At 36.9% G+C, this 119947-nt stretch overlaps 1 protein-coding gene across 1 annotated transcript; it reads left to right on the forward strand.

Annotated features, from left to right (window-relative positions):
- Positions 1-6682: 6682 nt before the first annotated feature.
- LOC145670548 (uncharacterized) lies at positions 6683-92530 on the forward strand. Its single transcript, XM_081739354.1, has 4 exons — positions 6683-6849; positions 73766-73930; positions 77890-78066; positions 92269-92530. The coding sequence occupies exons 1-4, from the start codon at positions 6766-6768 to the stop codon at positions 92422-92424; spliced, it is 582 nt and encodes a 193-aa protein (XP_081595480.1). The 5' UTR covers positions 6683-6765; the 3' UTR covers positions 92425-92530.
- The last annotated feature ends 27417 nt before the right edge of the window (positions 92531-119947 follow it).

Raw genomic sequence — 119947 nt, forward strand, 5'->3', positions numbered from 1 at the left:
CTGAAAGCGGTAGAAATTTACTATTACCTTCAGGGCCGGATTTCCCAATAGGCCCGGTAGGCCCGAGCCTATGGGCGCAAGCTCGCAGGAGGCGCACGGCCGAGAGAAAAAAATATCTAGAATGAAAAAATAAATAGCCATAACTTAACATATTTTTTGAATTGATTAAAAAAATCAGGCTAATTAAGCATTCTTATTTTGAAGTTCATTGGAACAAATAATTGTTGGTAAAGTTCACCAATCGTTTGTTAATACATTAACGGTATTTTGTTAAGCCCAGAACCAAGTAAATTCCTCGAAAAACTTGCAATGATAAAATTGCATCGTGGAGTGGTGTTTAACCAATTAACATATAGACCTGATATAATTTTTTAATAAAGGTTTTTAGGAAAGTAACTTTAACCAGACTAGGGTGCGGAAAAAATTATTGGGCCTAGGGGCGCCAAATTGCTAAATCCTTATTATACTCCACAGAACAAAAAATTATAACATTTAGTGACAAATTTTTAATTTTTGATTTTTCATATTGATTGTGCCACCGAGAATAACATGTAACTTGACCTTTCCCTTTCTGCGCCAAACGGAAGTGCTAGGAATCTCTGGTTTCAAGTTTCAACACTATTCTCCATAGTGAAAATCATATCAGATGTTTAAAACCGTTTCTTCGAATGAATTCAGTATCTCAAGAAGAGCTTTCATTTCCGACTTTTTTTCAATTATAACGAAAAACCTATATGACTCGCTGATTTGAGAAACGTCATAAATCAATAATGTCAATAATGGCGTAAGCTAATGATTTGTGACGTTTTTCAACTCAGAGACATTGGTTGCAGTTTGGTATTGCAGGAATTATTAGCGTGATATCTGACATATCACAAACCAAGGGCGTCAATTTCTCAGTAAATTTGAGGGGCCCACTCAGACGCAGAAGGCATATATATATGCGGATTTTAAGACAAATTTCATTCAAATTATGCCAAATATTGTATATTCATAAATAAAGTACGGCGGTCCATATGAGCTTTGCGGGGGAGTGGCTCGTCCCCCCAGGATCCCTGCCCTTGTCACAACCCAACGGTGTAGCTATCCTTTAAGATTCAAAGCTGCATGTAAACTCGTTTTCGGCATATCGCTGACTTATGACGTTTCTCAAATCAGCGATTCATATAAATCTTTTACACTTCTGTATCTAATATTAGTAGTAGGAAGCGACTGGTTTCTGGAATGGTCCGCGTTTTTCTACTAATGCCAGAATTAATAAGCTGTAGTAGTTCCACTTGCAGTTTCAGTAGTGATTTACATAGAAATAGTTGTAAGAAATAGCGATGTGGAATAAGCTTCTGTAAACATATTCTACATTTGACCTTATCCTTATATTGCAATTAGAAGTTACAGACCTACTCTTCCTGTTTCACTTTCGAATTCGCATACTTTGGAAGTCTACTGTAGTTTGAACATTTAGATCAAAACTAACTTGTTCTTTATTGATTTCAAATCTTTCAAGTTAATATCACGCACTACCAACCTAGGTAGAGCTGTAAAATTTTATTTAAACCCTAAAACATAAGAATGTTTTCAAGAAACTTTTGTCGTAGTTTGTCCTTTTACTGAAAGTACAAAATTGTATAACAGTGAAAAAAATCTTGTGTGTTAACGCATCACAGGGAAACAATTGAACAGTTTCAAGTAAATCCGTGGATATAGTTATGGTGTACCTCGTGACTGGATTTTTATCCTCATACTCTGATCAGAATCTAAGTTATAAGGTGAAAGGGGCAGTCAAAATGTATGCAGAAAATTGAGTATCATAGAATTTTTTTAAGTTACGAAGATAAAACTTGGTATATTAGCTGCTCATCATAAAGAAGCGGTCACATGTCCCAGGGTTTTAGAGAATTTCCTTTTTAAAGGGGTATCGGGCATTTTCTATAATTTATTTCATTACATTGAAAGCAATGTTGCCTGACGTTTGTGATCGAATCACGGGAAAACGATCGAACAATTTGAAATGAGTTATAGAACATAGTGTTTAACTCGAGCTGTTCCTATCGTGTTACATTGAATAAATGATATATACAATATTGACTTCTAATTCTGGTTTCAATGCCGATATCATAGAGAATAACGGTAACAGATAGAAGCAATCTTTTGGAACCGATTCAACATCCCAACAATAAGTTTCATCGATTGTATAACTTGTATTCGATCCGGAAGTGGTAAACATTAACTATTTTCGATTTCAACATTTCTCGCCATTGAACACGAATGGCAATAAATAGGTACAATATTTTTTTCTAGAATTGGTTCATCTTTTATTATTCTTCGATCTGTCCATTCCAATCTAACCTACTTTAGAACTTCCAACTCAATCTGGCAGTGTATTATCCTTTGTTATGAGAATGACGGTCGACAGACTTGATCCCTTGGACACTTAATGTTTCCTATCTCACTAAAACTTCTCGAAAGTATTGTTGTTCATGTCATTCAGTTGTTTCCTTGTAGTTATTTACGTATGTTTAGTGGTTTATGTTACTTATATTCAGGGGTAACAGCACTCTGGTGGCGTATTATCCTTTGTCATGAGAATGACGGTCGAGAGACTGATCCCTTGGACACTTAATGTTTCCTATCTCAATAAAACTTCTCGAAAGCATTGTTGTTCATGTCATTCAGTTCTTTTCGTGTACTTATTTACGTACGATTAGTGGTTTATTTTACTTATTTTCAGGTGTAAGGAACTTTGTGGGCACCCTATATACAAATCAGTATTAAAGCTGAAGGTGGTAAAACATTCCTACGCCTTAATTTCAGTAAAGGGAAAAGAGCGGCGATGGACCATATCTTTGTAACGCTGAATCCATACCCTAAAAAAAGATTTACATTGTCTCTTACTGTTGTTGCTTTACGGTACAACCAGAAGTTACCGGGGGCATGAGGGGTAACTTGTGGAGGAGTATTTGGTTCTATTTAAAACCAGGTAAGTTTGTGGTGCACAACATCGTGTCTGTAAGTTCTCTCCCGGGTTACAATTTCCTCTCTTATTCTAACTTCATTTATTCTTCCAGAATCATCCAATTATAAATTATCTCCATCTACTTTAGCCTCAGAGACATAAAGTAGGACATTATTTTTTTTCTACTTCTACTTCGCATGGGCGGCTAAAGATAGACAAGGAACCTTAAGGCTCTTCACTACAGCGAAATGAAACTACCGCTAATTTTAGAGTTTTCTTTCTGTAATATCTTCAAAACAAATAAAAATATTGGAAAAGCAGAAACATATTTAACTAGACAATACCATTTTGCATGTGATACCTTTACCACAATTCACCTATCTGCTTTTGGTATGCTGCTATTTACAGAACCCATAAAAATGCTAAATCTATCTACAGTTGCAAATTGAAAGCAGATAGATGAGTTGTGATAACGGTATCACATGCAAAATCGTATTGTTCAGTTCATTACGTTTCTGCTTTTCCAATATTTTTATTTGTTTTGATGATATTACAGAAAAACTATGAAATTAACGGTAATTTAATTTTTCTGTAGTGAAGACACTGAATCCAATAAATAATGCCGCCATCTGATAACACTATTACGCCTATACCAGTCGACATCCTGACTGCAGAATGAATGAATTTAGGACGTTCAGAATGCAAGGGAATTGAATCCTATTATCACAGTTGTGGAAAGAAGAGATATACAATTTGTACGGTGCGTTTAATGATTGAAAGTCCAGACTTTTGTCCTGTCAGTATGGTAATGTTGTAAGGGTCAAAACATGGACAATACACAAAAATGATGAAAAATGACGGGCACCTTTCGAAATGTGAGTGTGAATAAGAATGGAGAGAATTACGTGAGTCGAACGGAAAACAAATGAGAGGGTGTTAGAAATTACGGGGGGGGGGGGAGAAAAGAACTATTTAAGATGTTATTGAGAATTATAAGAGCAAACATTATATGTTTTCTTCAACCAAAAATAAATGTCATTTATTTAAACATTCCCTTACGGTACTAATTAATTATCAAACTAACAAATTAAGTTACTGTGTCATTACTTTTAGAGGATATGGTGGCAAGGAAAGAGAGGGAGGGGAGAAGGAGACTACAATTAATGGACGATATCCAAACAAAGAAATTGTACGTGAAATGAAGGGGTTAGTGGAAGACCGTGGAGCATGGAAACTTCTTAGTTGCAGCAAGTGACTTGCAAATAATGCCAGATTACCTATAATCATGATGTATGATGATGCTGTTGCCTTGCTAGAATTAGAGAAAGACCTGGGAGCAGTGTTTCTTCCAGGCATGCTTTTGGGGGGCACTGCCCCATCGGAGCTCTGAGAGTGCTACCCCGGAGGAGAGCGAAATAATACGTCTATAATATAAAAAATAAATAGAATAGTACCAGCAGTGTCCCCCCCGGAATACTAAGAGTGCCCTCCCGGAACACTTTTTTTTTCTGACAACGACTGTCTGGTGTATTTTCGATTATAATATTTTCTTCTGACTACATTTTGTTATCTTACTTTTATCTTTTCGAATCTATTTATTAGTTACAATATAGTAATAGAAACAGCAGAGTTAGATAGGAATACTAAACATTAAATTTCATATTCCAATTAGCAAAAGTAAACTATACTATCGTTTCATATTTCACTTATGCTTACTTATACTATAATTAGTTATGAAATCAATACAATATAATAAATACATTCGCTCACGTATTCAAAGCTAATAAAGAAAGATAAATTTTGTGACATTAAAGTTTACCAATCAGATCTTTACTGAAGTCTAGGTGTGCCTACTATATGAAAACTCAGTTACATCTTGGTGGAAATACGAGAATCATATTCTGTAGTTTTACTACCGATAGAACACTTGGACATTCTTTCTTTAAGTACATGAAAACGTTAACATTGTTTTAACATAGTAAGAGCTTTTATTAACAAAATATTTAGTTATTAATATTTTAAGCACTGAGAGAACCTTTGGATAGAGATCTTGAAGGTGAAATATGCACAAAATGACAAAAAGTGGATTTGATTACCTTGCGTACTCAACGAAGCATTCTACAAGAGTTCGACATTAATGCTTAACATATTTTAGAATTCTGATAGTGAGTGATAGTTTGAGATAGTGGCGCTGAGGGAAGAAATTCTCTACTGGACATCGACAATACACGATTCCCTTCTTGTCATATCTTCAATCGTATTCGACATGGGCTAAAGGCATTTCAATAGTCCTACCTTCACTCTTGATGTATTTGAAAACTCTCCTGTGGAAGAATAATCACTGCTAATTATATATAAAATTCATTCCAGAAAAACACATTTTTACTTCCTCACTAGTGTAATTGCTACTGTGTGTGTCGTTCGCCTACGGAACAATTTATTCAATTCTCGATTGAATATGCTATAGTAGTTCGGTTTCTACATTAAACTATAATTCCACGTATCATATAACTATATTGCAATAAATGGAAGGTAAACTCGTCCAACCAACAAAACAGGATTACCACTCTTATGCATAGCCTATTTTATTTTGGAAATTTAGTAATCAACGATGATTTTAGGTGGCAGTGAGGGACGGAAATAGTTCTGTCGAGGTACGAATTTGTTCCTGAGACATCAATCATCCCCATCGTACGTTACCAATATTCTGGAAGAACTATTTTCATCTCTACGCAGGGGGCAAATTTTTGTCTCTAAGGGCCATTAAAAATTGCATAAATATTGATGTACAAAATTTCAGACACTTAAGTGAATAATTAATATGTGTATGTAAGTGGATATATATATATATATATATATATATATATATATATATATATATATATCGCATAAAAGATATAAATAATAGAACATTTGCCATTCAATAAAACATGCTGGCCCGGACTATGGCCTACATTTCCCCATGCGTAATTACAGCACTACTCCATTTATTGAAATCTTCTGAAATCATCTCTTCTAATAATAAATGCAGTTTGCTAGAAAGAGAACATTCTATTCGGAGCACTTTGAAGAAAGGGGAGTATTGAGTCATCCAGTAATTTAAAACGAACATTCCTATTGTTCAGGAAATGAGGATGTCATAGGAAATTGTAGGAACCATGTGCAATGTAGAAATGAATATTTTTATCATATCGAAATTGCACATCAAATTTAGATAGGTTGCATACAAAGAGTTAACCTAGGAACAGTTGTGACTTTCAACATCTGACCTTCAAACTTTCTTAATGTAACTTAAACTTGGAGCTGAGAACTTTTTAACCTTGGCTATCCGGTAATAATACCTGACAATAAACTAGGAATTCTGGTCAATGCTCATGTATTATATTTTCTAGTGTTTAATCGTCACACACATCTACCAAAGTAAGCTCTCATGCAGATTCATATCACGAAACAATAACTCAAGGTCTTATTAGAAACGTGATTGTTAGGGAAGTTTCGCAAACCAACTGAACGGATGAACGCAATATCTCATTGTTTAGGAAAATAAATATCATTGAAAAAGGAACTAGGAGTTTGCATGTCATGTAAACCTTCAAAATTGAACAGAGAAATATGTAACATGTGATATTATGTAATGTATTTCAACACTATGCATCTCATACCAATGTGTACACAAAACGTTTTAACGTCAGCAAGAAAACAAAAGAATAAATGCCGTTGAAATCGCTGTAGCATCCTTTATTTCCCAGTTGTTACTGCTACCGACTGAGATTAAGATAGATCACACTGGGACGTCAAGATCTGAAGTTAAAATGACTGTTACATGTGGCTTTCTAATCAATATATTGGGACTTGTAATTCTCCAATCAAGTTTTTCTTTGGCGGGGGAATCTACGGTAATGTATAAAGTGCTATACTACTAATGTATTACGATCTGCTAAGTACACCATATCTATATGGAAAAATCGAAATTCAAATAATATTTTTCCATTACCAAATATGTTTTACACATCAATTAGCAATACTTGAAACCCTAAGTGAATATATGGTTAGCATATATACCTCCAATTGGCGAGAACCGATTTCGGTTCTCTATTAAATGTGATTTGGCTAAGTTAGAGGTATTTTTTTCTTATACCCTCTCTGCTGAAAATAATCAAACGTACTGGTTTACTTTTGGCGCACCACTAGAAATAATTATTGCAAAATTATAACTCTTTTACTTATTTCCTTCTTATTTTCCCCTAAATGATTCGCACTGACCGATATGAAAATAGCTCACTTAGCATAGATAAAATTCAGGGGGGCCATCAGAAGAAATTGTTGAAAATTACAATTATTTTACGATTTGCTTATAAATAGGGCGTCCGTATGTACATAAATAGGGCGTAAACACTAGAGTGCCAAAAACACAAACCAACCTGTGCTAGGTGGCCACGAAAAGGCACGAATGGTACATAACCGAGTCAAGGTAGGGCGAAGCAGGTGGGCCGCGAGATAGCACGCTGGTGCTTACGAAGGAAGCAGGCGCACCAGCGACGGTGTGTATGCGCATAAGCGAGAGTAGTGGAGACAAGCGGGTTTTGACAATGATATGAGTTTCAGTAGCACTTGTCATGGTTTCATACTAGTAGCGCTTCACTTGTAAACATAAAATACAGCTTCTGTACACTGTGCAGATATACATCACCGGTGAAAAATAACATCTAATGCAGTTATCTTTAATATGCACTCACTTATTTTATCCGTCAAAAAGCACTTGTATTTTACACTAGTAACCCTATTTACTTTAAACCTAAAATGCAGCTGTATTACTTTGTATTGAAATTTATCGGCTGTAGATACTTGTTCTTTATAAATATGTCTTTTCATCCAAAGTATCGAATTTTACCTGTAAATGTTCCAAAATGTGGTGAGCCTAAAGTAAACCAACAACTAACCTAAAACTACTAAGGGATAGAATAATAAGACAAAGTAAGTAATTTGTAGATCATATATAATATGTACTTGAAGTTTATGGTAAGTATTTTATTGTTGTGAAGACTGTAAAAAATGAGGTGTTGAAACAACACAAAATAACTACCACTTTAGCGTGTTACTTGTGTGTTAATTCAGCACCAATATTGTTTTTTGTCCATCGTCCCGGTTAAAGGGTTTTGCCCTTTCCTCGGGTCAGTGCTTCAGATATATAAAAGTTGGATTGAACTTTAATGTGATTGGTCTAAGAGGTTATATATATTTAATTATTATTTTTTTCATTCATTAATTACATATTCATACACATACAGAGGGGTGAGAAATAACATATGATGACGTACAAGCAAAATATGTGGGAGACCAAATGTGCAACAGTAATATTGTAGAAAAAAAATACATTTATTAGCATGCCGTGCTGAGTTATGACGAATGTAAAACTGGAATGAATATAGTTCAGGGTACAGTAGGCAGAGAAGTAGATGAAGATGATATGCAGTGCTCTGAACGCCACATCACATCACATGGATTTGTTAGTACTGACGAATGCAAGTTATCTTCTGAGTACCAAGACATCGTCTTCCGAGCATATCAGAAATAACTAGATACTACTTGAGAGAATTTGCATTGGTGTTTATCATTTAATACGAGTAAAAAATCTTTGGCACTTATGCTAAGTAACAAATAATGTTTTCTGTTTTGTGTAATCGGTCACAACAATATTGTTGTAAACCTGTGAATCGTCTGACAACAGTTCTGCCATCTTATGTTCATATATGCTAAGACACAAGAATAACAAATAAAGAAAACAGATGGAAGCACAGCTATCTGTGTAACTGTTGTCAGACGACTCACAGGTTTAGAACAATATTATTGTGACCGATTACAGAAAACATAGAACGTTATTGGTTACTTGCCATAAATGCGAAAAATGTTTCGCAAAACTTTGCTCATACCAAACAATAAAAAAACAGTGCAAATTCTTAACGAGGTATTTCTCATATGCTCTGAAGGCGATGGGGCTGGTGTTGACTGACTCAATAGTATAGCCTATCTGTTTCTGAGACCATGTCATACGACGAAGTAATCAGAAAATTATAAGTATCACATTTCACAGATTCATTTATATATCTAAATATTTCGGTATCACATCAAATCTCAATGAACATTTCCTTACGGATTTCGAGAATCCTTTCTCGTTTTGCGGTTTATATGTAGAAGGTTATTTTTTGTTTTTAAGCATTTTGTATAATTAAATTCAAACTGTGTAACATGGGAGTTAAGATTTTTAAGTTCTGTGCTAGATTAGTAGAAGTCGATTGTCATCTAACATATCAGGTATCTTTGTTTCAACAAATGTGTGACGTCATTAACTTACCTCCAAAAAGTTTCTACGGTATATTATTTGAAAACTATAAGGATATATATGGGCATTTAGATTCTTTTCTATCATGTCCATAAATCTATTTCAAGGTATATCCTTTATTAATGGTCTAATTCAATACTTTTTTCTGATTACTGAGCTAACAACATTCTTCCACAATAGGCCTTATGCAGAGTTGTTCCGACGCGTGATCAGAGATATACTAATGAGTTCGACTAACATATGTATGTTTCCTGTAGTGGTCAGACCTTTAGTATGACGCTAATCATACGTCAAAACGACTCTGTATAAGGCCCAGTATCTCTGATTTCTACTCTTTCTTTTTGGAAATGTATATATATTAACAAGTACCGGTGTCACCTGTACACCACCCGAAAGAGTTAGGCCCTATGGTATGATATTTTTATAGTATTAAAACCGGAAGTAATAGTGAATATGTATCACTTCCGGTTGAAGTAAAGACATTGAAATTAAGATGAATTACATTATTGGGAGGTATTACGATTACTGCTTCTCACTATATATATATATATATATATATATATATATATATATATATATATATATATATAGGGTGTTTTAGTTAAAACGTCCAGTGCTTATAAATCCGAACTTATAAAAAATGAAACAAAAACTGGCATAGGAAAATGTCATAGGCCACATCACATGGTGTGGTTATAGTGACCCTAGGGCCCTCCTTCAAGGAGGCCCAGGGGCCAACTTCAAATTTTCACATGGAAACATGTATTGAATCATACTACATTCAATAGCCCTTGAAAAACGAAACAACTTTGGTAGGAAACAATTTTCGATTTGGGTCACCGTTTACAAAATGGCCGCAAAAACTGGGTTCTGTATCAGATAAAGCGTCCAGTGCTGATAGGCCTAAATCAGAAACGGCTGAGAATAGAGCGATGAAACAAAAACTGAGATAGGGAACGATGATAAAGCATACCAAATAGTGTTGTTTTGATCCTCAGGGAACTCCGTGAAGGGGACCCAGGTGCCAACTTCAAACTGATACAGGACTTTTTGCGGCCATTTTGAAAACGGTGGCCCAAATCGAAAATTGTTTCCTACAAAAGTTGTTTCGTTTTTTAAGGAGTATTAAATAAGGTATGATTCAATACATGTTCTCATTTGAAAATTTGAAGTTGGCCCCTGGGCCCCTATGAAGGAGAGCCTTGGGGGTCACCACAACAACACCATGTGATGTGCCGTATGACATTTTCCTATCTCAGTTTTTGTTTCATCTTTTTATTCTCAGCCGTTTCGGATTTATAAGCACTGGACATTTTATCTGAAACACCCTGTATGTATCTTTGTACTGTACAGTGATCAAAATTCAAACCGAAAGTATTTGGTTTGTTCCGCTTCCGGTTTGAATAGATGGTTAAGAGAAGGTAGTAACTATTCTTAAGACATTAAGTAGATTTTAAAATACGTTCCAGATTATAGCTTGTTGCTTTTGCTCTACGCAAACCGGAAATAATGAAACGGGGAAAATGAAAAAGAATCTTCTCAGGTTTAGAACCATATGCCGGCTAGGCTAAAGGAGAGGGTGATAATGAGAAGTGAATGGAAGGTGGTATGAAATGAGAGAACCCACAAACACGGTGTTTGTCCACCACAAAATACACTTGGCGCTAGCTATAATCGAAGCAAGAACCCCAAGCTTCATCGGTGAAATCTCTACCACTGAGTCACCTCTTCCCCAATAATGAAACCGGAAATTGTGGTGGATATTATTTACTTTCGATTTTAATAGTGAGTAAAAATGGAGAGAAAACGTATTCTTGAGAAGTTTAATGGAGTGCCAAAAAAGCTGTTTCTCCCTATAGTTTACCGTTTTTGTTCTACAGTGGTCAACCTCAAAACCGGAAATGGTTGATTTCTATCACTTCGTGTTTTAATATCAGCTTCATTACGGAGCTTCGTCCATAACTTTTAATTGTTTGTATTCTGAGTAAGAGAGATGGCGATCATCAAATACGAGGTGTGATCAAAATACTGGAATAATATTATTAGAAACAACAGTTTTGTCCTTGGCTAGGAATTGACTTATCTCAACGTTGAATGGAAGTATCCCTGGAAGGATTCTTTTGGAACGGCGTTCAGCTGTTTTGTCGTGGTTTTCTTAATGCCAGGAATGGTGTCAAAATGTTTTCCTTTAAGCACAGTTTTGATTTTTGGGAAGAACCAGAAGACGTATGGCACTATATTTGGAGAGCACAGCGAATGTGGACAGACAGGAATATTTTTTCGGTCAAAAAGTCGCGGATCAAAATCAAGGTGAGGCACGGTGTGTTTATGTGGTGAATACAAGCGATTTTCTCATTTAATGAACAGTTAAAATGTTTTTCACGGTCCCATATGAGATGTTTAGTTCTTCAAAAAGCTCTCGAAAGGTCATTCGTCTGTTTCAAAAGTCATTTGTGCCACTTTTTCCACGTTTTTTAAATCTATTTTTGATGTCTAATGATGTCTCGATCGTAGCTCGTTTTCAACCAACTCCTTGCCATTTTTGAATCCTTCATACCACTTGTAAACAATCTTCAGTACCACTGCTTCATCGCTGTACACTGATTTTGACATTTCGTGAGCTTCTTTGGTATCTTTTTGCAGTTTAGAAAAAAGCTAATGTTTGCGCGCGACAGACACTCTTAACACGTTCTCACTCTTCTGCCTCTGGAAGCCAACTAACATGTCACAACTCGTTCAAATTCTACACTGACTGTACCAAAGCTTTACGCTACCGGGCTTACTAGTTGAAATCAATACAACATTGACAGATGGCACTGTGCAATTACATTCACCGTACTTTTGGATCACACCTTCTATCCAATTCTTGAGACCTTTTGTCTACTGGACGGGCAGCCAGAACAAATACATAAATTTGTTTTGGTTAATAAAAACGCTTCTTCAAAATTAAAGGTACCTTGTTCGTTATTTCATGATTTCAGAGCAGTTAAGCCAATTGATATGAATTTTTAAACATAGTTAGCACCTGGCTCCTACCATATCACTTCATAAACAAATTAGCGGTAGTTCAAAATTCCATGCCGCCACAACAATGGGTCTGTTAAGTATTATATTTAAATACCGTAGAACGTTGATAATCCGAACGCGGTTCCTAGAAGCTTTTCACATTTTGTCTTAGCGCTATACCGATAAACAAACTGTACACTGTAAAAAATGAGGTGTTAAAAGAACACAAAATGACTACCAGTTTAGCGTGTTACTTGTGTGTTAATTCAGCATCAGCTTAGCTTAGCTTGAAAGTGGGGTTTTGTGTCGAGTATCGGACAAAAGTCCCTGACTCGATGACAGCTATAGAAAAGAAAATGATTAGAACTGTGGGGGGTGAGTTAGAATATGAGATACGACGACGTCATGTGACCTTCAGCTGCAACTGTCGCAGTGAGTGGGAGAGTGTGGGTAAAGAGTTATGCTACAACCGTGGCGTCCTGTAAGTTCGTCGGTGTGTATGCGGTGTGCCAATGGCTGCTATAGCGGGGTTGACGTGGCGGGGGAGGTTGGCCCAAAAACGAGTATGGTGTTGATGTAACACGTCCCAGATAGGATATATGTTTAAGTCCCCTAAAAGTTGACGATTACGCGTATATCGGTCATGGCCTGTTATGATACGAGCTGCCCTGGTTTGCACACTCTCGACCGTGCGCAAGTGACTGAGTGCCACATGTTGCCATGCTGGACATGCGTAGGTGATTGTGGACAAAATTACCATTTTAAAGACGTGGAGTCTTGTTTCATGACTTAAGGCACTGCAACGCAGAATAGTATAGAGGGCAGACAATTTTCGAAGGGCTCGGTGTTTAATGTCCCTGATATGAAGACCAAAAGTAAGGCCTCGATCTAATATAACTCCCAAGTATTTAGCATGCAGACGGTGCGGAACTTCAATGTTGTCATAGTATAAACGATGGATGGCTCTGCTGCGTCTTTTGCTATAGCAGACTGCAACGCTCTTATCCGCATTGATTTTTGGCGCCAGAAAGTAGCCCAACGTTGAAAGACATTGAGTTGGCGCTGCATGTAGTGGTAGGAAAGACGAAGATTGCTGCTGTTCGTAAAGAAAGCAGTGCCATCGGCGCATGTTGCAGGAAAACAGTGTGGCACAATGGGTAAGTCTGCGTTGTATAAGGTGTAAAGTAGAGGCGAAAGAACCGCGCCTTGAGGCACACCAGCTTGAATTGGTTTGGGAGCAGACTTGATCTGTCCCACAGAGACATGGAAAAAGCGATGAAAGAGGTATGAAGTGAGGAGTTTGAGATAAGGTAAAGAGAAGCCTTGTAAGCGAAGTTTATAAATAAGGCCTGGTAACCACACTTTATCAAACACCTTCGAGATATCGAGGTATACACCCACAATATATTGTCGTCGATTAAAAGAGGTAGTCAGGTGGTCGACTACCCTCACCAATTGGCTTGTTGTACTGTGGTTAGCACGAAAACCAAATTGATGGTGGGGAAGTATATCTAGAGTGGTGACGTGCTCGTGAAGTCGGGCGAGAAGCACTCGTTCGAAGAGTTTGCTCACATGAGATAATAGGCTAATTGGTCTATAGTTTTCTGGGAGAGTCGGATTTTTACCTGGTTTAGGGAGAAGAATGACTTTCGCTTCTTTCCAAGCACGGGGAAAGTAGCAAACCTGAAGGATGCCTGTAAATAAAGCAACAAGATAGAGGAGTAGCTTCCGTGTCCTATGTTTCAGTAGTTCAGGGCAGATCTGATCAACTCCAGGCGCTTTTTTGTTGGGCAAGTGACATATTTGACGCTCAACTTCCCTTGGTGTTACGACCTCAGGCAGGGGAAGTATTGGTTGAAATTGGAGCATGCGCATAGTAGCCCGAACGTCCTGCCGAATGTGAGGAACGACAGGAGTCGTATTAGGTGTAAACTGGCGCTCCAGAGATGCAGCAAATAAGTCTGCTTGCCCTTGGTCGTCATGTATGACCCCATGCGGACCTTGCAGTATTTGAGTTTGACGAGAAGTCTCTAGGCGCTGGAAAAGACGGGAATACTGCCACATTTTAGTGTCATTAAGTGCGACCCCACGAAAAAGTGTCTCCCAGTACTGCTCGGTTTGTCGTTTAGTGATGGTTTTGATTTTGCGGCTTAAGGTGTTCCATAGTGTTTTGTAGAGTGGATGTCTGGTGCGCTGCCAAGTACTTCGAGCCCAGCGTTTGAGATAGATATAAAGACGAAGTAATGGAGAGTCACAGTGTGGATCGGACTGCGAGTCAGGAATTATTGATGTGCTGAAGGAGTCAGCCGTACGTAGAGCAAGTGTGAGATGGGCGACCGCCTGATCAATTTCCGCAGGAGAATTTGGACGAGCGGCTATGTCGAGCAAAGAGTTTAATTCCTGCTTATAGACATCCCAGTTCGTAGTTCGAGAGATATGAGCGGGTGCAGGACGGGGGATATGACGATGCGAAATTTTGAAAAGGACCGGATCATGATCTGAGTCCAGTGCTAAGATCATGTAAGGACGTGTAGCTAAGATGGTATCTTTGCTTAGAACTATGTCCAACACATCCGGTTCTCCGCCAGCTTTAGGATGGTGAGTTGGATCAGGTGGCCCATAGGCAATGAATGGAGATGTGTGCAGATACCGGTGTAATATTAGTCCGTTTTCGTTGGAACGTCTGGAGTGCCATTCCCCATGTTTTGCATTGCAGTCCCCTGCCAATATGATTTTGGGGCCCAAAGTCGAGATGACGTCGAAATCATTGGGATCTAAGTCATGTGCTGGAGAACGGTAGCCCGTGACCAATATGAGAGGAATCTCGGGGAGGAAGACTTCTATAGCAAGAGCTTCTAGTGTGTGTAACGGGGGTAAAAGGAGTTTTCTAGCCTTGAAACTTCGTTTCAGGGCAATCAGTAATCCTCCTTTCCGTCGTTGAACTCGATCGAGGTGAAATAATTGGTAGTTGGACAGTCTCCAGTGTGTAACCTGGGCAGTGAAGTGAGTTTCCTGCATAAGTATGATATCTACCTGATGTCCTGCTAGAAAACGAATTAGGAGACGCTTCTGGTCGGTAAGACCATCTGCATTCCAGGTTACAACAGTTATAGTGCGATGAATGAGTGGTTGGTTAGAAGCAGCCATCAGCAATCATGTCAGCAAATGTCTCTATGACGACAGCAGCCTTGGACGCAAGATCCGTGGCTTCCCGAAGTCTAGTAAATCCTTTCTTGAGATGAGAGATAATGCGGCCAAAATTGAAGGTTTTGATGTAAGTGAGGAGTGAATGGAGATTAAAGTCATTAACGGATGGTGTAGAGGGAGCATCCTGATTTGGTGGTTGAGGTCGGTCGCTGCGAGGTGCCTTATTGTCCAGTGAAGTTGATGCAGTAGGACCGGAGCTGCGGCCAGGAGTTGATTTTTTGAGAGCATCTGAGTAGGAGCGAAAGACGGGACAACCGCGATAATTGGCTGGATGGTCCCCTCCGCAGTTTGCACAGGTTGCTGGCGTAGATGCATCTGGTTTGGCACAGGCTTTCGTAAAATGACTTTGCCCACACTTGACACACTTAGGTTGAGCTTTGCAAGTGTCTTGTGAATGACCAAGACGTTGGCAGCGGTAACACTGCAGAACACTCGGCGGCCGATAGGGCTCAAATGAAACTTTATAATGAAGCAATCCTGATATGTTGTAGATCTCTTGTATATTTGGAGTTTTCTCGAGGGAGATGAGAAAAAGTGGCATGAGGATTCTATCTCCACCAGTGGGGCCCCGACGAGACATTTGATGAATCGACAGCGGCTTAAAGCCTAAAGTGAATAGTGCAGACTGAAGATCAGCGACGTCAGTATCGATGGGTAATTTGCGAACGACAACTTTTACGGGTCGGTCACTTTTGGCGATGCCAGTAGCGTATTCAGTTTTCGTCTGTTCGCAGTAGTTTTTTATAGTTGTGAAATCGTCCCTAGAAAATACCTGTATCACGATACGTTCTTTGTTATGCCGAACCTGAGGCGATTCTCTGAGGGTCTTGCAAAGACTTTTGATAAAGTTGTAAGTATTTTGGATGCCGTAAATGTAAATAGGTGGCGGTTTAACCTCTTTGGTGGGTTTGGGTCTTGGCTCTATCACAGGAGACCCGTCAGCTGTGAGAGTAGAGAGAGGCTCAAATCTGTTGCTCATTGGTAAAGCAGGGAAGTCTGATGATTGTTGTTGGCTCAGTGTGGACTCAAAGGACGAGCGACGTCGCTTGGGTGTAGTAACCAGGGTAAAGTCCATGGCATTGTCGTCCTGCGGTGGAGCAAGGGATGGAACGTCAGTCGTCGACCGGTTAGTCGAGGATGATCGTGACTTGGCAGTAGCGCCGGAGGTGGAGGGCCGCCCCAGCGGAACAAGGAAGTCCTCAGGCCGGTATTGAGATCGGCTGACTATCTTCGTTGGGAGTTTGGTCTTCTTTTTCGAGATGACTGGCTTGGACGTAGCCATCATAGGAGCTCAGATGATGAGTGAAGCTGAGATGTCAAAAGTATAAGTTACTCTCCGAAGAGGAGAGTAACTTAATAAATCGTTTAGCCAAGAGAAATAGCAAGGTCGTCAACAGATAATATCAATTTGGTGCGTTAACCTCCGTGGAGGTATTAAATATAATTCAACGGTTGTATCCTCAGCCTCAAAGGGGCAAGTAATCCAACCGTATATACGAAGATCGCGACTAAAATAAACCAATGGGGATCGAATGCCTAAGTGACTTGGTTATTTTTCTCCGCTAGCTACGGATACCCTATTTTTTTTACCTGGTTAGAGATTCCAGGTGGCCAGTTTCAGCATCAAGACATCACCTTCCGAGCATATCAGAAATAACTAGTTACTTCCTGAGAGAATTTGCATTGGTATTTATCGTTTAGTATGAGCAAAGCTTTGCGCAATATCTTTGGCACTTATGTCAAGTAACAAATAATGTTCTATGTGTTTTATGCAATCGGTCACAATAATATTATTGTAAAGCTGTGAATCGTCTGACAACAGTTACATAGGCAACAGTTCTGTCATCTTGTGTTATATATGCTAAGACACAAGAATAACAAATAAAGAAAACAGATGGAAGTACAGCTATCTGTGTAACTGTTGTCAGATGATTCACAGGTTTACAACAATACTATTGTGACCGATTACAGAAAACATAGACCGTGATTAGTTACTTGCCATAAATGCGAAATATGTTTCGCAAGATTTTGCTCATACCAAAGAATAAAAAAGCAATGCAAATACGTACAGCCACTAACAAGGTATGTCTGATGTGCTCTGAAGGCGATGTGGCTGGTGTTAACTGCAAAAAGATAACCTGGGCCTGATGGGATTCGAAGTGAGATACTGAAACATCCAACCTGAAAATTATTTGTCTTTTTGACATATTTATTTAATGCCATCTTTCAACTATAGTACTTTCCAAATACCAGGAAGGAAGCACGTATCATCACCATCCTAAAACCTGGAAAGAATCCTCTGTTTCCAGAAAACCATAGGCTGATAAGTCTACTGTCCCATTTTAGTAAATTATTTGAGCGTGTGTTCCTCTGGAGACTGAAACAGCATGTCGACAATAGTGGTCTTCTACGCTTCCATTAATTTGGGTTTCGTGCTCAACATAGCACTACTACCCAACTTGTACGAGTAGTAGATCACTTAACAGTGGCTTTCAACAGAAAACAAAACACTCTTGGAGTGTACCTGGATGTCTCAAAAGCTTTTGATAAAGTCTGGTTAGCTGGATTATTATATAAGCTACACGCCCAAGGTCTTAGGGATAGAATTCTACATTTACTTCGTTCTTATCTCGGTAGCAGATAATTTCATGTGTCTGTTGATGGTGTCAAATCCTCATCTTTACCCCGGGAAAGGTAGCGTACGTAAAATTTACGTGTAGGTAGAGAATAATAGCATCTCCTTTCCCTTCCCCTCGCTTCCAGACCTCCGCACGCCGGCAGTGCTTACCTGTGTTAGTTGCGGACTAGTTGGCGTCTGGTGTAAGTGGTCTCCGTGTTGTTTGTTCTGGGCGACTTTCTTTTTCTAAAACCTACACGTCAGTTTGACGTGTCGCTACCTTTAACCGCCTTTTTCGTACAAATAGATCTGACGCGTGGCTACCTTTAACGAGTGTTTTGTAGAATGCTTTGGTTCACTTTCGATCGTTTTCTGGGTAATGGCAGACACTTCAAGGACGAGAATAATGACAAACGTTTTGGACAATAAAGATGCAATATTGTGCTCTCGAAAAGGAAGAAGAAATTTCCGAAGATTTTTAAGAAGATAATTTAGAAGTTGAAGTCCATTCGGATTCTGATGAAAGCTGTTACGATAGTGATGCTGACCCGAATACACACCGGAAGAAGACGACTTAGATTGTGTAGAAGCAGAGAAGAACATTGGAATTTCTACTGCTCCAACTCAGCCTCGGAGAAAGAAAAAATACAATGTTCTGAACGAAAGTAAAGGAAACAAAGACGAATGTTCCAAGAATGTTGAGAGAAGATCTGCTGGAAGTGTTATCAAAGTACAAGAAGAAACATTGAAAAGCAAGAATGCGTTTGTTTGAAACACGTCATGTATAAAGAACAAGGTGAAGACACCGTCCAAGAATGTTATTCATATACGGCCAGGATCCACAGCATCCAATAATTCCCGTCAAGCCAAATCTTCTCTTGAATGTTTTGAACTCTTTTTTTGTGACAAAATTCTTGCGACTATTCTCCAATACACCAATGAAGAAATTGAGCAAAAACGGAAGAAGTACAAAAGACCTGAAGGAAGCGTGAGGCACGTTTGTATAGAAGAGCTTCGAGCACTCTTGGGGATATTAATTTTATCTCCTGCCCTGAAAGACAATCATCTGCCCACTGAAAAGATGTTTGATACGACCCTATGTGGAGTTCCCTACAAGGCAACCATGTCGGAAAGGAGATTTAAGTTCTTGATAAACTGTCTCAGATTTGATAATAAAGAAACGAGAGAACTAAGAAAAAAAGAAGATAGACTGGCCGCCATATCTGATATTTGGAATATGTTTTTGCAAAGATGTCGAGATAATTACAAGGCTGGATCATACTTGGCCATTGATGAGCAACTTGTTGGATTTCGGGGTAAATGCCCTTTTCGAAGGTACATTCCTTCAAAGCCCAACAAGTATGGTATTAAAATCGTTGTTATGTGTGACAATGCAACCAAATGTATTATTGATGCAAAAGTTTATTTGGGGAAAGGGACAGTACCGCCAAAAACTCTTGCTGCAAACTATTTTGTGAATGCCTTGCTGAAAACCATTCAAAATTCAAACCGAAACATTACCATGGACAACTGGTTCTCTAGCATCCCACTAGCATCAAAGACTTCTACAAAAGAAATTGACTGCAGTTGCAATTGTGAAGAGAAAAAAACAGAATTACCAGAAGAATTCACAGACAAGAAATTTCAGAATAGGCAAGAAGGATCTTCAATGTTTTTATTTGATGAAGATGTAACAGCAGTCTCCTATAAATCAAACTCGAAGATGATGGTGTGCTTATTGAGCACAATGCATGATAACGCCAGTCTGAACAATCGCACAGGAAAGCCAGAGATTGTAATGACATATAATGCAACAAAAGGTGCGGTTGACACCATGGACCAAATGCGTCAAAACATAAACTGTGGTCGTAAGACACAAAGGTGGCCTCTCTGTTTCTTCTATAATAAGATAAACATCTCTCTGATAAATGGATATGTAATTTATCTTCACAACCATTTCAGAAGGAGTGGAGCGAATTCCAAACCAATGTCAAGGCAGGACTTCTGTGTAGACCTGCACAAACAGTTAACAAGACAATGGCAAAAGGAACGACTGAGGGAAAGGACACTCAGTCGAGACTTGAGGATGACAATTGAGAATGTTGTTGGGGACTATAGGAAATTACAGAAATCGCAACCAACAGCTGATCAAAGAGGAGCAAGAAAGTACTGTGCCTTTTGTGATGTAAGGAAAAGAAGAATGACAAATACTTACTGCGAATACGGAAAAGCGATATTTAAGGAGCACTAGAAAAACGTTTGCCCTGACTGCACCTAAATGCCAATGTGTTACATTGCTGTCCTTGTTTTCATTATACTTATTCAACATTGTATCCAAGGAGTAGATTTTTATAATTGTAAAATGTTTACATAGTACGGTAAGTTTTTTAAAGCACATTTGTAATTTCTTTTATATACGGTGAAATAAATAGGCCTACTTCTTAGATAGTCATTTGTGGAAACAAAACTATTCTTTTAATAGCAGAAAGTGTCTTGTTTAAGATAAATAAAAAATAAAATATTTTAATAAAAAGAAAATGATAAATAAAAGAAATGTATACATTAAACATCACTCTTTTGTCCAGCGTTATGACCTACACGTCAATTTGACGTGTCGCTATCTTTAACGTACATATTGAGAACGCTACCTTTAACGTACATATTAAGATCGCTACCTTTTAGGGCTAGAACAATTAAAGCAGGAGTTCCACAGGGCGTTGTACTTTCACCACTTTTATATAATTTGTATACAGTCGATCTCCCAACCCTACCACATTGCTTCTTAGCAACGCATGCCGACGATACCGCCTTTTTAACAACAAGTAGTTCACTTGCACAGTGTTACATCTATATGCAACGTCAACTGAACAGTTTTCAGAATGGGCCAGACGTTGAAGGATTAAAGTAAATGCCGACAAACGTTGTACTGTTATACACAGTAGAAGACGTATCCGCGCCCGTCGAAATCTAATATATGAGAACGCATACATTCCTCACGGCACACATGCTAAATATTTGCGAGTGATTTTAGACCGTGGGCTAACGTTCGCTGCGCACATCAAGGACATAAAGCAAAAAGCATTACGCAAAATCTCAGCACTCTATCTCATCTTTCGCTGCAGTTCAATTTTTCGTGAGGCCCGAGTGCACATATTCGAGATGATAGTCCTGTCCACAGTTTCTTATGCATGCCCTGCCTGGCAACATGTTTCATACAGACACTTTCAGACACTCGAGCCGGTCGTATCATCACTGGTCACGACAGAATGCGCGCAGCTGCCAAATTCTGGAAGATTTAGAGCTACCCCCTGTTCGAGAAGTTTTATGCGATCTCCACCGTAAGTTCTGGCGTACTTTACTCAGGTATATTAATCCAGCTATTGCTAATATCGGCACCAAATGCGCTCTCTGGGACATCCATCGCATGCCACTCATATAATAACACTCTAAAGCTCGCCTAAAATCACCATCAGCAACTCTGCGACAGTTACAGATGTAGCCTACCATACCTACCAACTCAATAGTAATACCCAGCTCTTCACCTGTACATCTGTATTTCTGCTCCATTTCATTCTCCTCATGGAGTCAGGGGCTTTGGCCTGGTACTCTACATAAAACTTCAACATTACCGTGATTGTGGTGTTAAATTCGCACACAAGTAACACGCTAAAGTGGTAGTCATTTTGTGTTATTTCAACACCTCATTTTTTGCTGTATAGGGATGTTTGTCGGCGTTGTGCGAAGTCAGTGTTTTTATTCATATGTAATTGTTTGTCATACATACTTTTATTTTTATTTTTCTCTTAGGCCTATAAAAGTTAATTTTTAAGTGTGAGTTACAAAAACAGTGTAATTTAGTGTACGAGCAGCTTCTTCAGAAACATTGAATGTAAGTAGCCTTACGTACGGTATTGTAATTGATGTACGTACTGTATAACCACTGTATCGATAAAAGAATATACCATACATTAGGGCCTATATTTAAACCTAAATGGCATTTTCTTGGTCATTTTCGAAAATCCGAATAATTTGAAAATCCGAATTCCCTGTGATCCTAATTAGTTCGGATTTTCGACTTCCTACTGTATTATTCGTTTTCGATTGTTACAAATCATCAAATATTTTCCATTGATTCTAATGTAAAGCTTTCAATGAACCACTCAGTATGAGTGAGGAAAGGAACAAATCTACGAAAGGATAATAAGCATAATGTGACGAACGACAGACTTAGAACAACAGGAGAAGAGAAATCACACCGTGTCCATTGGACAACGAAGGAAACGAGTAATCAGACTTAGCATTTAGGCCGATCTTTGTTCTCTGCATTCCTTTTGATTAAAGTACATATCCTAAGGGGACCAAGGAAAGGGGATTCCTACATACCTTTAAAATATTTCACATATACCCATTTTCCCATGCAAAAAGAAAGCTTACAGCTAGTTTTATTGTAAAATTTCTCACTGCTACGACGTAGTGTGCTTCATGTAACAGTTTAAAAAAAAAAAACATTTTAATGTATTTCATATTTTCAGTCACTAAACTTTCGTGATCATACACAAAAATGAATTGTATTTATGTGCACAAAGTAAGTAAATGAATTCTACTTATGTACACTCTTTCCATTTAATGAGCATATACAGGGTGCATCATTTGTCACCTAACGCCATTATTAATTTTAAGATAATAGGCAATAAAACTGACATTTTGTACAGTACAAATGACAATAAGGTTATATTGCCTAACAAAATTACTTTAAGCTGTTACATATTTCTAATCTGCACAGTTAAATTATATTTCTAATACTACATGTATTATTCGTTGCATTAAACCAAAGACGATACCAGTATCGCAAATGTAGAAACATAGGAAGAATCTACGACAGTAATAACTCAATTAAGACGGACAATGCAATGCATATCCGATACACTTCACGGCTCATCACTTGCTCCCCTGCATTATTTTGATTTCTGTTAAATAAATCAGCAACAGCAAAGAACATTAAAATTTCAGAAAATAGGCCAGATAGAGTTTACAAAAAGGTTGGATGTGTAAACTAAAAAGTGAGTTTCATTTCACACCGTAAAACTACGATAGTCTTCCAAACTTTGTAATTTAATACTCAAACTTGAAGTAATACAGGTGCACGGTGGTTCAGTGGTAGAGCGTTCACTTCCGGTGCATGAGGTCCTTGGTTCAATACCAGTTCAAACCAAGAAAACTTTGTAGTGGACAAACATAGTGTTCTCTTTCTCGGGATTCTCTCGTTTCCTCCCACTTTCATCATTACACCACTTCATTAATTTCTCACCATCAGCGTCTCTTTTAGACTAGCCGGCATAACCGTGAGAGTAAAACTTAAAGATTTCATTTCATTTTTTGAAGGAATACGTCCATAAACTAGTTTCTGAAATGGATTAATAACAGCAAAGATGTAACCTCTTTATCTGTCGCTAAATCCATAACAGAAAGCAATTATTCGATATATCTTAATGTTTTTCTTCTTTGGCGATAAAGGTTAAAAACGGATATCGTTAATGTAAATCACTTTGAGTTTGAATAGATGGCTAAAGGGAGAGTTGATTTTAGTTTAGCGTCCCTTTTCAGCAGCAAGGCTATATGAGACGTGGACCTACTTATTAGCGTGGAATCCGAACCACATGAGCTCCCGCCGGGAATCGAACCCGGGTCTCCCACGCCAAAGGCGCGTATGGCTAAAGGGAGAATAGAATATACTCTTGGAAGCTGAATCGATTGTAAGGAAAACCTACCTCACTATCTAATAGTTTTTGCTCCACTAAAATTAGTATTGAAACGGGAAGTAATAATATTTTTTTTTATCACTTCCGATTTTGGTAGAATGTTACGGGTTGTGTTGGTATTCTCTTGACACCGTGAATCAATTGCAGAAAACAGCTTGTCTTTATCTAATAATGTTGAAAACGGAAATGGTTAATTTGAACCACTTCCGGTTTGAATAAATGATTAATTGAGAAGGCGGTACCTATTTTTTGGAAGCTGAATCAATAGCTAAAACTGCATCTCGATATCTTACCGCTTTTGCTCTATGGAAATAACTGTTAAGACTGGAAGTAATAGTAAATTGCAACCATTTCCAGTTTTGGTAATGTTACTATTTGTGATGACATTTTCAATTGATTCTCTGTATCGTTTACAGAAAACTGCTTTTAGCTATATAATACCACTTTGTTTTATAAAGATACATGTTTAAACCTAAAATGATTTATTATTTTAACCACTTCGAGTTGGAATAGAGGGTTAATGGACGTGATGAAACCTATCCTTGTGACGCTGAATCCATTGCTAAAAATCACATCTCCATATTTCTAACCATTTTGGCTGTGATATCCGTCGGAAGACGGACTTTGAAAGCCGTTCTATAAGACTTTCTACACTTATGCATAGCGCAGTTTGGAAGTATAATTAGTCTTATCAAGACTTTTCGTGTCCTGTAGAAATTTGGGTGTTTAATAATTGATAACGTCACAAAGCATGCATGCAAATTCCCGATTTATAAGAAAAGGCTTGAAAACAGTTTACTTGGTAGCATTTTGAAGATATATAGCTGCCAAAGGCCATTTCAGGCGGAGACGGATCGAGAAGGTAAAAGCTAGGGGAGAGCCAGAACCCAGACTATGATAAGTATATCATAAGTTCACTATAAACTTTAAAAATATATAAATAATAGCTTAAGATATTTTTATCACTCAAAAAACTGAGTTGCCTTAGTCCCCCAGGACCTGAGCTAGATTTGCTCCTGATTTCAGGTGGAGATCCAGTAAATAGAAACTGTGGAAAGAATATATTTGTGAGCAGATGAAAGAGGCCGTAAATGAGACCGTGAATATATAAGATCATTGAAGCTTTGCAAATAAATAAACATTACAAGAGTAAGGAAAACGTACTTAATGTAAGAATTGCATAACAAGGGAAATAAGTGCCAACTGCTGCTAACAGCGATCGAAGTACTATCTGATTAAAAAGGAGCATGCACAGTTGTAACCTATAATGGTTGTATGAGCTGTGACCAGTAGTATTCCTACATGAGTGGTACGTACCATCGTGTGAGTAGATTAAGTAGACCGGTCGTGAAGATACTGGATAGTTGCAAGTGCAACAATCTAGTACTCACAAGTATCTGCACACTAAACGATATCAATGAAGATCCTTATCAACGCAAACATTGCATTATACCTCAAGGAATAGCTGTTACAGTTGATGTTAGCGTTTTCGGGCCAGATATACATAAGATAGGGAGAAACAAGTGGGGCATTATATTTTATCATCTTGTAGAACCACACTCAGCTGGATATTTGTTTAGTGTATGCGACTTTGGCGCGGAAGACCCAAGTTCGACTACCGGCGCTAGCTCGTATGTTTTCCCACTCACCTTAATTTGCAATTTCACGTCACAAATAGCATCGGAGCTAAAAGAGACTCTAAGTTACAATCCATGAAATCTTCCAGGATAAGTTAATACAACGTATAAATACTTTTAAACTGGATTGTAAAGACAACTTAGTCAAGGATGTCTATGATATCGAGGAGATGTGTACATGAATATATGGCAGAGCATTACGATGCTGAGTCACCTAGCAAATTGTCCACCTCTTGACAATATAGTGTACATCCTTTATCATCAAAAACTTCACAAGGAGTAATTTACAATTCGGGTGAGGTTTCTTCGATGCAAAGCACCTCTTATATTGCGTTCATATTTCGTAAATAAGTTTTTCCGTAATAGCTTTAGCATGATGTAATTCAATTAATTCAAAGTAAGAAATAAAAGTAAGAAAGTTAAGCGCAGTGGATAATATACTTTATTTTACTATTCATTGCAAAGATATTATACATGATGTAACGTTTATCCTGTTTCTATATATATATAAATATTAATTATTTTGAAAGGATATTAACACGTTACACGCATACTTGCCTCCGCAAAAACAACTTAAAGGTGTACGCTGGAAGGAAGGAGAATTTACTTCCCCCACTAAAAAAAATATTATAGTTATATTGGTATAGTTCAATTAACCGAACGAAAGTGGGAACTTAATAAATCCAATATCTACCAGTAAAAATTGTCTCTATATCACGCCAGTTAATCTATGGTCTACATTAGTCAAATAATAGAGTTAAATCGGATATTATCAACTTTATATATCTGAACTTGAACAATATAAATAATTTCAAAATTATGATGATACAAACAATAACACAAAATGAATTTAATCTAGACCAAAAATAACACTCAGAACTCAACTTAAAAGTCATTTTATTCAATATCGCCCAGCGATAACAGAACAGAAACAACCACAACGTTAAATGGCATACTAGCTTGCAATGAGAAATTCTAGAAAATAAATTACTTACAGTAAGTATTCCACTTATAAACCATAGTATTCACAGTAATAAACTCGTATATTCACATTCATCACATACACTACAAACACTTAATTAATTTAGTAAACCGATTAGGTTGGAAAAAGATTCAATTTTGGCACCAAATATAATTGTTTTCCTTCCTATTTGATAGCAGCCTGTGATCTGACGATCCCAGGTAGCGCTGTACTTGAACAAAATTTTCATTCCAAAAATTACCACCAGAGGTCATAGAGAGCCATAAATTTTCTTGAAATGATTTAAATCTCAATTAGAATATTACTATTACAATTTGGTGGAAAACTTATTTTCATTTAATAACAGAAAAATCGAGTCTAATTATGATTTATAATTATTTTCGAAACTTCAAAACCTTATCTATTTAATGACATATTACAAGGATTTTATGGAATGCTATGTCATAAACTTGAGACATCAATGTGTACATAAATATAAAATGAAGTGTATATAAATATGTTGGAAACATTGTGTTTTCTGAAGAAGATGCTGTCGAAATCGAGAGAAAAGCAACTTTGGAGCGATGATTGGTCAATCAACATTCATTATACGCATATCAATCCTGTTGTATCGTAAGTCACATGAAATGGGGGATTCTTTGAATGTTCCTAATTCATTTATTCGTTTAGTAATTACTTAGGTTGTGATTCTCATTCACTCCATTTTTGTCCAGATAATTGTTAGCCTAGTTATGTCATACCTCTACTTTATGAAGAGCATATGCCACAAATATACAAAAATCCGTACATCCTAATTTTTATTGATGTTGCACCCTTGTCTCCATACTTATCTCAAACTATCTTTACTTCGGAGTTCTTTTAGGGACATTTTACATCAGTTCTGAATCACTTGCGCAGTCATTGTGCTTGCATACGATGTTAGGTTTTAGAGTACGTTTTCAGCGACGAGCTCTAGCTCCGCAAGACATACATTGATCGCTTATCAAAGAAATCTCCAAAATGTTTTTCTCGATCGAGCGTTTTCAGATATATATATATATATATATATATATATATGAACCTTTTCCTGTATTTTGGTATGTAAATTACCTCAGAATCTTTTGACATAGTATTCATTAACACCTTGACCTATTATACAAGTTTATGAAACATTTTGGTGTGTTGAAATTTCGTTCATAATTCATGGAGAATCTAATTTGTTTATACATTCACCAGGCACGAAACATTATAGCCAAGACAGATTGATCATCATATGGCAAATGATTTGTATACCAATCACGTAATTTGTTCGAACAGAGTATTTGCTACAACCACTATCCGTTAAGGAATCGAATGCAACCATTCGAGAATGCAATTTGGTTTCAAGATACTTCTAAAACTCGGTGAAGGTCTGTCTCAATGATGGACAGTTTTGTTGTACAGAAGATAATTTCTTGCACCTGTATGATTTAAATTTAGGAAGTGGTCGAAGTGAGACGGTATGCAGTGGTATGCCATACCGCCTCTGATTTTTCAGTAATGAGGACATACCGTCTCTGGTGTTTCAGTGACCAAAACAATATTTAAATAACCGGTATGTTGAGTCATAATCATAATCAAACATACCGCCTCTGCTTTTTTTTTTTCCACTTCGAACACTGTTTAGGACTCGCACAGCTCCATGATTCCTGTCGTTAGCTAGGTGTGGCACGCATTTGATTTTATTTAAATAATATAAAGTCATTATTCGTAAAGATTATGGAATTTAAGTAGAAAGCGTATTTATTTATACTTACCTATAGTGTCAATAGGCAACCTCTGTCACTATCAAGGGTGTGTTATAATCACATCACTTCTTGTAATATAATATACGTGTAGCCATTAGTTGTATAATGGAACTTATGCATAAATATAAGAAGTCTGTTCACGTATGTTAGTTTGTCCATCTGACGACATATATCGAAGCTAAAATGGAAATAGATGACTTGAAAAGTTTTTTTGTAATTTATTCAGTATTCTAAAATGGGTTGCACTTTAACTTCCCTGTTTTCAAATCAGAACAATTAGCGTTCTACCACTCCTCTACCAAAAGGAGAAGAGGCTTTTCGATATGACATTAGCGTCTCAGGAAAAAGGTTCTTCTGTGACTGACTGTGGTATTATAAATGAAAATTATAAATCAATTACAAGTTGTGGTTGTACGTTCGAGTTAGCATAGTTTCACAATCTGGTCTGAAGCTAATTTTTTAAAGCAACTAGTTAAATAATCAGCTTTTTGCATTACTCGTCATTCACGTCTGTCTTTGATACAAATTCTGATTGGCTGAGTTGATATAGGCTCACCGGTGAATATTCTATTAGTATGTGCATGGTTCCCATAATATCATGTTTATTTGTTGACAAATATTTTTACTCATCGGACTGTTATTGGCAGGAATGTCGAATATTACAAGCAGGGTTGAGATTGCAGCAGAAATTTCAACAAAGCAATTGATAATAAAGAAGAGTATATTTTGAAGGTGTACTGTTAAAAATAGTATATGGATCCGTGTTTGGAATCGGGTCTATGCGCTTCACTGTTAGGAGTAATGTGTAATTACGAATGTATATTTTTCATATAAAATAAATGAATAATCTATTCCAGCAGATTAGAAGCTTCAATTGTATTATTGACAACAAATGACATACGTTTTAGCGCCATAAAAGCACGTTTTCCTTGTTTTTTTCAAAATGATTTATCTTCAAGCATTTCCTTTGTTTGTATATGCATTGAAATGTATCGGTTTATATATTCTATCTTAATGCGCTATCATACTTTAAAAAAATAAAGTTGAAGGGTTAATAACATGATTGAGTGCGTATTATAATCTTTAGGGAAAAAGCGCTTCTAAATGTTGCATTAATCAAGAGAGTAAAAGACTAAAAGAAAGTTATTTTAAAATGTGCTAATTAATACTGATTTTTTGTTGATTATTTCAAGTTTTTTTGTTGTTGTTCCTGACTTATGTAATTTCCTTTGTTTATGGCAACGTGTCTATATTGATTTCAGTTACCAGAAAATGGTACGGTGTCTATGCACTTGTTTATCATCATAATGAAGATATATCAGAACGTCGAATTAGAAGGACGTATGTAAGTTAGGTGTTATGTATACGTTAGATAGTTATAATATATTGGATATTAAAACTACCACATTTAAGGAGTACTTATTTCTGTTGGGAATAATATACACAACGAGTTTCAGTTTCAGGTTACTTTTCTGACTTTATTCCCGTAACTTCTGGAGTTCCTCAAGGCAGTGTTCTGGGTCCACTTCTATTCCTATTATAGATGGACAATTCGCATTCTTTGTTCACAAACATCTCTACCAATATTCTTCTATTCGCTGTTGATTGCAAACTCTACAGACAAGTTAAATCCGAGTACAATGCTCTTAGTTTTCAACATGCTGCTTCAATTCTTCTCAACTGATGTAACTCTTGGAAACTTAGTTTAAACATCGATAAATATGCTTAACTTACGATATCTCTAAAAAAGAAACCTATAAATCACATCTACAAAATAGGTAATCAGAACATAAATCCTGTCACCTCTTTTAGAGATCTTGGCGTTATCATTGACAGTAAGCTTACTTTTGCGGATCATATAAGCACAGTATCTTGTATTGCTTTGAAAAAACTAGGACTCCTTTATCGTTTCACTGACATAAGAAATCCTAATTCCTTAAGCTTGTTCTATAAGTCATATGTTGAGTATTGAGTACTATTGAGTACTGTTCTCCTACCTGGTCTGTGGCCTGCCCTACTTACCTGAAAAAAATAAATTCTGTAATTAATTTATTTTCAGCCATTGTATCCTACCGAGTACCTCACCTCCGAACACTTCCAAAAAATGACGTTTTAATATTTCTCAATATCAAACCTCCCCTAGTGAGAAAGAAAATTTCTGACCTAATATTTTTGCATAAAATTGTTAGTGGCCATATATATCGTGTGAACAGTTATTAAGTCAGATCAATTTTCGCGTACCCGCTAGAACAACACGGTCTAGTGATCTCTTTTACACTCGAGCTGCAAGAGTTAATATTGTCCAAAGGTCCCTTCTAAACCGAAATGCTAGCACGTATAATCAGTTACCAGAAACTGCAGACGTTTTTTTCAAATGAGCATACCTTCAGATCATCTATAAATAAACTATCTTTGTAATGTTGCCATAGTACTGTACCATCTTGATTCCAAATTGTTATTGTATTGTTATGTTCCAAATTGTTAAAATGTTTCAGCGTAAAATGGCCTAGTGCTGTATCTGAAACCTATTATAAATAAATCAATCAATAAATAATAGTACGATTAATAAGCATTGCAGGATAAAATTACACGAACTGTACCAGTATATGTAGCTTTGCTGTTATAATCTTATTAGCTTTGCTGTATGCTATGCTATTAGTGATACTATATGGAAATTCTCAATTATGCATATCCCATTATCAGTTTAGCCTTGAAAGGTTAACTGCCGCGTGAGACCACGTTGGTCTCATGTAAAATATTTAATTACGGCTACGTGGTGCCAGGTTGGTCCATAGGTGTCCAAACTCGCGATCACGACGCTCGTGAGCTCGGCACTCACGCTCAAAAGGGCTCGGGCTCAATAATTGAGCGCGAGCCCAAGTGAGCCCGAGCCCCAATGAATTAAGTGAGCGCGAGCCCGAGTGAGCCCGAGCCCACTTGAGATTAGTGAGCGCGAGCCCCAGTGAGCGCGAACCCAACCGAGAGAAGTGAGTGCGAGCCCGAGTGAGCGCGAGCTCAGTTAACAGAAGTGATCGCGAACCCGAGTGATCGCGAGCCCAGTTAAGAGAAATGAGCGCGAGTGCGAATGAGCGCGATCCCAGTTCAGAGAAGCGATCGCGAGCGCGAGTGAGCGCGAGCCCAGTTGGGAGAAGTGATCGCGAGCCCGAGTGAGTGCGAGCTCAGTCGAGAGAGAAGAGCGCGAGCCCAGTTGGGAGAAGTGATCGCGTGCGCTAGTGATCGCGAGTCCAGTCGAGACTGGTGAGCGCGAGCGCGAGTGAGTGCCAGCCCAGTCCAGAGAGATGAGCGCGAGCCCGCGCTCACTTCACACTCACGTGGACTAATTTGCTTTAGAGTCAAAAAAATAGGAAATTCATTCCATGTGCAGAATTGTAAAGGAATAATTAAACAACTTTACAAAATGAAAAATCACATTCTTGAGGTCTGAGCTGTCATTTTATTGTCCAGAGGACTTCAAACACCTTTCGATAGAGAACCGACTTTTTCATGGCTATTATGAGAGGATGGTATTTGAGGCAAGTATTTGTTTTTGTTGTTTTAGTAACAACTTACATGACCCAAGCTTTGTGTGTGTGTGTGTGTGTGTATGTGTGTGTGTGTGTGTGTGTGCGAGATCATAGAATAAGGAAACTACTTGACCTTCCGAAGTAGGAAATTTATTTACTAACAACTAATGAAGCTGTGAGTTCATAGAAAAGTCGAGCGAAATAATTATGTATTATTTAATTATAGCTTCTTTAAATCCCGATAAACAAGAGTAGCTCTTAAGAATGTTGATAACTTGCATCATAATGGTTATTCAGCCCATTAATTTATATGAGGAAACAAAGAATTTTAGCCAGTTAATTTTACTGGCTACTTCTTCTTGAGATCTTTAAATGTATTCTATGCGAAATTTAACCACTGTATTATGTAATTTTAATATATATAAATAAAAACTAAAACAATATTACATTGAATGTTTTTAAAGCAAGGAACCCTTAAATAGGCCAGAAGAAGAAATTAGTAAAATTAAATGAGTAAAATCTCGTCTATTTAAAATAAAAATACTTCCTCATATAAGTCAATGGGCTATTTAAAAAAGAAAGATAACAATTGAACATAAAAAAACCTCCTTTCATTAAAGTCTTTTTTCGAAAGCTACCGTTCCCTGAAACGATGGCGTGTCGTTTGTTGCAACCAGAGTTAAAAGTGAAGGAAAACACGGGGGACGTCATCTCCCACTTCCAAAAATATCTATGGCGTCCCTCCACTTCCTAAAAAATATAGTGGGCAAAGATAGGCACAAGGGATGACATGACGTCATGTGTTCCCCAACCTTTTCAGATTAATTTTTACCCCTGGTTACAACTCGATTTTGATGTTGTTTGACTTTTATTAAAAACAGACTCCAAATTGAACTGAACCCGCTTGATATAGACCGAGCTCACAGAATGGGTAAGGGCAAAAATAGACCGATCATTGTTAAATTTGCATACTAGAAAAGGAAAGAGGCCATACTGAAAAATGCATATCGTGCCAAGGGGACACCTGTGCGTATAAGTCAGGATTTTTCCTACAGTATTAGAGCCATTAGAAGAGAAATCAATGAATACCGGGTTCAAGCCAAGGCACGCGGACAAAGGGTGCGAATGCAATTCGATAAGTTGTATATTGATGGGAAATCTTATACTATCGAGGACCTACGAAACACAGATGACAAAAATCTAAGTGATACAGTTGGTGTGTGTTCAGTGAGTGTGAACAATGGAGACGCTTCAAAAAATTCAGCAGTTGCAGGTGCTTCTTGTAGTGTGTGGTCACCTGCAGAGCCTGTGGGGGTGAGTGATGAAGAGTTGCCAGCTTTGAGACAAACAATGAATGCAGCTCGAAGGGGCAGAGGTCAACCACGCCCTGGAGGAAGAAGCATCCCTTGACAAACAAGGGAGAATGACCTTCAACAAGGTAACTTCTCAAAGCGAGTGCAGTGATGTGTTACGTAATAATGACAGCAAGTGTGTTGTAGATAACGCAAAAAATGATAATTTTCTAATGTATTATATGAATGCGAGATTACTTAGGAACAAAGCATGTGAGTTTTCCAGCAACATTTTATTGAACAATTATGATATCGTAGCAATAACAGAGACCTGGTTGTCTTGTGATTATTTTGATTCAGAGTATTTCCATAACAGATACCTAGTGTATCGTAAAGATAGGGACTATAATACAAGTGGTAAAGCAAGGGGGGTGGGGTGTTGCTGGCAGTACAGAACCTGGAAGTGAGTCAAGTGACTGTTACTGACCAGAACCCAGAAGGAATTCTAGTGAAAACTATGGTTAATTACAAACCGCTTTATATCTGTGTTGTGTATTTTGAACCAAACTCACATCTATCGTTATACGAATATTTTTTTTCATTTTATCGAAAGTAATTGTACGATAGGTAGCACTATTCTCCTTATAGGTCGGGGCCGCGGTGGCTCAGTGGTAAAGCGTTCACCTCTGGTGCTTGAGGTCCTGGGTTCGATCCCAGCTCCCGCCAAGTGAACTTTGTGGTGGACAAACACCGTGTGCGTGGGTTTTCTCGGGGTTCTCCCGTTTCCTCCCACTTTCTTCCTTCCACCATTTCATTCATTACTCACCATCTCCTTTAGCCTAACCGGCATAACCGTGGGACGTAAAACAAAGATTTCATTTCATTTCATTTTCCTTGTAGGTGATATGAATTTGCCTGAAATAACTGGAACAAACTTTGATTTTCTACAGTCAACGAGTAAATCCCAAAGTCTCTATCACTTTATGTTATATCATGACATGGAATCACTCAATAATGTTACAAATAGCTTAGGGAGAACATTAGATTTAGTAATAAGTAAGCTTTCCAATGTAACAGTAATAAGAGAACCACACCCATTAATTAAAGATAATTACCACCCATCTATTTGTATAAGCTTTCCGCATGTTAAATCATCTAGAATAAAAAACAAAAGAAACATATTTGGTTTCAATTTTAAGAAAGGAAATTATGATAATCTCTATAATGAGTTAGCGAGAATAGATTGGCAATATCTAAACGAATATACGGATCCAAATAAAGCAGTAGAAGAATTCTATAAAGTAATTTATGGCATATTTGAGAAGTGCATTCCCATGAGAAGGCCGACGCAAAAAAGGTACTCTTGCTGGTTTAGTAACAGTATAATACAAAAAATTAAACTTAAATGGCAACATCGCATAAAATGGCTTAAGGGGAGGGGAACGACTAATCACCAATATCGCTATAACGAGTACTGCAGACTACGTAGAGAAGTGAAGCGTGAAATAGCAATAGCACATAATAATTGTATCTTTAATGCTGAAAATAATATAACCGAAGACCCACAACACTTCTGGACCTACATTAAAAGTAAATCCTGACATCTTTCTTCTGAGTCTATGACCTATGACGGACGGAGTCTGACTAAAAATGATGAAATTGAGGAAGCTTTTGCTCAACACTTCCAGTTCATTTACAATAAATCATCCTCCTCAACTAAAAATAGTATTGACTCACATGAGAAAAAATACCTACATGGGGAATATCAGAACTTATTTCATATCATGGAGATTTGTTCAAGAGATATTGGGAATGCAATAAAGAAACTGAAACCGAATAAGGCAATTGGGTCTGATAATATACCACCTTATATTGTGAAGGGTTGTAGTAATATTTTGAAATATCCGCTATATACCTTATTTAACCTCTCACTAAGAACAAATGTTTTTCCGGACAAATGGAAAGAGTCAATAATATGCCCAGTCCCAAAACCCGGTAATAAAAATAACATAGAAAACTATCGTCCAGTAGCTATATTACCAACAATTGCAAAGGTATTTGAAAGTGTAATTTATGATCAGGTCATGCATCATGTTAAATCTTCAATCTCAATATATCAGCATGGCTTCCTACAGAAGAGATCCACGATAACTAATCTCACCATCATTTCAGATTTCATAACTTCATCCTTAGATAATAATGGACAGGTAGATGTAATATATACGGATTTTTATAAAACATTTGATACTGTGGATCATGACATACTAATTCAGAAACTTGCCACTTTCAATTTTAGTTCCCCTATGATAACTTTTTTCAATTCGTACTTGAGTGAACGTAGACAATCCGTTCTATATAAAGAATATAAAACTGAAAGCTTTCGTGTAAATTCCGGAGTCCCCCAAGGATCTAATCTTGGACCTCTTTTGTTTTTATTATTTATTAATGATCTGCCATTTTATATCCATAACTCTCACAAATTACTCTTTGCAGATGATTTAAAAATATTTGCAAATGTGAAATCTATAGATGACTGTCTACTTCTGCAACAGGACCTGACTAATATACTAAACTGGTGTACTACCAATAGACTTGAAGTAAATATTAATAAGTGCAAAACCATGACATACAGTAGACGTGAAAAAACGTATGACTTTACTTATTCGATAAATGGAATAAATTTAGAAAAATTAGATACAATTAAAGATTTAGGTGTGATATTTGATAAAAAAATTAACCTTTGAGCATCATGTGGCAAATATTACCAAAGATGCATATAGAAATCTTGGATTTCTTATCAGAACGACCAAAGAATTTATAAATGGCAACATTTTAAAATTGTTTTATTTTTCTTACGTAAGATCAAAAATTGAATATGCCTCACTTATTTGGAACACTTCTGTGAAAACATGTAGCCAAAAAGTAGAGCAGATACAAAGCAAATTCATACGTTTTCTCACGTACAAGAAAATAGGACTTTACCCAAAATACGAACCGTATGATAATTTACTTGATAACTTTACACTTCAGACACTTGAACAAAGACGGACGTTGAACGATCTCCTTTTCTTACACAGACTTTTGCATAACAAAATAGACTGTATAGACAATAGACATAAGTACAAAAATAATTATACAAGTTCCATCCATCAAAACACGCAAGGGAAATAGTGCCCTATTCTACTGCAGAAAGGCACGTACAAATGCACTGAATATGTCACCTACATGGAGAATTTGTGCTACATACAATAAAATCATTAAAGATTACGAAGATGTAGACATATTTCATTGTTCAGAAAAATCATTCAAAAAACTAGTATTCAGTGTTTTGTAAAAGAAAAAAATAAGGGTAACGTATTATTTTAATTTAGTATTCTGTGTTCAAGCATCAGGTTCATTACATAAAATTATTTGTATATATATATATTTATTTATAGGTATTTAAGTTTTATGTTATACTGTAACATTATGTATTTAAGTTCATATGTAGACACTGTAATTGGGCAGTAATGCCTGTTGTGTTGATAAATAAATAAATAAATAAGTATTTTCATTGCGGATTTATCAGATCTTATTACCGTGAAGATTAGCACATACCTGACGAAATATCTAAGGGTTGCCAGGCACTTATTCATATTGATTCACTGTGAATAAGTGGTAAGTATTCTCACCTTCCAGACGAGCGAGATCTCATATAACCTCACTGATGAAAAAGAATATTAAGCTCCAAACAAACAAAGACAAAACATTCTAAATTTCACGATAGCTTCGTAAATTGACATAATTACATTTCCTCTTTTAACGCAGTCCTTAACAGAGATGGTCATTTTTCCTAACCCTCCCTCACCCTCACCCTCAATTGACGCCCCTCACCCTCACCCTCCATCACACTCACCCTCCATTGACGCCCTCCACTCACCCTCCCCCACACTCACCCTCCATTGACGCCCTCCACTCACCCTCCCTCACACTCACCCTCCATTGACGCCCTCACACTCACCCTCCCTCCCACTCACCCTCCATTGACGCCCTCCACTCACCCTCCCTCACACTCACCCTCCATTGACGCCCTACACTCACCCTCCCTCACACTCACCCTCCATTGACGCCCTCACACACACCCTCCCTCACACTCACCCTCCATTGACGCCCTCACACTCACCCTCCCTCACACTCACCCTCAATTACTTTATCGCCCTCACCCTCCAACGCCCTCACCCTCAACTACTAAAATGAGGGTGAGGTGAGGGTGAGGGCGGCCCTCATGAGGGCAAAACCCTAAAGATGAACAGATCATGTGGTGCTTTGTATTTACCAAGAATTCGCGGTATTTACGGTTGAAGACACAGCACAGAGGGATAAAATAATTCTTGGAAATGCTGTCTGTTGTCACAAAGCAATAGCATTTTTGCACCTGTTACTGCTGTCCACATCGAAGGAGGGTATGAATGTGCATTACAGTTAGAAAAAAAAAGCTGAAGCAATGAATATAACATTTTCGCACTTTTCTTTCTTCTTCCTGGCCGGGGTCTATATGAATAGTTAACAGAGTTCAAGTAACTTTTTAAACAAAATATAACACTTGTTATTATCCTGGTGCACCTTTGGTCCACGTGGTACCGGGTTCGAATCCTGATGGGCGAAGTTTTAAACGCATTACGATAATTAAGATTCCACCTTAAACTGTAGGTGTAGGTCTGGTATAACACTGGTGGTGAAAAGGGACGATAAAATCAAAACCTTTGTAAATCAGTAATCGAGTAAAGTTTGGCCTTTAGAAGTTTAGATTCTACAATGCTTCTATAGAATATTGTATTAATATGACCGTAGTAAGAAATGGAAAAAGAAATAGTGGCAAGCAGGAGAAAAGGCAGGCAGGTATTGAAGAAAGAAAAAGAATACTGTCTCCTAAAAGTATTTTTTAAGCAATGTTTTGTTTGGCCTACTGCATTATAATTTTCATAATGTATGTTGGCTATTTCATTTTATTTTATTATGTTCGTAAATAAAATAAATAAATAAATTTGTAAACATACATTATGAAAACCATAATGGACTAAGCCAAATAGAGCATTGCTTTAAAAATACTTTTAGGAGACAGTCTCCCTATACTGACAGAAACCCATCGGTTCGGAGAAGAAATCTTACTGTTTCAACAGAGCTAGTGATGTAGTGCATGGTAAAGCGAGAGATATTATTATTATTATTATTATTATTATTATTATTATTATTATTATTATTATTATTATTATTATTATTATTATTATTATTATTAATAATAATATTATAAAATATTTTTATCGCCTTATTCCTTATCAATTTCGATTGCAACTAGCATGAGAAATTCTCAATTTTGAAAATCAGATTTTTAAAACTAAAGTTAACCCGGATTTTTTTCTTTTAAATCTGGAATGGAATAGATGAATTCACGTCTGAGTGTGAACCCAAGAAATATGGCTATAAGGAAACCTCACAAAATATGCACCATACTTCATCAAAATAAAAATTAAAAAAAAAAAAAAAGCTTTTCCGATGGCAATCGTAGAACACATTTACAAACTAATAGTAGAGCCACTTGTACACCACGTGAAGTATGCGGAATCTTGCTGAGATTTTCCGCTTCAAACTTGCTCTGTTTCAGAGATTTTAACCATACCAAAACTGTTCTTTTTCGGCTTGAGAAAGGAATGCCATTCTATCTGTGTAGCTGTGTAGATTTGAATTCGACATGGACAATATACCGATTGTAGATTTGGTCTTAAGTGTGATAGTAATGCATACAATTGTATTAGGCGTATATTACTACACGCTAATGGGAGAAAGAAACGGACGTGGATGAGTTACTGGATCCGGCGTCATCATGGACACGGGATTTATTCCACTCTTTTTTCCAGAACTAAGACTACAAGGCTCATTATCGTACCAAATTTTGTTTTCGTTCCTTATCCATTAGTTCTTTTTCGTTTCTCACCAGTATTAACGTTCATTGCATCCATTTCTTATATGCAAGAGTGCATAAAATTATGTTTACTAGTATAATATGTCACAAAATAATAGGAGAGGTATCAAAACGGATATCACAGGAAAAAATAGATGTAGAAATGAGAAGTTCCCATCCTATCTTAGATTGTGGAGAATATAAATACTAACGTGTCCATACAAATATTTGCTGAAACTACAAAATGTTGGTACTCACGACTAAAGCAAAACCACAAGTTATCTTCCGTGAAATAAAAGATCTTGGGCCAATGTTAGAAAAAATCTTATCTATAGCATATGTATGTACATATGGGAAATAGAGAACCATATAGAGCCAAAAAAGAAACAAAATGTGAAACTATCAACTCAGTTAATTTTTTTTTCACCTGTCAGTTATCCAGGACCGCAGTTAGGGGTTAGTAGACGGGGTACGTGCCCCGGGCGCCGGATTGAGAGGGTGAAAAACGAAGATTTTTTTTTTTACTGTAGCTATATATTTACGTTTTACGTTGGGGAAGGGGGCGCCAAAACAAGATCTCGTCCCGGGCGCAAAATAGCTTAGTTACGTCTCTGAAGTTATCAACTCTCAGAGTGTAATGTGCCTTGCATTCTTCATTTACAGTTCTAGATCTGTAGTTCTATAGTAATTCATCATGCTAAATTGAAGTCTAAAATCAAAATTTCGTTATCATTATTGCTTTTTCAGTAATACAGGGTGTTACATAAGTACAGACACATGTTCAAAAAAGTTCTCTGAGAATGAAATAGTGATTAAGAAGTTACTGGTTTATATTATGTTTTGTAGTGGGTGTCTTTGTTGTCTCTACTAATACATAAGCAGTCGTCTAATAACATACTGGTTCATGTTTTTCTTGATTTCTCATTCATGAAGACCTGAGTTTTAAGTAGGGGGCCGCGGCGGCTCAGTGGTAGAGCGTTCACCTCTGGTGTTTGGGGTCGCGGGTTCCATGTGTGTGGGTTTTCTCGGGGTTCTCCCGTTTCCTCCCACTTTCTTCATTCCACCATTTCATTCATTACTCATCATCACCGTCTCCTTTAGCCTAACCGGCATAAGCGTGGGACGTAAACCTCAAAGATTTTTTTTTTGAGTTTTAAGTAAGTAGAAGTAACAGCTCAACCTCACAAGAATCAAAGTTAGTATTAGACTGGATTCATTGGAAGAATAAACACTGGTGGAAAATCTTGTTAATCTCTGAAAATCGAAACTGATAGTGTTGCCAGATATTACATTGGAAATTACCTTTTCTAAATATACGCCGTGTTGTGTACATATATATACATGAACTTAGGTAATTTCGTCACCGGAAATTTCGCCACCGGAATTTTCGTCACAGTAATTTCGTCACCGGTAATTTCGTCACCAAAATATTAGCATGTAGGTTATTTCGTCACCAAAACATTCATTGCTCTTGTACCGTTCTGTGAATCCAATCTCTTGGACCTTGCTCCACGTTTAGTGAGTCAGGTAAAAAAAAAGCAATGCTGTACACGAGTTGAGTTTCCGAAAGTTGTCTTTAAAGTGTGCATTTCCGCTATCTCGAAATCCATAACCACAGTTACAGGGTCCGGGTATTCACTAAATTCACTGCACTGATGCACCACCGCACAAAACAGTTCTTCATATGAATGTTGTGTCTTGCTCTGCATTAAGACATACACCTAGTAAAGGATTTTTTTTTTCTTTTAAGGAGCCATTGGAAAGTAGTCCATCCACCATCCATGTTTCACTTCTCAATAGCTCCATAAGGCTATATTTAAAGAAAATTGTTAGAAATATTTACAGTATATGTTTATATAAATTTGCTTTCTTGACATATATATCCAATAACAATTTGGCCAATGTTTAATCAGAGTTGAAATATTGAAATATAACATTCTTCTTTCAATAGCTCCTAAAAAAAGATCACTCTTTTCACATGACTCAGTTGACGTGGATGAAGGTTCAAGAGTTTGGGCTCAGAGAACGGTACAAGAACGATGCAAATTTCCGTCTAGTTTGCGGGAAAATGAACGGATTGGCATATCTTCCCATATTTATTTGCAATTTTCTGTTCTGAAATTTTGATATTGGCGAAGCTTAATATTTGTAAATAGTGATACACCCAATAGTTCCCCACGTTGCCTTTGCTTTTAACATTTGCTGAAGCTGGCACTATTTTCTTGCACTGGTGCTTGCTCCTGCGTCGAGTACCCGAAACTTAAATTTTGCAGAGTTCAACGTCAACCGAATTGTTTTCCAAGTTTGATTAAAATAACGTAAGTTGTCTAGGTCATTTACTTTGCCTCTACTTAGTTCAAGAAAGATGAAAAAATAACCATGACAAAATTTCCTATTTGATAATATTCTGACAGAATCACTAAAAACTTTTATCTCATATCTCAAATACGATATACAAAATATGTAACTATTTATTTATTTAATAATAATAATAATAATAATAATAATAATAATAATAATAATAATAATAATAATAATAATAATAATAATAATAATTATTATTATTATTATTATTATTATTATTATATTTCAATTTGCTTCAGTTGAAGATTAAAGAAAGCAATTTCAGAAAGGTTTCTATTCATTCATTGTACTTGTATTATGTTCTAAAAGACACTGGTGATGAAATTATCATGACAAAATTTTCGGTGACGAAATTACCTATATGATAATATTTTGGTGACAAAATTACCGGTGACGAAATTACCCTGACGAACTTCCCGGTGACAAAATTACCGCCGCCCATGTATACATACCGTATATGCCGTCAATATTCTTAATACTTAGCAGTGTCATGTACTTATGGGACACCCTGTATTACTGAAAAACTATGCCTGGTAGCGAAATTCTAATTTCAAATTTGAATTCAGAGTAGTGAATTATTACAAAAATATGACCCTTGTGAAACTGTGTTATTAATTAAGATTCATTAAGATTCATTCCACCAAATTTAAACCAAAAATGGTGCTTTTTTTCACCTTTCCACCTACCAATTTCATTACTTTTTTCCACCAAAAAATTCTTTCGTTTTTTTCGCTCCGTGGCTTTTTGGTGGTGTCCTAAATTCAGTATGAGGACAGATTGTATTAAAATTTGCAGAACTACTCCTAAAATTAGGCCAAACTTACAGAAAAGTCGAGATTTCGTGGAGGGGAAACCGAGTGTCCAACACAGCATACGCCCCTGACCTCAGGCAATTTTCAAGAAATGTGTTATTTTCTTCCTCAACTCCCCTCAGCTCTAACACTCTAATTTTTCATGTACATCTGTAATTTTGTCAAATTAATTTCGACTTGAGAGCATCAAAGATGGATTTACGAGATGCTTACATATTTCACATTAATTACTATATCATCTATGAGGTTTCCATATATATATATATCTGTGAATTCATGTGCCAGTGTTATTTTAAATTTGTATACAAGCCTAGTATTAATACAGGGTGTCAAAAATCAACTTAAACTTCGGGAGATGATTGTTTATATCAAATCAAAGTAAAACGTTTTAATACATATAGGTCTTAAAACGAGTTCTTTCAGTATTATAAGCCGAAAAAGAATTAAAACGCCCTAGCTTAAAAATAATGGGACTTTTTCGCAAGCGGTTGAAAAAATTAGGCAATACCTAGTATTCCCTCTTATCTAAATACCCACGTTTCACAATCCCCTGATATCAACGTAACGATTTGTAAAAGGTAACTTAGTGTACGAGGATACACTTTTAAATACTAATTGGGTACTCTTTTCGTGGATACCAGAAGACTGTTCCACACAAATAATTATTACTAGCGCATATGAGTTCCTGCGAAATCCGTCGAATCACGTGCGATAGACTCCATAACTTTTGTGCTAGAGTGTTTTTAAAACGTGATTTTCCTCATTTTTGGCGGATTATAAATTTGAAAAGAGACATTTTTTGACCCACAGTATGTTCATCAAAACTTTATTTTTTTTTTTCATTTGATATAAGAAATAACGTTCCAAACTTAGTAGGTTGATTTTTTGACACACTGTATATTAAGCTGGGTAGTATGTGGAAATAACAAATCGAATATTTTTTAGGTATATTTCAAAGAACCAAACCTATTTCAAAAATACAAGGGTGGGGTGAACTGTCCCCTCTTGCTCTCTGCTGCAGGCAATCATAGTCGAGAGTCTCATATTCCATATAAACATTATTATTATTATTATTATTATTATTATTATTATTATTATTATTATTATTATTATTATTATTATTATTATTTTCTAGTGAAGGACAAGTTTTATTTTCGTAGACAGTCACAGTAGACACTGGATTAAGATTCAAGGCGGGCATTGTTTTGCTCACAGTCTTTGTCATAAAGAGCCTTCAAAGTTCTGAAAAGAAAACTATTTTTATCTTCATACCAGAAATGAGCACGCAGTATAACGTATTGTTCCATCTGCTGGAGTATGAACCTTTAAGATCTAGAAAGAAGAACTTGAAAGTAACGTTATCGTAGTATTAATCTAACATAAGTACGATGAACATTCTTTCTTTGCCGACAGGAAGACTTGGTGATTCATTCCGGTGGCATTGAAAGAAAGAACTAAACTAAAAATACACTGATGACGAATTCCATTAGACATACAGAGGTAAAGGTTCTTTACATTGTACCTTCCCTTCCCATCCGAGGTGTTTGGGCTAACAAAGATAATGAATGAGAGTAGTACAGAAAATGGGAAAAATTGAACGTGACTCTACTGTTAAGCCAAGTTCGTTGTTTAAAACTAGCTTTAGTCTGTGTCAGTATAGCAGTAAATCTATTTTGTAGCATGTATATAATAATAATAATAATAATAATAATAATAATAATAATAATAATAATAATAATAATAATAATAATAATAATAATAATAATAATAATAACAACAACAACAACAATAATAATAATAATAATAATTAGTTGTTGAATCAAACAACTCAGACACAATTGCTTTTAATAGACCCAGTGAATAGGCCTATAGGTATTGTGACAACTTAAGTAACCTGGATTGCAATCAGGAGCGGATTAAAGGCGGAGCTAATGGAGCCCAGGCTCAGAGGGTCCCCTAAAATTCCCCTCTTTAATACTAAAATACATCAATCAACTTATTATAGTATAGGCTTCAGATCCATGCTAATTTCTTTTCCCGCTCGGTAGGCTTGCGGTATCGCTAGAGTTAAGTCTTCTTCCACCAGCTTGGGCTCGTGCCTGCAAACATCAGACTTTCGTGGCACCGCCGGGCGTGGATAATCATGAATAAACAAATAAATTCAAACATCATTCCCACAGAAGACCTTCAAATTCGGAACTTTGATCACAGTGTAACCTTGTACAGGTTTACTATTTGTATATGATTTTTCTCCTTTTACTCTATTAGTGTTTTTACAGGGACTGTTGACCATTTGGCTCGTATTCGGCATTTATGTGTTACACTGAAGTATATAGGCATTTAAATGTTAATAATGAAGGTAATTAAACTAATTATTGTAAACTTGGAGCACATTAAAATGTTACAGCATACTCCTCGGTGTTTCGATAAACCTATGAGGCTGTGGAAGACAGCAAAGAAAAGTTATGCGCTGAAATTATTCGTAACATAGGGCCCTTTGAAATAGTCGGCTGCAGGGTCCCAAAAACCTTAATCCGCTCTCAGTGCTATGCGCAGAGACGTACGCAAGAATTTATTTCGGGAGGGGTCCAAAGCATTTCGGGGGGGGGGGGGGGATGTCCAAACACAATTTCAGGATAAATTATACTAAACTTTGTATCTAAAATTAGACTAAATTGGCAAAAAAGTCCGGATTTCGAGGGGGGTTCCGGACCTCAATGACCCACCCCGTGCGTACGTCCTTGGCTATGCGCACAAAATATCCACTTTTTTTTTTTTTAGAAATAAAGGGGACCGCGGTGGCTCAGTGGTAGAGCGTTCACCTCTGATGCGTGGGGTCCCTGGTTCGATCCCAGCTCGCGCCAAGTAAGCTTTGTGATGAACAGACACCGTCTGCGTGGGTTTTCTCGGGGTTCTCCTGTTCCCTCCCGCTTTCTTCATTGCACAGTTTCATTCATTTCTCATCATCACCGTCTTCCTTAGCTTTGGCGCATAATCCTGGGACGTTAAACTAAATATATCATTTTATTTCATTTCATTTCTTTAGAAATAAAGCTTGACTTTTCGTGCCTTTCTTTCAATATGTCTGATTTACAATTGGTAGAGAACATAGATTTAAAAAAATCTAAAATAATGGTTGCCAAATGTTTGTTGATATTCAACTTTTGCTGAAAAAAACTTAAGAGATGCAGAAAGAAGATATTGAAGTTATGACTTTATATAACACCATATTTATAAATGAAGGACGGAACATACTTCGGATACAAGCAACTTTAAGGACGAATGAATGAAATTACTCTTCATTACGAAATTCATTCTCAAGCAAACTCATAATTTCAGGGAAGCTCAGGCCCCATGGGTATGGGTGTGATCTGTTGAAAGAAAACGTAAAAAAAAAAAAGTAGTAGTAAACGAAGAAAAGAGCAATGTAGAGGAGTCGCTAAAATTAATTCTCTTTAACGAGGACGATTACGCAACATCACCTACTGATTGAAATCCAGATTATTCTCCAATAAAGTAAATTTCAATAAACTTTCTTATTATTGTTCGTCCCATAATGCATACTCATCTCATTGTTAATTATCCCATATCGGACTCCCGAAGAAAACTCATCGAAACAACTTATTGACTGTGCCAATAGCGACTACTCTCAGTCATGACTCCGTTTTCTTTCATTCAGAAATAGAAAAGAAAGAGAAGAAAGTAGAAGGGTAAAAGAAGGAGGTAGGAAAAAGAAGAAAGAAAAGAAATAGGGTATTGTAATAAGAAACAGATTACTGGATAATTCCGGAAATATAGTAAGAATTCGAGAAAGTCCTTGAAAGATGAATCATTCTAAATGTTATTAACGACTAATCAATTTTGGAATGCTTCGGAATAGACACATGTTCCCTCATACCACCCAGACCTAGCTCCAGGCACCACGATCGTGGGGTTGCCCAGACCTAGACCTGGAAATGAGAAAAGTGAAATCATTCTTTGTACTGTTATTCCAACCGGTGATTGATAACCATCCAGCATCTGAACTCTGTTCTCTAGGATCGACCACACATATGAATTAGCCAAGAAAGAAAAAAAATCAAACTTATGAACTCAATATAAATTTATATATCGTATCAATAAGAGTCTTAACTTCCTGGAAGAAAAATGTATTTAGGCTCATCCTGCTATTTTTGTTTCACTCCTAGAGCTGATTTAAACCATTAGTAGCGGTCCTTCATGACCTAGGTTATTTACCTTAACACATATATTAAAACATGACACATATATTACAGGTGTTAATATGACAAATGATATCACTAAAATTACTTATATTAAATCTATCATGCATTCACACGCTCACTCACTCAGGACAGAGTATATATGATTAAAGGAAACCAACTAACTACAAAGATACAAATAATTTATTACATCCATAGTGAAAAGAAAAGACAAAACAAATAATTATGAAGAAAATATTAAAAGCACAAGTTCTTGGTTATATATCAATAGAATACAAAGAGTTATATTTTAGTAAATTTTTATATATTCAATCATATTGACAAATGGAAAGAGAAAAAAATAATTACATGTATTATATCTTAGGCATGCTAAAGCAAAATTATGATTTGCGACATACGCAAAGGAGACACTTATTTCACTTTAAAAAAAATTGGACAAAGAGGAAAGAAAAAAAACTTTTAGGTGTATTAAAACTTATATGAGTCTCTACCTCACATTGAGCAATAAAATATTAATAATTCTGAGCGTTCAAATCACAAATCACGCACTACTCGTAGTGTCCAAAAACATTTCGCTCCATTTAACTTAGTTTGTGTTTATATATATATCTCTATATATATAACTATTGGTTTATAAAAACCATTCATCAGCTATATTTAGTTTGTAACTCTTAGCAGTTTATATCTGCACTCGCACACTGCGACGTTTATACCCATCTAGGGATTTCGAAAAATCACTTTCGCCAGAGGATGTTTCTCCTCTTAGACAGTCCATTCACAAATTTATTAATTGAATAATTTCAAGTTATTTATTCAACACTGGGACACGTCATGAGACCTTTCCTTTAGATCACTTTTGTATATATGTATACATGGTTCGGATTTAAAACGATCTTCCACAGGTGTACGGAGTGTGATGGTTTAAATTGAGGATAAAAAAAACTGGTCAAGTCACAGGATACATATGCAGGTGAGAAGGATTCAAGGTGCACTTTCCACAATGGTTTTAGGTTGGTAGTTCAGGGATAATATTCATCATGATGTGGGTTACGTTTAGACCTGCCGTTACTTTTTAATACTTGCCATTAAATAATTACATAGGTTATCGTTTACATTTATTCAGAAGAAAAGGAAAATTACGTGAGTGCACGGCGGTATTCTTGACAAAATCTACATTCTTATATTCGTCGATAAACTTACTGGTAAACTATAGCAACCAATACACGTTTGGGGAGACAGACACGAGCGCTCTTACATATATTCATATAATACATTTAATATCATACTTTTACTGTAAAATCATATTCACATACTAAATACATATACATTTCGACGTATTCATTTCTATATATATATATATATTTATTATAAATGCGCACACATTTAAATTAATCACCCCAACAATAATTTTTGAAAAGGTTGCAAACATTGTCCAAGAAAACAAATGATTTCCGACATTACATATGAAAAAAAATGATTTTTTACCTGATACCGCGCATCTATAAATTTTAACTTTCATATATTCAATTAGTGCTTAAATAATTTTAAAAAATACTTTGTGAGGCAGGCACGTAACATAGAACATTCCTAAAGATATAACTAGATAACCTAAAATACAATTTCTGGGCCCAGGTCAACTACAAGGTAAACGAAAACCAAAACAGAAAGGAAAGTGACCAATGGATTCAAAAATAAACTTAAGAGGGACGACGGTGAAAGAACATAATTGAAGTGTCGTCAACTACGAAGTCTTTTTCATTTCGGCGATAGGTCAAAATGTGATGGAGGACCCAATCACTATCTACTTTATCCATGAATCGTGTCTTGCAACGTCTCAGCCGGTAATTTCAGATCAGAGTTGTACGTTAAATAAATCGTAAGCGACAAGTTCGAAATCGGGGGGGGGGGGAGTTGAAAAATTAAAAAAAAAACTTGAAGAAATGAAGGAAGAGACAAGAGAGAGAAAGCGGCGCCAACGAAAGAAGAAAGATTAAAGTACTACTCACTACACAGAAGAGTGATCGAATTTAAATATATAACAACTCATAGCCAAAAATATTCACATATGCCGAAAGAGGGTGGTTTACTTAAATACGTAAACTAGGAGGGAGATCCTGCTGCCAAGGATGCAAGTTCTGTGTCCATCAGATCCCAATCCCACAAGAATTTGCTTGTAAGATTGAAATCCGATCCCCGTATCCGGCCCAGACCAGCAGGATAAAAGGAGAGGGGGAAGGGACCAGGTAACTGCGTCCCCAATTTTGAAATCTCTAAGTAAGAAAAAAAATATTCGACCCTCAGAAGAACTAAGAAGGTTCAAGGACAGTAATGAAACTAGAGTAAAAGTAATAGCTAAGATAACCCTAATGATACTTTGCCAAAATAAAAAAAAATATTAAATAAACTGGATTTTGGATCGGTGATTTCTATTGCCAAACTTCACCGATAGCTCCCCTTCGCAGAATGCGCTAAATTCTGAGGCATCGATTAATTTCCATCACTATCTAGTTTGGAAACTAAGAAAAGAAAACGAAAATATTCAAGGGGGGAGAGGTCGATGCCCGGGTACGGTATAATAAATTTTAATAACTAATTGTTTTGATTCTGTAACCCTGTCAGAGCAGTCGCCTCCATGAACATTGTAAGCTAGCCCGAGTAGGTGACGTGAAGAAAAAAAATCTCACGGAGCAGGGTATTCTATTTTTAAAACCGACCAGAAAATAAGTTATAATTCACTACAGCCCTGTTGTATAACTACTACTTTCTTTTCATAATTTATTATTCAATATGTCTAGTCAGCGATTATATGATGCTACCCATTCTATCAGATGGTATTACTATGGTTGATTATTACTATAACCCCATTAAACTACAAAGTATTACCATAGTCCGACTATATATCGCCCTCCGGTCCGCGTGATATTATGGTGCAGGGGTCAGAACCCGAGATGTTTGTAGCTACACGTATCTATTCAATATATATATATATATATATATATATATATATATATATACACGAGGCGAAGTATTCACTGGGCTACTATATATATTTAACTATATGGGTGTCCTATCTTCTATATTCATTTACTACAATATTCATATACTTTCATATTCATATTCATATTAATATTCATATCATATTCATATCATCATTCTTTTCATTTACTACGAAGCTATATTTTACAAACACCCTGTCTCCTCTATCTACGCCCAGCCTATATACACATTTCATCATAACACTTTAAAATCTATAATCACTACAAACATTTCCCATTCCGATCACCGCACGACAACCTCACTCGAACTCAAGACTCTTTCACCACACGCACAATACTATGTAATACCTGGTAGCTTTATTAAGAAAGAAAGAAAAATCCTACGTATGTTCACTGAAAATAGAATTATCTGCGATAATATTTAATGTTTACGAAATTCTGACAACAATGAAATTATTCTGCAGCCACAAAGAAAGAAATGAACATTTAATATAATTTCAAAGCGAAGAACTAGAATCATATCGCCCGACTTCTGTTAAAAAATTACGTATTGTTTATTTACTTAAATATTTCAATTTCTAGACTAAGCAGAATGTTGTAATTTTCAGGATATATTAATTTTAGGTCACTTGACCTAACTGTACATCCATATGGGCTGTGAATTATACCTTCTAGGTTTTATTTCGAAAAGAAAGGTCAATTTCATGGAAACTAAATCACTAAGAACATCGACATACGAATGGCGGTTAGTACTGACTTTTGATACTAGGGGCTAGCGACGATATAATCAACCCTTGAACAACTGAATGTGACCTTGTACACGGAATTATTGTACTATATTACGTTCACTTTTAAATATTGTGTATGAGTTCACTTAATGACGGAATAAAAAAAATTATCGCATAGTAAATACTACACTGTCCGTATTTAATTATCTCACACACTCTTTCATCACTTAACTACCACTACCACTGATACTACATTACAAATATACACATACTACTTAAACTACAAGACACATCATGCCAATACACACCAATCATCACTATCATTAATACATGTTATACTAATAAATATACACAGACAACATTCAGATTTTACCATTTTAAAATCGGCTCGAAAGGAAAGGGAAAGAAAGGAACAGGGCTAACTGGCCCTTGTATTTACTAAATCACATTCTTAAAATCAACCTGTTTAATCAATGCCCCGAGGGGACATATCGAAGTGTTGACTAACAATAGGACCCCTGCCCTGAAGGGGCAGGAACCCGGAACAAACTACATGTTCAACTCATCCCGCTGGAAGCCGTACTACCAATTTGGGAGTCAGATAGGAGCCCTTACTGTAAATTTACACGTGCATTATGATTACTATCCTAACTATAAAGAAATTAAATACCGCCATATATGTAAAAAAAAATCACTCGCTACCTACATAAACAAATCTATATATGGACAGGTCTTATAACCCTCAATTAGCAGGAAAATTGGAAGGTGAAAATATCAGGGGAAACACTGATCTTCAGAACCGGTTTTAGGAAAAGAAAAACGGAAATCACACTACTTCTGAATCCTGTCCATAGCGATCGGTAGATGAAATCATGGCGTCACTATATTGCACTTAGTATTTCAGCTTTTTAGTCCAGTTTTGTTCTGAAAATTTAATAGTTCTATGGCTCCTTGAGACTTCCAACGATTTTACACGTTAATAAAATCCAAATGTTACCTTTATTTGCAGCTTTTCTACCTCCTTTTTGACTTTCTGAGCTGGGAAGATCTTAGTCCGGCGTCTTCAGTGAAATTCTTGCAGGGAATGGGAATAATCGCGCCCTAATATCATAGCGTGGGTTTATCCTCCAATCAAAACAAAGCATTTTGGCGGTGGGGCTTTGAAACGAATAAAATTTGGTAAAATCTGGATTAAACTAGATTTTAGAAGGACCTAGGTATCTAAAAGAGAGGTGAGGGGTGGTCCTGAAAATTCTGTCGAATTTTAGATTGGTTATTTGATCTGAAAAGTTCCGTCCAATAGTGGACCTATGTTTTCAGATAGCACTGACACCGTAAGAATTGCAATAATCCATTTACACATCCATATACAAGACTTATAACTAATTTAATATATAAATAAAGATATTGATTCCCAAAACTATAATCCGTAATGAATTTTTTACAGTTTTTCCATGTTAATTTGAAATAGAATAACAAACAAAATTACGAATTATATGAACAGCCAGAAATTTTTTGTTAAACGTCAAGTACAGTCGGTGCAAAAAATTTCGGGCACCCTCCTATTAAAACATCATCACATTAGACTGTAATGGCATATTACAGTTCCCCGGCGTCGTTAAAAAAAATTTGTTTGAATAACAAAATTTTGTTGAATAGAATTAACATGTATTAATACTAATAAACTAACTACTCACTCATACTCTCATGCACTCAAATGAGTCAGTGTAACATTCACTTTGGGTATTGAGATAGAAGTTCCCGTTTTTTGTCCTCGGTACAGTTGAAAAGCTTAAGATTCTGGAAATTGTGAGTTCCGATACTTTCACCTTTTAGATTGTGTAATACAGCGCATTTTTTCAATAATTTTACTGCTCAAATGTTCACAAAGGAACAGAACGGACAGGAGTTCCAGCTGAGATATTGAAAGAGACAACTCATAGGGTTTCACTCGCAAACTGGCATCTCCAATGACATTAAGATCTAGTTTCTCGACTATCAGTCCCTCCATTTGTTAGAATTCTATTTCCGCCATTAGTTTGTATTTGCGAAGGGGCAGAATTCTGAGATCTACTTGCACAGTTATTATTAACATTGCTGCCTTGACCATTACCGTTGTCTCTTCTCCGGTACGCCCCGTTAAAGTTCCTCCTATTATCGTCCCTATTCGGGTTCGATTCCCCTATTGTGCGGTCATAGGGGCGATAACCCCGGCGATTGTTAAACATCGGTCGGTTACGGTACAGACGTCGACCATTATATTGATTGCTTTCCGAGCCACACCCACTTGGATAACGAGATCCAGCTTGGGTGTAACTCAGAAAGTCCGTTTGGCAACTAGCCGTTGCCTTGCTTTTCACGGGTTTCACAACTTTTGCTTGTCGGGCGAAATACCTCTTTGGTGGGCCTCCAGTTTCTTTCCCACACAGGGCAGCTAGGCGTGACGTAACTTCTCGCACCGTTTGGCACAAGTGGGAAGCAATAGCCCGCGACTCATCTGGTGGAAGAGCGTTCACTATGATGTCTACTAGTTCGGCTTGCGATGGATTTTCTGCGATCTGGTAGTGCAATTCTATGATCTTCCAAGCATAGTCCAAAAGGGACCCATACTTGGCTCGATCATATCTTAAAGATTGGAAGTTGCGTTTCTGAAGCCTCTCTTTATGTTCATTGCAGTATTCTTCCTTAAAAAGGATCAGGAAATCGTCAAACGTATGGATTCTGTATTTAATAGAAGCAAACCACGCGCCTGATACTGCAATTAAAAGTTTCTCAACTATTTGCAAACGTTCTCTATCGGTCAACCGATACATTTCTAAGCACTGCTGCAATCTACGCAGGAAAACACGAGGCTGTCCATTAGTGATATTCCCATCAAACGTGGGAAAACGTTCGATGTCCCTCAGTGAAACCTTGGAACTCATGCTAACATAAGCAGGGGACTAGTTACTGGGAATTAACATATTATCCTGCACAATCGGAGTAGTCACCGGATTTACCACCGACGACGTCGTAGCGGTGTTATAATTACCCATATAATTAAAAGGGATTCTGTTGGTCGTATTGAATATGTTGGGCTCCATCCCCGGACCAATCGCACCCGTGAACAACGACTCAGAATGGTACCCATCTCCTCTTCCCGGCAACACGCTATGTGATTGTATACCTCCATGGAAGGAGGGAGCACTCACGCTAGTGTCCGTAGTCGTCACAACACTCGACTGATTCGGCACACTATTGGAATTGAACCACGACTTTAGTTCTGACCGATGCATGGGGTAGTGCGTCGCAATATCCCGTGCATCAACTGACATTCAATTTTCTTTTCCTGCGCTACAGGTAGTTGTTATAGCAGGTAATATTTCTGAGGAATCGCTACCGGGGAAAGGATAGGTTACCTCTGATTTTTTGCGTTTAGGTTTCGTTATTTCTTTTTGAATATTTACTATTTCGTTCTGAATTTTCGAAATTTTTTGGTCAGTTACTTCCAGTTTGGTTTCCAGTGATAAATCTGACAAGGTTGACTTTAAACTATCAATTTCGGCCTGCTGTGTTTCTAGTTTATTGTTGATTTTATGCAATTTGGTATCTATTTGTTCAAATTCGGAATTTACATGATCAAATTTACCCTCAGTCTCCTGCTGAAGTTGCTTTAGGGATTGCTGAGCCTCGCATCTGACCAAATCAATTTCAGTAGACGTTTGCTCCCTCAATGTGGTTATTGAGGAAGCAAAGTCCGAACATATGTTGTCGATTTTCTGGGTTAGTACCTCCAATCGAGATTCGGTTTCTCGTTTCGAGGTGTCAAATTTCTCATTTATTTCGCGTCTCATTTCCCGGCTATTCTCATCTATTTTTTGTAGCATTTGTTGCAATGAAAGGAGGAGAGCGTCATTATTAGATGACACAGTCTTCCTTTGCTCTTCTTTGGTTTTATCACCAATTGAATCCCCATTTCTTTCATCATCATCGAGGTCAGATATCTCCACTGGAGATATTTGGCCTCGGTTCTTCGGGGTACTATACCCTCGCTCACCGTCTGAATCGGGATGTTCATTTTCTTTCTCAGAGGATAAACTCATGGGTTCACGCGACTGGTGGAGCTTCCCCTCACATTCTTTACAGTATTTAACTATCTCACCAGCCCGGACCTTTTCTGCATTTTCAGCAGTATCCTCTAAATTGGTACAACTGAAATGAATCCATTTCAGCCCACACTCGTGACACCTTACTAGCCTACGGGAGGCGCGAGCTCTTTTCTCATTACTTTCTAATGTACATAGTGTACATGAGACTTCCGCGTTCTCGTGTGATACAACTTCTCTATTGGTTGCCATAGCTTCCATACAAAAAAGACACAATATAAACACATGCAATTATATACTTATAGACTAACAATACTTATTATTCAGGTACTGTTCATAAATTAAAAGACTCCTATCTAATTCCCTCCTTGGGTCAACTTCCAGCATTTTCAAATTTTAGAATTAACTTTGACAAATTCCTTCATTTCCCCCTTTCTACAGAGAGAGACAAAGATAGCAAAACAGCCAATGACTATAATTATTTAATCTCACTGTGACCTTTTTTTAATTATTCACCTTTTGTGGCCAAGTCAATATGTGCTCGATCCTAAACAGTGTTTAATAAATAATTTCAGATCCGTTACCAGGGAAAACAATTGTTTCCATGGTAACTGTCCGATGTCAACGGTCGCCAATTGAAAGAAAACGTAAAAAAAAGTAGTAGTAAACGAAGAAAAGAGCAATGTAGAGGAGTCGCTAAAATTAATTCTCTTTAACGAGGACGATTACGCAACATCACCTACTGATTGAAATCCAGATTATTCTCCAATAAAGTAAATTTCAATAAACTTTCTTATTATTGTTCGTCCCATAATGCATACTCATCTCATTGTTAATTATCCCATATCGGACTCCCGAAGAAAACTCATCGAAACAACTTATTGACCGTGCCAATAGCGACTACTCTCAGTCATGACTCCGTTTTCTTTCATTCAGAAATAGAAAAGAAAGAGAAGAAAGTAGAAGGGTAAAAGAAGGAGGTAGGAAAAAGAAGAAAGAAAAGAAATAGGGTATTGTAATAAGAAACAGATTACTGGATAATTCCGGAAATATAGTAAGAATTCGAGAAAGTCCTTGAAAGATGAATCATTCTAAATGTTATTAACGACTAATCAATTTTGGAATGCTTCGGAATAGACACATGTTCCCTCATACCACCCAGACCTAGCTCCAGGCACCACGATCGTGGGGTTGCCCAGACCTAGACCTGGAAATGAGAAAAGTGAAATCATTCTTTGTACTGTTATTCCAACCGGTGATTGATAACCATCCAGCATCTGAACTCTGTTCTCTAGGATCGACCACACATATGAATTAGCCAAGAAAGAAAAAAAATCAAACTTATGAACTCAATATAAATTTATATATCGTATCAATAAGAGTCTTAACTTCCTGGAAGAAAAATGTATTTAGGCTCATCCTGCTATTTTTGTTTCACTCCTAGAGCTGATTTAAACCATTAGTAGCGGTCCTTCATGACCTAGGTTATTTACCTTAACACATATATTAAAACATGACACATATATTACAGATGTTAATATGACAAATGATATCACTAAAATTACTTATATTAAATCTATCATGCATTCACACGCTCACTCACTCAGGACAGTGTATATATGATTAAAGGAAACCAACTAACTACAAAGATACAAATAATTTATTACATCCATAGTGAAAAGAAAAGACAAAACAAATAATTATGAAGAAAATATTAAAAGCACAAGTTCTTGGTTATATATCAATAGAATACAAAGAGTTATATTTTAGTAAATTTTTATATATTCAATCATATTGACAAATGGAAAGAGAAAAAAATAATTACATGTATTATATCTTAGGCATGCTAACGCAAAATTATGATTTGCGACATACGCAAAGGAGACACTTATTTCACTTTAAAAAAAATTGGACAAAGAGGAAAGAAAAAAAAACTTTTAGGTGTATTAAAACTTATATGAGTCTCTACCTCACATTGAGCAATAAAATATTAATAATTCTGAGCGTTCAAATCACAAATCACGCACTACTCGTAGTGTCCAAAAACATTTCGCTCCATTTAACTTAGTTTGTGTTTATATATATATCTCTCTATATATAACTATTGGTTTATAAAAACCATTCATCAGCTATATTTAGTTTGTAACTCTTAGCAGTTTATATCTGCACTCGCACACTGCGACGTTTATACCCATCTAGGGATTTCGAAAAAATCACTTTCGCCAGAGGATGTTTCTCCTCTTAGACAGTCCATTCACAAATTTATTAATTGAATAATTTCAAGTTATTTATTCAACACTGGGACACGTCATGAGACCTTTCCTTTAGATCACTTTTGTATATATGTATACATGGTTCGGATTTAAAACGATCTTCCACAGGTGTACGGAGTGTGATGGTTTAAATTGAGGATAAAAAAAAAAACTGGTCAAGTCACAGGATACATATGCAGGTGAGAAGAATTCAAGGTGCACTTTCCACAATGGTTTTAGGTTGGTAGTTCAGGGATAATATTCATCATGATGTGGGTTACGTTTAGACCTGCCGTTACTTTTTAATACTTGCCATTAAATAATTACATAGGTTATCGTTTACATTTATTCAGAGGAAAAGGAAAATTACGTGAGTGCACGGCGGTATTCTTGACAAAATCTACATTCTTATATTCGTCGATAAACTTACTGGTAAACTATAGCAACCAATACACGTTTGGGGAGACAGACACGAGCGCTCTTACATATATTCATATAATACATTTAATATCATACTTTTACTGTAAAATCATATTCACATACTAAATACATATACATTTCGACGTATTCATTTCTATATATATATATATATTTATTATAAATGCGCACACATTTAAATTAATCACCCCAACAATAATTTTTGAAAAGGTTGCAAACATTGTCCAAGAAAACAAATGATTTCCGTCATTACATATGAAAAAAAATGATTTTTTACCTGATACCGCGCATCTATAAATTTTAACTTTCATATATTCAATTAGTGCTTAAATAATTTTAAAAAAAACTTTGTGAGGCAGGCACGTAACATAGAACATTCCTAAAGATATAACTAGATAACCTAAAATACAATTTCTGGGCCCAGGTCAACTACAAGGTAAACGAAAACCAAAACAGAAAGGAAAGTGACCAATGGATTCAAAAAAAAACTTAAGAGGGACGACGGTGAAAGAACATAATTGAAGTGTCGTCAACTACGAAGTCTTTGTTCATTTCGGCGATAGGTCAAAATGTGATGGAGGACCCAATCACTATCTACTTTATCCATGAATCGTGTCTTGCAACGTCTCAGCCGGTAATTTCAGATCAGAGTTGTACGTTAAATAAATCGTAAGCGACAAGTTCGAAATCGGGGGGGGGGGAAGTTGAAAAATTAAAAAAAACTTGAAGAAATGAAGGAAGAGACAAGAGAGAGAAAGCGGCGCCAACAAAAGAAGAAAGATTAAAGTACTACTCACTACACAGAAGAGTGATCGAATTTAAATGTATAACAACTCATAGCCAAAAATATTCACATATGCCGAAAGAGGGTGGTTTACTTAAATACGTAAACTAGGAGGGAGGTCCTGCTGCCAAGGATGCAAGTTCTGTGTCCATCAGATCCCAATCCCACATGAATTTGCTTGTAAGATTGAAATCCGATCCCCGTATCCGGCCCAGACCAGCAGGATAAAAGGAGAGGGGGAAGGGACCAGGTAACTGCGTCCCCAATTTTGAAATCTCTAAGTAAGAAAAAAAAATATTCGACCCCTCAGAAGAACTAAGAAGGTTCAAGGACAGTAATGAAACTAGAGTAAAAGTAATAGCTAAGATAACCCTAATGATACTTTGCAAAAATAAAAAAAAATATTAAATAAACTGGATTTTGGATCGGTGATTTCTATTGCCAAACTTCACCGATAGCTCCCCTTCGCAGAATGCGCTAAATTCTGAGGCATCGATTAATTTCCATCACTATCTAGTTTGGAAACTAAGAAAAGAAAACGAAAATATTCAAGGGGGGAGAGGTCGATGCCCGGGTACGGTATAATAAATTTTAATAACTAATTGTTTTGATTCTGTAACTCTGTCAGAGCTGTCGCCTCCATGAACATTGTAAGCTAGCCCGAGTAGGTGACGTGAAGAAAAAAAAATCTCACGGAGCAGGGTGTTCTATTTTTAAAACCGACCAGAAAATAAGTTATAATTCACTACAGCCCTGTTGTATAACTACTACTGTCTTTTCATAATTTATTATTCAATATGTCTAGTCAGCGATTATATGATGCTACCCATTCTATCAGATGGTATTACTATGGTTGATTATTACTATAACCCCATTAAACTACAAAGTATTACCATAGTCCGACTATATATCGCCCTCCGGTCCGCGTGATATTATGGTGCAGGGGTCAGAACCCGAGATGTTTGTAGCTACACGTATCTATTCAATATATATATATATATATATATATATATATATATATATATATATATATATATATATATATCCACACGTGGCGAAGTATTCACTGGGCTACTATATATATTTAACTATATGGGTGTCCTATCTTCTATATTCATTTACTACAATATTCATATACTTTCATATTCATATTCATATAAATATTTATATCATATTCATATCATCATTCTTTTCATTTACTACGAAGCTATATTTTACAAACACCCTGTCTCCTCTATCTACGCCCAGCCTATATACACATTTCATCATAACACTTTAAAATCTATAATCACTACAAACATTTCCCATTCCGATCACCGCACGACAACCTCACTCGAACTCAAGACTCTTTCACCACACGCACAATACTATGTAATACCTGGTAGCTTTATTAAGAAAGAAAGAAAAATCCTACGTATGTTCACTGAAAATAGAATTATCTGCGATAATATTTAATGTTTACGAAATTCTGACAACAATGAAATTATTCTGCAGCCACAAAGAAAGAAATGAACATTTAATATAATTTCAAAGCGAAGAACTAGCATCATATCGCCCGACTTCTGTTAAAAAATTACGTATTGTTTATTTACTTAAATATTTCGATTTCTAGACTAAGCAGAATGTTGTAATTTTCAGGATATATTAATTTTAGGTCACTTGACCTAACTGTACATCCATATGGGCTGTGAATTATACCTTCTAGGTTTTATTTCGAAAAGAAAGGTCAATTTCATGGAAACTAAATCACTAAGAACATCGACATACGAATGGCGGTTAGTACTGACTTTTGACACTAGGGGCTAGCGACGATATAATCAACCCTTGAACAACTGAATGTGACCTTGTACACGGAATTATTGTACTATATTACGTTCACTTTTAAATATTGTGTATGAGTTCACTTAATGACGGAATAATAAAAAAAATTATCGCATAGTAAATACTACACTGTCCGTATTTAATTATCTCACACACTCTTTCATCACTTAACTACCACTACCACTGATACTACATTACAAATATACACATACTACTTAAACTACAAGACACATCATGCCAATACACACCAATCATCACTATCATTAATACATGTTATACTAATAAATATACACAGACAACATTCAGATTTTACCATTTTAAAATCGGCTCGAAAGGAAAGGGAAAGAAAGGAACAGGGCTAACTGGCCCTTGTATTTACTAAATCACATTCTTAAAATCAACCTGTTTAATCAATGCCCCGAGGGGACATATCGAAGTGTTGACTAACAATAGGACCCCTGCCCTGAAGGGGCAGGAACCCGGAACAAACTACATGTTCAACTCATCCCGCTGGAAGCCGTACTACCAATTTGGGAGTCAGATAGGAGCCCTTACTGTAAATTTACACGTGCATTATGATTACTATCCTAACTATAAAGAAATTAAATACCGCCATATATGTAAAAAAAATCACTCGCTACCTACATAAACAAATCTATATATGGACAGGTCTTATAACCCTCAATTAGCAGGAAAATTGGAAGGTGAAAATATCAGGGGAAACACTGATCTTCAGAACCGGTTTTAGGAAAAGAAAAACGGAAATCACACTACTTCTGAATCCTGTCCATAGCGATCGGTAGATGAAATCATGGCGTCACTATATTGCACTTAGTATTTCAGCTTTTTAGTCCAGTTTTGTTCTGAAAATTTAATAGTTCTATGGCTCCTTGAGACTTCCAACGATTTTACACGTTAATAAAATCCAAATGTTACCTTTATTTGCAGCTTTTCTACCTCCTTTTTGACTTTCTGAGCTGGGAAGATCTTAGTCCGGCGTCTTCAGTGAAATTCTTGCAGGGAATGGGAATAATCGCGCCCTAATATCATAGCGTGGGTTTATCCTCCAATCAAAACAAAGCATTTTGGCGGTGGGGCTTTGAAACGAATAAAATTTGGTAAAATCTGGATTAAACTAGATTTTAGAAGGACCTAGGTATCTAAAAGAGAGGTGAGGGGTGGTCCTGAAAATTCTGTCGAATTTTAGATTGGTTATTTGATCTGAAAAGTTCCGTCCAATAGTGGACCTATGTTTTCAGATAGCACTGACACCGTAAGAATTGCAATAATCCATTTACACATCCATATACAAGACTTATAACTAATTTAATATATAAATAAAGATATTGATTCCCAAAACTATAATCCGTAATGAATTTTTTACAGTTTTTCCATGTTAATTTGAAATAGAGTAACAAACAAAATTACGAATTATATGAACAGCCAGAAATTTTTTGTTAAACGTCAAGTACAGTCGGTGCAAAAAATTTCGGGCACCCTCCTATTAAAACATCATCACATTAGATTGTAATGGCATATTACACTGTACGATCATTAACTGTTTGCATTCAACAAGTAGTGGCGTAACTAGGATTTTTAAAAAGGGGACTGAAAAACCATTTTGGGGCCAAGGTTCCCAACACTCCAAAATTCCATTGTTTCGGTATTTTAGGTTTATCTTTAATCAAGAACATAACACAATTTGCGAGCATTTGGGGCAAAAGAATTGTGGTTACTCTTTCAGTCTTGCACATTTTTAGCAACATAGTCATGTTTGTTTTATTCTTTATTAAATTAAAGCTATTGTTTCTCAAAATAACTCGACAAGATTCGAGACGAGACAGGGTTCTTCCAACAGAAAAAGATACATTTTTCGAGGCATCACTATACACAACATATTTTCGAGGCGAGACAACCTCTAATCTTGTCTCGTGCGCATCCCTATTTGCACGTAATAATATTAGAATACAGTAAAAAAAGAAAATATTAGTTACCTTATAAAGTAATCAAACCTTAAAAGTCACCTATTTAAAATTTGCCCTGTGAAATAGTTCATATTTTAAGGGGACTATTCATATAGTAACAGAATATTAATAATCAACGATCAATTACTCTGTGAAGATGCTGAATTTTAAGGTGTGTGTGCACCTTCTGTTGCATTTGGGTGCAAATTCGGTAGATTTTCTTAGTATCCTCTTTTCTAGAAGTATGTAACATAGTGAAATTTAGCTGGGCTTGTAAGAAATTGGGGAGGCTTGAACACCCCAAATTAGACCTAGTAACGCCACTGCCAACAAGCCACCAGTCACGAAAGACAAAGGGAAATATTTAATTTAATAATAATAAAAAAGTTGAACTGTGTAAATTTAGGACTATAATTGTATATGTAAATCATTATAAATACAATTATGTTTTATATTTAATTGAGCTTTTCTCCCTATCGCGGAACTTATGTCCGGTACGGAATCGAACCCGGATAACCCAAAGATCTCTGCTTCAGATAATCGCTGGGTAGAAATGTTCTTCTTCAAATAAAATGAAATGAAATATTCAGTCTAACGTCCCATGATTATGCTCCGAAGCTAAGAGAGACGATGATGATGAGAAATGAATCAAATGGAGGAATGAAGAAAGTGGGAGGGAACGGAAGAACCCCGAGAAAACCACCACATACGGTGTTTGTCCACCACAAAGTTCACTTGGCGCTCCTTCAAATAAAGTACAGCTACAAATAAAACATTTTCTACCCTAGAAGAAAGAATCTCCTTTACATTGTTCCGTCCATTAAATGTACATATTAACAATTACTCTACTGAAACCATCCCTGCACCTAGTGATGTGAAGTGGAAAATTTTCCGCTTAAAACTTCCCATTTCTGAAAATTTTCCATTCTAAACAAATATTCACTATCAAGTATTAACTCCACATTAAGCCATGATATTGATTGAATCCATGAATAGAAATATGACATTACAGCAAATTATAATCTTCCAACTTTCTAGGTACTGTAATGGGAAAATATATAAATATTACTGAGTACCTGGTAATAAACCTAGTATTTGATAACACAAGAATTATATGATAGAACAAGCGAGTATCGTTCTACAGTATGAAACTACGGTAAACTTCCAAACTAGTAGAACTGGAAATAGTAGAAACCTGAAGTAGTTTATTTCTACCACTTACGGTTTAAATATTAGGTTGTCGAAGGAGATAAGACCTATTATTGAAACGACGAATCGTTTCCCGAAAACCGTTTCTCAATAGCTCTTACCGTTTTTGAGTTATGACCAATATTGTTGAAACCAGAAGTGGTTCAACATAGCTTCTGGTTTAACTCGAAGATTGGTGAAAGAGATGGAACCTATTTTTGGGATGCTGAATCGATTCCCGAAAACCGCTTGTCGATAGCACTTACCGTTTTAGGTCTAGGAATATCAATATTGAGACCAGAAGTAGTAGTGAATTTATACCACTTCCGATTTTAGTGGAAATACAGGAGTACAGGTGGTTTCTCCCCTTAAGAATTAAATCGATTTCTGAAAACTCTTTATCGCTAGCTATGTTTTATATTCGTTTATGAGTTATGAATATGTTTGTTGAAACCAGATATGGTCGACTTCTACCACTTCCCGTTTAAGTAAGATTGTTGAAAGAGATGGAACCTATTCTGGCAATGCAGAATTGATTCCCGAAAACCGTTTGTCGATAGCTCTTACTCTTTTAAGTTTATGAAAATAAATATTGAAACCTGAAGTAGTAGTGATTCCTACCACTTCCAGTTTTAGTAGAAATGCAGGAGTTAAGGTGGTTCCATTCATATCCACTTATTTCCGAAAACCGTTTGCCGATCGCTATTACCGTTTTTTACTCGTGGTCTTTAATTTGAAACCGGAAACTTCCGATTTCTACCACTTCCGGTTTAACAGATTGACTGCCAAGGTGATTTGAGTGTACCTGTTAAGTAGGAGGTTGTTGAAGGAGATGCAACCTATTATTGGGATGCTGGATCGATTCCCGAAAACCGCTTGTCAATAGCTCTTACCGATTTTGATGTGATACCTGTTGACAGACAGGCACACAGACGAACAGAGCCGTTCTATAAGACTTCCCTTTCATATGCATAGCGTAGTTTGGAAATCTAAAAGTAGGTATATAGCCAAAAGCAGGAAATATCTTTTTATTTGATAATTAAATATAAAGTTATTTATTGCGGCTTGCAGCTTTGTACTTTTCTTATATATATATATTTTTCTCTTAGAAGAAGAAATAAAGCTTTTTCTTAGTTACAATTTCAGAATGAATGAATATATGAATATTTATTAGTTTCTCTTCTGAACGAATATATGAAAAAAAACATAATTTCCTGAGAACTTCTAGTATTTTTAATGAGTTACTTTCGTTAAAATTTGAAATTTTCGGTAGCCAAAAACTTGCAGTAGATATTTTTATATATTTCGTAATTATTGTTTCTATAAAGTGAAAATATATAAATATAGAAAAGTTATAAAGCTATGAGAAACATCTTGTCTTCGCGCATGAAAAGCGTATGAAACTGATAGAATATTGATATGACGATTTTCTGTGAACGACGATTAATTCTAAGAAAAAAACTACATTACATTTTCTAACATATTTTCCAGAAATGAAGAATTGCAAGATAATTAATTTTGTGAACCCTTACCTTCACCCTCACCTCCCTCACACTCACCCTCAACTGACACCCTCACCCTCCATTGACGCCCTCACACTCACTCTCCCTCACACTCACCCTCCATTGACGCCCTCACACTCACCCTCCCTCACACTCACCCTCCATTGACGCCCTCCACTCACCCGCCCTCACACTCACCCTCCATTGACGCCCTCACACTCACCCTCCCTCACACTCACCCTCAATTACTTTATCGCCCTCACCCTCCAACGCCCTCACCCTCATCTACTAAAATGAGGGTGAGGTGAGGGTGAGGGCGGCCCTCATGAGGGCAAAATGAGGGAGGATGACCATCTCTGGTCCTTAATATTACCTTATTTTATATAAGTTCTATTTTTCCGTTATGTTACGACATTAAAGAACCGGTTTTTAATATACATAAAGAAATGTACAGATGAATTGAAAACTAGAACCACAATATGCTTACCATTTTCGAAAGTATTACACATAACTTCTTGACTCAAACTGATGTTATGACGTAAATTTCATTCGAAAACATCTTTATTGAGCTTTCATTAACTCCTAATTTTTTTTGGTGTTGTTTTAACAAAATACAGGCTATAATCAACGCATACTTTCAAATTTTCAGCTTTAATATTCTTAAACTTGGCCTAAATTAAGAAATATTCATATTTAATGTATTTTAGCAGGACAATATCCTTTCAAATACAGAATTAAAAGTAGTGGTTGCTCCTGAGGGAAGTCACAAAGTTAAAAAATTAAAGTTTTCTTGCTTCAAAGTAAGGGGAAAAAGTAATCAAATGGACTTAGAAGATGCAGGCCCGAATGGGAACACTATTGTGGGACTCCCGGTTCCAGAAAAACAAGTAAAGAAATCTAATTAAGACTATATCATCCTGGTATTCATTGAGGTGTCATATCACTTAATAGGCCTATGTTTTCATCGGAAGTTGGAAAAGTAAAGAAATAAAGAAACTACTCCAGAATTAACCTTAGAAAATATTGGTTGCTTGTTAATACAAACTATTCACTCCCTCAAATTCTAGATAGAGGCCAACAGGCTATACGCTCCCTTGTTTATGTTCATGGATGTACATGTATTACAATATGTTATTGTATTTCACAAGCCAAGAGTAACAGAGCCATCTAACAGTGTGATGATCACTTGGCAGAGGGACCCGCGAGCAGAATGTATTAATTGCATGTATTACTTGCAGAATTTAGTCATAGGAGCCACACTGGTTTCCACAGGGGAACATTATGCTGCTAAGACGGCACTGAATAGTAGATTACACTCTAGCGCGGGACCCAACTGGGAACAATCGGTCCAATCCGCTGAAGTCCGGCCCTGATTGTTGTATACAACAATTAGTATAGTAGGGAAGTTTTCTTCTTTTAGTTTGAAGCAACAAAAAGTCTTTTAATTTTTATCGGTGTTACTTCTCTTACAAGCCCCCTCCGATTAAAAGTAAATTTTTAAAAAAATTAGAAAATATTTTTCTACTTTTCCTTTTCTCTATATATAAAAGTTATTGCTCTGGAGGTATACACTACCAACATTTCTCAAAAATCTCTAATTTTTAGTGCATTGATTAGCACATCCCTGTAGGATAGGCCGGAACTCCTGCAAGCAGTGGCGGCCGGTAAATTGTAGTTTCGGGTGTTGCAGACGAACGATAAGAGACAGAAGATATAAAGTTGACTCATTGACTAATCAGCATAAATTTAGAATCAAATGCTATGTGACACGTTAAATTAAATAAAATTTTGTTTTTAAAAAATAAAACAATGCAGAATATTTTATCCGATTAATTACCTTAATTAATTAGTAAGTTCATTCTCCTCTCTTTGATTGGAGCAAATCTGTCTAATACATGCTGGTTGAACTCTGGTATTCTTATTGTCAGGTCTTTTTCGATGGAAAGCGTAACCAATGGTGATAACCTTTCTTGGGTCATTCAATTCCTTGAAAGTTTCAATTCTTTCTCATGCGGAAAAAAAAAACTTTTCGTCTTTTGCTGGCGCCATAGGTACAGTTAATATTAATTTCAAAGCTTTGTAGATTCACTAAATATTTTTTCTAGATTATTGCGAACGATTCATTCTAGCAAACTCAGTCCCTGACAGTGATCGGAATTCCTCTTCAGCGTTGACTGAAGAGAGTTCGTAGCAGAGATTAGTGATATAAAAGAATGTACATTGAACACACTTTATTCACAGTTTATCCAAGAAAATTGAAAATAAATTGGGGAAATGTATCTGGTGCAAACAACACTACTGCCATAAGATATCCTGTAAATTTAAACTGGATTTTTTTAACACTTTCCTGAATTGCCCTTTGCTTGTTTTGTCTAAGCCTTAATTGCAAATTTTTCCTCAGTTGAAAGCTGGTCAATGTTTTTTGTAAGTTATTTACAGAAGTCATGGTATACAATTCATTCAGAATTTGTAGGTTATTTACAGAATTAAAGCACACACAATAAAATTAAACCTAATTATTAAAAACCAAAACAGCTGATACAAAATAGGTACTGGTATATGAATTCCGAATGTCACATACTCATACATCAACACACACAAATGTGCGTAAAAGAAAAAAGCTACATTCCAAATCATCCGTCTTGCTTGTTACGCAATACACAATGAACACAATATACTTCCACATGAGGCGAAACAATGCTTACCAATGTGATATGTTCTGGAAAGGAAACCTCGAAACTCGCCAGATGATGGATCAGCATGTAACAGAAGCCAAAAAATCAAAGAACATCAAAACAAACAGTACTGCCAGTTCTACACCCAGAAATGTTAACTGGGAGAGGTCCAAAGTATTTGAGGGAGGTCTAATACGTCTACATAATATGGAACCTGTCTTATACTGCACCCGAAAAGACGATAAGTAATTCTTACTCACTGTCACTATATTTTTAGAAAAAATGATAGAACGATTATTTTTATAAGAAAAGAAGAGTACATGATGAGGCGTAAAATAAAATATTTAATCTACATCAATCGTTTCTCTCTTAAACAAGGATAGTTCGTTAAGAAAGTCTACAAATGTTTAGTCAAGTTTCGAAATTTTTGGGAGTTTCGAACCCGGTGGACCCCCCTCGTGCCTACGCTCCTGAGCATTGCTAACTAGTCCCAAATTCAATGTGGCGTTCCCCATCATACAGTTTTATGTGGAAATTATCAAGAGTATAAAATATACTTATTTTATAAAGGAAATATGTTTATACTAGAATACTATCCACAGAGGAAGGGGGAGCGATTCTACATACTGACTTATTAATATTTGATTCACAAATTACTGTAAAAGAAGCCTTAATTATCAATATAAGCTAAGAATTAACTTGTAAATGCGGGTTTATTTTCATTTGTTTTCTCCTCTACTAGATATTTTCTTTCTTATTTTGTAATTCTGCTATCATTTTTTTAATTGTCATGATATTGATTTGCTTCAGTATGGTCCCGTAATTTAAAAAATGAAAGCATAAAAACAAATTCCATTTGTTAATTGCTAGTGAAAGAAAATTCAGAAATCTTATTTAGCGCGAAAAACCTTCTCGTTCACTGGAAATCGTGCTGTGTTGCAGAAGCACTGCAACGACCAGTCCCTTTAACTTCTGAGATAGGGGAAAGGAGACTTAACATTTGCTCCAATTCCCGCGTTGAAGGAATCTGGTCACTGTATGCTCGCTGCAAGACAATATAAGTTAGAGACTCTGTGACGGGTTATTTTTCGCTTTTTAAAACGGATTAACGGAACGGACAGTTACAGAAATCAAAAATATGTTATTTAAAGTGTATATATGCAAGTATTAAAAAGTATTTTTTCTCTTCTTTACCACTATTGATAATATTTTTCTTTCTTGAAATACTTTGGTCGTTGCGCAACGCTGCAACACTAACATTAGCCGCCACTGCCTGCAAGTATTACTGGAGCTATGAGACCATTGACATTGCAATACCCTCTGAAGTACTATCATTTCGTTGTGTTACATTCAAACCGATATAAAGACATCAGAGAAAGTTACCTTTTACCTTTTGATTTGCTTTTAGCTTCCGCAGAGGTAGCTGTCTTATTATAAAATGGTTTTAACAAACACTTAAGAGTCATTGATATCAGATCCTGTTACTTCCTTTACCAAACGTTTAGCAGATTTTCGGGAAACGTTTAGCTCTTGTTATTATAAGTTCTGTAATTTCACGAATGTTGAATACCTGTAATGTCTTCCTAAATTTCTACTTCTAATTTTACTTCTAAATCTGTCTTCTCACAAAAATATAAATAAATAAAAAATTAAAACCTAAGAATCTTTGTGTTAGTTAAAAACAAGAGATATAGCTATGCGTAATGTGGGTGTTGGACATAAGCTCACTGACAGTCTCATATTACAGTGATTGACAAAAGTTCACCGATAGCAAGCATAAGCTTCCTTGAAGGACTTGTAATAAAATTCACCGAATATTGAAATTCAGGTGTTAGTTTCCTAAGCAGAAAATGGAGCTACTATCTTATATGACTTATCTATCAGGTATAAAAAAATAATAAGGACGTTGCGGAGTTGCGTTGTATTAAACGTGGGCAGACCTTGAGGAACTTGTAATAAAATGCCCTGGATATTAAAATCTAGCTTTTGACTACAATTACAAATAGGCCAAATAACTCGGTAGAAAGTAGAGCTACTAATGTCGTATAGCAGCTATCAGATATCAGAATAAAATAGGGATGTTGCAAGTTTAATGTGTGAAGCATGGGCGACAGTAAGTCTAATTTTGGCCCTGAAAATTTTCGAACCAAATTTTTCTTATAAGCCTGACAATTCATCAACTGCATTAAAATAATTTCATGATAAGGCATGAGTACTTACGTAAAAGAATTTTCTTCCTAACAGGATTGGTGATTTTTTTTTTTAATTTTACGAAATCATCATACTCAGATAGGCTTTGCTTCTTAATCCTGCCGTCGTGATTGCAGACAAACACTCAAACAAGTTTCTTTCGTATTTACTAACACTAAGCTCTTTTTTTTATTCATAAGTTGTTTTGATCTTAGTAAATAAGAAAGAAATTCATTTAATGAGTATTGGTCTGCAAGTGTGATGACAGCCTTAAGACTTGAAATGTGCAACACTGTTAATATTTTATTCTGATGTCTGATAACTCCTATATGACGTTAGTCATATAGCCTATTTTCTATTGAGGAACTAGGCCTACTAGTAATCAAAGCCCAGATTTAAATATCTGGAGCATTTTATTTCAAGTTCCTCAAAGTCCGCCCACGTTTAATACAATAAATCCTGAAACATCTTTATTATTTTATTTTTATATCTGACAACTGATATATAGCATTAATAGCTCTATTTTCTACTGAATTAGGCCTACTGCTAGTCAAAGTCTAGATTTTAATAGCTCTTTATACCCATCATATACCCGCGAGCCCAATTGAGGCAGGTGAGCGTGAGCCCGGGTGAGCGCAAGCCTATTGGAGAGAAGTAAGCGCGAGCCCGAGTGAATGCGAGCCCAGTTGGGAGAAATGATCGCGAGTTCAAGTGATCGCAAGTCCAGTTGAGACAAGTGAGCGCGAGCCCGGGTGAGTGCAAGCCCAGTGGACAGAAGTGAGCGCGAGCGCGAGTGAGTGCGAGCCCAGTTGGGAGAAATGATCGCGAGTTTAAGTGATCGCAAGTCCAGTTGAGACAAGTGAGCGCGAGCCCGGGTGAGTGCAAGCCCAGTGGACAGAAGTGAGCGCGAGCCCGAGTGAGTGCGAGCCCAGTTGGGAGAAGTGAGCGCGAGCGCGAGTGAGTGCGAGCCCAGTTGGGAGAAGTAATCGCGAGCGCGAGTGAGTGCGAGCCCAGTCGAGAGACATGAGCGCGAGCCCGAGTGAGTGCGAGCTCAGTCGAGAGAGATGAGTGCGAGCGCCAGTGATCGGGAGCCCAGTTGGGAGAAATGATCGCGAGTTCAAGTGATCGCAAGTCCAGTTGAGACAAGTGAGCGCGAACCCGGGTGAGTGCAAGCCCAGTGGACAGAAGTGAGCGCGAGCCCGAGTGAGTGCGAGCCCAGTTGGGAGAAGTGAGCGCGAGCGCGAGTGAGTGCGAGCCCAGTTGGGAGAAGTAATCGCGAGCGTGAGTGAGTGCGAGCTCAGTCGAGAGAGATGAGTGCGAGCCCGAGTGAATGCGAGCCCAGTTGGGAGAAATGATCGCGAGTTCAAGTGATCGCAAGTCCAGTTGAGACAAGTGAGTGTGAGCCCGGGTGAGTGCAAGCCCAGTGGACAGAAGTGAGCGCGAGCCCGAGTGAGTGCGAGCCCAGTTGGGAGAAGTGAGCGCGAGCGCTATTGATCGCGAGTCCAGTTGAGACTGGTGAGCGCGAGCGCGAGTGAGTGCGAGCCCAGTCCAGAGAGATGAGCGCGAGCCCGAGTGAGTGCGAGCCCAGTTGGGAGAAATGATCGCGAGTTTAAGTGATCGCAAGTCCAGTTGAGACAAGTGAGCGCGAGCCCGGGTAAGTGCAAGCCCAGTGGACAGAAGTGAGCGCGAGCCCGAGTGAGTGCGAGCCCAGTTGGGAGAAGTGAGCGCGAGCGCGAGTGAGTGCGAGCCCAGTTGGGAGAAGTAATCGCGAGCGCGAGTGAGTGCGAGCCCAGTCGAGAGACATGAGCGCGAGCCCGAGTGAGTGCGAGCTCAGTCGAGAGAGATGAGTGCGAGCGCCAGTGATCGCGAGCCCAGTTGGGAGAAGTGAGCGCGAGCGCGAGTGAGTGCGAGCCCAGTTGGGAGAAGTAATCGCGAGCCCGAGTGAGAGCGAGCTCAGTCGAGAGAGATGAGCGCGAGCGCCAGTGATCGCGAGCCCAGTTGGGAGAAGTGATCGCGAGCGCTAGTGATCGCAAGTCCAGTTGAGACTGGTGAGCGCGAGCGCGAGTGAGTGCGAGCCCAGTCCAGAGAGATGAGCGCGAGTCCGAGTGAGTGCGAGCCCAGTTGGGAGAAATGATCGCGAGTTTAAGTGATCGCAAGTCCAGTTGAGACAAGTGAGCGCGAGCCCGGGTGAGTGCAAGCCCAGTGGACAGAAGTGAGCGCGAGCCCGAGTGAGTGCGAGCCCAGTTGGGAGAAGTGAGCGCGAGCGCGAGTGAGTGCGAGCTCAATTGGGAGAAGTGAGCGCGAGCGCGAGTGAGTGCGAGCCCAGTCGAGAGACATGAGCGCGAGCCCAGTCGAGAGAGATGTGCGCGAGCGCGAGTGAGTGCGAGCTCAGTCGAGAGAGATGAGCGCGAGCGCCAGTGATCGCGAGCCCAGTTGGGAGAAGTGATCGCGAGCGCTAGTGATCGCGAGTCCAGTTGAGACTGGTGAGCGCGAGCGCGAGTGAGTGCGAGCCCAGTCCAGAGAGATGAGCGCGAGTCCGAGTGAGTGCGAGCCCAGTTGGAAGAAGTGATCGCGAGTTTAAGTGATCGCAAGTCCAGTTGAGACAAGTGAGCGCGAGCCCGGGTGAGTGCAAGCCCAGTGGACAGAAGTGAGCCCGAGCCCGAGTGAGTGCGAGCCCAGTTGGGAGAAGTGAGCGCGAGCGCGAGTGATCGCAAGTCCAGTTGAGACAAGTGAGCGCGAGCCCGGGTGAGTGCAAGCCCAGTGGACAGAAGTGAGCCCGAGCCCGAGTGAGTGCGAGCCCAGTTGGGAGAAGTGAGCGCGAGCGCGAGTGAGTGCGAGCCCAGTTGGGAGAAGTGATCGCGAGCGCTAGTGATCGCAAGTCCAGTTGAGACAAGTGAGCGCGAGCCCGGGTGAGTGCAAGCCCAGTGGACAGAAGTGAGCCCGAGCCCGAGTGAGTGCGAGCCCAGTTGGGAGAACTGAGCGCGAGCGCGAGTGAGTGCGAGCCCAGTTGGGAGAAGTGATCGCGAGCGCTAGTGATCGCAAGTCCAGTTGAGACAAGTGAGCGCGGGCCCGGGTGAGTGCAAGCCCAGTGGACAGAAGTGAGCCCGAGCCCGAGTGAGTGCGAGCCCAGTTGGGAGAAGTGAGCGCGAGCGCGAGTGAGTGCGAGCCCAGTTGGGAGAAGTAATCGCGAGCGCGAGTGAGTGCGAGCCCAGTCGAGAGACATGAGCGCGAGCCCGAGTGAGTGCGAGCGCCAGTGATCGCGAGCCCAGTTGGGAGAAGTGATCGCGAGCCCAGTTGGGAGAAGTGATCGCGAGCGCTAGTGATCGCGAGTCCAGTTGAGACTGGTGAGCGCGAGCGCGAGTGAGTGCGAGCCCAGTCCAGAGAGATGAGCGCGAGCCCGAGTGAGTGCGAGCTCAGTTGAGAGAAGTGAGCGCGAGCGCAAGTGAGTGCGAGCCCAGTCCAGAGAGATGAGCGCGAGCCCGAGTGAGTGCGAGCCCAGCTGAGACAGGTGAGCGCGAGCCCGAGCGAGCCCAGTGGAAAATGGCCACCTTTGGGTTGGTCTCACACAACTCTCGTTAGCTTATAGCCTGTGATGACTCACCGATTACACTTTTTACTCTAACATTTATTGTAGTGTATAGTAGTATGTCTGGTAGTACGAGAAATACCGTTTACTTGAGGAATTGTGTGTCCAATGTGGTCCTACATTTCTCTGTTTGGGGCCGAATGAGACTAACGTATCATCACATGAAAGTATCAATATTACATAGTATTAATAATACAGAATTATCTGAAAGTGATTACATTACTAGTTAGAGCACAGAAATCTGAAATGAAGAAAATAGATTTTGGCCGTGGAAGATATTTTTCTAGCGATATAGGTGGCTCTTAATCTGTTAATAGCTGGGTGGCTATTGCACAACATTCATTTTTAGTTTTACAAAAAATAATTTTTTCTTGGTTCCCTTGGAAAGAGGCATGATCACTTACAGTCAGTCTCTATAGTGAGATTTGACGATTTGTATATGCATCACTTTTGCACACCTATGTACGTTTTACTAATTAAATTGTTCAATGTACACAGAGCAAGTGACTACTATTGAAGTTCTGATAACTATTGAATTTGGTGTCGATTTGGGTTAAGTTCCAAAGTTGGTGGTCCGTTTTTAGCTAAATTTTGAAAATTTACCGGGAAGAAAAGGATAATTTGCTCGTTTGTATGCTTGATAATATGTGAAGAGAGCGGAAGTTCAGTTTATTTTTTTAATAAGCGATTATAAACATGTACTATTTGGCAAGCAGAGAAAAGTACTTCGTGCAAGATTACCGCATGATTGTATTTTTTAAATCTAAAGAGCATTTGTGTTCAGAACATAGCCGCAGATGTACACTCCAGCTGGTATCCTTAGGCAGAGATCACGAATTTCAATATATTTTATTTTAACAAAATGGCACCAAACGTCCCTAACCCTAAGATAACCCGACCCTACCCTACATTACTTATACCTACCTTACTCTATCCTACAATTCTGTATTATACCTTTCTAAAGCGGTCCTAAAAATTATGATTTTGAAATTTCCGTAGCTGTTTTGTTGAGAATCAGGCGGACTACCAACTTCGTAATAACTGTCATCGATTAATATTTAAGAAAAGTTGTTGTACTGAAGATATAATATTTAATACATGTTCTATCTACATAAGTACTTTGATGTTTATTTTTTCAGTGTAATGGTGCCACACTCAAACTTGGAAAGTTAGAGAACTGTGATGTAGATGACGAGGACATGAGAACACTTTCTATTGATATGGAATTCCTTCTCAATGAATGCGAGGGCAAGATCAAGGGATGCATTAAGGTTCTCAGAAGATTCGGAGATGGTCCCGTTACTGTAAGTTTAGAATTCGCAGAAATAACATCCAAGAAAAGGGTACAAATAATATTTTATTACGAACATTTAAAGACATTTTAATTGAGTTACTTTTCTCAAAATATTGAACTTGCTTTACAGTTTAAGTTTGAACGTAATTGAAATATTGAATATGTTTACCAGACTCATTGTGTGTACCATTTTGGACAAGCGAGTAGTATTTCGTCAGTTTTAGGTATATGTCTACTATTGTCAAGAGTATTATGTGACTATTAAAGAATCGTTGACGCTGTTAGAATGTGTTTTACAATTAAGAATTTGTGATTCATTGTTATGAGTAAGTGCGCGATTGTTGGGAATTATGTTTCACTGCTAGAACTATGGATGTTCTGTTACTAAAATCGACCCACCGTAAGACAAGGTGTCTATCGGTCACGAAAATCACGAAAAGGTCAGAAATCAGAGAACGGTCATGAAAGTCAAGAAAAAGTCATGAAATGTAGGTTTTGGGTCAGGAATTTTTATCTATACAAATATAAGGAAGTACTGGAAAATTTTATTCTATAAAATATCAAAATCCACCGCATAAAATATATATGGTGAGCTTTAGGCGGTACCAAATCGCAAGCAAAGCACGCTTCCATCGCATTAATGAAAATTCCGCCTCATTTGAACCCAAATTATCGCTTAAGATTGTCCTTTAGCTGGCATCATTGAGTAGTGGCGATGCAAATCGCATTACATCGCAGAAACCACCTACACTTCTAACCAGTTTATTCAATTGTGAGAAGACACCAACTTGCTCCAGGGAACAGCCTTTGAAAAAGACTAATATAGTTTTTGGTGTCGCGGATGCAGTGCCGACTGGGGAAAGGAATTACTGAACGAGATCACTTTTGTCTGAAGTAGCTTTCATTTAAAGATCTCGACCCGAAAGGCCCTCCGAAAAATGGACGTTAGTCTTTGGCTGCTAATCATTTCACATAATCGAAAGAATTTGGCTGTTGAAACGTCTAATAAACAAAGCCTACACAGACGCCAATAAGCAAGAAATGTAAAGCCAACGTTGACTTCGGAAATTCAGGAGTATGCACTAGGGTGTACCGAAGATAAGTCTTTTTTCGAAATGCTAAGGTGTGTCTTTATCTTCTTCCAAACAAGTCGTAAATGAGCCAATCGAAGGACAAATCATAACTTGTTCTCATTTTCACTCAAAAGGAACTGTTCACAATGTTTGAATATCGTCAGAGGTAACAGAGTTGCTGTGAACGTCCGGAGATCGCTAACACCAGACTGCAATGCTATTGAAATCTTTGAATTTTACGTTTCACGGTTATGCCTGCCAGACTAAAGGAGATAGTGATGAGAAATGAATGAAATAGTGGAATGAGAGTCTTTCAAAAAGCTTCAGCGAAGTTGACCCAACCTCTCTACTCCACGTATTTTCCAAGGGCCTTTTTAAGGCGCACACCCAACCTGTTAGAATTCCATTTTAGAGCTTTAAAAAGTGCAAGATCCCGTGACGAGTGCTTTGAAACAGGTACGTTTTCAAGGTTCCCAAGGATGAATTTGTGAGAGAAGAAGTGTATTAATGTTTAAGATTGTAAGTTTAATGGATGTTAAGTGCAAGGATTTTCTTAAAAAAAAAAAAAAAAAAACTATTATTTTAACGTGCAACTGATAACAATGAGGGAGTTACTTGTGTAAAAAAGATTGTTCTAGTATTTTATAACTGCATCGCAGACGTAATTATCAATGTGTAGTTGTGTACCTGTTACACGGAAAAAAAAGAAAGGTTACTAGTAAACAAGAAAAAGGTGGACAGTAACCAAGTTAGTTTGTCAATATATAGACAACAGAGTCGTGTGTCCCAGCAGCCAAGCCAAAAAGGTTAACGAGAGAAGGTGATCGTAACCTTGCGTTACAGGTTAACATTGCTAGGTTACAGTGTAATAACTCACAGGGGTACGCTAACCGATCACGTAGTTACCACTATCAATCATAGCCTGTAACCGGTAACCTTGTTAGTATGTTGGAATAACCTACTGCTCGGTTAACGAAACAGGGTACGACAACGTTCTAACCGTGTATTTTGGTTAGTATAACTTATTTAATAAATAACAGTAACAGATATTCACTCAGCCACGAGCGCATCAAAAAATACAATACTAAAATAAATAATAACTACCTAAATTTATTTTCATTGGTAGTATGTACTTTTTTTTTCGTCATCCCGTTTAAAGAGTAACGCCCTAACCTTATAAGCCACCAATAGCACAAATATTTACTAACTAACAGTGAGAATTTGTTTGGGTGATACTCTTCCCTATAAGCAAAGACGTAAAAGGATTTTGATATTTGTACCGTAAAGCAACGTAAAACGCATTATGTTTCCTGAACACATTACAAAATTATTGTTACGAGTGTGTGAATTATTTGACGACAATTACATAACTAGTAGTACTACCATCTAGTGTGGATATTTGTACTAGAAACATGTCACATAACATTTTATTCATTTAAATCTCAGAATATGCATAAACCTCCGTAAATAAACTTTCCTTCACATTTCTCTATTAATTTATGTAGAATCCATATTTTAATAACTGTTTTCCTATTCCTTCGGATGTATTCATAATTCTTAAAACTTTTCGTTCTTAAAATTGCAAATGGCGACCTTGCTGTTTGTACTTCTAGTAATGCAGTGTTACCAGTAAACAAGTTTCGGAGGGTTAAATTTGCCTTGTGTGAAAATCGGTTGATAACAACACAGTGTTTTAAATTAAATTAACCTTCTTGAATTGGTTACCTTCTTCTAACCTATTTTATAGGTTAATAGCAACCAAACACTGGATTGTTTCTACACATTTTCTAGTAACCTTTCTTGATTGATTACTGGCGACCTCGTAAAATTAACCTTTTTTGTCTCAGAAGGGTTGTTACAAATTATTAACTGGTTCTAGCAGCTAAATTGTCCATTAACCCGCACTAGGTTACCATTTATTTTTCTCAGTGTAGTACCAATAACTTAAAATGAAATTGTCATTGAAAATTCAGTGAAATGAAAGAAAAAGTGTGCAATACGATTTCTTAACGAAACAGAACTACAATTCGTATGATAGAAGATGTGTTTTGCTAAAAAGTGTCTTATCGGTGACCCGGTATCCAAACCGATCAGAGAGGAATGTTACGGTCTGAAATTCTTCTGATTAACGACAAGCGCCCATAAGAGAATTCAAGCTTCTAACGGGAATTTTCCAATTATTATTAGCATTAGGATTTAGATTTCTGAAAGGTTATTGTCATTTAGCCCGTCACATATGACGTCCCTCGACTAGCAGACGAAAAGGAAACGGCCTGGGACGTATAGGTTTGGTATCAGCCTGCTATTTGCCTGCTGTGAATGAGGAAAACCACATTCATAATGGCTGGGCGAAAAAGCTTTTTACACTTTTTAAACCGAGTGTCATCACCGGGAATCGAAGCCCGGACCGCTCGGGAAGTTTCTAATAATGCCTCATACATTCCTGATTATCTTTCCAAATGGTTTTCTTGTTTGCTCTGCATAGGAAACTTTAATGACAGTGAAGTTTTCAAGATAATAAATCTCGTCTTGCAGGTGTCAGATTTCTACATGGAAGGTCTACGAATGCTTGTGCCAATTTGCCAAAGAAAAAAGTTTATGGTAACTACCAACGAAATTTACCAAAGAAAAAAGTTTTTGGTAACTACGTAGAATAATCAAAATGTAAAATAATAAAATCATTTTTCGATTCTATTTTCTTTCTTGCGATAACTTTTTTTTTTTTTTTTTTTTTTTTTTTTTTTTTTTTTTTTTACATGCGCCATGTGCATGGAAGCATATCTCATATTGAGCAAATTTTATAACCAATGTTATTACTTTAGGGGTATAATAAAGTTAGTCATAGCGTTTGACTTGGTGAATTGTAAATGTGTGTTTCATTTCTGTTGTGTTACAGTGTGAGTTTGAAATGCGGGAGTATGTAGAAGACGGAGACTTTGAAGATGGAAAAACAAAGATTGAAGGAGTTCGAGAAAACGTCTGCGATGACATTGAAAGCGGTGGAGGAGAGGGTGACGCCAATATGCTAACTGACGCAATGGGCGGAGGAAACACAACCTGCCCTGAGGATCCGGTAAGAGTTAATTTTAATCAAGTGTGTTGTTATACAAAAGTATATACATTTGGAAAACAGTATGCAAAGTAAATTAGTGTTGACCATATTATGTGCTGCTTAAAACTGAAGGCGTGGAGGATACAGACGCCACAAGCGGCTTTGCGATTCACTACAAGTGCACATGGCACGTTACTTTACGTTTGTTGTAGGCTCTTTAAACTACTTACAGACGCCATCCTTCTTTCACAAACAGTGAATGGAACCAATGAAGTGAGATGAAATCTTTCAGTTAAACGTCCCACATTTATGCTATTTAAGCTAAGGGAGACGGTGATTAAAACAAATGAATGATGATGAAAGAATTGGTGGAATGAAAAAGTGGGAGGAAACGTGAGTACCACGACGAAATTCACGGAAACAATATTGTCCATCACAAACTTACTTCCCTAGGGATCTAACCACAGATCCCAAACACAAGAGGCAGGCTCTCTACCAGTCAGCCGCGGCGTCCCCAATCAACAAATGGACTCACAGTCAGTGTTTTAGATTCTCAGCCCAGGATAAAACTCCTTTCCAACGATAGAAAATATCCAATGTACAAAAAAATACATTTATATACTTTATCTACGTGTTATGTTAAAAATAACATGTTTCGTCTGCGCGACGGCATAATTTTAGTTTTCTGGATTAATCAATAATATAAATGACATAAAATAAGAAATAATTGACAGTATGAACTAATGATTATAAAGGACACTAACAACATTAACGTCATTTGAGATTTTGTCTGGGAATGAGAGATTGTCAAACAATCTGAGAGTTTTATGTTTGTTATTAATATATCAGTATACAAATTATTAAAAAGCATGTTTTATATAAAATCAATGGGCGGAAAATTACTCCCCAAACTTTCCTAATGACATCCTTGCCTAATAACCGTGTTTAGCTACTTCCTGTACTATTAACCAAATTATGCAGCGTGAATTGTGATTTTGTCAATTTTAATTGGAATTAACAGTTGCTTATTAATGTCCATTCTACGGGATAAAGTTAGAGCTCCTAGCGCATAATTCGGGCATTGGTGGCTGACAAATAAACATGGTTCTTAGTTAGTCTCGTAATACATGTGTATAGAAACAAACTGTCGTCAATACAACAACTTCTCAACACAAATGCTTTACAATGGACTAAAGATGAAGTAAAACACCAATGGTATCGTTCGTTGGCTCAATAGAATTGTACATGATGTTTGTTGGTGGAAAAACAACGTCTGTACTTCAGGACAAGCTTCACCAGGTAGCATCATCACCGTGTCGATGGCGCTACCTCCTCGTATTAAAGAATTGAAAGGTATAAAGAAGTGAAATCTTGAATTACCATAAATGTTTCCTTTGCTGTAGATTGCAATGAAAAGTTTTTAATCAGAGGTTTATTTGCCAAGGACCCCAGAAAGTAGACGTTGACCAATAGGCGTAATAGGAAGCAGCGGCGTCGGCTTTCCAAAATTTATGTGGGTGCATATCAGTGGCTGGACGTTTTAGCCTACATGTTTTCAGGGAAGCCTCGACATTTGATTGATTGATTTTTGGCTAAAATCTTTTATGAAAATTGTCATAAAAAGTTGTGCTGTGATAAAGTAAGGAACTATAAGGAGAACTTGGAGCAGCCCTAGCTCAGTCGGTAACACGGCAGGTTTAAGCGCAAGAGAAATGGGTTCATACCCGGTTCTAAACTAAAAATCTCGTGAGTGCACCGCACCCACAAGATTTTTTAAGTGGGTACCAGAGAACCCACGTAGTCGACGCGCATGATAGGAAGTGCTCTTCAACCCGTATCTAGAGGTAGTTATTTTATCTCTAAAGCCTCAGACAGTTGATCAAAAAGTTCAGCAAAGGTAATGGGGTCATTGGAGATTAAGAGAAACTAAGAAGAAAGAAGCGAGACAGAAGAGGATGCGCGGAGAGAGAGATGAGTGTGTTGACTGTGTGTTACAATCACAATATTGAGGACTGCTTTGTCTATCGCATGCTCGAGTGAATATACGATACTTCGCTTTATTGCATCACTTACACCACTGAATCTAAGTCTGGACGTCCTGTCCTTTGGTCAAAGTATGACCTGTCTGCAAGTAAAGAAATAACACACAATAGCACATATGTTGTTAATGCTTGCTAATAGAAAGATTGTACAAATAGTTCTCACTGCTTGCACTATCAGACGACGAGTCATTTCTAAATTCATAGTTTAGTAAACTGGGCTTTGCGACGTTGACAAAAATTCAAACATCAGAGTGGGAAAGACTCAATACCAAATGAAGAAACGAGACTTGTATTACTGAAATAATAAACTGATCTGTGCAGTGAAGTAGGTATAAGTATCACATTGAAGGCATGAGTACAATCGACATAATAATAACAAGAAATCGTCCTATCCTGAGCGTCAAACTAGCTCCTAATAATAAAAAGAAAGTCTAACTGAACTTCAATATGACTTGCCCTCCTGACGGTAATATACAATATATATCTGTATACAATATATTCAATCTGTACTGCGAATGCGCAGGTGAGTTGCCGAATAAAAGCTAGTGTTATGTGTAATGAAATCCTTGAATAACTGCATAAATATCGGTTGAAGTTTCCCGTAGTTGGTGAGTTAACTAAAAAGACAAATACATAAATTTGTTAAACAACATTACAACTGTTAGTCACGATTTTATCCTAAAGCAGACAGAGAGTTGGGTCTTGGGCCCAGCAACCAGTTTAATAGTAATACATACGGTATTTTCTGTTCTAGAATAGCTTTATAGATAGAGTGTAAATCCGTTGCACTTACTTGTTATAACACCTTTTAATTAATGTTCAAAAATTATAGGTAAATGCACAATTCATTTTTCTTTATCACACCACCACCACCATTAATAATAAAATAAACTGATTGCAGTACCCATTTATAAATTTTCTTGTATAGTACGTTTTTGAGGGTAATTCCGTTTTGGTGGGCCATGTTGAGCCATAGATATAATTTATATTGTGCCGCGAGTGTAAAAAGGTTGTACAATCAATTTCAATACAATGTCTCGTCTGACTGCCATCTCTGCTTACTTTCTAAAAATGTACAAAAACTTTGACATATTATGCGCGATACAGGGTGGTTTCCCATGAAACATTAAATCTGACTTTAAATAGACCCGTGACATATTATGCGCGATAGAGGGTGGTTTCCCATGAAACATTACATCTACCTTTCAATAGAAACATGACACATTATACGTGATAGAGGATGGTTTCCCATGAAACATTAAATCTGACTTTGAATAGACCCGTGACACCATTATCGGTGATAGAGGATGCTTCTCCATGAAACACTAAATCTGACTTTCAAAGCTTTTCGGGGAGGTCCAAACACAAGTTCAGCTTAAATTATATTAAAAATTGTAAAATTGCCCCTAAAATTAGACTAAATTTACAAAAAGTCCGGATTTGGGGAGGTCCGGACCCCCACCCCCACCCCGTGCGTACGTCCCTGGCTAGAATCAATTATCCATTTTTCTCTATTAAATTAAGAAAAAATAGTAATATGTTCCCTTAGCCAGTCTCTTTTTACCAAAGCGCTCTCTGATATCGGCCATTTTCGATGATTTTATACATTTCTTTAATTCCTCGTCCCCATGTTGCGTTTCTGAATTTAGATTTAAACGGGGGCCGCGGTGGCTCAGTGGTAGAGCGTTCACCTCTGGTGCCTGGGGTCCCGGGTTCGATCCCAGCCCCCGCCAAGTGAACTGTGTGGTGGAGAAACACCGTGTACGTGTGTTTTCTCGGGGTTCTCCCGTTTCCTCCCACTTTCTTCATTCCACCATTTTCATTCATTACTCTTCATCACCGTCTCCTTTAGCCTAACCGGCATATCCGTGGGACGTAAAACTCAAAGATTTCATTTCATTTAGATATAAATGACATCGGAATTGTCACTGTTCATCTCAGCGAAACGGGAAACTATGCATTCCACATTAACATTTCTCATTTTAGATCCTTTTCATATATATCTCCCGATCCCTCTCTCACATCCCCCAAGCTTCGGAGCTGAATTTAGATTTAAACAAGATCGAAAGTGTCAGTGTTCTTCTCAGCGACTCCGAAAACTATAGATTCGACACTAATACCGGTCATTTTCGATCATTTCTAAATATTTCCCCCCTTCTAAGTTGCATCCCCAAAATGTTATAATAAAAAGCATGCTAGGTCCAAACCTTAACTATGTTCGAAATTTGATCGAAATCTACAGGGTGGTTCAAGAGATGAAGAGTCACAAATATAGTTACTTTCTATTATATTGTATTGAGTTATTTCTTTATTCCGTTAATTCTTCGAGCTGATGTTCGATTTATATTTTATACAGGGTGGATCATTTCTCTTAATATACCAAAGTAAACTTGAAACCAATAGATACAAAATGCTGATACTTTGTATATTATAAACATCGACAGAGAGACACTGTTTGACATACTCTTCAATACCATAAAATTAACTGTTACCAAAACAACATACAGTTATATTATTCTAATTGCATTACGCCAGGTTATTAAACATTTCAAATTTACAGCTAAAACAAAAACTTGCAGTTTTACGTTTAATATGCAGGATTTCAAACTAAAATACTTAAGTGTCACAAACATCGTGATAACACTAGCTTTTGTAGGGTTTTACAAGAATTATTACGCAACTGACACGGACCTGGTAACGCACATTCAAAGAACATTAGTGTCGAATATTATGGTCATCATACGACATATTTAGAGCGGGTAGAAACACAGTTGAAAGCGAAATGAAAATTTGACTTTTTTCAAAGAAATTTATTTCGAGAAACTGTTAAAATAAATACCACATTTAATTATGTAGTTGTCTTAAATAGAACAAAATATCGTAATGCCCTTCACAGTAATTTCATATCTCAATCATTCTGCATGTCGTCGTTCAAGATGTGCAACCTCGTATATCCAATTTTTGCGATTTTGAGTTTTTGGCATGCACCTGATGAGAAGACGTTCTACCAAACCCTCATACATCACAAGACATTGATTGTTGAGGAACAATCGATTATAATGTTTGCTTGCATGTTGATTGTTTTCAACTTCATTTAATACCTCGTATGCCAGTGAGTTGAATGTATTATAGCCATATGTGCTGTGATGAGAGCAATTGTGTCAGTGTATGTTCAAAAGGATAAAATAACCTTTTAGAAGGTCTGGAATATTAATTTTGTGAGTAGATTTAGTGACCTTATTTCGGCTCCTGAAAACCTAACAAATTGAACATACGAGGTTAACATCTTCTGCGACGATAGGGTTGATTAAATTTGATATATTGCTTAAAATGACGAATTTGTACTATTTTTTTAAAAAAAAAACACGTTTCTATTTACTTTCCTTCTGTGACATTACAGTAACTTGAAATTACATAATTTTAAGCAGGATTGCCAACTTTACAATTTTTGTCATATCTCCAGAATAGGTTCAGACATAAAGATTCTGTAAACGGCATTAATATTTCACATCTATTAATGCAATTGGATGATGTACTTATCTAAGTAATTTTTGGTAATAAAGACTCTTGAAAACAGTCAAATTTTTACTTCTTTGTATTTTTTTGTATTCACTCACAATCTGTAATAATATGATTATAGTATGAGACAAAAACTATTTTGATTATGTATTGTCGCGTTCGTCCAATTTATGTTGTTACTGCTATAGAAGGTATCAAAATTTGAATACTATGATATTATATTGTTCTTAGTTTGCAATATTGACTATCAATCTCAGATTGTAGGTTTTCGTTTAACATGTAGAATAGAAGTAAATAATAACCTGATGTAAAGTCATTAAAATGTAACCTAATATTGGGTTGTCAACACTGTTAACCACGTGGTATTATAGTGTAAGGCAAGCAATATCCCTTAACGAAATTTACATTGTACGAAATTTTAGGGTTTTAGTCTATTAGTTTCAAAGTCACATAGACGTATCAAGATAAAAGTGCAAAGTGTGCATATACGTATATCTAAGGCTGTACTAGCCCTTTGCTAACAGGCCATTTCTTCCCCGGACCCTCTTATTTGCTTGGCCAGATGCTTCACACTTTTCATATCTCTAATATATATCTATTCTGAAGGGACTTCCAGGTATGGCTATGTTATTTTAAGAATTACAGTCCGAACACTTCTTTATTTCGTTGTACAATAAATACCAAAAAGCGCTGAATAATATTTTAAGATAATTATTGCCATCCGTCTCTCCTCTCTTTAGCTCTGAATTAAAAAAAATCCTCCCTAGTGGGACTTTACTTCACAAACTTTATGTCCTGTCCAAGTTTCAAGATTCTAGTTTGAGGTGGCTTCACCTCATTCCAAAAATACGATCAATAAGTGCATATGTGATTCCCTACAGAGCATAATTTTCAGACATTCTTGCAACACAATTCTCATATATGTTCTGAATTAAAGGTGAGTCCAAACTAGACTAAAGATAAGCCTTGACAGCAGTGAAAATGTAATGTTTTGGTTAAATTGATAATGTTAAGGACAACCATTTACATGGTTCTTTGTGTTCGGAGTAATGCATGCTACCATTTATTGTTTCACAGTATATTTCACGTTGTTTCACATTTACCACTGTGAAATGATGCAACGCATCACGCGTTATTCCGAAGACGAGGAACTGCCGGTCTCTAGCTTTTGGCTTCCCTACTACGCATAACATATCCACTGCTGTCAAGGTTTACCTTTTGCGTACTTAGAACCGACCGCCAGTTCAGATCATATCCATAAAATCTGCGAATTATGCCCTATAGGGAGTCCGTTACGCACTCATTGCACCTCACTGAACTATCCATTTTTAAATAGTATATGCGTTGAAAGCTGATAATGGCCGCCACTCCACGGTTGCTAATTTTTGAAATAAGACGTGTGGCAATTTAGTTTTTCATGCCTTTGAACAGTTCTATTTCTAAAACTATGAACCTCTGCAAATTGGCCAATGAACGTTTTTTCTTATTTTCATGTGACAAATCACCTTATGTAGTCTGTCAATATGATTCATAAAATATATTTATTATAGTACACTTATCTCCTTCTGTCCACACCTCTTGCCTCTCGCTGTCTCGGTTGGTAACCTTCCTCTGACCAATATGCGCACAGCCTGACAGTAAGTTCAAACACCTTCTAAAATGAAACATGAAGTATCCCTACTAGTGTTATGTTCTATGCTTAGTCCGTTAGGCTAAAGGAGATCAATTGAGAAATGTAAGTCACTTTTTGGTGATATAACAATATGGAAAGGAAACGGGAACCTGGGAAAACTCTCGAACACAGTATTTTCCATAACAAATCCCTTAGGTTATACATCGATTCAGAAAGGCCCCGCACTATGGAAGGATGTTCTGATATTAACCACTGCAACTTCAAGTACCTTACAATTAATTCACTCTACTTTTTTCTGAAACAAATACTACGATGACCATGAAGTCAAAATAAGTTGATACGGCTCGTACGCTAGTCTATGTCAGGACAAACTGATGGACTGATGGTGAAAATATATTTATCTACGGACAATGAAAATTATAATTTTGTTCAAATCTCAAATTTATCTTTGCACGATTATTAAACGAGTGCATCCCGTTTTATCCCCAATTTCGTCTCCTCATGACGTTGCCCGAAAGTGATTGGAATCGATAGTTTCCGATGCGTAGAACACGACTGTGAAGGAATCAGAGTGATCAGGTGCACCGTTCCTGAGAGATCCATTTCCAAAAGTGTGGGATGCCACTAGATGGCGCCAGAATTGAGTGAGCATCGACGTGGCACTTTAGTTTATGAAACTCAATCAACGACATCCTCATCATCGGAAGCAATTTCAATGCAAAGAGATGGTTGGACTTTCGATGACCGGACACAACAAACTTATAGTTGAGGCCGTAAGAGAAGTACCAAATAATGGCGACCATGTCTGGACAAGATCCTACTGTACGTGCTCCAAACTCGCAAGAACGAACTTGGTCAACGAGTTTAATACGATATAAGGTTATATATATGGCCACTATAACGTGATAGCTTCACACTTTATAGAAATACCCTCGAGGCGTTAAGAGGCTACCTCGCAGCTGCGCCTCGATACTGGCGCCATATTGTGACATCCCACGCTTTGGAACTCGATAACGTAGGAATGGTGCATCTGACCACTATGATTCCTTCAGAGTCGTGTTCTATGCATCAGCTTTACCGCTTGCGTGGGGAGATGGAATTTGGGATAAAGGCTAATGCTTTGTTTATCGTACTCTTTATTCTCTCCTCTAGTTACTCAAGAAGGAAAACTCTAGAATCATATTAAGAAACTTTACTTTAAAATTCGAGATAGATACTTTGAACGGTACGGAAAGGTACGAGTATGATTTCTATGCGCGTGTACATCAAAACGAACAGATGAACAGATGGGCAGAAGTCGAAAAATAACTTTTTCAGTATGTTCTTGTAATCAAACGTGGATATCTATTAAAATATCGAGTTTAATTCTTTCATGATCCCTATACTTTTCCTTTTCTATTGCTGATCGAAAGTGAATATGAACAATCATTTTCACAACCTTAAGTTTCTTTTTGCAACAAAAGATCCAATATATTTCAGAAGAACCAATTTTTTGTAAGCCTTCTATCTGGATAACTACCTCAATACTATCTGGAGAACTACATATAGTGTAGCCAAACACAAACTTTCAATCAGCTCGTTATGAAGTGCTTATTCCGTAAAACAAGAAAAAAAATGCAAAACCTCGATGTAGAGGACGTTCAAAAATTTTGTGACTCCTGATCCAAACACTAATTATTGGTCAAGATCGCAATCTTTTATGCATTTTTGATCATTCCTAAAATTCATGGCCATAATCACAATTTTTTGACCTATTGTTTTCTTCATTCCTAAAATTCTTGTTTGCCTTCTATGATACTACTATAGTCATCTCTAAATATTGTGTGCTTCAAGGTCTTATTTGCCCACTGATATTTAATTCAATTCTATAACTATTTTTGAACCTAATTTACAACTCAGATATACTTAGTCAGTAATCGAAAGCTTCTCATGTGACCTAGGCGCTAGATCTGAATACTAAAAGTCAGTATAATACAAAACTAATTCGATACTTTGGACTACATGCTTAGAGAATAAATTTTCGAGATTGCAGATACATATTTAAATTCACCATGGTGAGATGGCACGTGGAGCCCTAATTAGAACTTCAACATTCCAATTCAAACACCAAGAAAACGTTTAAAAATACACAAACGACGCCACTTCTTTCTACTCTACAAATATATATACTTCTGATACAGATGTAATGTAGCTCTAATGCCAACTATAATATTTTCACGAACAGAACAAAGGGCTATTTGAATGAGTACTTTCGAAAAGGTCATGAGTCAAGAAAGAAATGTTATGAAAAAAAGTTGAGTAATTTTTGAATATTCTGATGGACATGGAATGCTTAATTAGTGTTTTTGTCATTGTACGAAAGAAACAACTTGTATGTTCCAAATTAAGTAAATAAAAAGTTGGACTAAAGAGAACTTGCCATTTTCTGACTCATGACCTTTTCAACACAACTGATTCATTTATATCAGACCGTAAGTTGCAGATTAAGTACTATAAATAATACATTCAATCATACTACGAACGAGAAATAAACTCAGTATATTCACAACAAACAAACGTTATCCACATTTTCTTTTGTACCTTGAATATTCGATGAGCTTCGAAATATAAAGTAGCATTTTCGTGCTATATCTGGTCTGCACAGCATATTTTTATTTAAACAATGAATATACAACTTTTCACAAATCAAGACGAGACGATAATATTCTAATGGTATTTGTAATCTCGTTTTGATTCACGTCTTGAAAGCGGAACAACAATTGAAGCTCTTAGAGGATAAAGATGTTATGTTACATTTTTTGGAATGTTGAATTTTGGCGGTTCATGCATGTGTTATATGCTAGCCATGCTACATAACATATCATTTAGTGAGTCCTCGTCTGGGTGCAGATATTTACAAACGATGAAGGTGGTATGTTAACGGAATCCACCGCTTCGTTCCAATCATAATGACTTTCTTCATTCTAACATTTATTTTGATCCCATATTCTTCCCAGTTCTCCATCAAGTTTCGTAATGTCTCATTAATGATCTTTCCGAATTTCGCAACAAGCGTCATACCATCTGCAAACCGTATAACACCTAATTACTCTTCCTTTTACCGAAATGTTGTCCTCATTACGTAGGTTGTTTTTTCACTATTTTTTCTGGACAGATATTAATAATGTTGTTGAAAATCAACTTTCCTTTGAAAATCTCCAACCAATTACAGTCTCTTCTGTCATGTGCCCCTACTCTAATAGTTATTTCCTGATTCATATGTATAAGTTTCTTATAAAGTTTCGATCTTTTCATTCGAATACGCATAAAAAGAAATTTCCTTGATTATGAATACAACACATATCTCTCTTCCTTTTTCTGTATAATTTACTGCGATTATTTTTGACAAGTCAATTGCATTTATTGTGTCTTCACCTCTCCTAAACTCAAAATGTTTGATGAAATTAGATGAGGTTTCCATGTTGCCTACCAATCTATGGTTGAAGAGAGAAAGAAGAAATATTAGATAGTATTGCATTTTATCCGTATCAGTACAGAGAGAATGAGGAGGACCCATGAGAGTGTGAATACGTAAGAAGTCAAGTGGAGATTAGTGAGAATTTCACGCACTTGGTGACAAAATTGGACTGAGCATGCATCATGAATAAAGGTACAACTACGGGACCCGGTGAAAAATACTTCCAACTTGTTCTACTTTTTGATCAACGTATGGACTGGAGCGTGCCTTGTAAACTTTTTAGATTAAAAATCGTTTTGTAGTACTCTAAATCAATTGTTCCTACCTTACTTCTCTAGACATCTTTGTAAATCCTGCATAGTTCACGTCCAATGTCCTTCCCGTGACAAACACAAAATCTTAAATGTGCAGCCTCTGTGAAGTGTTAGAACCTGAAATTGTACATGATCATTTATTCATAATATCACATTTGGTTTAGCTTACACTACCCTGTGTTACTTTTTAAGCCTCCTCCAGGAGGTGCTTGTCAACGTTGGGAACAACAGCTGAAAGACACTTATTTAGCCAGCGGATTTCCATTATCTAATAATGCTTTAAGAAAATATTTGTTTTATAACCTACTAGAAAGAAAGCGGATCAGCGAAAACGAAAGATGAATAGCACAACGTGAATAGCACAGAAGGTTTATTTGCAATGACCTCTTCGAAGTAGCTAATCTTTAGAATATTCTATCGAAGTCTGTAAAGATGATACGGTTGATTCAAGTAGTAAATGCGGGAACCAATATCTTGAAGTTTACGATAAGATGTATTAAATTACGAATAGAAACAAAGAGTAATTTTTTAAAGTATGATGGTATTTTTATGATGGTATTGTTAAAATATGGTATAGTTTGATGTGGCAAAAGACTTTAAAAAAGAATTAATCGTGAAAAGGTGTATAAGTAAAATGAGGAAAACAATGGAAACGAAAAAGTAAATAGGCAGGGCGCATGTATTCTGATTTTCTTTGCAGTACATAAGTAACTATTTGTGTAAAGTTAGACTATTTGTATCTGCAAAGTAATTGGGGAAATAAACCACCTCTATGTATTCAGCACGCTGCTCTCTGTGTCTCCTTAATCCGGTTTTCACATACTCCAGTGGGTCAATGGATTCCATTCTTTTAGAGACTAACAGTAAGCATTTGAATAATATCAGCTTGTGTAGCAAGTGTTTACTTACACATTGTAAATCTCTAAAGATTTGATAGGCAGACGTCAAATAAATAAAAACGTTTTGAGTGCATTACGTACCAGAACAAGGAACTTGAGTTATAACTGTTAGCACTTGGTAGCAACCAGATTCTTAATACACTTATAACAGATGCAGTACATCTCTTATGATGACATATATACAGTCATGCTTACAATATACTGTATGTTATTTCTACTTCACCACTACTAATCTCTTTCCCTTTCATAAATGTATACCTTAGTGCTATTATGCCATGCATTAACAAGTCACTCTTCTTGTTAGAGGAGAACTAATTTTCCCGTAAAAATTTTGTACTGTTATGAGGCATGGCTTGTATTACTAAAATTTTATTAGGTTTAGCATATTTCATTATCCTTCAAAAGTACTACAATTTTAGCTGATGTCTTTTACCATTCTAATGTTAATCAAATTTAAACAAAGCAGTGATATCAGGACCATTATTTCGAGTAATTTTCTCCTGAGGTTGAGAAACACATTATTTCTAATGAATTGTATAGTAATATACTGAAAGAAAAGTATGAAACTCTTAGGTCAGTGGATAATTTTGTCCCCTCCCAAATGATAAATATCAGATATACGCTACTGCACAGTATACGTATTAGTCAATCACACGAACTTTATTCAATATAGAGCTAACCTTAAACTGAAGAGAGAACAAACTTTCTAGATCAATGGCTCAATAAGAAATCACTATTTTGTCTAAAAATGAAGTCTCTTCCGATATTACATACAAGGTAAGAATGGAAAGAAACATAGAGAGAAGACTTTTTATTAGAATTAAGTTATCACCTCGTACTATTTCCATGCAGTCGATTTTTCTCAATGTGAAATCTGGGTCGTCTCTGATGGTGAGGAGCATTAAATCCTATTCTTATAGGAAGTGGTATAACAATAGCTTGTAATGCGCCGCTATTAAAGTTGTCCCGCAGCGCATTACATAGAATTTTAGAAATGTGGTGATGGGACATTTGGCCCACATCTTGTGGTATTAAGATGGAAAATTAAAAAAAGAAACTTTTTCGAATCGAATTTAGGAAACAAACTATTGAAACGGGAAGATGGCCTGTTAATGAAATATAATGTAGAATACATTGTGTAATTTTCAACTGGTAATGTAGTTTAGAAATTAGAATACGTAAACGAGGGAAACCTCGGATCAAACGTAGAGAGCTATACCAACTGTAAATTGTATTTGTGTTTATATTTAGAACTTAGTAATCAGACGAAACCTAGAAATGTCAAATCACTTTCAGCTGTTGCAATTATGTTGTTATTTGCCTCCATACGATGTGCAGCTTTATAGAAATAGAATGATTGATAATTAATAATTTTCATTATGTTTATATATAGGGAATATATTACTGGTCTTGAAAACAACCTCTACAAAATTCGAAAATGAGATATAAATGAGTTTAATGATATGACGAAATATAATAATTGTGTATGATTACAAAGAGGATAATATGTAACGAATGCGTTGTAGGTATAATATATACTTGGGTTATATTTAGCAGAATATGTCAAGAAGCAAGTAGAAAGTTCAAAAGTTACAGGAGAAATGGATGATGCAAGTAGTTAGACCTAATATAATGTAACCAAATCTAAAATAATGTAACCTAAACTGATCTAAGCTAACCTGAACTAGCCTAAATAACCTAATATTAGTAGAAATAAGCGAAATTCTATCATTTTGTTTTTTGGAAAATTATGCTGGAACCACACAGTAAGATAATGTAACATAACGTAACCTAACCTAAATTAAACTAAATTAACTTAATGTGAAGAGAAATTACCGAAATTGTAATTGTTTTAGAAACAATTGCTGAACCCCTTCTGCTAAACATTAGCCATATACTTTTATAAAAAAGGGTTTTTGAGTGCTGTTGAGAAGTTTTGAACTGATTTCTATTAAATTATAGTATAAATATTCTGTATGTTCTTAAATGCTGCATAATAAAATTGATATTTAATAGATGTTTCCTGCACAGTTTGAGTATTAATGGTCAGTTTTTATGCATGGCGGTTAGAGACAAAGTTTACTTTCTTTATTGTGGGAGTTTCTTCATTTCTACACCTGACCTCAAGCACGAAAATATATCGAATTTATTAAGTAAGCATCACACTTTTACTGAATCAGAGGAAGGTCAAGATCGTGCATTAAAAACTGGCATATATTCACTATTGCTTAATAAAATGGTGAATTCTGGCATTTATGCGATTTTGTCACAGCTTGTCGACATAAAATTCATTTTTATAAACTCATATTTTATATCTTAGCAAAATCCTCATATAAATGTATATTTTTCTTTATTACAGCATGAGAAATGTCCTGATCCGAACAAGGTGTACGATGTTGCAGTACTCACAGAAAAGTTCCCTGTGGACAAAGGCGTGCCTTATATGTTCAAGTCCAAGTGTTACGAGAATGATGAGGAAATCTCCTGCTATCAGATTTTTATCCAGGTTTCATAAATCTAAAGAAAGAGAAAACTTCAATAACTAAATAATATAATTTCAGAAGTCAACACATTAAATCTTTTTATAAGTTGTATGACGTTACGGCTACTTAATAAATTTAACCGACATTACTATTCGTATTTGTATGTTTTTTATCTATAAAAGTAACCAAGAAAATTATCAAAAATAGTCCCCATCAGCATCGACGATCTTGTGTCAACGTTCTGGAAGACCATGGCTTCCATCGCGGTAGAACTTGCTGGCCGTGAAGCGAAGAAGGTATCCTGTGCATTTTGCACCTCTACTTGGGATTTGAACTGGCATCCTCTAAGGTGATTGCTCAACAGTTCAATGTCCGGGAAGAAAGGTGGATGCAATAGTATTTCCTATCTAAGGCATAGAATGGTGTTCCGTAGTCATCCTAGCCACGTACAACTTAGCGATGTTCTGTAACAGAATAACCTCTTTGCAATTCAAAAGTGTTGCCTCCAGAGTTTTGAGTTTTCTTAAACAAGGTTCAATTGCTGATAGCACACAGTCGCATTCATGCTCTGACCAGTTGGTAGCAGTTCCCGATGCACGATGCTGCGAGCAGTCCACCAAACACACAGAAGAAACTTTTTCTGGTGCAGTAATTTCGATTTTTTTGGAACCGGTTCATGCTATGCTAACGAATGATGACGGCGCCGTAAAGCTTCGTACATTACCCATTTCTCATCGCATTTCAACCTTGACCTGAAATGACTCTTTCTTCAGATGAAACAGCAAAGAAACACAAGTGTCTGCTTGCTTTGCCTTCTTTCCCAGAGTCAAATCATGTCTGAACCTTCGACACAATTTGTAGTACTTCCCAAGTTGATGGAGGTTTTGTCGAATGGTTTCTCCACTCACATTGATTTGTAGTCCTAGTTCATCATATATCTGGCCACTGTTGGCCTCAATTCCTGACTGAAGATCTTTATTTTATACATGTGTTGGTCTTCCGACACGTGCCTCGTCTTCGAGAGTAGTAGAAAATGGATCGATCTGGAACAGTATTAAAACAACTCAGGAGCCCCTGGGAAATCAAGCACCTTCAACCGTCGACCCACGGTCTTTTACGACCTCCATTTTAGGGTGTATTTGTTCCCTTTTATGAGCACATTTTAGGGAGTGTACTCGTTCTCTTTTATGAGTACATTTTAAAAGGTGGACTCGTATGATCACTTTTTCCACCCCTAGTTGAACATAGCAGATAATACATAAGACTACGTAACATAGCAGTTCCAACCATTATTTTAACACTGAACCGTCCAGCCATGGTCTTTTACGACCTTCAGTTTAGGGTTGTACTCGTTCTCTTTTATGAGTACATTTTAGGGGGTATACTCGTTCCCTTTTATGATCACTTTTTCCACCCCTTATTTTATCCATGGCAGAGAATACATGGAGACTACGACACATAGTACAACAGAAAATCTTTTATGAGTACATTTTAAGGGGTAAACTCGTTCCCTTTTATAATCACTTTTTCCACCCCTATTTGAACATAGCAGATAACACATAAGACTACGTACCTTTTCCACCCCTTATTTTACCATAGCAGAGAATACATGGAGACTACGAACACATAGTAGAGCAGATAATCTTTAAGGGTGTACTCGTTCCCTTTTATGATCACTTTTTCCACCCCTTATTTTATCCATAGCAGAGAATACATGGAGACTACGAACACATAGTACAACAGAAAATCTTTTATGAGTACATTTAAAGGGGTAAACTCGTTCCCTTTTATAATCACTTTTTCCACCCCTATTTGAACACAGCAGATAATACATAAGACTACGTACTTTTTCTACCCCTTATTTTACCATAGCAGAGAATACATGGAGACTACGATCACATAGTAGAACAGATAATCTTTAAGGGGTGATTCGTATGATCACTTTCTCCACACCTATTTGAACATAGCAGATAATACATAAGACTATGTAACTTAGCAGGGGTTTACTCGTTCCAACCCCTATATCAACATAACAGAAATATCAAAGATTACAACCGAACACCCTGAACCGCCCACCCACGGTCTACAGAGAGTCATTTTAAGGGGTGTATTCATTCTCTTTGATGACCACTTTTTCCACCCCTAAGAAAAGACTAGGAAAATAGCAAATTCGTTCCACCCCTAATATAACATAGCAGAGAAGTATTCGTTCCACAAAAGACCTCCATTTTAGGGGTGTATTCATTCTTTTTTATGAGCATATTTTCCAACCCCTATTTTAACATCTGTTTGCAAAATCTTTGAACACATCGTACAAACACTTTTAAGCCTGTGAACACAGTAGTTGATAACTCGAATGAAGATCCTATTCATTGTAAATTCGTCACATTTATCATATTCATTGTATATGGAAGTTCAAGAAATTTTGCAACCTCATGAGTCGCACAATAATGAGCAAATGGATACTTCGTTTTTCGTCTATACTTTCTCTCAAGGCTTTACTCACACTATTTGTCATTCAGATTGCCTGTATAATTAAATTTTCCTTCAAAGAACAAATTTGAAACTTTTGGATTTCGTTTTCTTTCCGCATCAAGTCAATAATCTACACGAAGACAGTGAAAATTTTATAGTTTCATTGTAGCGATTTACATGTTTGTCAACGACATCCTGCCCTATAAATTATGTATAGAACTTCCAGAATATCAAGTCCATTCTTTGACAAACTTACTTTCAGTATATTCCAGTATGCTAATTATTCCAGCGACTTAGACAATCTTCATAGTGCTTTATTTTTTAATATCCGATAGACGTCTCAGGATCCGACCCACAGCAAAACAATTCTACCATCCAGCTTTCTACGCTTATTCCAATGCACTTATTTCTTTTAACATGTGTAAATGACGTGCAATTTCTTCACACTACACTACGTCGATTATTATCAGTGACCTTGTGTATAAATATTAGTTGAAAGCGCTAAAGCTTGCAACCTCTACTTTGATGAGTTGATGTACTAAATTCTACTAAATATGCATTTGAAAGAGGATCAATTCTTGATCCCTTCTATGAAAATGAAATATTTAAGTTTTATGTCCCACTTTATGCTGACTAGGCTAAAGAAGATGATGATGAGAAATGAATGAAACGGTGAAATGAAGAAAGTAGGAGGAAAGGGGATAACCCTGAGAAAATTCACGCACAAGATGTTTGCCCACCAGAAGTTTACTTAGCATTAGCTAGGATCAAACCCAGGGCCTCATATACCAGAAGTGAATGCTCCGTGCTAGTTCTTCTTTTCTAATGAATAACACAACCAATGTGCAAATTCAAAATACAATAACAGGTGAGAATGCTTCAAGAGCATTGCCAGAAAGAGCTTCAAAAGAATTAATTTTTCTTACTAACTTCTTCAGGAGTTATTGCAAGTGTTCTATGCATTTCATTATTATACTCATTAAACAAGTCTTGTAATATATCAATCTACCTATAATTTCCTTGAGTACTACATTTTTTCCACATGTTTCGTTTAAAGGTCCTGTTATAACATTCTACGATAAGTTGTTTTACGAACATACATGCCCAAACTGGAGGGCTCAAAATTAAAAATTTAAAAACCATCTCTCTACGAGTTACGGTTTCCGAGATATGGTTCCTTAAATATCCTGAAATCTGCACTTTTTGGGCCAATATTTGGAAAGCGGTGACCACCGGTTACTATTTTGTACCACACTTTTCATCATCTTCTTAGTTATTGATCAGCACCAACATGATCTCTTTATACATTGCGGTTCTCGAGATATGGTTCCTTAAATCTCCCGAAATTTTAACTATTTTGGCAAATATTTCGGGAACAGTAAGAGTTACGAGAAAACTTCCGTCACTTTCTCAGATAGCTCTTGATGCTGTATCGAATGGATGAATCAAAATTTAGAAATTCGCAAATAACAGACTGACAGATACACACATACTCACATACGCACACACAAATACACACAGAGAGAGTGATTTCAGTAACGAACATTTTAAGTTCGTTAAAAATAATCATGCGCCTTGATTTTTTATTTACCTCACGACTGTGTAATTTTCTACATGTGCTCCCAACACCACGTTCTGACTGTAAACAACTTCAGACGACCATCACGAAAGAGTCATTGTCAACCTATCGTCAACGATCTTTAAGTGACAAAGATTAATTAACTCAATAACATTTCTGGAGAAAAGGAAGACTCCTCAGAAGACATGAATCCTCATCTAAGGATCACATCCACTCTCTAGGACGCCAGGTCTCTGAGATATCTACAGACACTCCTTGGCTGCATTGCATTGGATCCTGTCACCCTATGACACTTGGTCTCTGTGTTCTTACAAACTTACTAAACGCCCAATTGGAACAATATTTGAACTGTAATTAGTTATTACAGTACATAAGAAGATTTTTATAATAAAGGGTGATTGGGAAAAGTCCAAAAATTCCCCATATCATTTTAATCCTACCTTAAAAGGCAGAAGTTTAGAATATTCTTAGGATAAGGTTCAGATATAATCTATATGCTGTTCAATATATTGTTATTATGGTTATTAAGTAGGTATTTCAGAAGGATAATTTGTGTCGTACATATTGCAATTGTTGCATTATTAGTCTGTATTAGTTTAACATCATTTTAATGCTTTTAAAGTTTAAAATGCAGACAGTAAAAATATGTGTGGATAGTTGTTTTTAATTACCATTGCCACGTGCCTTTATCGCCCAGTATTTCACATAGGTAAAGATATGAATATAATTTTGTTTGTTATACTATGAACAACATCTCCTCTATATTTGAATGGCTCCGTCGAACAACATTTTAAGTGACAACAATCCCAGTTTACAGAAATCGAAAAAAACTATATGTTGATTATGTACAGGCTTCAAATCTACCTTTTTAATTTTAAACTATGCCCTTATATCAAATGATATTACGTGGAATTGGCACTTCTATTGCAGTGCCGTTGTTCTGTTAAAATCTCAATTGACAGAAATTATGTCTTACAACGATGTTCGTCGGAGCTATTAAATTTATGTATGAAAGTACATTACCTAAATACAAAAACAACTGTCTGCAATACTGAAGAGTAGAATATATTGCCAAATCCTCAATTATATATGATCGAGTTTACACTTATTTTTCTATTACGAACTTCGCCATATTTAAGACTGTGTTGGATTGATTGATTGTTTAATTAATTCGAGATTAATGTTCCTTTCCATTACCATTTTAATATAAGAAAGGACTCAAATTAAAGTGCTGTTCGAAACAGTAATCCAGTTCTCATTCGAATTAAGCACCTCCACCGGAGAGACTGGTATCAAACATGGCAATTATAGTGTTAGGTTTGATTTGATTTTAATGTCTCATTCAACAGAGAGATTAAGTAAGATGTGGGCCTACAGTTGTTATGTGATCGGGATGGCATTTAGGATTTAGATTTCGGGGCTTCCCGCATCTATGAACATATTAGCACGTCGTGTAATGGATGACGTCCCTCGTCGAGCACTCTATCCGGGGAAAAGAAAGGAAGGAAGCGGCTTGGGACCTATAAATTAGGTACCACCCCGGCATTTGCCTGGTGTGAGCGACGAAAACACAGGACAAACCTCATTCAGAATGGTTGACCTGAGAAAGCTTTTAAAACTTTTTCGACCGAGTGCCCCCACAGGTTATCGAATCCGGGACCACTCGCACCGAAGACAAGAGCGTTAGCGACTACGCTAAGCGGCGCCATTCACAGGGAATTGAACCCGGGTACTCCACATCAAATGCAATTACTATTAGCAATGTAAATTTGTTCTCATTTATTTCGACTAAAGTCATGATTTTGACATTCAAAATTATATAGCCATGAAACAAGTTAAATATTCTGTTTGTTATGGACACATTCTGGAAAGATGTTATGCTACAAATCAGATGATAATAGTTATTTAGTTAGGATTATCGTCCCTTTTACCAGGAAGCTTGTGAGACGTGAATCCCCGACTCAACCTGGAATCCAGACCACATGAGCTCCTACCGAGAATTGAGAATAATGAACATTTTCGGTTATGAATATGTACACTTACAGTTCGTATGATAGTATTTCCTAATCGATAGAAAGGAAAGTAGCTGACAAAGGGTTATCTAGAAAACATCTGCGTTAAATTAAGACTACGAAATACAAAAATCGGAATAGAAAGTACGATTAACCAACTCTTCACCCTAACTACTCAACTACTCCTTACACTACTTGAAATTTGTGTAAACTACTACTCTGTTGCTCACTAAGTTTTGCTTGGACTCAAATACGAATTAGTTTGTGACGAATAAAATATAGTTACATCTTTTGCAATGAACAAGCGTATTTGTCGAACAAATTATATATTACGTCTCAATAGCTGATAGAGAATAAGTTGAATCTCTGAATTGAGATGGGAGTTGGAATTATCGTTAATAGCAATAAAACAATTATAAAATTCCAATACTTGTTACATAAATACAAATAAAGAAAATTGATTATGTCAACTAATGATCGTCTAATCAAAACGTCTTAAATTTTGTCTTGTCTCACAAGAAATATTTTCAACTGGCTAACACCTCTTTTCTTGTCTTGAACATTAATTGGGAGAAAAGGTAAGGGGTTAGCACGTTATATTTTTACGGAGGAAAACCGGATTCAAATTCTTGGAGTTCGAACTTCTTAACATGCTTAAATTTATATTCATAGACAGAGTGATAAGTAATATATTCTCTTATGGAAAAGGAAAGGGGTGTGGCAATCGATACAAATGTTTACAAACTTGTAGTGTTCCGCATTTTACTTTATTCATATCACTTTCAGTTTATTACAACTATTTTGAAACTTATCTACGCACAGTATAGTTCTTTCTTTCTGTATGTAGTGTGCACTCAACTAATACGTATCCACACAATGAATTGAAGCGGTTAGAGTATAAAGGTGTTATGTAACAAATTTTACATTCTGGGAAAATTGACTATCACAACTATGTCTATTAACATACAACTTTCATCGTCTTAAAATCTCTTCACTGGGACGAGTACTCACTAAATGATGTGTTAAGTAGCATGAGTGACATATAACACGTGCATGAATCAATAGAATTCATCGTTTCGAAAAATGGAACATTACCACTTTATCCAGTAAGCGCTTCAATTATAATATCTTTTATACAGTATGTAATACACTTGTTCGTAAAGTGTGAAAATACTGGAAAAATTGCTCTGTAACCGCCAAAAAGTGAAATTTATGTACTAGCTTAGTTTTAGTTTGTTGTAGAAAGACATCACATGTACCAATATATGAAAATCACAAACCAAATGTAACATGGAAACCCTAAAAATAGTGAAAAGAACAAAAAGCTACTTGTTTCGTGAAATATACTTGTTCGTACACCAACTATGTCTTTAGTAGGTGACACTTTTTCTTGGTCTCTATGAGCTTGCTACGTAGTCGCTCTCTAGAGTCACAGAGTACATTAAGAAAGACGAGTGTACGGATTAAATTATGATTTAAGGGAATTGATTGTAAACCTTGCCCTAAAAGGAAGGTCACCTAGAAATATAGGAAAAATTGTGAAAAACTTTCATTCAACTATTCAGTACATTATGAACAAATTTAAATACAACTGCTCAACCAGAAATTTATTGCGCAGGGCGCCAGAAATGAAACTAAATGAGAGAGATGAGTGAATGATTGTAACTGAAACCAAAAGAAATCCTAAAAGTAGTGTACTACAACTTTGTCCAGCAGTAGAAATTGTGCGTGGAAATGTAGTGATCATTTAGATAACCCGTAGAGTACTGTGGAAAAATGGCTACCATAGTGGAAGAGTAATGAAAAGGCCCTATATTAGCAAGAAAAATCGTGCTCTTTTGTGTGAGTTTGCTAAGAGGCATCTGAATAGCAGTCAAGAATTTTGGGATAGTGTTATCTGGTCAGATGAGACAAAAATAAACTTGTCTCAGATTGCAGAGATTGCATCACAAGAGTGTGAAGAAAAGCGATTTCCACAGACGGGTCAATCAGGTGCCTCTTAGAAACTCACCTCTAAGAATACAATTTCCTTGCTAATATTTTAATTTTCCTTTTCATTACTCTTCCACTATGGTAGCCGTTCTTCCACACTACTCTACGGTTATCTAAATGGACACTACTTTTCCACGCACACTTTCTACTGCTGGACCAAGTTGTGGTACACTAATATTAGGATCTCTTTTGATTTCATTTACAATCATTCACTCATCTCTCTCTCATTTAGTTTCTTTTCTGGCGCTCCGTCCAGTGCACTTCTGGTTGAGCCGTTGTCTTTAAATTTTTTCACAATGTACTGAAGAGTTGAATGAAATTTATTCACAAGTTTTCCTATATTTCTAGGTGACTTACCTTTTAAGGCAAGGTTTACAATCACTTTCTTCAAATCACTACTTAACTTCTTTCGACGCCCCATTTTCCTCAAAACAGATTCAAAGCGTAAATTGCCGTACGCTCGTCTTTCTTAATACACTCTGTGACTCTAGAAAGCGACTACGTAACAAACTCAGAGATACCAAGAAAAGGTGTTTTGAAAAATGTTGATGTACGAACAAGTATGTTTCACGAAAAAGTATCTTTTTGTTCTTTTCACTATTTTAGGGTTTGCATGTTACATTTAATACGTGGTTTTCATATATTGGTGTTTGTGATGTGTTCATACAACACTCTAAAACAAAGCTAGCACAAAAAAGTTCGCTGTTTCGTGGTTACAGAGCAGTTCTGTGGGTGCAAGCAAGAACCTGTTATGTTACAATTAAAGCATTTTGAATTAAAGAGCTGCAAAGTTTTTGGGCTATAATACCTACATTAACTGCTTTGATCATTACATTTTGGTTTCAGCATTTAGTAAATAATAATGATATAATATCCAGAAATCGCTGTCTGGTTATATGTGAAAATATTACGTACACAATTGTTGGAAAGAAAAATGGCACTTTCGACAGACAGTTCTTAACGTGCATGAACCTGATATGTTACATGATGGTGATACTACTCTCGATTGTCACCTGCATCTTCGTGTGTTAGCGTTTCTATTTCGCTTTCTACGTCTAGATTTCTTTCGGTATGTTGACTTGCAAAAAGCTGCAACATTTTTGGCGGTTAAGTAGCACTCTGAAATATACGTGGCATTCAAATCGTTCTCAACCGGCTTCCTTTGCACTCAATAGAACATTTATCCTAACAGCTCATAAATAACACTCCAAATAAACAATAAACGGCGCGAGTGTAATGTTTATAGGACGGGGTGCTGACATCGCTAAACTTATACCAAAAGTTTGTATATTTTAGTAATGTATCAGTAACAATGTAGTATCAATAATATAGAAAATGTTAAAAAGTCATTTTAAATTAAGTCCAACATATTAAATATAGAGCTATATAGATTATACAACGTGTTCACTAAGTTTGTACATGGTTAGAGTAGTAGGCCCTCGTTATGGCTCGCCAAGTCAGCAAATATTTTCTCGATTCCGATTGGCTGATAGAGGCCACAAGACTTTAGGCCCCGCCCACGGCGGGAAATTAAAATTTCCAGGTCACGTGTTATGACGCCATGAGTCACCCCTCGAGGAAATCCCTAACTTTGGATTTTTGAAATTCATTCCCTTTTACGGGTAAGATGAGTGCTTTGATACCTGATTCTGATTGGTTGACATATGTCACGTGATCTTAGACCCTGAAATATTTGAAATTCGTTCCCTTTTACGGGTAAGATGAATGCTTTGGTACCACGATGATGATTGGATGAAAGAGGTCACGTGATCTTAGGCTCTGGGATTTTTTAAAAATTCGTTCCATTTACGGTAAGATGAGTGCCTTGATACCTGATTCTGATTGGTTGATAGAGGTCACGTAATTTTAAGCTCTCGGATTTTTTAAAATTCCTTTCCTTTTACGGATAAGATGAGTGCTTTGATACCTGATTCTTATTGGCTGATAGAGGACACGTGATCTTAGATCTTGGGATTTTTTAAATTCGGGTATCCTCTTTGATGAGTACTTTGGTACCTCGATTCTGATTGTTTGATAGAAGTCACATGATTTTAGACCCACCACACGGTGAACAGATTACATGGTATAACGTGGGGAAATCCCTCACTCATTTGTTTCCTTTTTATGAGCAAGATGAATGTTTTGGTACCGCAATTTTTCTTGGTTGATAGAAGTCACATGATCTTAGCCCCCACCCCCACCCCATGAGGGAAATACAGAGTGCTATGACGGCGATCCACCCTTGACCGGGATTTTAGAATTTAGTTCCCTTTTCATGGGTATCGTTTTTGGTACCTTAAAGTTCCCATGGAGGGTTCAACCCCCTCCTTAAATAACCCTTTTTTAGGTATCATGATATTGTACTGAAGTTTACCTTAAATATTATCGTTCTCTTTGACAGATAAGATGATTACCAGCTTTCTTACCTTGATGGAGAGACAGCTCGCCTTATATGTTTACGTATGGAGATCCTGTCTTTGAATTAGTAGCCTATGTCTCTGAAAGGATACATTTATTTTAACAATGGTGAAAGAGGGGTCCATCCTTGTCGCTTGTTGATTTCTTATAACACATTGTTGTGAGTTTAAGCGATTTTTTTTAAACGCTCAGTAAGCGCTTCATTAATGGAAACAGTGTTGCCAGATTTGTCTTACCTAAACTGCTCCGATTCTTTTCGAAACGGTTCCGCACAGTGCAAGAAATTTTTCAACTAATTTTTTTTCGAACTAAAAAAAATCAAAACAAAATTTTTCGAACTAAAAAAATTGTAACAAAAATTTTTGAACCAAAAATAAAATGAAAAAAGTTTCAAAAAAATTTTTTCGAACAAAAAATTTTAAACTAAGAACTTTCGAACTAAATTTTCAAATCAAAAATTTTTCGAACTAAAAAAAATTTAAAAAATTTCGAACCCAATTTTTTTTTAAAATTTCGAACCAATTTTTAAAAACAAGTATAGAACTAAAAATGTAAACCACATCTAAACATATTCAAATCAAATTTTCGAACTAAAAATTAAAAATCAAATTTCAAAAACGAAATTTTCAAATCAAGTTTTCGAACAAAATCATTAAACGAAGTCTTGGATATATTTCCCACATTAAATTTTCAAGATTACCATTAGTTGGAAACAAGTGTTCAGGGCTTCAAGAAATAATAAAACATTTTTTTCAGCTTCTTGTATTTTAACAAAAGGTATGTGCTTTTCTCATACAATTGTATTAACACAATAAGTGGAGAATCTAGTTTAATGAATATTTTGGGCGTGTCATCATTTTCGAATCTTGTAGACGTACTCTTTAAAGAAAAAGAAGAAACAATGGATTACTTTATGAAATTCTTTTTTTTTTCTGAAGCAATAAAAATCAATAAATATTGATAAGAGAGAAATAAAACTTACTCGGAAATGATGGATGTAGTTTAGGCTCATCTTCCTCCTCGGGCACGAGATGACAGCATTTCTTCCACTGATGGTGTTGATGGTTTATGAACTCTTCTGGGTACTTCATTATTTTTCTTGGTGTTACCGCTTTATGGTCAAGAAGGTAAAAAAGGAAAAGAAAAAAGAAATGGCTGCCTCATTGGGTATTTACAATTTTTTTCTTCATCTTCGTTTTCCAGTTCCAACTTCCGTTTTTTAACGTACTCGTACGGAACCGTATAATAAGAATTGAGTTCTTTAAAACGACGTTTTGTGCATCGGATGCTGTACATTTTTTCTTCTTTGCGTGTGACGATGGTATGGTTTTTGGTCCTGCATATTTTATGGGGGATGGTAATGGTGACTTGCCCACGGCATTGATTTGTAATCATTTCTTTTAGCGTGTTGAAATTTAATTGCTGTCCTGCATTGTAGTTTAATGTAAATCCTCTAATTTTACATACGTAGCTGGTGACGTTGGTGTCTGGATTGTATATTTCTAAGCTATAATTTTTCGGCCCACCACTAACAAATGTCTTGATGTATGCTCGTTGTCCATAAGACTCCATCTCATCCGATAAGCATCCCAAGTACGTGGAAGGTTCAATGGTTGGCTCCCCAGGCTTTTCTGTAAATATCACAGAATCCATGTCAAAATATAAAACACGTTCCTGCAACATTTCCAGGTACTTGCACAATTCCAGACGTGCCTGACATGTTGTAAATGCTCCTAACACGACATTGATATTTCGGTTTTGAACAGGCACATGTTCGTTGTACTCCCAGAACGCATACAAAATGGTATCATTGATGGGTACAATTTGATGGAGTTCAATGTCGGGGTAAGTGAGTTTTTCATAAAATTCTTCCGGCCGATCAATAATTGTGGTCTGGCTAAAGTTTGAACGCTGCGAAAGCTTTCCCCATAGAGCGTTAACACAAAGCTTAGATAAACTTCTTCGTGCAGGATTATTTTCAATTTTGGTCGGTTCCAATGCAATACCTTCACGCTTCCAAACGGTTTGTATGAATTTTGTTTTGTCTTCTTCAGTGACAAAGGAACTTGGCCAGGCAGAAGCTTCCATTTTCGATTTCAAAAACGTATTGATGTATTCCGTGAACAAGCCACCTGTTTTCGTGATGGGGTCATATTGTTCAATGTCATAATCCCAAATTTCATAGATTTCCACCGATTGATATCCTAATTCTATTGCCTTTTGTATTTCATATGATACCCATGTTCCAGTGAGGCATCGCTCCTGATCGTTGTGCTTACACGTTGCTGTAGGGTCTGGGTTCATTTCTTCGGCACAAGCAGCACACAGTGGAAACAGTAGTTTCTTGTTGCATCGGTAACGCAGGAGACTATGATAAAGATGGCGACTTGGCAATATCGTCATTTTGATCAGATCATTGACTTTATTTATTGGTGGTATATTTTCATCACCCTGTAGATAAATTCTAGGATGGCCTACAGGGTATTTAGCACACTTATTTATGTAAGCATAAAGCGAAACAATATCGAAATATTTTATTTTTTCTCCTGCTTTTTCGTCGACTTGATGGTACAATTTCACACAATTGGTCCTTCCTCCAAAACAGCTATCTCTTGGAATTAATGGTCTACTCTTCATGTACGGATGATTCTTGAGATACGTCGCCATTGTTGGATTTTGTTTCAAGAACTGTTTAAATTCGCACTTCCACATTTCATGTACAATGTATCCCAATTCACGCAGTCTTGCATTTTTTCGTTGCGTTCGTTCAAAATGGTGTCCATGGAATTCCATGGTGTCTTCTGGATTGCCGTAGATGGGCTGATTACGGCCTAAAGTAATACACACTTTACAGCCGTGATAAAAACAGCCGGCATGCTCATAGACGTGCTAGTCTAACGTCTCAGGATCTTGGTAGTAGCCATCAACATGGAATCCCGCAATAAACACTTCTTTTTGTCGGGCCGCATGTAAGATTTGTTTTCCTTTGGTTTTTTCAATGTAGGCCAGCCATTGCATTGCAGCGATCGATTGGGTACTTCTCAATCGATAGCCATGTGCCGGTAGAATTCCAATGGTATTGGCTTTGAGGAAATTCCGGCGGAATACTAAATTGGAAGCACTTGCAATCGTTATCGTCTCCAAGAAGGGATTCACTTTGGTTTCTGTTTCAAATGACGTCATAAACGAAACGCATGCTTGTCGCAGTACATTGACACCTTGAATACAATAGTTGATAATTTCATTCTGGAAGTCAAACGTGTCATTATGATGATCGTTGTACCACTGCATGAACTTGTTCCTGTCTTCGACGGACATTTCATTTGCACCATAATACTTCGTTTCTGGAAGTGGTCCAATATACGATTGATTTTCTTTGGTGTTAAAGAAATGCGGGAAGTAGCCTTTGGTTGCAGGTAAATTGAACGCTTTTGACAATTTGCTTAATGCCATAGGCAGGAAGTTCAAAGAGTCAATGAACGTCAGATTATTGAAGGTTAAACTCAGTATCTTGGTCCCATTTAATATGACGTCAGGTCTCCATTGACATTGTTCTACCATGGTCTTTAGAATAAAATGTCCATCGTAGCCCTTGGAGTTGTGAGCGAGACAGAAAATCCTATTTATATTGGGACGACGTTCCCGCAAGTACTGAAGAATATCATAAACTGGATCGTCTCCTTGGAAAATATGCTGTCGCTGACCACACGTACTGAAAGACTGCTGGATATTATCGTTTTCAACACACGCGTAAAATACTTGTTGCACAACCAATAAATTAGGAACATGTACAGACATATTATCGCCAATATTCTTGTTCTGCATAGATTCTATATCATAGAAAATCAATAAGGCTTTCTTTGCGTGCATGAGTGAAGGAACACCAGGTTTCAAACATTGTCGATCAGGAAGCATAAAACTTTGATGTGATCCCGGAACAATCTTCTTACAAACATTACAAAAGATCTCATTACAGTCATGAATGCGTTGTCCACTTCGTACTAAAGAATATACTCTGTAGCATTTAGTACATTGCTTCACCATTTTACATACAGGTTCCCCTTGATGATATACAATATTACGATGATTGTTAAAACATTGTTCGCCGTAAAATTGACGATTGCAGTCGTTGCACAATATCGACGTTTGGTTCTTGTCGCATAGTGGTCTCTGTAAGCATTTTGAACATGTTACAGGACAATTTTTCACATGTCTGTTACGTTCACTGTATTTTTTATGGCACGCTTCACAGTAGAACTTGGTTGCAAAACAAGCAGTTAAAGATTGGATGATGTCAAAGTGGGCAGCCAAACAAATCAAATTTATGGGAGTGCGATTTTCATCGTTGGATCCCTCATACATGATGTAAAGGCCTGTGAAACTAGTATACACAGTAATTTTATATTCTTTGAGGTATGACTGGAATTGCCGAATTTCATTTACACTGGCACCATGATCCAAAGTCACTCCTGCATTTGAACGTAACACATAGACTTCATCGTCCACAACACATTTTCTCTGATTTTTATACTGCTTATGGCGTTTCACATCTACATTCTTGTATTTTTTCAGGCCAATAGCAATAACAAGAGTGTACGCCAGACACCTTGAATCTAGATTTTTTACGCGTACAATCCCTCGCTTGCTTCGTAACGATTCTTCATTTTGAAGTACTCCTTGGGCTAAACAATCTCCATATCCGTATCCTCTTGGAATATCCACACGATGAAAATGAACGGTAAATGGCTCGTGAAGGAGAAATGAATTGTTACTTTGTAAAACTCTTTCGAACGAGGCCCACATCGTCTCCAGTGTTAGGTTTCGTGCTTGGCGAAAACTCACTCAAAATGGCTTATTGGTGTTGCATGGCGATATTACCGATAAACCAACCATCGCCTCATCGTCGACATTGGCTAATAAATGGTTCAGCATCTCTTGAAAACTATTATGTACGTATTGGATAATATCGGTTCCTACGGGTGATGCGTTAAATCGAATTTCGAACATTCTGCCCTCAATGTTAAATCGTCTATAATGACGAGTGATTTCATTACGAACGATAAAACCCGATTCAGCCATGGTTAAAAAAGGAAGAACAAACAAACAGGTATAATTACGGTAAAACGAATATGTAATGGGAAAAAAGGAATTGAGCAGTGTGAATTTACTACAAAAGAAAGACGAAAGAAAAATCTTAATCACCTGGTAAATAGGAAATCATAACATTGATGGTGAATTCTTAACTAAGCAACTCATGTAAAGGTCCTAAGTTTGATTACGGCGGGACGTTCAGAATCTCATTATTAACCCTTTCCGGATCCTGGCTTTTTGGGCTATTTTTTTAGACTTTTAGTCAAGCAGCTACTGTATCGTCACTATTTATCCTAGGATCATGGTTCATACCTCATTCTCTTCGGAATAAAGCTGGCTTTCAAATGGTACCACTTGCGTGCTCATACCATATACCAGAAGCGGGAAAAAATGTCAAAGTGAAAATTTCGGAGGGACAAATTTTTTCTCGAACGTTGGCCCCCCCTGGCCCCCACCTGTGTGATCGTAGCCATCTAAAAAAATCTGAGAAATAGTACTTGGTATACTGAATGAGTGTGCCAAATTTCAAGTTTCTATCTTGAATAGTAAGGGCGGGAGAATTTTTATCAAAAATTCCCACAGTGCCCTAAAGTACCATAAAACACTATGATCTCAGGAAAAAAAATCCCGAGATATCCCTAATTACCCTAGGACTATAATCCGCCAATCATTCTCTTCAGAATAGAACTGTGTTTCAGGCGGTACCATTCATATGTCTCCATCATGTATCTAAGGCAGAAAATTCCTGAATAAAGGGATTTTTGGGGGCAAAATTTCCCTTTTTTCAACTTTTGCCCCTCTGGACCCCCCTGTTTTTACGCACAAATCGGAAAAAACTTCTGGTAAATAGTACTCGCTAGACTGAATGTTTGTGCAAAATTTCAATCTTCTACGTTCAAAAATAAGCCCACCAAAAATATATATACCGACAATGCCCCATATTTCTCTATATAGAAGTATATTTTTCAAAAAATCCCTGAGACGTCCCTAATTACCCTAGAATAATAATTCGACCGTCATTCTCTTCAAAATGGAACGCCCTATCGTGTACGTGAGGCGGGAAAATGACGAAAAACGGGATTTTGGGGGTAAAAAATCCCTATTTTTACCCCTTTTCCCCTCTGGTTCCCTCCCTGTTTTAGCACTGACATATGAACAAAAAATCTGGTAAATACTACTCGGTGGACTGAGTGTTTGTGCAAAATTTCAATCTTCTACGTAGAAAAATAAGCCCGCCCAAAAATATTGAACATAGGCTTAGAAAATGTGAAAATAAATTTTTGACTTATGACGTCATCACCTCCTATGTCTGGACGCAGGACGGTCTGAAACCATACGTAATGTCTTCTACAAGTCCTATGAACTTGGGAAACAAAACAAAAGCCGGACGAAAAAGCTCAAATAAAAGAGAAATAACGCAATGTACCATGAAAAGTGCATATGGTACAAATTGTACCATAGGATCCCCAAAGGGTTAAAGCAATCGTACTAGAAATTAAAGATTTTTTTTAAAAAATAATTATGTTACTGAAATGAGTGTGTCTCGAGTGGAAATCAAACTCGAGACCATTACATCAGCATTCAACTGACCTACGATTCTGTAATGATAAAAAGAATGCTTGAAATTAATGAATGTTTCATCAGTACTGAGATGTGACAAAGTACGCGTAAGCATTTTTCCACTCACAACGACCTTTAAAATGATGCGTTTGCAAGTTGAAGAGATTCATCAAACATTAACGTTAAGCATACGTAATTGTCAAAACAAAATCTGTATAGCGTAAAACTTTTAACCAAATATTCCCACTCTTTTTTTTATTGTGGCTATGTGGTTAGTGTACACGGTTCTAACGTGGAAAACCCTGGTTCAATCCTCGGTGGGTTTGCTTTCCACGTCGGGGCGCTGTCAAGCCTTTTCTGGAATTTATTATTCTCATGCGTTATCATACGTTCTTTTCAAAACTCAGCTAAATGAATATTTTTATTTTGATTTACATCTTTAGTTCGAAACTTTTGTTTTTAAAAATTGGTTTAGTTAAAAAAAATTCAATATTTTAGTTCGAAATTTTTTGAATTTTGTTTAGTTTCAAAATATCTAGTTCGAAAATGTTTTGTTTGAAATTTTTTTAGTTCGATAAAATTTTGTTTTGAAATTTTGTTTTAGTTCGAAAAATTTTTAGTTTGAAAATTCTTGCACTCTGCGGAACCGTTTCGAAAAGAGTCGGAGCAGTTTAGGTAAGAAAAATCTGGCAACACTGTTTCCATTAATGAAGCGCTTACTGAGCGTTTAAAAAAATCGCTTAAACTCACAACAATGTGTTATAAGAAATCTATAAGCGACTAAAATGGACTCCCTCTTTCATCATTGTTAAAAAAAAATGTATCCTTCTAGAGACATAGGCTACAAATTCAAGGACAGGATCTCCATACGTAAACATATACCGTCTCTCTATCAAGGTAAGAAAGCCGGTAATCATCTTATCTGTCAAAGAGAACGATAATATTTAAGGTAAACTTCAGTTCAATATCATGATACCAAAAAGGGTTATTTAAGGAGGGGGGTTGAATCCTCCATGGGAACTTTAAGGTACCAAAAAGGATAACCATAAAAAGGGAACAAAATTCTAATATCCTGGTCGAGGGTGGATCGCCGTCATATCACGTAACCTAAAAAAAATTGAATTTCTAGCATTGGGGTGAGGGGTAAGATTATGCGACTTCTATCCTTCAATCAAAATTAAAGTACCAAAGCAATCACCTTACCCATAAAAAATGAAACAAATGAGTGAGGGATTTCCCCACAAAGATGACTCATAACGTTATACCATGTAACCTGTTCACCGTGTGGTGGGTCTAAAATCGTGTGACTTCTATCAGTCAATCAGAATCGAGGTACCAAAGTACACATCAAAGAGGATACCCGAATTTAAAAAATCCTAGGACCTAAGATCACGTGAACTCTATCAGCCAATAAGAATCAGGTATCAAAGCACTCATCTTACCCGTAAAAGGAAACGAATTTCAAAAATCTAAAGTTAGGGATTTCCACGCGAGGTGACTCATGACGTCATACCACATGACCTGGAAATTTGAATTTCCCGCGTGGGTGGGGCCTAAAGTCACGTGGCCTCTATCAGCCAATCAGAATCGAGAAAATATTCGCTGACTCGGCGAGCCATAACGGGGAGCCTACTACTGTTACTGTACAAGAAGGTAAAAATGCAACATCGTTTCTCTTTCACCAGCTCAATCGAAAGACCATCCTTAACGAGAAGTACTTGTTGATTTATCTCTCGTATGTAATAAGGAAACATGTGACTTTCTTTAGTGGTGTTTAGCTTCCTTTTAAGCCGTGTGAGTATTTGGTTGCGCTGACTTTACTTCCGTAGTATCTTGCAGTTCTAGTGGAATATACGTTAGAAGCTTTCACAAATCCTTTAGTTTCACAGCAGGCAAGTTTCTTCGTTCGAAGTACAAAGCAAGCAATTCCTAGAGATGTGGGTGCTGACCACTCACGGCTATGATAATCGTTTGCCATTTAGTTATATCGGAGAGTAAGCGATATGGACAATGCCAGATTCCACCTTCGTAATTCTAATTTTTCAAGCTTTCTGTATGTAAACTGGTTCACCCTATACACATTTTTTGCGGAAGACTAATGATGAAATAACAAGAGCAAGGGAAAAGAACATATTTCTCATCATTTCTGTTACTTGGGAAGATCTGGCTCTTTTTGATGTTCTAATGAAGTCGGCCCACGTGTGGAATGTATACTGCAGTTACAAACCTTTTCTGCTTTTCAAACTTCCAAAATCCCTGTCACAATATAGGAAAGTACGACCAGGTAACAGAAAATTGTGTTGTGCGTCATTAAAAGTCCACTACAATGTCGCTTGCATCAAGAGTGGAAGAGTAGAATGCACCTAGAACATATCAGGCTCTTGCACGCTACAAGCGTTAATTCTAATTCCTGATACGATGTGCGCCCCAGCTTTTGGTGGATCTGTAAACTTCCCACAACTCTGATTTTTTTTTACAGAAAGTCGAATGACTTCTTGAGCCTTCATGAATGACGATAACTCACTTTTCACAAAAATGTCACATATCAGGTTCTTGCATGCACCCACAGAATTTCTCTAGTATATTCACACTGTACGAACAAGTGCGTTACATACTGTATGTGACATTCATTGTACTTGAAACAATAGAAGTTAATCTTAAAGTGGATATTTTTTTTAGCATCAACTGGACAGCTAAAGCCTGTTCTAGTGCTCGTATGGCTTACGAAATGCTTGAAAATTTACATGTAAATTACGTAGCATTGTTAACGAGGTTTGACCGTACTAGGCCTTTTCGTTGGATGATGGTTTTGCAGACATTTTCCTACCTGTCGTTGGAAGGCACTAACAAACGGCAGCTACCAAATACCTGACGAAACGCTATGTTTCCTAGATAGAGATTTTCAGCTTTCTGATAATCCTAATTTGTCTCTTCTCTAACCGTGATATATTGTCTGTCACTCCTATTCAACTCACAAACATCACAGTGACTGATTAAGTATGATTACTGTCACAGTTTGGAGAGTGGTATTGATATACCCCGTTATTACTAAGTAATCCTAATGACTTTCTTTAAAAGTAGCAAGTGGATATAATATTTTTGCTAAGAATTATAGATTTTAAACTTAAAATATAAGTGTGTAAAAATTTATGTAATTTTCAATGGATTCTGGAATATCCTTTATAAGTGTCAAAAATTGTAAAGATCAAAGAATTCCACTCTTATGGAACTCCCGAAAGCCGAAAGGATTCCAAAGATATCTGTCCTTCATATATGTATATGACCATAGAGGTCGAATTGAAATTCTCCCTAGAGCAGTTCGCTGTCACGTCTCAAGCAAAGGATTAAGAACTACCCTCCTTAAGCCCATTTTTACTAGTGTTACCGGTAACTAATTACAAAAAGCATGTTATTCTTGCTTATAAGATTTCCAACTCTGCCATGTTATAATTTCGTTTGCTATTAATTAAGGAAATAGAATTCTGAGCTTTTAAGTGCATGGAAAACAAAAATAAGTAGTTTAATGGTTGGTACTAATTTAGTCATAGGCAAACTACAGACCGTTGGCCAGATGCGGTCCCTTGAAACGTTCTGTAGGCATCCAATGTAATTTCCAATCTAACGAATGAAAAGAATATAGTTACCAGACTTCATCTTTTACCAGGATACGCTCCCATTTTTTCTCAAACAAAAAATGCCTCTTTTGAACATCTAGATAAATGGTCAAAAGCACTTTAATTAAGGGGCTGATAACTGCTCCATCTTCTATCGTGTTTTCAATAAATTATATTGGCCGATTTAAAGTTTTTCCTATTTCTTTTGCTTTTGATGTATAACTTTATCTATCGCTATACTAGTTGATGTCTGCCAATTTCTAGAAAAGGAAAGAACGTCGGATATCTTCTCTCATACGATGCACTTTCAGGCAGGAATAACAATCAATGGCACAAAAACTATGCTATGACGGAAATAGCAAGAAAAATAGTATTCCTTGTACTTATATGAACAGAAGTACTCGTATGTTTCCGACCATACAAAATCATTATCCAGTTCGCGATGAAACAACTTCTTCATCATTCTACGAGAAGATAATGTCAGTTCTTATAAAGTTAAAACTGGCTTTTAAATTAGATTTTCTAATACAAATTTACATTATAAAAGTAGAAACTTTAGTACTTCATTAAAAATAGGCCCTTGATCACATTGTATATGAAGTCTTTTAAATTTAAAGTTGAAGAATGATCTGTTTCAAAGAATTTCTTTCTCAGTATATTTTACACTATGCTTGTAAGTCTTATTTATAGTATTATAAAAATTGTCTGAGCGTGGTGATCCTGAGTATTATAAAAAGATTAGTAAATGGCCAGGGTTTTTCTCTCCTTTTTTAAAGAAAACAAAAATACATATGAGGGGGTATCGTAAAATTTTAATTATCATCAAGAAGTTATTAAGATATGAAGATGAAATTTTGCCAGTATTATGTTTGCTTCTTATGTGCATGATGTTAAGGAAATTAGCTCCTAATGATTGTTTTTTTACAGGGTGTGCCAAAGGTGACCGAAGTGCAAGACGGATAAGATTGAGGCTCACATTGTGATAAAGTTCCTGCATTTTCAGGGTAATAATTCCAGACAAATTCATGACAACATGAAGGCGGTGTATGGAAATGATGTTATGACAACATTATGAAATGGAAAAGGAAATTTCAAACTGGTCATGCCTCTTACAGGCGACTCAAGACCTGGAAAACCATCCTTGACGGACGATGCGGCCACTGTGATTAAAGTGGAGTCTTTAATCCTCGAAGACAGACTTGTAAGTATCCAAATCATTATGAATGAGAGTGGTCTCAGTTAGAATGGTGTTTGAAAAACTGTTCAAGACGAACTTCACTTGTCTGAGGAATCTGCTCAGCGGGTTCCTCGTTTGCTGACACCTTCCCAGAAGCACGAACTCATTCACCTCAAGTTGCTATCGACAAATCAAATGCCTATGGCTTTCAGGTATAACAGCATCCTCCTCGTTGTCCCGACCTCGCACCCAGTGACTTTTCTTGTTTCCCCAAATAAAGAATCCTTTGCTTGGTCGCCATTTTGACAACACAGATGACGTCATTCATGAGGTGGAAGGGTGGTTTAAAGCACAATGTGCAGACTTCTACAATGATGGTATTCATAAACTGAAGGAACGCTGTGAGAATTGTATAAAACTGTGCTGACTACACACAGAGGGATTAACAACTACAAATCACAACAATTTATGTATTCTGATTTAACTGTGATAATTAAAACTTTAAAATATGTCTCGTATATCTGAAAAACTTTTTTATCCAAGAGGTTACGTTTGAACCTATTATACATTCCTTTGGTCAAGTTATTTATTTATTGTATCTACAACTTTGCCTTGCCCAAACATATTTAACTGAACATTATGTAATATATATGAAGTTTTCATACACATTTCATCTGTGTATATGCATGTTCGTGGTGATTCTCTCGATACATTTAAAGAACTTCATCCTGGCTACGTGGCCACCGTAGCAGTCTTTCATATTTTCATTCCCAACAGGAACCCTTTGGCTCAGAACCCAAGTTGAGCTGTAGGTAGACGTCTCATGTAGAATTGGTGATTGAAAGGACCACGAACTCAACTCGAATCAAGTAGTTCACTTCTAGCCATATGAATAGCGAAAGCGGGTATGACATGAGAGACTGCATTTGGTTTCCAATGGAATATCATATGATTCGAATTTGACGTTAAGTTATAACTTCACTTCTAATATATTACCGCTGGTGAAAGAGACGCGAACTTTAAATCTATCTACCAACCTTTTAACCACCCATTGACACATTTTAGAAAGAGAAACTTCCTATTTCCTTAAATTTAATTTAACAACAAAAGGTATAGTTTATATCAAATTGCAAGATGACATACTTTGAAAACTAAAAGAAAAAAGATAAATGTGGGAAAGTCCCTACTACCATTTACATGAAAACGCTAAAAATAATTCATATAGGACATTCAGACATTGTAGGACATTCAGATAAAGTAAAAGATTGGTTTAGATTTTTATTTTGATTTAATATCAAGGCTACAACAGATGACTTTTCAGCCTAACGTAGAATTTGAACTAATTAAGTTCTGACTTTGGATCGAACTTGATTTTGCAGCAGAATGTGCGTTTTCAAAAAAATATGATACAAAATTAGAAAAATGCTAATTCTTACTCAAAAATATAATTAGTTTATGCTTTATATGTTGCACTGTATTAGACGAAACTGTAAGATTCGAGTCCAGCATTTCCTTAAGAGTACTTTTAGTGCACTAGTTCTTTCATTGCCTATTCATTTCTATACTTTTAACTATCCTATGGCAGATAACTGTCGACCGTGGAAAATACATACATATAGAACATATGATTTTTATCTTAATTTTAATTAGATTAGTTAACTATCTCATAATTAAATGTGAGTCACTGTTTCTACTCAACTTTGTATGTTAATGATAACCAATACCAATACTCTTCCAGAAGGAAAAATCGTTCTAGGAGAATTAGTTTACTGGTTATGGCAATTACTTTAAAATTGTCCTTATATTTTCCCGTTTTCTATTAGCTTCTTTAAAATGTTACCTTAGTATTTTGCATTTCTCATTAGTATGTTCATATTTTATGGTAATGTTTTCTGATGTTTTGTATGATCCTAAATGCTAGGGTATATATAGTGTGTATATATATACTGGTTGTTCAGAAAGTAACTATGCAGTGCCATGTTGTGGTGTGCTAAGTGATGACTGGTATGATTGTCAATTAGTATAACAACATTTTCCATTTTAACAAATTTGTATTATATTTGAACCATATTTGACCAGGTAGTTGTATTTATCTAAGGTCCCGTTTGATTGCAGACCAACGTCTTGTGTGAGATCATTGGGATCCAGGTCATCATGCTGACGATTGAACAAAGAATGTTTCTTGTGGAGCATGTGCTCCTCAATGGAGACAAGTTTACTTCAGCAGTAGAAGCTGCATTCGCAGCAAAGTTCCCAGGAGTGAAGTTGCCTAACTGCAATGCTGTACGGAAGCTCATCACCAAGTTTCGAAAGACCGGAAGAGCTCATACTGCTCCAAAATCAGTTAGGCCATCCACAGCCATATCCGCAGAGAAGGTGACAGAGGTGCAAGACATAATGTTGCACAGTCCAAAGAAATCAGTTAGACGACTAACTCAAGAGGCCCACGTGCCCGTGGGTTCCACTCACAAGATTCTCCGGAAGTCACTGTCCATGTATCCGTACAAAATTTCGGTCGTGCATGAACTGAGAGATACCGATCGCCAGACGCGTGTGAACTTTTGCAACTGGTTCCTGTCCTTCCTACAGGACAATGGTGAGGGGATTCTTGACAAAACGTTTTTCACGGATGAGGCATGGTTTCACCTCTCCGGTTACGTGAATAGCCAAAATAGTCGTGTGTGCGAATTTCATGTGTCCACACTGCATGATCAAAAGGTTAGTGTTTGGTGCGCCGTGACTTTTAAACGCATCATTGGGTCCATCTTCTTTCAGGACACCATAAATGCAGAACGGTATTGGACCTGCATTCTGGAGCCCTTCCTAGGTGAACTGAACAGGATCGGGCGACTGCATATACCACCCACATGGCGATGAGCATATTAACAGGACATCTTCAGTGACCGCAATATCTTTCGAGGATTTTGTCTCCGCATTCACCCGACTTGACTACACCGGATTACTTTCTATAAGGAACGTTGAAGGGAAAGGCCTATGAAGGCAATCCGCACACCATACAAGAACTGCAAGCTTCACTGCCACGTTACATTCGGAACTTCACTCCGGATATTCTGCACAGCGTCTTCAAAAACATCCAGAAACGTGTGCAACTGTGTCTTTAAATGTAAGGGGATCACTTCCAGCATCTCGCATAACTTCCATGACATTAAAGTTTAGCTTCGAGTTCATTTCAGTTGTTTAAAGTGGTTTATGGACATTAAAATACGGGAAGTTTTACACTACATAGTTATTTTGTGAACACCCTATATATATAAACTTACAGCTAGCAGCTTACAAAATGTAAGAAAATATAAACACACTCAGAAGAGATATCACGGAAACATGGTATTCTTTATGTGTGTTTTATAGAGACTTTTGGTGTAATAGCAGGAAAAACAGAAAGTTCCATATTAATATGTGTTACTATGTTTGAAAGTTAATTTTGTAAACTATAAAATAATATAATAACGAAATAATATAATAACGTTTTAAGCCTTGAAGACGGTTTGATTGTACTCTACAAAAGATGGATGAAACAATGGTAAATATTAGTTACAAGGCATTGTCTACTACCATTATCATGTTCAATTTAAATATCTTAGTACAGCAGTATCATTCCTTATTTATGTTTATCTGCAAAAAAATTTTATAACTTGTAATGAAACAGAAAAGTTCCGAAAAAAATACTATTTAGTTTGGAAAATATTTTTTTCACTAGAAATTTACATCAACGCGCGCCTTAATTTGGAACGTTTATTGAGGAATGAGCGTCAGTATTTAGGCATTCCTACCTCTCCTAGAAATTTTGAACGGTAAGGTTTTGTTTTAGCTGAGATTTTGATTCGTGATTTACTCCAACTTATTTCGCAATGAGAGTATATTGTTCTTTTGAAGAGTAGCAATACCTAATACATTCAGTAAAATCACAAATTTTCGTTGGTTTAAAACTTGATTATAGTAATTCGTATTTGGTCTAGGAATTAATTCGTGCGGGTGGACAAGAGATGGCGCAACGAACGGAGCGTCCCACAGTTCCGTGTATCCACACATGTGTTGCAAACCCCTGTCATCGCGTATCGTTCGTAGTATAGGGCAGTGGATTAAAGCGTCAACAACACCAGTTTGTAGTTAAGTGAACATGGCGCAATTTGTGCCTGATAAAGTGTTTTTGCGGGGTGTCCTGCTGCATTACTTTAACATGCAGAAAAGTGCGACTGAAAGTCATCGTATTTTGGTGGAAGTGTATGGTGACCATGCTCTAGCTGAGCGAACGTGTCAGAAGTAGTTTGCACGGTTTAGAAGTGGTGATTTCGGCTTGGCAGACCAAGAGCGAGCTGGACAGCCAAAAAAATTTCAAGACGAAGAATTGACAGCATTGCTCGAGCAGGATTCGTGTCAAACGCAGGAACAACTTGCAGCAGCATTAGGCGTTGATCAAACAACAGTCTCCAAACGCTTGAAAACCATGGGAATGATTCAAAAGATGTCACATTGGGTTCCACATGAATTGAAAGACAGAGACGTTGAAAGACGAAAAAACATTTGCGAATTGCTGCTTCAACGACAGAGCAGAAAGGGGTTTCTGCATCGAATTATTACGGGTGATGAGAAGTGGATCCATTACGAGAACCCTAAACGAAAAAAGGCCTGGGTGAAACCAGGTGAACCAGGTCCATCACAACCAAAACGAGATATTCACTGTGCAAAGGTTATGCTGTGCATATGGTGGGATATGAAAGGTGTGGTGTACTATGAGCTGCTGCAACCGGGTGAAACTATGAATGGAGAACGTTATCGACGACAATTAATGCGTTTGAAGCAAGCTCTGGCCAGAACACGACCAGAATGGGAGAACAGACATGATAAACTTATTGTTCAACATGATAACGCTCGCCCACATGTCGCAAAACCGGTCAAAACCTATTTAGAAAATGTCGGATGGGAAGTTTTAGCCCACCCGCCGTATTCACCAGACGTTGCTCCTTCGGACTACCACTTGTTCGATTGCATGAACAACGATTTGATTGGACAGCGGTTTACTTCTTCAGAAGATATCGAAACATGGGTCTCTGACTGGATCGCTTCCAAGGATGAGGACTTCTTTCGCCACGGAATCCGTACATTGCCTGACAGATGGGCGAAAGTGGTGGCTAGCGATGGACAATATTTTTCTTAAGGTATTTATGTATTTTGTGTTTGTACTACAGCTTCAATGTGTGCGTACCAACCGCACGAATTAATTCCTAGACCAAATAGATAGTTTACAAAATTGGTCCAGCAACATTTGTCCAGCAACAAGATTCTGGAGAGGTGAGATTATTGTCCGTGAGTTTTATTTTTGGAAATTTGGACGTGAGAGTTTGCACCCAATGGTATAACAACAACTTAAGAAATTCTCCGTGTTGATGTTGCCATGTATATTCGAAATATAACCCACAGATCGTTGCCATTATTAAGTTTCAAGGCGATTGAATGAGCGATAGATTCTTTTTTTTTTACATACTTTATTTTCTATTCTCATATTTATCATCATTCCGTATCGTTGTTTAAATTTTTGTCTTCTTATTGCCTTTTTAATTTGTGATAGTTTTCCTGGATCCTTTGTCCAAAATTTGTCTTCAGGTTTCCTATTACTAC

Source organism: Thermobia domestica, chromosome 14, assembly GCF_964235325.1.
Source record: "Thermobia domestica chromosome 14, izTheDome1.hap1.1, whole genome shotgun sequence".
Classification (NCBI taxonomy): domain Eukaryota; kingdom Metazoa; phylum Arthropoda; class Insecta; order Zygentoma; family Lepismatidae; genus Thermobia; species Thermobia domestica.

What these genes read in the sequence shown, in the direction of transcription:
- LOC145670548 (XM_081739354.1), top strand. Translation starts at nt 6,766, where the DNA reads ATGACTGTTACATGTGGCTTTCTAATCAATATATTGGGACTTGTAATT. An exon ending in CTTTGGCGGGGGAATCTACG is followed by an intron (nt 6,850 to 73,765) that starts GTAATGTATAAA and finishes TTATTTTTTCAG; the next exon opens with TGTAATGGTGCCACACTCAA. An exon ending in CAACCTGCCCTGAGGATCCG is followed by an intron (nt 78,067 to 92,268) that starts GTAAGAGTTAAT and finishes TCTTTATTACAG; the next exon opens with CATGAGAAATGTCCTGATCC.